Genomic DNA, 142,425 nt, shown 5'->3' on the forward strand with positions numbered 1-142,425 from the left:
CTGAGGCAGAAGGACTCCTGCTCTGTTGCCTCTGAAAAAAGACCTTGTGCCTTCCCTGGAGAAATCCCAAGGAGGCCACACTCAACCATGGAGCCCAACGATTGCTGCATTTGGTTGCAGACATTAATACAGACATTCAGCCTGCACCTGACGTTCAGTGAGTAACTGTCTGTGAGGGTACCATTTTAATATGGTGCCAGGGCCTGTTGTGGTGCCTGTCTCTTTAAGACAGCAGAAGTGCCATACCTGGCTTGAGAGACCAATCACACCAGAGATGTCTGCTCTCATGCAGAATCATTGAGCAGCCATGTAGTAAGTATGCCAGAACTGGGGCTCTATCCCCAAGGCAGACCTGAGCTACAATCCTTGTATCTGATTTCTTTTTAATCAATAAATACCTTTTGTTCCTAACGAAGCCTAAAGTGTCTTGACAATGCCACGCTATTACACAACCCCCCAGGTAACAGGGGGATGGACGAATCACTGCCCATCCACCACGAGATTCACTCAGCTCTTGTTGATGCCTAATGAATGAGCTGAAAAGCAGAAAACTGGGCAGAAAAATATGATCTGTTAACCAGCGGGAATCGTACCAACTTTCTCACCACTGCTGCACTTAGAATACAGAATAGAAAATTCTACCTTATGTACTTACATAAAAGCTGCATATATATTTATATAACCTGCATCACAAATGGAGTATAAATAGCATAGGAAAAAAGAAAGCATTTTCTGATTTGCATTTTATCCATTTGCTAATGCAACTAAATATTTTATTTGATTTTTATGCTTCACCACTGACTCAAAGATTGACCCATAATGTATTCTGAACCTAGTCACGATCAGCAAGTCACACGACAATTCCATTTAACACAATGTACGCCTACTATTGGGGACCTGTTAGTTCAGTTGATTGGATGGCCAGCAGTGGGTTCAGAATAATGCCAACAGCATGGGTTTGATTCCCGTTCCAGCTCAGGAAATTTGGGACCAGTCTCATGGCCCTTTCCCTGAAAAGGGAAGACAAACAGCAAGCCACCACTGGCAAAGAAAAAACTGCCAAGAAAGCAGCTCAGGTTGAAGCGATGAGCTTCCTTTGGCCAGAGCACACATATTACAACAACTGTTCGAATCAGTCACCAAGTAAAGATAAATAATTAGATGCTACCATTCTCTCAGCCATAGAATGAGCCATAATGTAATGAGACCTAAAAGAATGGGGGAAAGATATTTCAAAATACATGATATGTTAAAATACGTTTTAGTCAACACAACGCTAGTATTTATTTCCTCAAAGGATTTAAGTGCAAAAATTGTCAAGATACATGTTCCTTTTTTAATGAAGTTAGCCACAACTCAAAATAAATGCTGGTTGTTACTAAGAATATATACAGAAAGAGAGAAATTGTATTTGCTCACCAACAGAGAGCAGATTTTTTATCGTTTACTACATGTCTCTACAACATGCAAATGATGGAAAGGTTGTTTAAGCAGAATTCTCAAAGGTTGTGAGAAATCCAGACAGGATGACCAGTCTAATTCCGTTTGGAATTTTTGGTCTGATATTGAAGCTGAGGTTTTCCTGCCACCATTGGTAAAATGATGAGTGGGACTTTCAACCACCCACCTTGTCACCTTACTGGCACCTCGCCTCGCTTTCCCTGCAGTTAGGGCATCATTTCATAAGTAGGACCTAATTCCAGCAAGAATCCTATTCCTGAGTAAGTCTGCATCTCAGGAAGTAAGGAAACTGAAGGTAGATCTTATCAGTTAAGCAAAAGGCTGGTGCAGCTGAATGGTAAGAAGCACAGCAGGTAATGCATGACAGAACAGAAAAGTGAACAGAAAGCTGTAGAGGATAGTGCACTCACACTGCTGAGCTTTTGGTGAATGCAACTTGCTTGACCACCGTCCAGTTCAGGATGTGCCAAAACCTCCAATTAAACATTGTCTGCATGGCCATTAGAAAACGTTGAACTTCGGAAGCACAGAAAATAAAGATGCTGAAGCCTATTCATCTGCTCACTTTGAAGAAACCCAAGAGAACAAGGAGACAGATCCAAACACTGTGCAATCAAGTGTTATTAGGTAAGGGGGAACATCACCATCTTTTCTAATAAACAGATTTCCATCCCCCTCCACCATCCCATCTCCATCACCACCTCTATTACAGAACAAAGCCTTACTTTGCTCTCAGACACACATTTAGTTTAGTCTGCATGGCTATTTGTTGAAAGTCCTCCTGCTCTTGTTGAATCATATATTTTGATCCTTTATGTCCCTCATAGGAATTGAAGCTTGCAGAATGAAATGACCAATATACAGTGCCATCTCAATAGAAGGTCCTTTTCCTCAGCTGATTCAGCTACTTTTCCAAATGCCAGTCCAAATGTACCCTCTCAGGAGGAGGAGACTACCAAGATGGGGGTGGGGGCTTGCGTGAATTACAGAGCACCACTGAGTAGGAAGAGCCAGGGAATGCTGAGGAAACTGCCTCCCCCCCCCCCCCCCCCCCCACCACCACCACCAGATTCCCCAACTCTAGTGGATTTTAAGGTGTATTCACAGACACCATCTCTCCATTCAGTAACTAAGCATTAGCCACCTCCAAAGTCAAGTCAAGAAGAAGTTTCTAATCTGACCCCAATAAACATTAGCCATGTGACTTATTGAAATTAGATTTTTTAAGGACATTGGTAGATTCAAGTTATCAATGGTACAGTTCCAGCCAGAAACCTCTCAACCTTCCGATATGTGGTAGTACCACGGAAGGAAGAAGTCAGGTCACAAGTGAAAATAATTTTGATCATTGGTTTATTGTGATGCTGATGGGTAACACTAGTGGAATAGACAAGTAAAGATGGCTGACAATTGGGTGCGTCTGTATATTTTCTCAGATTTCCTATTACTCCTCTGACATGGTAATTAATGCTTGCAGGTTACTTCTCCCAGGATGGATATTATGGGGATTGCAAACTAACAAGTGTGTGTCTGAGAGCAAAGAAAGGCTATGTTCTGTAATAGAGATGGTGATGGTGGGGGAGTGGAAATCTCTTTATTAGAAAAGATGGTGATGGCCCCTTGCCTGATAACACTTGATTGCAAAGTGTTTGGATCCATCTCCTTGTTCTCTTGGGTTTCTTCAATGTGAAGAGATGAACAGACTTTAGCATCTTTATTTTCTGTGCTCCCAAGATCCAATGTTTTTCAATGGCCTTCTCAATGTTTAATTGGAGGAAGTTTTGGCACATCCCAAACTGGATGGTGGTTAAGCAGATACAAACAACACAGAAGCAATGGAGAGACAGAGAGGTGATGAGATACAGCTAGGTATCATCAGCGATGTGTGGAAGCTGATGTTTTGGACGATTTCGCCAAGGGCTTACCGTGAGGTTGAGAAATAGGAGTTGGCTAATGATCGGTAACATAGGTTGTGGTACAGGGGAGGAAGAGAAGCCCTTGCAGGAGATTCCCTGGCTACATATAGACAGTTAAGATTAGAACCTGGTGAAGAGTGATCATGCCGCTTGCTGCTTGTGGATTTATTATCTACCCCTACATCATGAACATACCTCAGGCATTTCCTACATCTGCCCCTCACCAGCACATTCATAAAGATGATGAGGTGGCAGAATTGTTATCTCTTCCCACTCCATTCATTATGATTTCCATCAGGGTGACTTACAAACAGACAAAAAGCAATACACATTGTTAGAAGCAGACCTGACAAGTGAAAAGGATTGCAGACGCTTACTTCTCTGGCAGCATGTATTTAAGGTGCTTCCATATTTTAGGATACATTTTCTGGGATGGGGAGCTACTGAGCTTTACTTCAAACTGCCAAAATGTTACACTGGGTGGAATTTTACCGGCACGTCTGCCCAAGGTTCGTCCGATTTCACCTGAGGCCAATGGAAAATGGTGTTCTCCGAGCCTCACCCGCACCCGGAATTGGGACGGGATTGCTGTTAAAATTTGGGCCACTGTGTCTGATCTATAGGATGCTTTGCAGCAACTCACCATGGTTTTTCAAATGTACCTCACTTTTCTGCACCCATTCCGTCCAAAAGAAAGGACAAGGGAGATGCTAAAATGGATTGACTCAGTAGCTGCTCCTTTATTAACTAGGCTCTATCAAGATAGCTCGAGATGGCTTAAGCCATCTTCTACATGTTGATCAGGTTCTGGTCATAGACTGAAGTCTTGGGTTTGAGATAGAGCTTTCTAGGAGCAGGTTAGAGCATTACTTCAGTTTTCTTTATGCTGATTGTAAAGCCAAAGTTGTCACATGCATCAGAGAACAAGTCCTTGCTACATTGTACATCCAGCCCTGACCCAGCAGCTTGTGCGCAATCATTAGCAAAGAGGAAGTCGTATGTCCTTGAAGAGATTGGGCTTTGTGGGTTGCAGCGGTCTAAGTTACCTTTTATGGCTCTGTTACATCATAAATTGTTAGCTAGAGACTAAAAAAATCTTCTCCAGTCTAGCATTTTTGAAGTAACAACAGTGATGTATTCCAATGCAATGGAATTTGCCAGAAAATACTGCTACACATACAGTATATTTAGCTGAAGAAACATAGTGCTCAATACAACTTTTTTTTTAATCCATAACTGTATTTAGTGGCAAAACAAGTTATAGTATTAGCAGAAATTTTATTTTGTTGGTTTAGGTTCCAGGATATCATTATGTCCTGTGCAAAGCAATCTGCCAAATTACAGGTCCCACTTTTGAATTTAAACCTCTTTGATCCTGGTTTGTAAATGTATGAATCTATTGGTTGCTCACACCAACAACAATTGAAATACATCCAAGATTGTGAAAGTTTCAGATTAAATTTTCAATTATATTTTACATTGTATTACCATACAGTTTGAGAATAAAATTTATTTTCAAAGAATAAAATAACGAATTCAGTTCATTTAAAAAGTGTTAAAGATAGTTGAAGATAGCATCTATATATAGTTTGAATAACAACTTGTTGCAGTTCCTTGCCTGCCATTCACAACTAAGTAAAATAAACTGTCTCCTCAGACATATCTAACAGGTATATTTAAATCTCAATGTTAACTTGATGAATGAAGGTTGTTCAAGCAGACCATTTTGTCAGCTGAACCACAGTATATGGAGCGTAACCAATACCCTGATATCACAATGTAGTAAAGAAATCTAATTTATTATGGTTTATCTTAACTATTAGAAATGGACATTTATCATTACATATTATTCAAGATCCAACACCCCAAATACTACGGCACGATGGCACAGTGGTTAGACTGTGCCTCACAGCTCCAGGGACCTGGGTTTGATTCCCGGCTTGAGTCACTGCCTGTGTGAAATTTGCACGTTCTCCCCATATATATGTGGGTTTCTCCAGGTGCTGCAGTTTCCTCCCGCAGTCCGAAAGACGTGCTGGTTAGGTGCACTGGCCATGCTAAATTGCCCCTTAATGTCCCAGGATATGTAGGTTAGAGGGACTAGTGGGGTAAATATGTGGGGTTCCAAGCATAGGGACCTACATGAGATTGTTGTCGGTGCAGACTCGATGGGCCAAATGGCCTCCTTCTGCACTGTACGGATTCTATAACAGTTATAGAACCAATGTAAAATTGAAAATGCAATTTTAAAATGATGCTGGTTAACAGTCTGGAGAAATTAGAGTTATTTATTGAGTTAACTATGATATAAGCTGCTGTACTGAAAGTTATCATTGCCTGTAAATTGTTCAGTTTTTAAATATTACATGAGCTATTATTAATTTCAAACTTTGAAATTCTAATTCTCAACACAACTTTTCAATGAAGTTCCTACAAATCTCCTCAATTGATTTAACTTTTAACTAAGAAAATATTAGGCAGTTATTATATCCAAATAATTGTTCAGTTACACAGTGGCCTATCAAGATAATGGCGAAGCCAATAGTGTCAGCTGTTATTTCTGTGAAAATGTTACAGGACTTCAAGTGAAGATATGTAGGGAACGATTCTCCCCAAAAAAATTCCAAGTTTTGAATTAGTGTAAAAACTGGAGTAAATCCTGCTGTTTTTTTCAGCAGGATATTCAAAATGAATCCCCCACACTCTGTGCACTGCAGAGTGTTCTGGCATGAAGCACACTAAAAATCAGGGACAGGGCCTATTCCCACTGGAGGGGTCAGCAGCATCGTGCTGAGGGGGCCATTGCTCACATTGTGCATGCGCCGATTTGTCATAGCGAGATTGGCACATGCGCATAACCCCACACTGCCAGCCTCGCAATCATTGGCCTTCCTAATCGCTGGCCAGCCCCGTGACTCTGCATCACTACCTCTTCGGTACCCCTACAAATTTATCACTGGTCGCCCATCCACCCCCATACATGTACAGGCCTGCCTCGATACCCCCCCAACCATGGCCTGCCTTGACCTCCCAACACTCCCAATCTCCCAAATCCCTCCTGCCCCCAACCAGCAGCCCCAAACCTCATCCCACAATCCCAATCCCCTTCCTCAGCCCTGACACCCCCAAAGAGCAGGCCAAGCATACCCCCCCCCGCCCCACCACACCACCACTCCAATGGCCAGCCCCGACCGCTGGCCTCCCTTCTTCTGTCACAGATCCCATTCAGAGTAGCAATGACACACCCCAACCATCTCCCGCCCCCCAAGTCCCCATCCATCCTCTAGGCCACATTTCCATTAGCCATGCCCCCTTGGCATTGCCCGATGACAGCTGAGCGGTGCCAAGGTGTCCCCTGGGCACTGGAACTTTGCCCCTTGGCAGTGCCAGAGAACCTGGTTAACAGTGACAAGTTGGCACTGCCCAGGGGCACTCCCCCTTGCCAAGACCCTCTTGGGGTCTCAATGGCCTCCCCTTCACTCCAGCAGCGTTAGGCTGCCCACTCCCTGCAAGTGGGGAGCAATTATAAATCCCGTTGGAATGAAACACTCCCAGCCAGTGGGGAGGGGGAGCGAAGTGGCTAGTGGGCCCAGAGATTTCAGTCCTGGGCCTGCTAATGAAATGCAAGTTGTATTATAATGATCATTTAAATAAATTAAACTTCTATTTTGATTTTATTCTATTTATTTATTTATATTTTATTTTCACTTTTGTTTATTTCAATTCCCAGTTGGGTCACTGTGCAGAGGTTGCATGTTCTCCCCGTGTCTGCATGAGTTTCCTCCAGGTGCTGTGGTTTCGTCCCACAGTCCAAAAAATGTGCTGGTTAGGTGCATTGATCATGCTAAATTCTCCTTCAGTATGCCCAAGCAGGCGCTAACGTATGGCAACTATGGAATTTTCACGGTAACTTCATTGCAGTGTTAATGTAAGCCTACCTGTAACACTAATAAATAAACTTAAACTTTACATGCATGGGATTGGAATGGGGACTCACACATTCCAAATATCCTGCATCTGTGCAGCAAAATGCTTTAGTTCCATGAATGCTAGGCTAAATTCACTCAAAATGAAGAAATCCATGGAAGCCAAAGGGGTGGGGTGGGACAGCCATGTTCTTTGCCAATGTGTTCTCATCTCTTCAGGGGTGAGCTAGGAGGCAGAGATGTCAGTTGCCTTTCCACAGCTATGGCGTTTTACCAGCAACAGGGAATGTGGAGGCATTCCATCCCACCCAGCAGCCGACTGAGCCATTTATATGGCCAATTAAGGGCCTAATCCTATCACTACTGGCTTTTTATCAACTTATCAACTGCAAGGGCAGCATGTTCCCATGGCAATCTTTTTGCTGGTGAAGTTTCAACACTGACCACCATTCCTGGTGGCACTGTTGAGTGTGAAGATCAGCTGACCTTCAGATTGGCCAGCAGCTCTTGCAGTCTTTTACCTATATTGGAATCCACTGGAGATGAATTAGTTGCTGGGCAAATGCAGACTGGAATCCAAAAACAGTTGAGGTGAGCTTGTTCACTGGCTTATTATTGAGGCCCCCTCTGCTCCAATGAAATTCCAGCCATGGTCTAAGAGAGAAATGCATAAATGGGAACTTAATTACAATACAATTCATGGTATTATTTCATTCTACACAGTATTTTCTGACATTCATGTTTACAGATGCTGAGTAAATCATTTGCACAAAGATCTCTGAACATGAGAAATAAATTGAAGGCCATTGTAAGAACAAACGATTAAAGGGGGGGGCGGAGTCTTTCGGGACAAACAATTAAAGGTTTTATAACCATTTCTACAGTGTTTTTCTTCTCAAAATAATACTTTTCTGCACCTTGAGATGTTTAATAAGCTTTTGTGGCAACTTACCGGTGCTTATTTGCCCGACAGCTCCATTGGTATTAGAAAAGGCATTTTCCAGTGGGAACTGCCTCATTTGAGTTTCTTGGATGAAGAAAAAAAGGACTATTAGAGGAACACCGGACACATCAGGCTGTGCCGGTCATGATCTGTGCCCACTGGTTGTTAAGTTCTCATCTCCATCCATAGACAGACCACGCTTTGTCAAAGAACTAGTATACGTAGCAGCTCCAATTCCCAAAAAAGATTCTGTTAGCAGCCCCGAGAGCACAAAAATAATATTAAAATTCCGGACCAGCCTGTGGGCTGGATGGTTCTTCAGAAACTCCCAAATTCCAGAACATTCTTGTTTTAGCAGTACTGTACAAAAAAAATAAATTAAGCAATTAATAACGAACAGATCTTGAATGACTGCAACTGCAAAAAAACCTGCTTCTACCTCTTTCCAAGTATGATATCCTGAAACATCAAACAAGGCACTCTCATCACAACCACCTCGTGAAGAACCACCTCCACGGAACCAACTATCTGAGGATTGGGTGGGCTCTGGGTTATCTAATTAGTTTTCTGCAGGCATGTATTTCCACATTGGATTCCCTTTCATTTAAACTTGTCACTTATCTTCCCACCCCCTCCTTCACCTTCAAGCTTTGGTTTGGACCATTCAAAATACATAAGAATTTTTTCTCCTGTGGATTGATAAGACCATTAGACATAGGAGCTAAATTAGGCCACTGGGCCCATCAAATCTGCTTCGCATTCAATCACAGCTGAAATTTTTCTCATCCCCATTTTCCTGCTTTTTCCTCATAGCCGCTGATCCCCTTATTAATCAAGAATCTATTTATCTCTGTCTCAAAGACACTCAATGACCTGGCTTCCATGGCCTTCTGCAGCAAAGAGTTCCACAGATTCACCACTCTCTGCCTGAAGAAATTCCTTCTCATTTCTGTGTTAAAGGATCACCCATTTAGTCTGAGGTTGTGCCCTCTGGTTCTTGTTTCTCCTACTAGAGGAAACATCTTCTCCCTGTCAACTCTATCCAGGCCTCACATTATCCTGTAAGTTTCAATAAGATCCTTCTAATCTCCTATTAGCACAGACCCAGAGTCCTCACCCGTTCCTCATACAAGATGCTCTTCATTCCAGGCATCATTCTTGTGAACCTCCTCTGGACCCTTTCCAAGGCCAGCACATCCTTTCTTAGGTACGGGGCCCAAAACTGCTCACGATATTCCAAATGGGGTCTGACCAGAGATATATACAATCTCAGAAGTACATCGAGAAGCCTTCTTGAAATGAATACTAACATTGCTCTTGCCTTCTTAATTGCTGACTGAACCTGCATGGTAATCTTAAGAGAATTTTGAACAACAACTCCTAAGTCCCCTTGTGTTTCTGGTTTCCTCATCATTTCCCCATTTAGAAAATAATCCACACCTCCATTCCTCCTTCCAAAGTGCATAACCTCGCACTTTTCCACATTGTATTCCACCTGCCACTTCTTTGCCCACTCTCCAAGCATATCCAAGTCCTTCTGCAACCCCCCGCTTCCTCAATGTTGCCTGTCCCTCTACATATCTCATTATCATCTGCAAACTTAATAACAGTGCCTTCAGTTCATTCTTCCAAATCATTAACTGTGAATGGTATGCTTTGTCTGTATAGTGCGCAAGAAACAATAATTTCCACTGTATCAGAATACATGCGAAAATAATAAATCAAATCAAGAAGACAGGACACCACTACCTGTTCAAGGGCAATTAGTGATAGGGAATAACTGCTGGCCTTATCAGCAATTCTCACATCCCTTAAAAAATTCAATGGATTCTGGTGTGGGCAAATGTGAGGTCATCCACTTTGGACATAAAGATTATAGAATAGAGTATGCTCTAAAATATAAAATACTTGAAACAGTGGAAATCCAAAGAGACATATCTAGATGCCCATGTACAAAGGTTATTAAAATGTCAAGAATAGGTACAGAAAATAATCAATGGGCTTAATGGAATGCTGGATTTTATATCTAAAGGAGTGGATTTCAAGCGGATAGGGATTAGGCCACAGCTACATAAAACACTGTTTATACCAGACTTGGAGGATTTGTGAGCAGTTCTGGGCACTGCACCTGAGGAAGGATTGGTCTTGGAGGAAGTGTAGCAGAGAATTATCAAAATTATACCTGGACTCCAAGATGAAGAGAGATTACACAAAGTAGGGTCATAGTCAATATACCCTCTAATTCTCTCTTTGGAGTTAGTGGCATCATTATCTTATTTGATGTGGTCACATATAAAATCTAACTTAAAGAGACTGATTTGTACACAGCCTGTAGCTTTCAGATTGCCTAGAATTTAGAAGATAACTGGGCAATTTAACTGAGTTTTCACAACATTACAGGATATCAGAGGAACATATAGATAGGTAAGTCAAAACTATTTTGCTGGTTGGGGGCTTAGGACTATGAGACATAGTCTGAAAATTAGGACAAAACATTTCAGGAGTGATGTTAGGAAACCCTTTTACGTGAAAAGAATGACAGTGGCAAGATGGCACAGTGGTTAGCACTGCTGCCTCACAGCAGCAGGTACCTGAGTTTGATTCCTGGCTTGGGTCACTGTTTGTGTGGAGTTTGCATATTCTCCCTGTGTCTCTATGGGTTTCCTCCAGGTGCTCCAATTTCCTCACACAGTCCAAAGATGTGTGCATTAGGTGGATTGGCCATGCTAAATTGCCCCTCAGTATCAGGGGGACTAGCAGGGTAGGTGCATGGGGTTGTGGGGATAAGGCTCAGGTGGCTTGTGGTCAGTGCCGATTTGATGGGCTGAATGGCCTTCTTCTGCACCATTGGAGTCTGAACGACAAATAGCACTTGTTGCTGAATAACTTGTTAATTTTAAGTCTGTGATTGATATATTATTTTAAATCAAAATTATTGAGAAATATGCAGCAAATATTGGATATGGAATTAGATTGCAGATCGACCATGATTTATTTGAATGGCAGAACAAGTTTGACTGCCTAAATTGTGTACTGGTATTCTGTAATCTCTAGATCTCACTAACTAGATACTGTTAGGAAAAATTATATTGCATTTATTGGGGAGTATGAAGTCTGCTTATGGGACTAATGTAATATCCAACGTAAAAGCTGGATTGTCCCAATCACAGAGAGAAAAATAGTCTGGAGTGTTAGATCTTAAAAGATGCAAGCAGAATCAGAGAAATCAATGCTCATTAACATCTCGATGGCTAGAAAGAGCCATTATAACTTTACTTTAATGAATGGAAATCTAGAACATCGGCAAATCTAATTGAACTTGGTATTCATAGTGATGAAGTAATTCCATAAGCAGTTCCTGTGGAAAGGGAGTAATTAAAAGCTCCATTCCCAGGCAGCAAAGTATATTTTGGCAGATTTTTCCCATTTCAGCAGTTTTCTTTTTCCAGTGATGCTAAGGTGAAAGTGAAGGCTCTGTGGGGTAGTTCGATCCTCATGTTTGTATTACAGATTCTGGTCCAGGTTTAATTATTCAGACAATCAGCGAAGTATTTACCTTATTCATTCATAGGATGTGGGTGTCACTGGCTTGGCCAGCTTTTATTGCCCATCCCTAATGCCCTTGTGAAGATGGTAGTGAGCCAACTTCATGAACCACTACAGTTCATGAGGTTCAGGCATACCCCCTGATAGGGAGGGGGTTCCAGGATTTTGACCCAGTGACAGTGAAGGAATTGTGATATTCCAAGTAAGTTCCAAGTAATAGTGATTTGTGACTTGGAGAGGAACTTCAGTTGGTAGTGTTTTCACGCATCTGCTACCCTTGTCATTCTAGGTGGTAGATATTTCAGGTTTGGAAGCTGCAGTCAAGTGAACCCTGGGGAGTTGATGAAGTGCATCTTGTAGGTGGTACACATCACTGTGCATCAATAGTGAAGGGAGTGAATATTGAAAGTGGTATATGAAGTCCCAATCAAGCGGGCTGCTTTGTCCTGGATGATTCATGTCTCTTGAGTGTCAATGGAGCTACGCATATCCAGGCAAGTGGAGAGTATTCCAACACACTCCTGACTGTGCTTTGTAGAACTATAGAATAAAGGAATTCCTACTATGCAGAATTCAGACTATTGAGTTGATGGCCCACTCAAAGAGCGTCTTACCCAGGCCCTCCCCTCCGCCCAATCCCTGTAACCTCACGCGTTTGCCACCTGACCTACACATCGTTAGACACCAGTGAGCAATTTAGCATAGCCGCTACAACTAACCTGCACATCTTTAGACTGTGAGAGGAAACCAGAGCACCTGGATGAAACCCACGCAGACACAAGGAGAACGTGCAAACTCCAGACAGACAGTCTGCCAAGGCTGGAATCAAACCTGTGTCCCTGGCACTGTGAGGTATCAGTGCTAACCACTGTGCCACCATGCTGCCCAAATGGTGTAGAAAGTGAAGTCAGCAGGTGAGTTACTCTCCACAGAAGTCTCAGCCACTGACCTGCTCTTGTAGCCACAGTATTTATATGACAAGTGCAGTTTAGGTTCCAGTCAGTAGCCGCCCACATGATATTGATAGTGGGCAATTTAACAGTGGTAGTGTCACTGACTATCAAGGGGAGATGGTTAGATTCTCCTTGTTGAAGATGATCATTGTCTGTCACTTAGCCAGCACAAATGTTACTTGTCACTATCACCCCAGGCCTGAATGTTGTCCAAATTTTGCTGCATATAGACAAAGACTGCTTCAGTATTGGAGGAGTCAGTAGTGGTATTGAACATTGTGCAATCATCAGTGAACGTCCCCATTTCTGACCTTATGATGGAAGGAAGGTAATTGGTTAAATAGTTAAAGATGTTGATGCAGGACACTACCATGAGGAACACCTGAAATGGTACCCTGAGACTGAGATGATTGACCTCCAACAACCACCACCATCATCCTTTGTATTATGCATGAGGCCAACCAGTGGAGAGATTTCCCTCATGATTTCCATTAACCTTAGTTTTGCTTAGGGTCCTTGATGTCACACTCAGTCAAAAGCTGCTTTTGTGTGAAGGCTAATCACTCTCACCTCACAACCTTAGTTCTATTGTCTATATTGTGACCAAGACTGGGTAATGAGGGCAGGAGTTGAGTGGCTTTGGCAGAACTCAACTGAGCATCCGTGAGCAGGATATTGATGAGCAAATATAATTTTACTGATGATCCAGAGTAGATGGAAGTAGAAGGAATTGATCAAGTTTGATTTCATAGAATCATAGAATCCCTACAGTGCAGGAGAATGCCATTTGGCCCATCGAGCCTGCAATGACAACAATCCCACCCAGGCCCTATCCCCTTAATCCCACATATTTATCCTGCATAGACCTCCTGACACTAAGAGGCAATTTAACATGTCCAATTAACCTTATCGGCACATCTTTAGGGTGTAGGAGGAAGCCAGAACATCTGGAGGAAACCCATGCAAGACACGGGGAGAATATTCCACACAGACAGTGACCTGACACCGGAATTGAATCCAGGTCCCTAGTGCTGTGAGGCAGCAATGCCAACCACTGTGTCACCCTGGATGTGTCCTCCTTTATTATATACAGGACATGCCTGGGCAATTTTCTGCATTGCCAGGTAGATGCCAGTATTGTAGTTATATTGGAGCCACTCAGATAGGAGCGCTGCAAGTTCTGGATCACAGTCTTCAGTACGATTGCTGGAAGATTATCGGGGCCCAAAGCCTTTGAAATGTTTAGTGCCTTCAACTGTTTCTTGATATCACTTCGATTGAATCAAATTGGCTGAAGACTGACATCTGTGTTATTGAGGAGGAGGCTAAGATTGTTCATTCACTTTGCACTTCCGGCTGAAGGTGGTTGCAATTGATTCAGTCTTCTCTTTTGCACTGATGTGTTGGACTCCCCTTCATTGGGTAGGGATACTTGTGAAGCCTCCTCCTCCTGTTACTTGTTTAATTGTCTACCACCATTGGCCATTATATGCTGTCCTACTGAGCGTAGATCTGATCCTTTGATTGTGGATCATCCAGCTCTGTCTATCACTTGTTACTTTCACTGTTCAGCATGAAATTCATCCCATGCTGTAGTTTCACCATGTTGACATCTAATTTTTAGTTATGCTCCTGACAAATTCTCCTATACGCTTCATTGATCCGGTGTTCATTTCCCAGGTAATGGTAGAGTGGGGGATATGCCAGCCATGAGGTTGCAGATTTTGATTGTGTAGAATTCTACTGTTGCTGATGACCCACTGAATCTTGTGTGTTGTATCTTATGTTATTTTGTGATCTGAGGATTTATAAATTAAATGTAACAGTGGAATCTCGTGCACTGGTCTCTTGTCACTGTGTCTACTTCTAATATATGTAATTCATAGGTAGATAGTCTGATAGAGTACAAGATGATCTTGTTCAACCCCAAGCAATAGCTCATGATTGGGCCACAATTTGTGCATCGAGAGAAAGATCTCACTTTTGACAGTATCCTTGGTGCTAAGCAAAAGAACTATCTGGTGAGCATCCAAAACCCTAAGAATGGTGGCAATGTAGATCGGGTAAAAATATTAAAGAATATTACCCACAGACCAAACACATTGGTCCTGACATTCCTGGGTTATTCTCCCAGTCCTCATTTATAACTCCAAGCACCTCCAAATGATTTCAGCCATTTACACAATTTCTTTGTTGGTGGTGGATTAAGGGCAGCGGAGGAGGCAGTTCAACAGATCTCCCAGAAGAATTAGAACAGAAAAAACATTGTGATTTTCAGGCCATTCAATTTTTAACATCTACGGGGTTTAAAATGAGCATGAGAAGTGCAGATTATGAAGTAGAATTAGTCCCACCAGCTGTGTGTGTGGTGGGGAGAGGGGAGGGAAGCAAATAGTGGGCTTAGCAATTAGAACTGCTTAGACAGGAGTTGCAAAGGAGCAGCAGAAGTTCAAGGGGCTGTAGCACTGGAGTTGGGAAGAGTGCTAACGTACATGTGAAGAGGAAGGGAAGTAGAAGCAGCACTAATGCGCACTTAATGTGATGGAGAAGAATATTACAACAAGACCCAGAACTTAGACTACAATGAGCATTACCCATAATCAGCACATGATCAACACAGAAATGCCAAGTCCATCCCAAAATGTAATGATGGAATAGATGTAGTAAATCATTTGGAAGCATTTGAATTATTAACTGGACATACAGATGAGATATGAGCAGAGAGATTTGTGTCATCATTCAGTGGAAAGTCCCTTTGCTTATGCCTGGATCCTGAATTATTATATTGTGCAATGTATGATTCTCATACCTTACATTCATAAATTTAGGTCATTTCAGAAACTCAATAATGCCCAGAGGTTTGTTCACATGCTCTAGGAAATATATTAAATTCATGTGTGGACCTCATTGTAATGATTCTTATGAGCACTCAGCATTATGCTCACTGTTCATTGGTTGAAGAACTGTTTGGGGGGCATCTCTGATGCCAATTAAACTGAGCATCTCTGATGCCAATTAAAAGCAGTCAAGAGCACTTAAAAGGTGAAAAGTATTCTTGCTGTGGATAGCAGAGAATATTTATAAAGTGTGAAATGGCTGCGAGATGCAGATATGGCTCCCAAATTTGTGGGCAGCAGACAGCAAGAGGGAGATCCTGTTAGCAACCTCCAGGGGGCAGAAAGCCATCCAGACTACATCTTCATTGCCAGTGGCAAGAGGTTGTCGAGGAGGTTAATGCAAGGTGCTTAGCTCCCAGGAAGTGATCATAATGTTGAAAGGTGTTCAACGACCTTACCAAATTTGTCAAGATAAGAATACTGCTCACTGACTCTCGCTCACACTTCCACCACATCCCACCTCACAGTACTCCCATACTGAGTTTCCTTTCACTCACCTACAATCATTGTACAACAATTCATTTCACAACCTCTTCCATACACTACTGTAATTCTCCCCACATATTTTGCACACCACGTACCAACTATTCCATTATCACAGGCTCATTCTCTAAAAACCCCATAGGACTATCAATAGCACATTCCCATTTTCCTTCCTCTTCAACTTTGTGGTGGGAGTGTCTGATCAGAGAATCAGCTTTCATGTGTTTATTTGAACTGCATGAGCTCATACTCAAAGAGCAATTAGGCATTTGTTCCTTAGTGTCTTCTTTTCCCAATCACACACAATATGAAGCAACATTCAAGGAAACCACTTGTTTGCAAAGTTCAATAAATGGATAGAAAATCAGACAGCCAAGGATCCGGTCTTCCCTGTCTAGCACACCCTTCGAGCACTATTCCTCCCTAACCATGAGTAATTGGGGAACCAGCCTTATATTCATTATGTAAATACTCTTCAAACTTAAATGTTCAGTATAAGAAATTCATGCAAAGGTAATCTGTGCTTGGAAAAACCTTTATAAGAATGAACTTATATACAAAGCACAAGTCCTGGAGTGTTCACATTTATATGTTAGTTTTTCTTTCAATACAACAACAAATGATGGAAAATGAAATATTCATAACATATGGGTGATGCTTTATGTTAAAAGAATGGGTTTGTGTTCTTTTAACATGTTGATTTGAAGATGGTGTTGGAACTGGATATGGATTGCACCACAGCACTTTGTTAAGCCTTTATTTGCATGCTTAACTGTTTATAGTCACTATACCAGCCTTTAGACAAGTTAAACAATGTGAAATTACAAAGTAAAATGTCATGAAATAAACAGTTACAGCCAAATCAAAGCTAGAATGCACTCAGTCGTCAAACATATTTTCATGATTAAAGTGATTTCTTTTTGCTTTCAAAAATGTAAACATAGTTCACATTATTTATTGATCGTACAAAGTCTTAGCAACAGCAAAATGACTTTTATAATGTTAAGACTCCATGACACTGACCATAAACAAGGACAGTACATTGTATGCCTATGGGGACTTCCAAACTTCTGTAAATAAGAGGCAGGGGAAAGGGGAAGAAATGCTAAAATCATACAAAGTGTTTTTTTGGCAAGGCTTTGTCAGAAATAGATGCAGCACCAGTAAAAATTCATTTGATTGTTTGTTAACACTGATAATTGTGAAGGCAAATTGCAAATTCCAACTCGACAACAACAACTGGGTGAATATTAGTAGTTATAGATGCAAACTTAAAAACAGCAATGCAGCAGAGTATTTTAACGAGGCAAGAAAATAAGTATGATGCCTGCCCACAGATGTCTCTTCACACTGATTGGAAAGGAAAAAGAACAAGGATGCAATTAAGACATGGTGCGCCAGAGCAAAACTCACAACAACTCAAAGCAGAGGAATGCCAGTTCAAGCTCCACTGAGTTCTCAAATCCCAGTCATTCTGTTCAGGAGGCTACATTTGGAAGCAGGAACCAACAGTCTGAAGGAGGGAAAGTCAAGTGAAATGTCCCCACTGGTTTATACTCAGTTGACTGAGTATGGTAGCAGTAGTGTCCATGAAGCAAGATGCTGACTTTGCTTTGTTATCTAGAGAAGTATGTTGCAAAATCTGGGGACAGAAGATATCAACTGAACAGTCTCTACCTTTTATTGTATGTTAGCATGCCCTAAAAACCAACCAAATGATAAACAAATTGTTGCCGATTGTCTCAATAAGAAATGAAATACTTTACACCACAACATGTTACAGGCACCATGGAAAACATACCTGTTTTATGGAGTCTTATTGAACTCAGTAATTTTGAATGGCAGGTGCCATTCTGTGGTTTACACTGAAATAAAACAGTTTACTATTCATATAGAACTCAGGCTTATCTATTGCTAATTTGATCTACCTCAAAAAAAGTTAAATGTATGTCCAGCTCACAGGAGTTTCTTTAAAGTTTGTTTATTAGTGTCACAAGTAGGCTTACATTAACACTGCAATGATGTTACTGTGAAAATCCCCTAGTCGCCATACTCCACACCTGGGTACACGGAGGGAGAATTTAGTAAGGTCATTGCATCTAACCAGTATGTCTTTCAGACTGTGGGAGGAAACTGGAGCATGCAGAGGAACTCACGCACACACGGGGAGAAGATGCAGACTCCACACAGTTAACCATGCCAGGAATTGAACGTGGGTTCCTAGCGCTGTGAGGCAGTTAAACTCCTGTGTTCTGTTATTGTCCAAATAGCTATTGGATGCTACAGGTGGAATTTTGCTATTTTTTTGGCAATGCATCATCTCAAATGAGACCAGCCTGCCTGCAACAGTCCCAATTTTTAAAAAAGTTGAAACACCTCCCTTCCCGCCCCAAAACCCATCCCCTCACTGGCACTGCCCCCAGCACTATCCACTGACATTGCCTGGACAGTGCCAAAGTGTCAGGGTGCTGTCAAGGCATGACCCTCTCCCCTTGGGTGCTGTACTCACCTGTGAGCTTCTAACGGTTTCTGCTCACCAGATGCATAGTGTGGAGGACCTGCCATGAGTCATGTCAACATACCCTCATGCAGCGTGAAATGACAATTTAACATGGGGGGACTGTAATAAGTCTTCAGAGGCAGGAGTCCCTTCACCAGAATCCTTATAACAGCAGTTCACAGAGTGCTATTTGTTTATCTCTGGGAGTGTCAGAGGAACTGATGCTCCCGGTTAAATACAAGGCAAAGACCCCCTGATTGGCCCATCAATTGGATTCTTAATCAGGAGTTCATACTCTAATAGACCAACCACAATGGCCTGATTGAAGTTATCACGGAGTCTATCTGGCATAAGTAGTAATAATTATATTTAACTTGATGCAAGTGGGGATCCCAACTTTTAAAGTCAGAATTCCCATTACATCATCGATGGGGAGTGGGGACATTCAATCAGGGAAATCTACCAGTGGAAAAGCCGTTTTGGGAATCCCGTGCAATTCTCCATCCCTTCTGATATTCCCACCTCCTGAAAACAGGAGCAGAAAATCCACCCCCCCGCTTTCTGATTCATCAGTGAAGATTGGGATATTTGGAGCCTTTTCCAAGTGGTGTTCAACATGGAGGAATACTGATCAGATCAGATGAGGGAGGGCAGTAGTTGGTAATCAGCTAGAGGTTTCCTTTCCCATGTTTGACCTGATGCCACGGGACTTCATAGAATCCAGAGTCAATGTTGAGGACCACAGGACAACTGCCTCCAAACTGCATATCAGTGTGCTGCCACATCCAGTGGATCTGTCCTTTCGGTGAGAAAGATGAGGGTCTGTGAGATTCAGTGAGTATAATTATATCAGGCTATTGCTTGAGTAGTCTGTGAGACAGCTCTCCTAATTTTGATATAAAACTACAGATGTCAGTGCAGAAGACTTTGTAGTTTTGATAGGGCTGGGAGTGCCATTGTTACTTCTGATGCTTAGTCATACCAGGTGGTTCACCCAGTTTCATTCCTTTTATACTTTGGCCAGATTCTCTGGAATTGAGACTAAGTGCCCATACTGGCTAGAAACCCCGAAGGGTTTAATTCCAATTGACAGTCTGCGGTTTCACTCCCACTTTGAAGTGGTTTGCAAAAGACAAAGTGAAACCACAGGCTGTCAATCAAGATTAGACTGTGGTCAGGACCAATGGGGTACTTGAGGTACAGTCAATTGTGAAGGGAAATAAAAATAAGCACAGGTGGCTGGAGGATGATAGAAATCCATTAAGCTGACAGCCCAATGTTTACAAAGCAATGCATAACAATACAGATGAAAGGCTTCAAAAGTTTTCTATGATTTCTGCTTGCTGGGAAGTGTCAGCAACTTCAAATTAAAGCTGTGCATACATTGGGGCTGAGTGAAGAGCTGGGCAGCATGGAACATGCCCATCCCCCCCTCCTCCCCCGCCATGCTGCCCCCCAGGTGAAAACTGACATTTTCTTGCTGTCAGAGGACTTCAGGGAGGCCTGCTCTCACCTGCAGCTTCGGATACAGAGAATGGAAAATCTCTGGAGCGGGGAGGTGCATTCAGATTAAAGTTAGCTAGCCACTTCAGAATTTGCACAGCCAACAAGCAGGAATGCAGAAATTAATCTCAGGGCTGCCTGAAATCATCATACCAGGGGTGATCTTCCGGTCTCCCAAGGCTAGAAGGGACAGTCCAGCCAATGACACCCATCCCAGTGGAGAGTGGTGGGGTCAGCCCATTCCCCCAACCTGAGCCCACCCAACCCCAAGGATACTTGGCGGATCCTCGCTCTACAGCCTGGCAGCAGCAGAGGGGCAAATGGCCACTGGGCCTACCTCCTCAAGCCCCCATGGAGCCCAAGGCACCAGACCAGGGTGTCAGTGCCTGAGTGACAAAAGGCAGTGCACTGTTGGTACTGCCAAGGTGGTTGGCCTGAAGGGAAGCTAAGCGAGAGGTCTGAAGGGGAAGGGGGATCTGGGAGGGATACAGGGCTGTGTGGGGGGATCTAAGGGGCAAGGGGGATGAGTGGGGGGTTAGGTGGAATAAGCCTCATGCCTGCGTAGTATGGGGAAGAAGGATGTCTCTCATTGCTAAGGGGCTGGTGGTGCTTCCTCAACTCATAGGGTTTAACATGGCAGTTCCTTGCTTGTGAAGACATGCATGAAAGCCCACCTACTGAAGATCCTACAGGGAAGGCGAGTAATTAGTAAGGGCCATTTGACTTGGGCTGTAAGCCCGCTAATTATATCTAAATGTGTGGTTTTGAATATGCCACTATGGGCATGAACCCGATCAATGCTGGCAGCGCTGACTGGGGGGGGGTTACAATGCATTTGGCACCCCGTACAAAACCCACTTTTCCCAGTCCTCCAGGCCATCTTGATTTGCAATCAGAGCCAGCATGCGTGCAAAGAATCACCCCTTTGTAGTTGTTTCAAAGAACTCAATGTCTTACTAGGCCATTTCAGAGGGCAGCTAAAGATCAACACATTGCTGTGTGTCCGGAGTCACAAGTAGGGCAAAAACAAATAAAGACAGCAGGTTTTCTTAGTGAACCAATCGACAATGGTTTCATGATTACTGTTACTGAGATTAGCTTTGAAATCCAGATTTATTGAATTTAAATTCTATCAGCTGCCATGATGGGATTTGATCCCAGAGCTTTAGATGGGACTGCTATGTTACCAGTCCAGCGACATTGCCACCATGCCACCACCTCATCTTGACTAAGAAGGGAGTCAACATTGACTGGGGCTGTGAGGAGCTGAGGCTGCAATAAGATCAGCTCTGATCTCATTAAATGGCAGAACAGGCTTGGGGAGCTGAATTGCTTGCCTACTGCTGCTCCTAATTTGTATGCTTGAATGTTTTCATAAACTGCACATGACATAAAAGGCTTTGGCAGAGATGTGTCAACCCCTGAAAAGACATCTCTGGCCAACAGTGCCATTGGCTTGACAGTTCCACAGTACTGAACATGTTTGCCTTTGACTAATTCAAGCCACTGGTTACAGATTACCAAACAGGCAACTGGTGCTTTTCCATCAGGGTGAAAATGCCACACTTTTCATATGAGTAACCAGCAGTTGAATCTGAGGGCAGTGTAGGTTTTTTCCCGAGAGTAGAATTTCCTCTAGATCAGAACATCAGTGGTAGCACCCATTTCAGGAACCACACAAACTTTCCAATCAAACAATCTGCCAGTAATTTGTAACCATCAAAACAGTGTCATGCAATTGAGCACTCACTTCTCAGGCAGCAGATATGTTGGGCAGGATTTTCCAGCCGCACTCGCCCTGAAACTGGATATTCCCAGCCAACGTCAATGAAGCTTTGCATGGTTTGTATCACGCTTGCTACAATTCCCTCGGCGGGCAGTGGATGAGAAAATTCTGCCTGTTTTCTTTAAAGGCAGTTCCTCAAGTCAAAATTATTTGAGTCCGAAAGAAGAATGCAGGGGCAATGCCGGGGTGGGTGGGGGGGTCGCTAGAGGTGGGACATCCCAGGGGGGCAGTGGGCTGCCCTTTAGCTAAGTTGCTGCTAGGAAATCATAGTTAACCTCTTGAGTCCCAGCTAATAATACCTTTAAAAGAATCAGTAACAGCAACACAGCACGGGTATATAGAAGCCAACACAGTCATCATGATTTTACCCCAATACCTTGTAAATGTTGTATATTGGAGAATGACGCCAGGGAGCACAGAGGGTTAACAACAACAGAGCTTTATTTACAAGTGTGTGTTCCCTTACATGGTTGCTTAGTCTCTGCCTGTTTCCCACACTAGAGACTCATGATATTACTTCTGGTGAATACATGAATACAGCAGAGCCCGGTAAGCCAATACGAATTATTAAAAATACATAACAGTAGGCAACTTGAAACAATGCATCTTCAAATAGTTATTGCCCCCCCCCGAGGGAAACTATAAACCAAAATGGTCAAATTTACTAAGAGACCGCCAAATAAGAAATTATCGTCACGTCTTCACTTTTTCTAACTTTTACTTTCACACAAATCAGAAGCAACACAAATTGAACAGGAATTAACAGGTACATGATACTTCAGATAAAATGGTAAATTTAACCTTCAGTTGTGAACACAACACATATAAGTCTTACACAACCATGAGCACCCACAGCACTCTCCATAGACATGTGGCACCATTCCAAATTTCACCATATCAAGCTCTGGTGCATAAGATCTCTCAGTTTCCCACACTATCAATTTGATCCTTGAGTCAGATTCATTGCAGCTATATTCTATCTAAAGTCCCTGAAATGGTCGTCACCCAAATGGCATACCCCTGCACAATCTTTAGCTATCTTCACAACAGCCATGATGGCACAGGTTAATCAGGGACTCCTTTAGCTCATTCCTTTCAATAAAACGCAATAAACAGTCTGGTTAGCTGTGGCAAAATTGAAGCAGCAGTAAAATTATCTTATTTACAATCTTTGCTCTATCCAGGTCTTTGGTTTCTGTCCTGTTAAACTGTATTATATATACACACTTGTCTGTCCTCCCGTATGCAGCAGCTCTCCTTTGGCTGCAGATCTCCTTTGTACCTGGCCACGTGGCTTTTGGTCTTAACTTTGTACTGCTTCCAAGTCTAGGGTCTCCAGGTTACATGGACCAATTTATTTTATTATTGAAGGAAATGACAATTGTACACTATACAAATGATACAAATACTTAAGAGACCTTTTCAAACATTCTTAAAAACAATGACATAATCCATTGACATTTTAAAGAAATGACAAATATTCCTTACCTGTGCAGTTTCCAGGTCAAATGTCATAATGAACATTTGAGATAAAATCTCTAAAATGATCACGTGCATGCTCCACAATTTTGCCATCCATACAGAGTACAGAGGAAGATATTGAATCAGAGTCAAGAACACAGAAAGGTGGAGCTGGAAGATAGTCTGAATGAACCACATTTGTAGGCAGCAAGAGCATACAGCAATAATGACAGGATCAGAGAGTAGAAAAAAATGAAATAATACCAAACAAAGTTATTTCATCCTATGAATTTAACTATGTTTCGAGACAGTTAGGAGTCCTTTATCTACAAAGCACACAGACTTGAAAAACTAAGTAAGTATTTGACTGGAGAATTCCAGAAAGAGTTTGGCACAGCCTTTCAAACCTCCCTTGTAACAAGGAAAATGGTATTGTTAATTCATTCAATTATTGTACATTCAAAATGTTTAATTCATTGAAGGACAATCTACAAAATTAATTTTCACACACTTGTTTGGTTCAGAGAGCATTCCTTCGTATAGTTGCATGCATACTTGGATCAGGAATCAGCAAAGTTATGTAAAATTGAAATCATTTTTATGTCAATAAGACCACCATATAAACATTATGCAAATTGCAGGAATGTGTATGATGGGGGCGGGGGTGGTGTTAAACAGAGGCAGAACTGCAGGTGTTCTTACCTGAAGTAGACCACCAGTGGATATATGCTCTAGTTGCACCTGTGAGCGACCACAACAGAGCCAGGATGCCTGAGGTGGAGCAAGTGTAGGCAGACAGATATTTTAATAGCATTTGGGTGTTACCAATAGTTTAAACATAATATAAGTTTTTGAAATGTATTTGCAATACAAATAGTACTAAACTTCCGTGAAATTACACCACTCTATTTACTCTACATTGAGTAATTTTATGAGTCTACAACACTAGTAAGGAGCATCACTGCAGCACATGGTTAAATTGTAGGCACATGCTGCCTACAATGCTCCAGCTGTTAATTTTGTGGTTAGAAAACTACAGGCAGCTCAAACCTGAACTTCCAATGTGTGCTTCCAGTTGGTGAGACTCCCTACTGTATGTATATATTGATATAACTGTAGTCACCAATGTCAAAATATCTGCTGCAGGACCAAGTATTTCACTGAGTCTGGTAAACCCAGGATGTGATGTTCTATGCCTGTACTTATCTGTAAGCTTACACTGCGCTCATTTTAAGAAGTAGGGCATTGCTGCTATCAACTGAATGGAAACTCATCATTTTGTTTAAAAGACTCCAAATTAAGTGTCTGAGAAATCCACAAAGGTAACTTTCTGTTTGCCCAATGTTGAGTCAGCATCCCCCTTGAAATAAAAAGGTAAAATATGCCAAACATCTTGATGTTTGTGACGCTCAAATTGAATGCTTACTCATCTGCCTAACACAGGTCCTCATGTGAGATCTTTGACAGTAGGGTGTGGCTATCCTTCCAAGGTGCTTAATGACAGATCAATTTATTACTGAAGCCACTCTTCCAGGTGATCATTATCCTTTGTTGCCACTTTACAACATGGTAACAACTAAAATTTCCATTTATATAATGCCTTTAACATAGAAAAATGTCCCAAGATGCTTCATAAGAGAACTGTCAAAAAAAAGTTGACACCCATCTACATAAAAGGATGTAAGGGTGAGCAACCAAATCACTGGTCAAATGAGTAGGTTTTAAGAAAAGTCACAGAACGTTTCAGCGCAAAAGGACATCATTTGGCCATAATATTCGTTGTAGCTCTCTGCAAATCAGCAAATCAGCCTGTTCCACTCCCATACCCTTGCTACAGGATGAGTGAGAGAGATAGAGATACAGAGAGGCTTATGAAGGAAATCCCAGAGTTTGGGGCCTAGTTAATTGAAAGATACAATAGCCAATTATGGGTCAATAGAAAGCACGGATGAGCAAGAAACCTGAATTGGAGGAAAACATGGGAAGATTGTTGAGCTGGAAAAGATTACATTGATAGGGAGGACCATTAGATCAAAGGTCAGCTCTGAATCAAATAGAATGCCAAGGATCAACCTCTGACAGTGGCCAGGGCCACATATCTGCAAAGTTCCTTTCTGGGAGTGAAGTTACAGTTGGGCACTGGATATTTCCTGGCTAAAGCCCAACCTGAAGCATATGAGTACTTCAACTGATCAGCTAGCTTCAATTTATTGGAACAAATGTCTTCTATTGCTATTTAAGTGGTCAAACAACATCTTCATTATCCCTATGAAAGTTTGATAATGTAGTCTGCCATCTTAAATAGTATGCAAATTGGGAGAGTACTCCACTGTTGCCAATTAGACTGAAAGTAGTACCTGGCTGACAACCATTTTTGCAGCTTCTTATGTGATGATCCTCAATCAAGACTGAATCTTCTCAGTCATGTTTGAAATTAGTGTTCAGCCATTCAAAACGTTTGTTGATCAGGAAATAGCACTTCTTGCTTGAATAAGAGTGATGCCGAGGAATGCAATGTGAAATGATTAAGTTAGTCGAAACCTGGAACTCTCCTGAAACTACGAAGAGTCGTGAATGAAGCCCAGTCCATGATTCAAACCAACCTCCCACCCATTGACTCTGTCTACATGTCCCACTGCCTTGGAAAAGTAGCCAGTATAACTAAGGACCCGACACAGCCTGGATATTCTCTCTTCCACCTTCGTCTGTCAGGGAAAAAGATACAAAGGTGTGAGGTCAAGTACCAACCAACTCAAAAATAGCACCTTCCTTGCTGCCATCAGACTTTTGAATGGCCCTACCTCGCACTAAGTCGATCTTTCTTTACACCCTAGCTACGACTGTACATTCTCCACTCTCTCCTTTCCTTCTCTATGTATGGTATGCTTTGTCTGTATAGCACGCAAGAAATGATACTTTTCACTGTATACTAATACATGTGACAATAATAAATCAAATCAAATCAAATCCTAAAAAACTGTAGATGTTAGGTCAAATGGAGCTTTTAAGACTGAGGATAAGCACATTTTTATTAGGTAAGAGTAAAAGGGATGTGGTTAAAGGTAGAAAAATGCAGCTGAGAGTTAAATCAGCCATGATCTAAAGGAATGGCAGACCAGGCTCAAAGGCCGGAAAGGTCTACTCTAATATACCCCAAAAACAGTGGAATGCCAAATGAGCCATTCTTCCAACAATACTTGAACTAATTCTCGCAGCAGATGTAGATTCACAAGTATCCTTAATAAATGCATTTTTAATACAAAGTGCATAACAAATACTGAACAAATTTAGCCATTAACACGTTTGAATAATCATAAATAGAAAATACATTGGCCACAGTTTTCAATTGTGCATGCAAAGAATCAGCTATTTAGAATGCTTATAAAACGATGTGATATCTTTAACAACTCACTGTCACCATTGTGATTTATTTTAATGAGCTGTTCCTTCTTGCAGTGGTCACGCCATGCTGTCTGTAATGTGGATCTTGTAACCATTAAAAGCCAGAAGATGGGGCCTGCATAGGATTCAAATAATCCATGATTGTGTTATTCATTAAAATCCATTTTTCTCCAAGAACACAGTATCCTCATCACAACTGAGATCAGGAAAAATTTCTTCACCCAAATGGTGGTGAATATGTGGAATTCACTACCACTGAATGTAGTTGAGGCCAAAACATTGTCTGATTTCAAGAAGAAATTAGATATAACTCTTGGGGCTAAAGAGATCAAGGGATGTGGGGAAAAAGGGGGTCAGGATATTGAATTCAATGATCAGCCATGATCAAGATGAATGGCAGAGCAGGCTCAAAGGGCCAAATGGCCCATTCCTACCTCTAGTTCCTATGTTTCTATGTAACCACAATCAAGTAGGATGCTTGATTTTTAATGAACCAACTATTTATTTACAGAAATTAAATAAATAAGAAATATATAAAATATTGTAGGATTACAACAGTAAAATAGCTGATTTTTTAAAAATTACACTTTGCTTCTAAAAATAGTAAATATAGTAATAATAAATAGTTAAAATGTAGTAAAGAAAAGTCCCTTAACTACCAAATTGTAACAGATTCCTACAATATCTTTCTGTTTTAGAAAAGTCTGATTCTCAAATTTCCTACTTTACAACTTTTTCTTTATTTTTGGAGCCTCCACCTTCTTAAATGTAACACCTTTGAATTTAAGCTACAGAAACTTCCAGGCAGACATAAAATAATGCATATGTTTCAGTAATTATCAGGTAAGACGATCCACCAGAGGGATCTACAAATGTCTTCTTAGCTTAATTAACACTTTAATACTTTAAAGAATTTGAAGACAATAGCAATCTTTCAGAAACCCGCATGCTGTTGTTGGATGACCATCACAGAGTTCACTCTGTCTCAACATTACATTTGTACAGCTCCCAATAAGTTAATAGGCACAGTTACACTGTTTTTACTCTACATTTATTACACAGTGACAATACCATCCAAAGAAGAAAAGTGCAAAACACAATAAAATAAAATGCATTTTGTTTACTTCCTGCCTAGTGGCCCATATTATTCCTGTTTGTGTTTAGAACAGCATGTGCCTTTTACTTCCTGGTCTGTTACTCCCTTGAGGGGATGTGAGGGGGAGGGGGCAGGGGATGTTAGTTAAGTGTGGTGGCAGACTTCTGGTACCCATGGGATTAATTAATGAAATACCTCCTGATGCTGGGTCATAAATGGCTAGCCTCTACTGCAAGTACATCAGGTCCCAAATTGGTTGGTTATGTCATAGTTGGTGTCTGGAAAGTCCTTCCAAGGGCTCACTTGAGTTTAATAAATATGGCAGCATCATGAGAGGAAACTGTCTCCTCCTAACTCGTGGACATTTCTTCTGAATACATTCTGTATTCGAACAGATCACTGGGTGTCACAGAGGTTTGTGAAGTCCACTAACTCAAGCAAATATCTGCATAATCCAGAAATAAGAGCAAACTATAAATTGGAGAACCAAGTCTCAATAGCTTCATGAAGAGAATTCATGATAGAAACTACACTTATGTTTTACAGCACTGTTATTAGGGCTTCCCCTGCATGGAATTCCCAAGTGTTCCAATTTGTGCTGCAAGTTTATGAATGCATTTTCATTGCTGCAAGGACATTGGTGCTGCTGGAAACTGCGAAGTCTCTGAATCACTATTCAAAGTGCTGTAAATATTCCTGAAAAACCTCATGAACATTTTTGCTCATTTAGGCAATCTCTATAAGAAATGAATTAAGGATCCTTGTGGTGAAATGATACCTGAGTCACCTAATACCATTTAACTGATCCCTGCTTCTTGGTAAATTTACATAATGGGAATGAGAAATTGGGGGAATTAGGACTATCGATGGCAGATACCATAACGTCACTGGCAGTGATGGGAGAGGGAAAGGAACCATGCAGTTTCCTCCGCCCCACCACTGCCAATTCAACATACTGGTGGCAAGCAGAAGAAATGTCCACTCTCAAAGTGCAATTCTCTGGGCTGTGAAGAAGGAATGGAAATCTAACAGATCTGCATTTCACCTGAACTTCTATTTCCACCATATCACCTCCAACTCCATCCCCATCTTTCCCTGCCAATAGAATCAAACTCAATTTGGGCAATTCTCAAGGCAAAGTTTCGTGCTTCGTATTTTCAGTTATATCACATAAGAACATAAGAACAAAGGAAATGGGATCAGAAATTGATCATTCAGTCCCTTGAGCCTGCTTTGCATTCTTTGCTTCCTTTAATATCCAAAACTCTGTTGATCTCAGACTTGAAAATACTGATAAGACTGATGCACATCAAAATAAATGTGAAATCTTATGAAAAGAACCATGACGTAAAAAATGAGTGGATCCATGCATCAAAGTAATCTTATAGGTTACTTGTATGTGGAGCTGTTTTCAAAGTGTAAATTATTTGCATTTTGTTGTATGTTTGGCTCCAGTAATTGACTGATCAGAGATGGTCCACTAACATCGGGTGAAAGAAGAGATTAAATGGCTCATGATGACAAAGAAATGGGGGCAGAAAGTAATTGTCAAAATATTTGGAAATTGAACAAATGAAACTAAATTTCTATTTTTTGAAACTTGGATATTCCATTTCTTTAAAAGTAACAATAATATTGCTATTATTTCTAATGGGTGGTAGATTAGGAGATTGGATAGATTACAAAGAACAGCAAAGAATGAGAGAAAGATTAGTAAGGAGGAAAAAAATTAGACTATGAGAGAAATATAGCTAGAAAGATGGACAAAAGCAGTTTGTATAGGTACTTAAATGAAAAAAGAGTTAACAAGGTGAATATTGGTCCAATAGAAAATGCATCTGGGGAGCTGATAATGGAAAGTAGGGAAATGGTGGATGAATTGAACTGATTCTTTGCACTACAGAGGTTACAAGTAAAATCCCAGAAATATCTGTAAACCAGTAAATAGAAGGGAGTGAGGAACTTAGAAAAGTTTCAATTACCAGGAAGGTGGTATTGAGCAACTTTTTGAGGCTGCAAGCTAACAAATCTCTGGATCAACTTCACCCTAAAGTTTTGACAGAAGTGGCTAATGAGTCAGTTGAAACATTGGTTTTAATTTTCCAAAATTCACTAGATTCAAGGAAGGTTCCATTAGATTGGAAAATCGCAAATATGATTCCATTATTCAATAAGAGAGGGAGACAGAAAGTGTGAAACTACAGACCAGTTAACCTCACATCTTTCAGAGGGGAAATGTTAGAAGCTATCAGTAAAGATGTTATAGCTGGGCATTAAGAAATTCTTTTTATTTATTTATTCTTGTCACATGTATAAACATACAGTGAAAAGTATTGTTTCTTGCATGCTATACAGACAAAACATACTGTTCATAGAGAAGGAAACAAGAGAGTGCAGAATGTAGTGTTAGTCATAGCTAGGGTGTAGAAAAAGGTCAACTTAATGGACAGCAGCAGGGAAGAAGCTGTTCTTGAGTTGGTTGATACTGTGACCTCAGACTTTTGCATCTTTTTCCTGAAGGAAGAAGGCGGAAGAGAAAATGTTCAGGGTGAGTGGGGTCCTTAATTATGCTGGCTGCTTTGCCGAAGCATATTGTTTCTATTCAAGTAATCATCGAGTGCCCTGTTGTACTTGCCTCCACCACACTTTCAGACAGTCTATTCCAGACCTGAACTACTCATTGTGTGAAAATACTTTTTCTCACATCACATTTGTTTCTTTTACAAATTACCTTAAATCTGTGCCCTCTTGTTCTTAATCTTTTCGCAACGGGAACAGTTTCTCCCCGTCTACTTTGTCCAGCCCCCTCATGATTTTAAACATCTCTATCAAATCTCCTCACAACCTTCTCCTCTCCAAGGAGGACAGTCCCAACCTCTCCAATCTATTCTCACAACTGAAGGTTCTCATTTCTGGAACAATGGTTGTCAATCTCTTCTGCACTTTCTCCAATGTGTTCACATCCTCCCTGTAGTCTGGAGCCCAGAAGAACATACAATATTCCAGCTGACGTTTAACTTGTGTTTTATATAAGTTTAGCATACCTCCTTACTCTTGTATTCTATGTCCCTAATAATAAAGCCAGAATAGTTTGCTTTATTAACTGCTTTCTCCATCTGTCCTACCAACTTCAATGACCTATGTACATATACACCTAGGAAGTGCAACTCCTGAATCCCCTCAATAATTTTACCCCTTATTTTGTATTGTCTCTCCATGTTCTTCCTATCAAAATACATCACCTCACACTTCTCCGCACTGAACATCATCTGCCACCTATCTATCCACTCAACAAACTTGTCAATATCCTTTTGAAATTCTCCACTGTCTGCTTCACAGTTTACAATATCTCCAAGTTTTGTATCATTTACAAACTTTGAAACTACCTGCTGCTCACCAAGGTATAGATGACTAATATATATCAGGAAAAGCATGGTAGCACAGTGGTTAGCACTGCTGCTTCACAGCTCCAGGGACCTGGGTTCGATTCCCAGCTCGGGTCACTGTCTGTGTGGAGTTTGCACATTCTTCTCATGTCTGCCTGGGTTTCCTCCGGGTACTCCGGTTTCCTCCCACAGTCTAAAGATGTGCGGGTTAGGTTGATTGGCCATGCTAAGAAATTGCCCTTTAGTGTCCTGAGATGCACAGTTTAGAGGGATTAGTGGGTATAATATGTAGGGACTTTGGGGGGGGGTGGGGCCTGGGTGGGATTCTGTTTGGTGCAGACTTGATGGGCTGAAGGGCCTCTTTCTGCACTGTAGGGTTTCTATGATCTATGAAAAGCAAAGGTCCCAATACAGACCCCTGAGGAACACCACTTCAAACCTTCTCCAGCCCACAAAATATCGATTGACTATGTCTGCCTGCTTCCTATTTTTCAGACAATTTTGTATCCAGGGTGCTACTGTCCTTTATATTCCATAAGCAATAACTTTTCTCACAAATCTGTTGTGTCACACTGTATCAAGTGCCTTCTGAAAGTCCAAGTAATGCTCAACAGCCCTCATCACCTTTCCTGTCACCTCCTCAAAAAACTCCAGTAAATTAGTTAAATATGATTTCCACTTTAGAAATCCATGATGGTTCTTCTTAATCAACCCACATTTTTCCATGTGACTACTAATTCCATCCCAAATAATTGTTTCTAGCTTGCTCACTACTTTTTTAAACTGACTGGCCTGTAATTGTTGGAGCTACTTACAACCATTTTTGAACAAGCACGTAACATTTGCAAATCTCCAGTCCTCTGGCACCTCCTTTGAGTCTACAGAAGACTGGAAGATTATGGCCAGTACTCCCAGAATTTCCATTCTTGCTTCCTTCAATATCATTGGATGCATCTCTTCCAGTCCCAGTGCTTTGTCAACTTTCAGTACCAACAATCTATTCAAAACTTATCAATTTTGAACCCAAATTTTCCTCGACTGTCACCATGTCCTTAGTAGCATCTACTTCCTTGATAAATGCAATGCACAATATTCATTTAATACCTTAGCTTTATACCTGGGCCGTTATACCTGAATCTTTTATCTCAAGGTTTACTGAGATAAGCTACAGCTTTTTGTAACTGCTCAGCCCCAAGATAGCAGAACCTTCTGTTTCAGTGATGCAGAACATACAACTATCATCTTTTCCTTTATGTATCCCTGTAATTTGGATTGTCTCTAGCTTTCGAACCTCAGTTCCCTCCTGTGCCATTAACATGACATTGTTCAGTTTCAGACCACCTTTCCTTGTGTACTCATTTTCTTTCAAATTTTCAAGCAAGATTTTACAGCATAGCCTGGGTGGGATGACATTATTCTGTGCTCTGGTATCAACCTTTACTTCAAATTTGCCACTGTGATTATATTTCTCATCCTCTTTGTGATCTGAATGTTTGAGTAAATTTATTTTCTCTGAGAAATGTTCATCCAACCACCCCATGCAAATGGATGGTTCTTATGTCCATTGTGTCCTCAAACTCATTATGTTTTAATTATTTCTATTATTTTCATTTTGAGTCCAAAGATATGATTCTTTTGAATTCTGGGAACTCGAATAAATAACATGGTAGCAGTGAGGGGTCTGTGAGTAAAAGCCCAAACATTTTAAACAAAGATAACACTTAATGAGATTGGAAATTCAACTGAAATAGTGCCAGAGGAGAGAGAAAGAAACTGAGTGAATCATGCAAAAATGAAATAGTCACCAGACCAATAACACAGCCCCAATGTGTGATGAATTAGAAGGCTGATGGAAGGCATTTGAAAAGTTTAATCAAAAGTGCAAACTGACATTTAACAGTTTTCTAGAAGACCGTGGCTTCTGTCACTGTCCTTGATAACTTGTTTACCATTGGCTTTCATTGTCCTGTACATCTTTTCCCAGTGATTGGATTTTCCACAAACTCTGCAATTTGATCTATGGTTAGAACATTCCTTATTGTCGATGAACTAATGGTCATCCACAGTTCTTGCACATCTTATTCTCTGCCTCATGAGCATTATTTTGCTGCTGTTTCACTGCATCAACCATGCTGCCTTTCTCTTGTCTTAACTGCATGTTAGCCATTTGCATAGTCAGCATCTTCATCTGTCTAATTGTGGTTTTATGCACTCTGGCAGTCTGTACAGGCTTGCAATAGTGTTACTTGGTCTTTCCAGTTAAATCATTCTTGTATATCAGAGTGTGCACATCTCCAGTTGAACTGATCTAGCAGCTTATGTTTGTGTCCTTGAATTTACATTTTCTGGTTACATCTTTCAATCTTGTTAGGAAATTGCCAACTGGCTCACCTGATTCCTTCTCATTGCAGGAGACTTGATAATTTGGCTTTGTCTGAAGATGTGTGCTGGATTTTTCAAAATGTTTTATCCAGGTTTCTGCTGTTGTGACCATTCAGCTCCCAGCTGTTAAATGAATTTAACCTTTTCACTCTAGCCCAGGAAAGGACATGGTTGACCCTTTGTTCTTCACCACTGCCTTCTAGAAAACTGTTAAATGTCAGTTTGTACTTTTGATTAAACTTCTCAAATGCCTTCCATCAGCCTTCCCATTCGTCACACATTGAGTCCGGTGACCACTTCATTTTTGCATGATTCACTCAGTTTCTTTCTCTCTCCTCTGGCACTATTTCAGTTGAGTTTTCAATCTCATTAAGCATTATTTTTGTTTAAAATGTTTGGGCTTTTACTCACAGACCCTTCACTGCCACCATGTTATTTATTCAAGTTCCCAGAATTCAAAATAATCATATCTTTGGACTGAAAATGCTGGACCTTGAATGAAAGCATGTCTTACCGTTCGCCGTGTGGCTAGTAAACTAATAGAATGATGCATTGCTACTGCGCACATGACTGGAGTTCAATATTGTACCCTGGGCCATACGTTTACATAACAATTAGCTCCTAGAATAATATAACAATGTAGCATTGCCTATTATGGGGAGGTAAACGATGTTTTTAGACCAATTAATTAAACCTAGGATGCCACATTCTCATATGAATGACATTTCAATCAGTTTGCAAAGGCGGCAAAGGCCCGGCCAGGATCAGTCAATTAGCCTGGTGCTCTTTGCTCAACGAAAAAGCCCAACACCGGCCTTCGCCTCAAGACGGGGGACATATTGATGACAATCGCCAGCTCCCACCAACTTCTCTCAACAGTCTCCATCTCAGTTAATATAGCACGGCATTAAACAAAGCAACATATTGCTTCACTTAGGGACTGTTATTGGAAAATGGGAATGGTTTCACTCTTGTACCCCCATGTGGCAGTATCTCAGTATCTTCTCTGTCAATCTCTTGCTGAACTGTTCCTACAAAACCATTTGGCCATTGAGGCGCGCAAGTCTGCAACTGGGAAACATTCAGTGACAGATATTAAAGCTGTTGTTCGTTTTTACTGGCAGTAAGATTTTTAAGGTTGCTTTAATGAAATGTCACATAAACTATTAACCCGGTTAGGGACCGAGTGTGCAAAACTATACAGCCAAATTAAAATAAGAAAATCCGATATTTAAAAAAACCAGACTGGGTTAGTGCAACTAGAACAGACGCACTTCATTAAGGGTTAGAATAAGTTTTTTTTTCTATTGTTTTCCAACTCTGTCTCCCCGTCCAGTAGAAAAATGCAATTAAAACAGCTCGAAATATTATCTGACATCTGCGGAGTGTTCTCAGCTTCCAGCATGAAAGGAGTTCTCTGCAACTAAAATAACAATTTAAAAATTATCAACGAACACTAACGATATCCCTTTCCACTATAAGATAGCCTCTCTAAAGATTAACAGGATCCAGCGTTATCTTGTCCCCATACTGTTCATTTCTTGTGATGAACAGAATTGCCACTGTTGAACGTTGCTCACCATGAAGTTTGTAAAGGAGAGGAATCTGTGATTATATCGTATTTGTATACACTATACAAAATAACAGGACAAAAATCAAGAATGATTGCTCTGCAGTTACCCTGTATTCCTTGGCTCTGATACGTGGGTCGAAATCAATCTATGTCTTGTTCAACATTTAAAAAATGAGCTACTATACATTACACGTTGATGTATATTATACTCGATCTCTTTTGCAAATATTCTTATTTACAAGCTGAGTCCTTCACTCGCTGTGTTTCTCTATCACCCCTACATAATAACGCACACGCTCTAACAGTCCGTCTATATTTGATGTGTTTCTGACAGTATTACTTACATTTTTTTCTGTCTTTCACTCAATCTTCTGTCTTGGTGTCTTATTATTTCTAACACTGTTTTTCTGCCTTTCACCTATTGTCGCTCGGTGTCTCGTCCTCTTCCTGTATCTCTTTTTCTCACACATACACATCTTTTTGTCTCTCTTTATCCCACTGTCACATATCTTTTATTTTCTGTGTCTTTCCATGACCATTGTCTTGAATCTTGCATCTTGTCTGGTTCGCTATTATTCATCCCTCCTCGCCTCGTGTTACACTAAAGATATGAATTATTAAACGATAGAATAACGGTAACATTTAACTCCCAGATACCTTTGTTGAATTCTGTCGCAGCATGGGGATGATAACAATTCATACCTAATGCAATTGCTAGATTGGGGCGGATAACTGTATGTAGTTAGGGTTTATCATAATCCAATTATTGGAGGCAACATTTTGAGATGTTTGAATGGCTATTTGTGAAGTGAAGTGAATTAAATGGCTGTCTCTCTCACATAAGCCATGTAAAGTACGTAGTTACACAATTTCATGTTTTCAAACTGAATCACGTCAATGTACAATTGTGTTGCCATTCAATTTTGTCCCATTTATTTTCGTCACACAAAGAATTGTTTCGTGCAATTTCACGACCTGTTTTAGTTGTCAATGTTTTTGGAGAACTGAATATGAATTTCACAGCAATTGAATACGTGGTTCCTCTTGGTTTGTGCTTTGCAGGCTGTTTACACAGTACTGATAGCATGCTAGTTTCGTTTAGATTTAAGTTTAGTTTATTGCGGGGGGCGGGGGTGGTGTTGGGGCAGTCACGTGACGGTGACAGGTCCTGCCTATTGAGAGCAGACCACCCACCTCGAGGATCGCGCTGCTTAATAGAAACAGGCATGTAATTGTGAGACCTTCCAGCACACAGCAGAATGACTGCAACCTAGCAGGATTATTACACTCCCTGTTCCTTTAAAAAATATCACTTTTTAAACCTTGTGAAAAATAACATCGTATACTCCCCGAAAATATAAAGCAAAGCTAGACCAGTACGGTCACACAAGGAAGCCTCGAGGAAGATGGTAAGTAAAATTACCTTTGAAAAAAAAGACTGCAATGCTCTTGGGGTATACTCTTGGCAAATAGCTTGGGCATGTTGTGTTACTGATATTGTTAATTCAGCCACTGTTGCTGTAGCTAATAGTGGGATTATTATGGTTGGGTGGTATCAGAGCATTGATATGTATCTGAGGTGATTTTGTGTTCTCACTGTATTCGGAATACTCAGTTAGACTTAGATGCTGAACAGACGGAGTCATTGATGGAAACGCTGACAGAGTTGGGGGTCCTTAGGATCCCTGTAACCTATTTTCACGCTCCGAGGGGTTGCCCCCAGCTTCCGTTCAGTGCAATTCCTATTGAGATGCACCTCTGGGACAAAAAGAAATCTATGATTAGTGCTGTCCTCAGCAGGGGAAAAAGACATCTAGATTTTTTTCACCTCGATTGCTATTTCATTTAAATTATTTGTCAGTGGGTGTTGTATTTTTTCTTTGCTTTACTTCAAACACATGAATGTTTTAATGATATTTAAAATCAAAACTAGTTGGTCTGCCTATAAAAGTAATCCAAAGCATGGGTGATAAACCGAATCATTTATTTCTGATCACAAGCAACAATAAAACGTGCAGCCAGATAATTATATTTAAAGCGTAGCCCTTTGCAAAAAAAATTTCAATCACAAAAAAGGGATGGTGGAGATCGCTGCGTGTAAAGAAATGTCTTAATCTTTCTCATTTTCACTTAAATAGTTTTCCCCCATAGACATCAGCAACCCCCCCCCCTTTATTTTTTGCTGGTAATAGTCCTATTGAGTGATGTAGGCGTGAGGTGTAAACCGGATTAGCAGAGTCAAAGGGTGAGCACAATGAGGCGCGATTGTTTTACTTCCTTTCATTTCTCATGCCTATATATCTAATAAATTTGTTGCTACAGCGGTAGGTCAAAGGATCGTGTCGCCAATCGTGTTCGACAAGACGTGATGCTAGGTTGTCAAATGAATGGCCCCTGAAATGATTAAAATTACTTACTGAAAGCAGATCTTTTTGTGTGTGTTTGTCAGTGTGTATATGCCTGTGTGTTGTACCCCTAATTCGGTGTCCATGCTCTGGACAGCATGCAATCCACTTCTCTTTCAGCTCCATCAAGGGTAATTAGTTGCGTTATTTTGACAGATTTTGTGAGTAGTGCCCCCCCCCCCCTCGCCCAACGTGTGTGGGAGAAGTGGGAGGAGGGGAAGAGTGGGGGCTTGACATATTGAAACGAGTTACAAGATTAAAACTCACTGGAAGACAACATCTACTTCAGTTGAAAATCCCTGTTAATGAAAATAGTTCAAAGGAAGAAGTGCAAGTAATATTCGCACTCTGATGAAGTATCCTTATTAATTAGTCCAGGCAAAAATCTACATTGAATATATGTTGCACTGTGAGATGAGTCAATGTGATCTGCAATGTTCCATCACTCAAAGTTTTCCAGGTGTAAAGCCAATCAATACATGAAAAACTCAAATGAAACTAAACGAATTAGAAGTATTGAAGAGATTCTTAATTCAAAATCAGTAGGCGAAAGACATAGCTCCAAAGCAACACTTGGTACGAGTTGGAAGTGATGTCCAAAGTCCCAGTTCACTTGTGTTTATTGGAATTGAAAATGGGATGAATGATCCATGTTAGTCAGTGATGGTCATTTATAGAAAGTTTGCACTTTTTGCACCGTTGTCGCCAGAGCTGCTTAGAAATGGGTGATCTTTAAATTCTAAAGATTAAAAACCTATGTATGTTGGAGTTGGAAGAACATAATGGGAGATGTAATGTGCCACAATGCATACCTGCTGGCATTGCCTGTTTAGCGGGAGCTAATAATGCAATACTTTGTGCCTGAAGGCAGCATGGGCAGAGGGGAGGACAGCCTGGCACAGTATATGGATGGGTGGATAGAGTGAAAAAAGGAACAGCATATATCTGCCATTTTTCATAATATGCACTGATTGACCTAAATATACGATTGGGTAGACAACTTGTAACAAACAGATCCATATAACAGTTTTTAAAAGTATACTCTTATTGCAAATTTAAAACCAACCAATCAATGATGCTCAAAGAAACATATTCAAGATATTGGATTTTATGTATGTCTCTACCTAACCATGATGATAAATGAAAAATAACAGAGTAAAGTTAAAAATCCACGTAACATGGGTATCCCGTTAATGTATGAATGGATGGTTGACTAAATGTATAGAAATCCTGTTAATAAGTACCATTACAGAAAAAAGTGGTCAAACGCAGAAGAGCTAGATTAGCTTGCTAGTTGTACTCTGCAAAACCCAAGTGAAAAATAAAATTGATTCAATCCATTTGGGAAAAAAAAGATTCTGACCACTATGAGGAGACCTTTAGTGATTTGTTGAAGTTAACCCAACCGGGCGTCGAGCGCCGTTTACATGAGCAAGGCATGCATATTAAAGACAACAATGCTTCCAAATGTAAATAAGGCTAGATTGATTACGAACAACATTATCGCTTCGGAATGGAACACTCGCATGCATTAGCAATGAGGCAAATTGAGGGCATCCATAGCTGGCCACCCAAGTTGCGAGTTTGTGCTCACACTTCTTCCTTTCTCTCCAGCCATACAGAAGCAAGTCAATTATATGCCAAATGTACTCCATCCAATCCCTTTGCCATTAAAGCAGTTAACTGAGGATCACAAGATTAAAATGCCTTTTAAACTTTTTTCCGCTATTCTAAGTAGAACAACCGTTTAGAACAAATTGGAGGAAAAATCATCATTGCAGCTTAAACATTTTGTCAAAACGGGTCTCTGAACACGTTTGTTTCACCACAAAACAGATTTGCACACCTTTAAGTATGTTTGTAAATAGGTGCGTTAAAATGAAGTTCTCCGCAGCTACTGATTAACAACGCCCCCTTTCAGATAGTTTTGTAATGTTAAGGGAGCAAATACATTTTTCATTCAGGTCAGTGTCATAATATCAGATTCAATCAGCAAAAATTTTCTAGTTAATCATATAAAGCTTTAAATTGACAAAAGTTTAATGATACAGTCACAAAGAATGACCTTATTTGACAGTTGGATATAGAAGATATTTTGTATATAGATTAAAATTCACAGACAAAAATGACCCAATTAACATGATAGTGTTCCTTTAACATTTCGCTGGACTATTGTGTGTGAAATTTATCAATTAAGATGCGTGGATTTTTACCCAAATTACGTTTATCTCTTGAAATTTAATATTATTCTTTCATCTGTGATGGCTATATTTTAAAAAATTATTATAGCCAGAATACCAAGACCCCTAATACACACATACACACACATTTAGAAAATGTAGGATACGTTTTGAACAGGAACAGCTATCTTGGTAGTAAATGCTAATTCAGAGTTTGGATTGCATTTCGATCAATTCATCAATCTTCAAAGTGGTTCATTGCAGTACCTATTCCGGTCTCTAAGGGGCATAGTATAAAATGCATTTTGGGGGAGAGGTACAGCCATAAAATACATTCATCAGATAGGTATGGTTAACGATATTGCATTGCATTACAGTTAACGTATTGATCAGAAATGTGTGTGTATGTTTACATGTCATATATTCATAATTGGGACCTTATTTGCTTTCACTGTCCTAATACCAACAGAAATACTAATCCATGAAAATACTGTGACCACATTTCTGTAGGGTTCACGTAAGTACAGTCGAACCAAATTGAAATAAATAATGATTAGATAATAATTCACAGATGCTTAACAGTTCATGTATATATTGAATAAATTAAGTCAGTAAAAAGTGATGGAATGTTTATTTGTAGTAGTAGTCAATGAGCTTTCCACTTACTCAATAATGAAATCCAATTGTGTTAAGAATTAGGATGAAATAAAAATGCGAAAACATCTGTGCTATGATGGAATCGATTTATCCTCAATATTGGAATAAATGATGTTTTATTATGCAAAGTATGGTCAATTACTGAGAATCAATACTTCTTTCTTGATATGATAAATCGCGATTTCTGTGTTAAATATGTTAAATTTCTCCTTTGGTATTTAAGTAATATGACCCTATTTCCGTTTGATCTCATATGAAAAGGTTGAAAAGGCTGAATAAACAATTCCGTATGTCCACCCGGTCCATCCTCTGCCTTGCCCAAATGCTCATGTTTCAGCTCTTACGTTCCATGTGATTGCTAGCCCCTGTGACTCTGAACTGTTATTCCAATTGAAACTTGAATTTGCTATAACATATTGCAGCGTCACGTTACCGTATTGCGCTCAATAAAATAACACATCTCAACGAGTCCAGCTCAAGGCCTTGAAACGCTATCTAATTGTGGCATTGGATGAAAGGAGGGCTGCAAAGGAAATAAAGTTACTGCTAAGGTTCAAACTTCCACCAGGAGCACTGGTAAACGGGACCGTATTGGCTAACGGCGAATGGGTAGTCCTCATTGGGCTTGTCTCTAAAGCACCTTAACAATATGAAGGTGAAAGCAAAATACTGCGGATGCTGGAATCTGAAACAAATAACAGAAAGTGCTGGAAAATCTCAGCAGGTGAAGGTGAAATTTGATTTATCAGGTTTCCTTCCCCAGCCAGCCACCTTCTTCCCCTTCCAGAAATTAACAGAAGTCTGTTAATTAGCCATGCAAATCACATTGATCCTGATGGAGTTTGACAGGACTACTGAGCTTTTTGTTTTCTTCCTGTGTTACTCCTGTCATTCAGTCATTCCCACATTGTTGCAGCGCGTCGCCCTGGGTACGCCGGTCACATGACCTCCAGTGAAACTCCCCTATCTCAATGAATAAAATGAAAATGTGTGTGTGTGTGTGTGTGTGTGGTTTGTGTGGGGGCGGCCGGGAGGCATGTGGGAGATTTCTATGATTAAAAATTGTCGATAACCTTATTTATATCCAAAATCCACTCCATCCCATGATTTAACAAATAAATAAGTTTGTTTTTCTCCAGTCTGATAATATTCCCATTTACTCAGGGCGATTCGCCCCCCCCCCCCCCCCACAAAAAAAGTTTATTTTGTTTTCCATTTAACGTGTGGGTCGAGAAAGAGCAGCTATTGAGATTTCGAGTGAATGCAAAAAGCTGACACTTCCCCACTGCACGATGCAGGCACTGTCATTATTTGTGCAAGCTGGCGATTCAACGGGGAGACCTCCCAGCATTTGTTACAACTTGGGGCCAAGATGCCGCTAAAGGGTTTTCTCTAAATCAGAGCAAAGTGCCTCCAAAAGTTCAATCTCCTCGCGAGAATCGGCCCGCTGTGTAATCTGCAGAAACCCCCGAGGTGCCCGCTGAAGAAATATAATCCCAGGATCATATCTTTGTACATTAACTCTTGTTTTAAACCGAGTGCGTGCAAAAGAAGGGAGAGGGAGACGGGAGTGGAGAGCTATGATTTCTTTCAGGCGAACCGCGGCTCCCCTGAAGTGGGCATGGATGCATTCACAGCCTGGGTGGTCTCTCTACTTTGGTGAGCTGTTGCTAAGCAGCTAATAATAGTCGTGTTTGCTGAGTAATTTCTGCCTTCCTCGGCCAATCAGAGCCAAGCAATACAAGCCTTCTCCCAGCCATCTGACGGCCCTGGAGGCGGGTTTTTGCTTTCCTTCCCCCCTAAATGGAGAGAGAGGCTTTTTTTCTATTGAATCAAGGCTCACAGAGTTCCAGGGCCTGGTGCATAGAATGGTTCAAGCGAGTGATCGGTGCGGGTAAACTCCCCAGTCTCTGGAAGAAGGTGAACGTTTTCAAGCTTCGCTCTCCGGGTCTCTCTTAAAAGCGCACAGTTCCCGTGAATGTAGAAGATCGCCGGGATCCCCCAGATCGCGAAATGTGGGAATGGAAGGCGCAAACTTTGACTCGCCATCGCTCCGAGGAGTATGAAGTTTGCCAGACAGCGTCTACTTTGCTGAGGATTAAAGTGGCCGTTTGGTGGGAGCTAAGACGGTGTGTGATTATCCTAGCCCAGTCGCATCCACAACATGGCCTCGGCTGTTAACACTGCGGAGCGCCGAAGGACAGAGGAGGACCATGTTCAGCAAAACAGGAGGAGGAGAAGGAGAAACCTGCGGCATCCGACAGCGGTTTTAGATTATCTGGAACGGCCGAGCTATTGCGATGCTGCCTTTGCGCTGGATCAGATCTCAAAGGTGCATTCCCAGTTTGTAAAAATCCTTTCTTTTTTCTTCCTTTCTGCACACCCTTTTGTGTTCCCTATTATTATCCGAAAGCGAGATAGTGAGAGCTGTACGCCGCCGGACCATTGCTTTTTACTCGTGTTATCAAGCAATCTCTTAAAATCAGTGAAAGTTTGAAGCAAGGGTAAACAAAGCTTAGCTCTCGGAACGGTGCTTCCAGAACTGCTGCAATATTAGTAGCAGGGGAACATCGGGCACACTTGCAGATGTGTGTGTGTGTGTGTGGGATTTCATGTCTCCTAACACGCCATTTTTCCAGATAAATATATTAAACCGAAGAGGATCCCGGATTATCTATTGTTTTAAGAAAGCACGGGAAGCAGTAAAGATCCTGGCTGCGTGTTTAAGGTTTAAAGTAAACAAAAAGCGAAGCATTCTTTGAGCGATGGTATCTGTTGAGAGTAGGGTTCTAAGCTGAAATCCATGTGGCTGCCCTCTTCCGTTCGCAAATATTGTCGTAAGTCTCAGATGGCTGCTGCACTTCCTAATTCAGATCACAGCGTCCTGATACTGCTATGGAAATGAATTACTCCAGCTTATGATGTTTCAGCAGAGCAACCACGTGGATGTACTATTTGCTACTATGTATTCCATTAGATGTTGACCCAATAAATGTGGTTGTTGCATTGAATGTGCTACTTGGGAAAACTTAACATGTTGATCCTCTTTTGATGTTTAACACCCCTCCCCAAAAAAAAAACAAAATCGTAAATGCATTTGCTGTCATCTTAATTCATTTGCTGAGAAATGTAGATTTGAGACCACGAATCTGTTTGCAACATCTGTATTTCACACCCCGCAGTATCCTGTCACCACTGTCGCTAGATTTGCAATGATACTCCACTCAGACAGATGATGTGACAGTCGCTGTAGGGACCAGCCGTCATCTTTAGTAACGTAATACCTCTACCCTCAATGTGTTTTGAACACAAAAGAGTCGCCGAATGTTGCAAGTTTGGGTAAACACCTTGCGATATGAAAGGTTTATTTTCTGATTGAAATACTTCTTACTGTGACTGGCGGTGGGCTATCAGAAGGAGTGCTGTCTCTTTAAGGACGCGCGATTGTCCGCTGAGTTCCCCTCAGTTCCTTAAAGTCTCTCATTCTGGTCTTTTATTTTCTAGGGAAAGGCTACTGGAAGGAAAGCGCCGCTGTGGCTTCGAGCTAAGTTTCAGAAACTGTTGTTTAAACTGGGCTGTTACATTCAAAAGAACTGTGGAAAGTTCTTCGTTGTGGGCCTGCTGATATTTGGGGCTTTCGCAGTGGGATTAAGGGCTGCTAATCTAGAAACCGATGTCGAGGAGCTGTGGGTGGAAGGTAAGAGGAGACTTTCTGGCCATTTTCTTTCAGCTTTGAAACAAATAATATATGTGCTATTAAACGTGGAGGGGTGGGGGGTGGAATGAAGAAACATCGTCCCAGAGTGGGATTGTTTATTGTATGGCTGTTTTGGCCAAGAGCCAAGGGAAAGTTACAAAGAAGTTGCTGTAATCCATAATGATGAATTTCTACGTTTGTGCAAAACTTGCTGGAACCTGGTGTTAGGGGTGATGATAGTGATTTGTGGCATATTGTTTAGGAGAGGCGGGTGAGGTCTTAAAAAGTTTTTTTTGTAGTTTAAAAGAGTGGAGCTTGTCAAAGCCGCCATTTTGTGAGTGCCCCCAGCAGCAGAATGTGATCAGTGCAGCTCTCTGTGAGAGAGAGAGAGTGTGTGTGTGTGGTCCTGTTTTGGACAGCTTTCAACTTTCAAAAAAAACATTTGTCTCAGGAAAAAAGTGAAGTCGTACAGACTGGAACGCATGTTTGCAAAGTAGATTAATGTAACCTAGCGGGTGGTGACGTATGTTTAATATAATTGCAGTTAGTATTGCATTAAAAAACAAGTTTTCCATAAGTCGTGTTTTTTTTCTTCTGTGGGAGGAAACTTAAGTTCAATTAAGAAAGATTTTGTGAGCTTTGATCTACATTCTAGTGGTCAAAAACAATGGGACAAAAATGGTGAATTGTTAATTGATGCATGAGTAGTTCACGATCTGAAATGCATTTAGTGAGCTTTTAGCACTGCAAATGAACAGTTTTTATTGTTTGGGAGGGAGAAGTGAAAACATTGTTGTCTCAAAAGTTTCTCACAGTACTTTTACACTAATTAAAAATGGATTGTGAAACTTCTGCAGCGGAAGATACTTTTCTTTAAACTGTTATTCTAATATATATATCAAATGAAACTTTCATTTGTGAAAGTTTTTATTTCTTTATATTGATAAAGTCTCATGAAATTCAGTAAATGCCACTTTATAAAATAAAGTTTCAACGTGTTATTTTTATGAGTAATCCTCTTGTGGTTTTATTTTCATTTATTCAAAGTTTTTATTGCTACCTGTAGTTGTGATTTTTTTTCTTCCAAATGATTTTTGTCTTCTCATTTGCTTCACATACTGCCTTTGTCCCTCTGTCTTTCTTCCTCCTCCCCAAATGGCTGACAGCAGCAGGAATCTTATGTAGCTGTGTGTGTTCTCAGTAGTGTGTGTAACGCTTTGGTCACGAACATGGGCTCTGCACAAATAAACCAAATGAGCAGCAGTTGCATATTTCTGTGGTTAAATGTATAAACAGAAGGGAGTGCAGAGTGAGGAACTGAGACAGAAGTTGTGGGGGGCATGGGGTTCTGTATGGGGGGGACCAGTTTTCTTGGTTGGCGAAAACTGACATCATAAATGATGGGGTTGAAGGGGGGACCATCATAAATAATGGGTGGGGGGATCATTGTGAACAACAGTTTCACAACCTTTATTTTCAGTCCATCAATTTTCAATCAAAAAATTTTGTAACATTTTAGTGCAAATTTAATTTGACCCATTGCAGAAAAGTATTGCTTTCATACTCCACCCATCACTAGCTACTGATGGAATCCAGTAAATATACCTTGCTGATGATAATGTGCTGAGATTCACATTAAAATTGTATCTAAAATTGATGAGGATACAGAATCATTTTAGTTAACTTGTTGTTTTGATAATTTATAGAAAGAACATATAGATATTTCTAAAGTTATTGGATTTTCATAATTCATTGCAGTTGGGTATGTGTGCATTTTTGCATATTGAAAAATGTGTACAGTATCTACCCCATGCAAATGAAGATGATGTTTCCAAATCTAGTCTTCAGAAGGTTCATATCTAAAAGACTATGCTCACTAAATACAAAAGGATTTGCAGTTTTCTTCCAATGACTCTTATAGTTTGGTTTTCCCAGAAGTTAATAAATCATACTTCATAACGTACCACTGTGTCTTTCTACAAGAACATGGATTTAAATATTGTACAAATTTATAGCCAAAATATTTAAATTGTTTATAATAATGTACTTTTGGAACAGTGTTACAAGATGCATAATCTTAATGTAGTCACTTTTTGTACCTCCTTTATTATTTACCACTTCAACATGTGAATTCTCCATTTTTTGCTCCACAGTTTATTCACCAGCAGGTAAATTTGAGCAGTATGAAATGGTTACCAGCCAACTATTCTCTTCTAGCCATGATTGGCAGGTGCTCCTTAGGGGAAACTTGAATGTAGATGTAATTTGTTACTAAAATTGATATGGTTATAAGCTTCTTGAGAGTTTTCAGACACAATTTTCTCTTGAAACTGGCTTTCGTATCAGTCAATTGATAAGAATAATTGAGCACTACTGTATCATCACGAAATTTATATACAGTGCCTGGCACTGTTGGTATCTTTCAGAACAAACTACCACTTATTCAGATCATGTATCCAATTGAAGTAGTTGATGCCAACCGCCTTGTTAATAAACAAAAGGACCTAAAATATTGTTCAGTGTTTGGTTAAAACAACAGCGTTCAAAGTCATCTAGGAAAAGGACCTCACTGTTCAGATCAGATGTATTTTCTGTACTGTGCCATTGGATACTAAGCCAAAATATACCTGTTGGCATTGAACTGGATGCATTCAGTGGAAATTAATATATTTTCTTCTGGAAAGAAAATCCAGTTGATTACAAATATAACATCCTAAAAGAAGATCTCAAATTGGAGTCTTTCTCACCTTATTGACAAATACTATTTATTTCTGTTATTGTATATTTCCCAAGTATTTCAGCAATTAAGGCATTTTTTGATGATAACTATTTTCAGTTAAATAAATGATCTAATTAGTTGAATACTCACTATTTATGAAAAGCTTAACATTTACCATAAACGATTTAAATAATAACCTGCTTCCAGGTGTTTTGCACTTTAAGAACAAAAGAAAGAGTGAAATCAGGTGGGGAGGGTAGGGGGCTTCACCCATTGAGGCCATTTCTTCCACAGACCTATTGTGTTTTCCTTTCCAGCTATTTTGTTTTCTGCCTACATAATCCTTGACGTCCAAAGGCTTTTAAGCATGCATACCCAGTACAAACAACATCTTTGGCTATTAGACTTCTAAATTCCTCCTGTGCACAAAATTGTGCACCATGATATAAACTAACATTTGGCTTTCTCTGGAAACATTTTTTTTAATTTTAAAGATGTTCTTTACAGAGCTTCCCAGTTCATATGGTAAAATACTCCTGCAGTTTGGAGCAGGAGTAGACCATTCAGCCCTTTGATCTTGCTGCACCATTTAATAAGATCATGGCCATGATCTTGGTGTTTCTCAACTCCCCTTTGACATCTGACCCTCATAATCCTTGACTCCCTGGTCTATCAAAAATCTCTCTAATACCACCTTGAATAAATTCAATGACTCAGCCTTCACTTCTTCTTTCTGGAGAAGAGAGTTCCACCATACTAACTACACTTTGAGAGAAATAATTCCTCCACACCTCCATCTTATGATGGTCTTGTGTTTGAACTGTGCCCCTTGGTTCTAATCCCACAAACAGAAACATCCTCCCAAAGCTACCCTATCAAATCTACCATCAGGATCTGTATGTTTCAATAAGATCACCTCTCGTTCTTCTAAACTCTTATGGATGTAGGTCCAATCAATCCAATCCTTCTTTATACATTAAGACCTTCATTCCAGGAATGAGTTGAATGAACCTTCTCTGAACTGCTTCTAACCAAACCATACACGTAAGAACTAAGAGGAAAAGTAGGTAATTTAGCCCCTCAAGCCTGCTCTGCCATTTAATACAATCACAGCTGATCTTATTTTGGCCTCAACTCCATTTTCCTGCACCTTCCCCATAGTCCTTCAAACCCTTATTAATTAAAAATCTGTCCACTTCATCCTTAAATTTACTCAATGTGCCAGCATTCCCCATGCTGTGTGGTATAGAATTCTACAGACTCACAACCCTTTGAGAAAAATAATTTCTCCACATCATTGTTTTAAATTTGCCACCCCTTATCCTAAAACTATGACCTCTTGTTCTAAATTGCCCTACAAGAGGAAACATATTGTCTGAGTCGACTTTGTCAATCCCCTTTATCATCTTGCACACTTCAATTAGATCTGTTCTCATTCTTCTAAACTCCAGGGAGTATAGATCTAAGCTGCCCAATTTTTCTTTATAAGACAAACCCCTGTTCTTTGAAATCAAAATACACGGTATTCAAGGTAAGCCCTGTACAGCTGCAGTAAAACGTATCCACTTTTATAATCAGTTCCCCTTGCAATAAGTGCAAATGTTCCATTTGCCTTCCTAATCACTTGCTGTACCTGCATACTAACATTTTGTGATTCATGTATCAGGCCACACAGATCTCTCTGTACCACTGAGTTCTGCAATCTCTCTCTATTTAGATATTATACTGCTTTTTTATTCTGCCGAAGTGGCAAGTTCACATTTTCCCACATTCTACTCCATCTGACAAAATTTTGCCCACCCATTTAACTTGCATATATGTTGCTTTGCAGACTCTCATTCTTCTCTTGACAACTTAGTTTCCTATCTATCCTGGTGTCATTGACAACACTTGATACCATACATTTGGCCCCTTCATCCAAATCATTGACGGAGATCGTAAATAGTTGAGGTCCCAGCACTGATCCTATCATTTCCACTTGTCACAATTTGCCAACCTGAAAAAACCCATTATCCCTGCTGTTTCTTGTTAATTAACTGAATCTTTATCCATGCTAATATGTTACTCCTTACACCCTGTACTTTTAATGTGTGTACTAACCTTTGATGTGGCGCTTTATCAGATGCTTCTGGAAGTCCAAGTACATCGCATGTACAGGTTCACCTTGATTATCTTGCTTGTACTTATTTTCAAAAAAACTTTAATAACTTAATTAAACATGGTTTCCCTTTCATAAACTCATGATGACTCTGCACAATCAAATTATAATTTCCTAAATATCCAGCTATGACCTCTTTATTAATGAATGCTAGCAATTTCCTAAGGCAGATGTTAGGCTAACTAGCTATAATTTCTTGCTGTCTTCCTCCCTTTTTTGAATAAAGTATTACATTAGGTATTTTACAATCCACTGGGACCCTTCCGGAATCTAAGGAATTTTGGAAGGTTATAACCAATGCATCTACTAACCCTGCAGCCACTTCTTTTAAGACCCTAGATGCAGGCCATCTGGTCCTGGGAACTTGTCAGCCTTAGGTCTAAAAGTTTTCTTGGCACCTTTTCCTTAGTGACGATGATTGTTTTGAGTTGATACTTGATTTTCAAGTATCTTTGAGAAGTTTTCTAAGTCTTCTATAGTAAAAACAGACACAAAATATCTATTGCATGCCTCTCCAATTTCCTTATTTCATTATCAGTTCCATAAATGCATTCTCTAGGGACCAACACCAGCTTTAATTGCTATTTTCCTATTTAAAAATTTGTAGAAACTCTTATATGATTTTAAATAAGTAGCTTGCTTTCCGTCATTCTCTGCTTTCTCTTTTTAGTTGTTCTTTGTTGGTTCTTAAAAATAGACCTAACATCTGACCACTAATCTTTGCAGATTTGTATCATGTTTTTTTTTCAATTTGATACTATCCTTTAACTTCCTTATTCAGTCATGACTGATGCGTCATTCTCAAAGAGTCTTTCTTTCTCATTAGGATATATCTTTGCTGACAGTTATGAAATAGCTCCTTAAAAATCTGCCACTGCATTTCTACTGTCCTACATTCTAACCTAGTTTCCCAATTCACTTTTGCTAGATCTGCATTCATATACTTATAATTATCTTTATTTAGGTTTATAACACTAGTCTGAGACTCATACTAAATTGAACATGAAATTCTATCATGTTATGATCACTATTGCTAGAGACTCCTTTACAGTGAGGTTATTGATTAATCCTGACTTATTGCTCATTACTAAGTCCAAAATACATCAACAGAACAAAAATAAATCAATCCACCACTACTAAAGATCGAAGTATGGCAATTCAAAATTAAAAGCAGAGTAACATTAGTAATTTACTCTCAGATTATGCTACTACCATTTATTGTGCAAAATAAACTTTGATCTGGATTACAATTGTGACGGTACGGTCAGTATTAACAAAGTTGGAATTCAGTTCCACGTGACCATTTACCAACATGCAAAGAACATCAATGCTTCCTATAACATACCTCAAGAAGTACTGTTACAGTAGCATATAAATTTAAGACAACACAATTGTTTGAAAATTCCTTTCTTCACCAAAATATTTTATGCCAGTTTATGCACTTACTGTCAAAATACTGAGATAGGTTCTTATTCACTAGTTTGGTTTGGACTTGAATTGCGTTCTCCCAGTCAGTATAAATAAGCAGTCCAGGCCACAGTGAACTTAAGGGTTCACATTGTGTAGTGTAACTGAATCTTTTGATCACCTCTGTGTCTACATACTCTACTCTTGCATCCTTCAATTGTTGTGCTCCCCACTTCGAATGTTCATATGAACATATGAATTAGGAGCAGGAGTAGGCAACTTGGTCCCTTGAGTCTGCTTCTCCATTCAAATAAGATCATGGCTGATCTGATTGTAACCTCAATTCCATGTTCTTGCCTATGCTGAGCCTTTTACCCCTTTGTTTATTAAGAACCAATCTACCTCTGTCTTAAAAATATTCAAAGACACTGTTTCCACTGCCTTTTGAGGATGAGAGTTCCAGAGTTCCATATGATCTGTACAAGGTTTATTAATTTATTTGGAATATTACTCAAATTCCACCAACAAATTTTAATACTCAGCTGAAACAGTCGAAATGATTCCATATTTAACCTAAATAATATAATCATTTGACATCAATAGTATAATTGTATACATGTATTATAGGCTTCAGCTACATTCTCAAATGCTTATTCCTTTTGATTGAGATTTCTGACTCCCAATAAACTACAATGGAAAGTTTGATTTGTGTAAAAGATACTACAGACATTGTTATTGCAGTATTCTATCGAATGATCCACTGTTATACAGTTGCTGCTTGAAAAATATTTTCTCCATGTTGTTCCACAAGAATGCACAGCTCGCACAAGGATGAGTATTGCATTATTGACTGCTGTTGCAATCTCAAACGTACATTATCTGTTCTTCCGGTTATACAAGGGTGACCTCAAGCCAAAGCTCCCTTGGCCCAGATAATCTTCAATTGAGGTAATGGCCAATGCTTCAGTGAAGCTTCAATGATAGACATTCTAAAAATGGAATCCTAGCCACATGAAATATTCGTTTTTTTAAAAATGAGAATAAATAATGTTCTTAAAAACTTGTTAACCACTTTGATCGCTACTGAAACAACAATATAATTTTTAAAATGTGACTCATAATCCATACCATTAGAACTCTGAAGGTTTTGTCTATTTTATTGGCCTATGAAGAGAGACTAAATAGACTGGGTCTGTACTTGTTGGAGTTTAGAAGGATGAGGGGGGATCTTGTAGAGACGTTTAAGATAATGAACGGGAGGGATAGGGTAGAGGTAGAGAGATTCTTCCCGCTTAGAAAGGATAGCAGGACTAGAGGACCAGCCTCAAGATAAGGTGGGGGGACAGTTTAAATCGGAGTTGAGGAGGAACTTCTTCACTCAAAGGGTGGTGAATCTCTGGAATTCTCTGCCCGTTGAAGTGGTGGAGGCTACCTCGCTAAATATATTTAAGTCACGGGTAGATAGGTTTCTGATAGACAGGGAACTTAAGGGTTACGGGGAGAAAGCAGGAAAGTGGAACTGATCCACTTCAGATCAGCCATGATCTTATTGAATGGCGGGGCAGGCTCAAAGGGCTGGATGGCCTACTCCTGCTCCTATTTCTTATGTTCTTATTGACTTATTTTATTAGAGATTGGGTTACTGCTTCACCCTCTTTGGGCCTGGCTAATCAAGTAGTCCATTTTGTTATTTTATATATTCATTCTGGTTTAAGCAATGTTTTAAATTTGGATTATATACAATACATGGTGCAGGAAAGATCATCCAGCCCAACCGACTCATGCCAGAGTTTATGCCCTACTGGTGCCTTGTCCCATTTTTCCTCCATATAAATGTATCATAACCCCCTATTCCTTTCTCTCTCTTATACTTGTCAGACTTCTCAATAAATACATATATAATGTTTGCTTCAACTTGTCTGCAGGAATCAGTTGCAAATTCTCATCGTTCTTGGGTAAATAAGTTGCATCTGAATTCCCTATTTGTTCCTGATTTAGTCACTTCCATTTACATAACCAGTACTTTTCTCTTGAAAGTTTAGATGAGATTCATTTTTGTTTGTTTTCAACACACTGGTAACAATTCTACAGTTGTACTTACCTGGTCATTCGTTGCCAAGATGTCCCAAAATGTATTAATAATTTATAGTCTTGAATTCAATATTAAAATAGCTCTTTTATTATCTTTTTGATGTTGGTAAATGTGGATGTGTCTTCCACTAAATTACAGTCATGTCATGAGTGTTCTGCCCAAAGGCAGGACCTTGGCTCATTGTCTGCTGATGCTTCATCCTGAGTTGTTTTCCTTTCTGTTTGACATTGCCTTCCAGTCCCAGGAGCCGGATGAGGAGCAGGTCCAAAGAATACCCCAGTCAGGACAGGAATCAAATCCAGAAGTGCTATTACGAATCACACATTGGCCACCTAGCCAACTGAGATAACCAGACTCCCTTAAATTATAGTGTAACACCTAATCTCTTGTGCTTCAAAGGACATTATCACATCAAACTATTCACTCATTGAAGATCTCTTCCGCCACTCTAAATCTGTAAACAGGACACCTCAAAAATGTCGATTAACTTGTGTTACATTGGTTTTAATAAATTTTTCCAACATTCAGGTCAATGAAGCACCATTTGAGTCTGGCAGAAATGCCAATATGTATTTTAAAATTTTTTTCCTTAGTATTGTGCTGTAATCAAGTATCACACATTGCCTAATATGCATTTTTTAAAAAAGCATCTTCTCTTGACACATACAAAGCTCTCCTTACTGCATTGGACAATACAGGACAACATGTGGGTAAAGCACTTGTAGATTGTAAGATTTATTTTTACAAGGCTCTGACTCTCAAATGTAAAACAAAAAGCTTGTATGTTGGATCGGTATTTAAACTGTATATATCTGTGCTTGAAGACTAAAATAAGACAGCTTCCAGATGTATGAACTGAGTGATCCATTTGTTTAGATTATGCTGCACAGCTGATGCCTAGATTAGTGCTGGCTGGACGAAGCTATGGGAGATTTGTCTGGTTTCCACGATGCCATGTTTATATTTCATTTGGATTCCTCCTTCAAAGCTGACCTCCCTGTGACCTGCTGATAGGCTATGTCCACTAGGATACTGGCTTCATCTGGGCTACAACTGATCTCAATTGAAAAATTCAGATTCAGAGTTTTATTCTATTCTGTTTTTATTGTCCTGCTTTGAGATTAATTTTGTCCAAATAATTGTGACCTTAATACTGAGATGCTGCTGGTGGAAGTTGGAGGTAACTGGTTAATTACATCTTGTTGAACTTTGGAAATGTATTATATCAAGACTGTATTACTATATATGTAGATCAAGATGTGCAGTTCTCTTGCATTTATTATTTAATTAGCTTAAAAAGTAGTTTAGTGCCATTGTTGATGGAAATGAGGGCAAAATGGTTGATGTTATCAGTATATTTAGTGATAAATTTCCAAATAAAACTATAACAAAAGGGAAAGGAAATAAATGGCTAGTGTAGAGCTTTTAAAATAGTATAGCTAAAAGGCTTTTGGCCCAAGGCTAAGGGATCCTGCCCAAAAATGCCATATGTATTACACAATCATGCATTGCAATGTAAACAGAATACTGTGCCATGGAAGCAGGGTGGTCTAAACCTCCATCCCTTTTTCCTCCCCCTCCCCCAGTTAAAAAATCTTCTGTGCTGTGAAATGACCACAGTAGTTGTAGTGTTATTTCTGTTTTGGCTGCTGAGCCAGGTTTTGGAACAAAACTGACAGTGAACATTTGAATTATTATAGACTCTGCACTGCCAAAGAACTGCAACTGAATTCAAAATCCGGTAGAATCTGGGTCAGATCCAATTGTCTCATTGTTTTTCAACAGCTTAATATACATATAAAATATATATCCGTGTTTATATTTGCCAACTTTAGTAACATAATGTATTTCTCTTTTTGTCTCTATATATATATATTATATATGTTGTGTAATTTCTGCCAATGGTACAGTCCAATTTTACCATCATTGCCTTTGATATAGTGTCCATTAAAAGTGAAGTCAATTTGAAATGTAAGTATCTTTACGTTGCATCTAAATATACAATATTTATATGATTTATTCTTTGACAAACTCTGAAGGTGTTTGATAATTAAGTGGCTCAAAATATTGTGCAAAATTTTCTCTTTCAAATTAGAAGGCAGTCTTTTCCCTCAGCATTCTGAAGGTGGTTGTAGCACAGGTATCTTTCAACAGTCCAAGATGATTTTATTGTTAATTAGTAATTCATTTATTCTCTGTGAAATACTGGAGGAGGAGATTTTTTTTTCTGTCACTTTTATCTAACTAGTTTTATTGTTTTAATACCTGCTGTAAAGAGAACCCATGCGCTTCATTCTGGAGATCTTGGGAAGAAATGGGTGGATCTAGTAGTTTTTCTTTTTTTTTAAAGCTACTGTTTCACATGGCTTGCAAAATATATCTCTTTTTTTTGTTTCCCACACCAATTGATTTATCATTTTGCTTGCAAGCAGACTTAGAATGTTAGGGCAGGAACACACTCACTTTTTTCTCGTAACTTTTTTGTTGCAGGCCGAAACCAGTTGACTTGAATAAATTTTTCTGCAGTCTGAATGAAGCCAGCAACGTGGAAAAATCTTGCCATTCAGGGTTGTCTGAATGTACATTTCAGCCACACAGTAAGCTGTATTTGTAGGCAGTGGACTGCTAAATACAACCATTTTTCGCAGCGGAGAGTTAGACAGGTGATTAGCATAATTAGCACAGACCAAGCTATACATATGGAAATGCTAAGTGTGTAAATGCCAGCTGCGGTGTAAAATTTATGTCAGGGGGTCGACAGGGCTGTGTGAAAGTATTGTGTTACAGCTGCAGGTCAAAGCCTCCATTCCTTACCCCCTTTCTTTTGATAGTGAATGCGCTAAACAGAAGAGAGGAGAGAAAGAACGGGAAAGAGAAGAGAAGAAGGAATATAACAGATAAGGCTTTGATAAAACATCATGATTGCTCTAAAAGTTTCTATTTTCTTTAGTGAGTTTGTTTTTATTCTTTTTCCCACCTTCAGTGCATCTGTGTATTTGTTGACTTTAACCATTTCTCGTCATAATTTCCATACAATGTTGCACCCATTTTAGTTTCTGAAATTTGTGAAATACTTTTGAAAGGAAGCATCTGTTTTGGTTTGCAGTGAAATATAACAACCACTGACACATATGTAAGTGTATTTTTGTGTAAAATGTTTCTTCCTTGTGCACAAATATCAATTTGGTAACAAAACTGAATGAGAGCCTACCATATCATGGTATGTGATCTTTAGGAAGATAAAAAGTTTAGATTTCTTTTTTTCAGATTTCTAAAGTTCCTTCTTATTTCCTGACAGGGAAAAAAAGCACTAGGGGGATATATTTGAGCGCATAAATTTCATTTTCTATAAATTGTTCATTCAGTTTTTGGTTGTGTATCTAATTTGTGATAGACTTGTGGTGTCAGTAGTGGAGTATAGTTAACATCACACTGACCCTGTGATGAAACTTCCTTGTGTCTGCAGGGGGTCCTTATGAGTCGGCCCCTAATCCAGCTAATCCTAGTCGCAACAAAATCATGAAAGTGGCCCCCAGTGATGTGTGTTTCCCTGCACAGATGCAGAAGGAAAAGTGTTGGCTATAAATCACTCTGAAATGATGTTCCATACAGACTGGGGAGCTTGTGTGAAGCTGGGGGCGGCCATTGTGTTTGCCCCATGTGGCCTACAGTGGAAAACCAATGAAAAGAGACTTTGTTGCCTAGAGGTGAGACCTGCTCAGTACTGATCAGTGATGTCAGCTTTACAGAATGTGGATAAGAGGAGTTTTGGGGTCAGTGTGACGCAACAAAAGTGAACGTAGTGACATGAGATTTCAGTTTTTACCAGAGTGTAAGACACAAGTTTTTTGTAGTAAGACTAGTCAAGTAGATGTTAGGATTTTTTTATACTTTGGAACTCAAATTTATTTCCTTCGATATCATTAGTCTTATGTGTTGCAACGAAATTCATTTTTACAAGAGGATAGCCAAAAGTTAATTTTGCATGGTTTTACAGTTATGAATATTTACAGTTCAAGTTTACATTCAACAAAATTATAATTTTCAGTTCTATATGCTTTTTTTATTTGTCATAGAATGTGGGCATCGCAGATCCCTAATTACCTGCAGGAAGGTGGTGGTGAGCCACTTTCTTGAATTGCTGCAGGAACACCAACAATGTTGTTAGGGAGGGAGTTCTAGAACTTTGCCCCAGCAACAGTGAAGGAATGGCGGCATATTTCCACATCAGGCTGGTGTGTGACTTGGAGGGCTATTTGCAGATGGTGGCGGTGCTCCCATGCATCTGCTGCCCTTGTTCTAAATGGTACAGGTCATGGGTTTGGAAGGTGCTGTCGAAGGAGCTTGGTGAGTTACTATGATGCACCGTGTAGATGGTACACAGTACTGCCACTGTGAGTAGAAAAGGGATTCAATGTTGCTGGAAGGGGTGCTAGTCAAGCAGGCTGCTTTGTCCTGGATGGTATCAAGCTTCTTCAGAATTATTAGAGTTCATCCAGGCAAGTGGAGAATATTCCATCAGCTCCTAGGGTGGTAGCCTTGGGTGATCAGGAGGTGTGTTACTCGCAGAATTCCCAGCCTCTGACCTGCTCTTGTAGCCACAATGTTGAAATGGCTGGTCCAGTTCAGTTTCTTTGAATGGTGAGCACCAATACGTTGATAATGGGGGAATTCAATGATGGTAATACCATTGAATTTTGAGGAAAGATGTTTGGATTCTGTCTTGTTGGAGTTGACATTGCCTGGTGCTTTTGTGGTGTGAATGCTATTTGCCATTTATTAGCCCAATCTTGCTGCGATGCACAGTCATGCAGACCAACTATCAAGTCTGATCTGTAACTGTCTGTTAACTGATCCAGTTAGTCAGGCACTGCAGTTGTTCTCCAAACCAGCCGTTAGGGTGGAACAAAAATCAGCCCAAGGTTCTTGCTTTATAATCAGAAATGTTGCTGGAAAATAGACATGTCTAAAGAATGGCTGAAGGTGGAATCAGTTTAGCTATGCATTCGTGCTGAATAGTCTGATAACACTTACTTATGCATGATATTAGAGGCTGCTAGTATCACTGGAATGGTACCCCAGCATGATTTGCCTCCTTCAGGACAGAACACTGAAACAGCATTTATTTTTAAGTCACAGAGCTACAAATCTTAATCTTGCTTTTGATGAGACTGGTACTGATTCATACATGATAGGGTTGTGAACCTGATCAAATTTTTTGTAAAGATAGTAAAACGTGATTTTGTTCATTTTCATATTATCTTGATGGAAGAGTGCAGGTTTCAAACTGTGCTCCTAGGGTGGAGGTAGGACATTTTCCACGATCCAGGGTGCTAGAACTCCAATCAGAGTCCTATCTGTTGATAATGCAAACAGTGGCCTGGTTTTTCTATCCATTCCAAGTATCAGAGCAGCTGAGGAGAGGAACTTCCAAGCTCTGAGGGCAAGCTGGACATGGAATGTGTACAGGTCACTCAGTAGTACATTTGGGGTTCACCAGGAGTCCAAGCTTGGTTCCAGCCCAGAATCCCTACTGGAAATCCCATAGCACGATAGGCATCAGATCACAGCAGCTTTTATAAATAGTTTTTTTGAAGACTGTCAATGACTGATCATTTATTTTCACCAAGCCTCCTCTGGTAAACTATGTGCATCATGATAAAGGCATCCACAAATTGAATACAAATCAATTATCTAATCTTTATCTTGGAAATTTTAACAGGGTTATAAGTGAGGATCACTAGTTCCCACTCTGCAAACGCCTACTTTGACAGAGCAGGTCTAAGGATTATTGGGTCTATTTTGATTAGTTATGGCGTCAGCACTATTAAGAATCTGGTTTCCTGTAAGAGTTAATCATGATGCCTCTGTTATTAATATTGAAGTAGACTGGGTTAGCAGGAGATACTATCTATTAAACATTTATCTTCCCATTGCCATTTTGGATGGGAGATTTTATCACATATTCATCTTTTGTGGTTAGGCTGGCACGGTGGGTGGTTTGACCACCAACAGTGCTGTTGTTGGCCAGACAGCAGGAATGACTCAGTGGGGATTAATTTTCTGATTTCTCTTTTCCATATGAAGTCTATAACTAGTTTCTTCCAATCAATATAGCTGAGATTGGAAATTTATTCTAGTGAACATTCTCTTTTTAAGATGGCTTCTGTGAACTGTGGGTAACAGAAACCATATTGATTTTGTACTAAAGAAATTCAATGTAAATAGTTGACAGAATAGAAATGTTCCAAATGAAAAAAATTACAGAATGTTGGCAAATAAAACTATAATAAAAAAAAGGAGCTTTCCTAGTTGTTTCCAACAGAACAATCACACTTCTTGGATGAGGCATGGGGACTTTGCAGGCAATGACATGATTTGACTTTGACTCACTGGGAAATATTGTTCTGATCTGATCATGCTCAGCGGAGAGTATACATAGTGAAAACTTTGCATTGTGCAGGACTTCAGAACTCCTAAGACTTCATGGCATTGGTAAATAATTTCAGTAAACCATACCCAGTCCAAAATTTTTTTCAATTAATTAGTAAGTTAAACTACTGAGGCCTTGCTGCAATATATATGTCTGTATTTCCTGATTTAATAATAACATTTACAGACATCTGATTTCAAGATTCTATCCTTTACTTACAATTTCAAGAAGTTAAAATACATCTTGCATAATCTGTGTATTTACATAGTTTCCCTGAACACTGGTAATTATCTAAATAAAAGAGGCCTTTCATCTTCCATTCATCAGCACAATTGGCACAAGTGTAAAGGGAACAATAATTTACACTGCATGAGAAGAGAGTGCTGGACTCTGATTGGTAGAAGCATTGCCATGGAGAATGAACCAGTTAACTAATGACTGACAGTTAACTGCCAAAACCAGGCAGGTTGACTTTAATTGGTCAAGGCATTGCCCTGGGGAATGAACCGGAGACTGGCTGTCATCCACTTTGTTTAGTTGAAGAAGACGCAATGTATGTACGTGTTCTTTCTGTCTGCAAAGGACAGGGTCCTGTGTATTAATATATGTAGCTTCTACAACATATTAAGTGAGCCACACTGTAAGCCCGACTGATGATCTTAAATTGGTTTACAGTCTAATCCTTAGCAATATACTTGGAAATATATCAAGCAACATTTTCAGCAATGTATCAAGATACTTTATTACAAATATTGACTGGGGTTAAGACAGTAGCAGTAAGTTAACTGTTGACCTGAGTGTTCCTGAATGTGAGAAAAATGTCATCATTAGATTGTAATTCCTCTCTATGATACTATTAGCATAATAATTAACAGGAAAATATTTCTGGCCTCTTGACTAGCTTTGGGTGGACATCACCAAAATTATTCCTATTTTGGCCCAAACTAAAAATCTACCCTATGGCGTGCCATGATCATACATCTGCAAGCTTAGCTTGAACTTCCATACGATTCCATTGAAAAGCTGAACATAGATGAATTAGAAGAAGGACCTAAGCATTGGTCCTGGCTGGTTTCCCAATGTGACAGCGTGGGGCTGGGAAGGGAAGCCATAGTCTGGTAACAATTGGATAGTCTGGTAACAACTGGGTAGATGAATGGAATCAAGCAACAACCTTTCCATAGAGCTAGACAACAAGAACAGGAGAATGATGTGGTCAGTCACTTCACATAGCCAAGGAGGAATATTGCTTTATGGCTGGTGTCTACACTAGCATTCACTAGTGTAGTGGCAGAATGCCAGATTGATCAAACAGAGCTGCGGAAGAAATGACCGTACAGCTGGGAGACAAGGTGGAGTGGTAATTCTTGAGAAGAGAATGTCAAGAGTGTTTTTAAGGAGGAAATAATGGTGGTAGTTTTCTTAGAACAGTGGGGGCAGTGTCCGAGAAGTGGGACATATTTACTCTGCCAGTGGATGTTGGAAGGATGTTGAATGGTAAGGAGTGGGAATGTTATCAATAAACCAGAAAGAAGATGAATCTGGGGAGGATAGCATGTGATGGGAAGGATCTAGAGGGAAATAGGACTTTATGGCTACAGTAGAAAGGAATGACTTGAAGGGCAAATGGAAGGGAGGTGGGGGTGGAGCAGCAAAGCCGTGATAAACTACCTTCATAATGTGTTAGAAACATCCTGACCAACTGGATCAATGTAAAAGTACAGTGTTTGATTTCAGATGATAATTCGGACTCTTGATTATTTCAATAGAATAGGAAATAATTTGCTTTTATCATTACAGCGTTCAGTTACAGTCAGTTAGGTTTATTTTATATTGTGTAAGGTAAAGTTAGTTTTTATCAAGAAGTCCTCCATTCACCTGCTTAGATTCTTCTACAGATTTTGTAATAATCAATATACAACACTGTTGAATTGAGTTTTATTGGTTTGATATGCATGGATATTGGCAGCAAAGAATAGTTTCTGTTGATCTGAAATACATGGAAATGTTCAGGACACAGTGTGGAATAGAGAAATTGACCTATCCATGATGATAAAACAGTATTGTAAGGAAACTGGAATGACAACATGGCAGAATGTTTTGTTGCACAAACTGCAGTTCATTTTTATATGGGTTGAAGTTCCACTTAAACCTGTATTGAACCATCGAGGTAATCAAACGTCAGTGCTTCGGGGAGCTTCAAAACCTCTTGTAGCTGAGTAAAATGTGTATAATCAGGGAACATGAAAGTTTGTCCAATTTCTGTGAATTGCCATTGATGATTGCAAAATTCCCATGAGGTATTACCAAATATGGTTTTAGTAATGGCATTAAGAATGTTGAAATTGTGACTTAGGCTGGAATTTTCTGGCCCTGCCTGCAGGCAGGGTCTTCTGGTCCCACTGAAGACAGTGGATTTTTGGCTGGCTTATTACTTCACAGTGGGGCCAGAAAATCACCTGGTTTAAGCAACTAGAAGTAAATCAAAATGTGTGTGATGGAACAATCGAAGACTAGTCAGTGCGATGTTTCCATCAATTGAAAACACTTCTTAAATTACTTCAGGAAAAAGAAGATTGAATTTGAGATGATCCTGTATTCTGGGATGTGTAAATTCTGCTAGGCTCCCACAATTATTGATGCTGTGTCCCAGAGATAAAAGGAAATAACATGCTGAGTACAAGAGATGAGAATATTTTCTTCTCCAGATCAGAAGATATAATCTCTAAATTATATTGTATACTTGCTGTTTCCTCCTTTTTATGTTTTATTGATACTATCAGCTTTTCAATGACCACAAGTTTATATTTGCTACCGTAGTGTTTTTGTTGTTTTGGCCTATCTAAAATCAGATGCCATTTGATAGCAAGAGAAGCAAGTTTTATATATTGAATATTATAAAATCTGTACTAGTGATCTGAATGTCTGTCCTGAATTTAAGGTAATAACCTGAAAATCAGTGTTTATTAAAACCCTGCACTAAAAGACTATGAATTGTCAGTGATCACTGAAGTTCTGCAGAGGGAAATCAGATGGACCTGCGCATTAGAAGTCAAATACTAATTTTGTATTTGTAGTAAATTCAAATGGAACTATTGATGACTGGATTTAGAGTTTTCCTTTTTAAGTGTTGAGTAATGTCATATAACATAGATCAGCAAACCATGCCCTTAAGATCTTTAATGGAATTTGACAGGAGCTTGTTTGGGAAATAATAACTAGTGTTGATAGTAAACAATTGGCCAGTTTGAGAAGACATGAAGAATGTCTTGTTTGTCCTGGTCAGGATTTGTCTTTGATGCAAATTAGTGTTAAATTCCACTGATCCCAAAAGGAAATATCATCTCGGGCAAGAATTCCTAATAGAGTCCCTTTGCTATTGAATGAAAGACTAGCTCTGCAGTTGGTGAAGTTCTTTTTTTTGTCTTGACCCTGGTGGGGATTTAACAAATCTTATTAAGTAATACATTATCTGTATGGATGTCAGGGGTCTTTACTGTTTCAGCTTTTTGATTAGGGTGATAGTGCTGGAAAATGTTACAGCTGTACTGATACTAAGCACTGATGCAGACAGTCTCATTGCTGGAGTAATAGAATCTCTGTGCTGGTGATTGTTAATGAACTGTATAAGTGAACTATTTTGGGCTCATTTCGTACACTGCTGATTGCTTTACTATTGCAAAGCCTTATGTTTGAGAGAAGTAGAAAATTCATGCAGTGTAAGTTCCACAGTGTAATGATTAATGAGAACCAGGACATAATTGTCATGATAGGAAATAATAGCACATAGGGCAAAAATTACTTTCTAGGCCCCTACAGTAATTTAAGTTTGAAGTGAAATAAAGTAATTTATTATAGTGAGCGTTGAGTATCTTTACTTCCAGTGTACCCGAATAAACACTGGAGTGTGGTGACTAGGGGATTTTTGCAATAACTTAATTGCAGTGTTAATGTAAGTGTACTTGTGACATTAATAAATAAACTTAAACCTCACTCGTTTTGAGGATAACCTGAAATATTTCCTATAGTAGTTTACCAGGTGGACCGTAAGTAAAAGTATCCTTGGTAAAGAATTTACAAAGATATTTATGACCAAAAAATAGTGAAGTTTTGCTAGTTAAACAGTAAATTCTATATTAGTTGCAAGTGCTGTATTTGGGTAGAAAAATATTCAAATAACTTTAGAAATTGCATAATATATTACTGTTTTCTACTTGAAAGAGGGACAAATCAATTTTGTTGCACAAAATTGCACAAGTACTGCAGAATATAAATTGAAAATAATTATCAATACACATATTGTAAGTAGCCCATTTGTTCTTGTGAAAGGTTGAGGGAAGGCTGGTTTCACTGCCAAAATCATGGTTCTTTAGTCTAGGACAATAATGGTAACATTGTTCTCAGAGAACTTGATGAGATACAGAAGAACATTTTAAATGACATTTTTTAATAAGTTAATTTGACCCATTGCATTCTTTGGCAATGTTTATTCAGGCTACAGGTACATATGAACCATGTGCAGGCTGTGGGAATATTTCAACTAAAATCATTGAATCCCTACAGTGCAGGAGGCCATTCGGCCCATGAGCAGAGTAACTGTGTGGGGTTGCGGGAATAGCGCCTGGGTGGGATTGTTGTTGGTCTGCACCGACAACAATCCCACCCAGGCCCCATTCCTGCAACTCCACACATTTACCCTGCTAATCCCCCTGACACTAGGGTCAATTTAGCATGGCCAATCAACCTAACGCGCACATCTTTGGACTACACATAAATTAACTACCATTTAAGGTGTAGCAGTAACTTTCATACCATTTATACATTGCGAATTTATTATCCCAGAATTTAAAATCAGCTATTTCATCGTCACTTTTATATAATTTGTACAGCAATAAAGCTTGTTTAATATCCCATATTGTTCTGGTACTTTGCAATGCACAACTAATTTAAAGTTAAAACAAAACATAATTAGATCTATTCATACCGGATCTAGGAGTGAATTACCCTATGATTAACATTATTTCTGGAAGTAGAGTTAATCTTTTAATCCCATTACACCTGTTTTGCAAAACGTGGACATTTAGTATTCTCATTTGTCTGTTTTTGTGGCTTTCTGTTATTTTTCATTTTCTTTCTTGTTTGTTTTCAAAGATCTCTCTCTACTCATATGCTGAGAAAGTCTTATTTAGTGCAGAAGGTGTTATTTAGTGCAGATCGTTTGTTTCTGTCCTACAGAATGCATTTTATAAATGTTTTTGTTATAAGGTATAAAGATCTTAATTTCCAATTTTAACATGCAGTTGTTTTCAGAAAACAATACGAAATGTAATAATTTTAAGAAATCTTTATATCTCCAAAGGAATGGCTTCTATTAAGCCTGGGACGTACAATCTTATATTTTGTTGCTGCCGTTTTCAAGTTCTCAGTGGCAAGTAAGGTGCTCACAAATAAGTGCAAACTTAAATTCTGAATCGGGAACTGAGCAACTAAAGGAACTCCTCAAAGCTATGTTAAACTGAATGTGGACTATACAAATAATATGACATGGTGGAGGAATGTAACAATTACTTTAGCACTTTAACATCCATCATGGCGTTGCTGACACTTAGTTGGAGGTTTTATGAGTAGCTATGTAATTTCAAGTAGTATTATCATGAGCACTGATTAAATAGGATTGGGAGAAACATGGGATTTCAACATTAATGTTGTAGGGTCTCAAAATCCATGACTACTTAGTACAATTTCAGGATCTCACAAGTACCAAGAGAGGTGATCCCATGGTTTTGAGACACTAATATGGTTGGAGTGGTTCTAAGATCATTGCAACAGATCTTAATCAGGGATCATTGCAGTAAGGATCCTGAGATTAATGACTATTGGGAAGGAAAATAAATTCATTCTCAGTGGAAATCCATTCTTCACAACTGCTGCTTAACACAATTCTCAACTAACTGTGTACTTAGTAATAGAAAAGTTGTTTTTACCTCAAATTAAATCTACCCAAAATAAATAATTGACATTCACTCTCTGGTTTGATTTTTTAAAAACCTTTTGGAAAATCAAGGATTTCACAAATCTTCAAATGATGAAGGGAATTGCTTTTCTGCTTCAAATGCATGATGGGAAATTCTGCAAAGTGTACATGCTCAGAATGCACGGTTGTGGCTGGAAGTTCTGTGCAACATTTTCTAAGCTAGAGGACTCAAGTCCAAGTTTAAGTTTTTAAGATATGCTGAGACTTTGAAGTAAAGTTTCAAAGAAGACATCAAGATACAAAATGAATGATAAATTTAATCATTATTATTGTGAGATATGTCTTAAAGTATTTTGTTTAAAACTTGTTTTGGAAATTATAAATTTCAGTTACTAAGAAAAAATGACAAACATAACATTTTTGATAAACATCTTGATTGGTTCATCAACAAACTGACGGGCAAGTGGCTAAATTGTAAATTAACATTATAAATATTTATATCCAGTTTCAACTTTAAATGTTGACTTTAAAATTCTGACAAGAATTGGATAGAAATTGCATGCTTATGAAATATTTTTAATAAGATAAATTAATATTCTAGAGTGTATGCAAAATGCTATGCATCAAGTCCTGATGCATTTCAGATCCACATTGAGGATTGTATTGAAGCTGCTGACAGGAAATTTCTTGTCAACACATGTATAAGGTATATGTTGCATATATACATATACTGTATACATCTGTACTACATGTTTCTACAGAATAATACAAATAAAGCAAAAGTGTAGTCATTTAAAACACAATGGAAAATGCAATATCTAGAAATCTGTCCATAAGCAATTGTGGCATAGTAGAAATGCACTTAGCAGAATGGTTAATCTTCAAACCTTAAAATAAATTGACAATAGTGTATTTTGTCAGCTTGTTCTTTTAGGGTAATAAACAGTCTGGCATATTGCTGCTGAATGGGCTGTGAGGACTCCAACCAGGATTGTGTCCTTGAGAGACATAAGGAAATGCTATTTTATTTTGTTTCTTTGTTAATGAAAATGCTGTAATCAATTTGTGAGGTACCAAACAACATAAGGATAGGTTTTTGTATTTGCGACCTCAGCGTTAAACATTGTCAGAATGTAGCACAGAGTGGAAAATTGGTTGGGAAGGATTGCATGCCTGGTGTACAAAGAACAACCCAGCACGGGAAACAGGCCCTTCAGCCCAACGAGCCCGCGCCGCCGCATCACCCTACACCTATTCTACCCTGCGTGTCTACGAATGGAACCCCTAACTTACCCAGATTCAGGGGAGAATAGTGTCAATTTGGTAAAACCAATCAGCCTAAGAGCACATCTTTGGGGTGTGGGAGGAAACCGGAGCGCCCGGAGGAAACCCACGCAACCACAGGGAGAATGCGCAAACTCCCACAGACACAGGCCCAAATCCATGAAGCTGCACAGCTAGCAGTGCTAGCCACCGAGCTGTTGCGGCGCCCATCTACCGGTCCAGGATCAAGCACACACACCGACACGAAGTACTAGGCCACTCCCGGAACTTCCAAGAGCAGCCCACGCACGACCCACCGTGTGCATGCCCCTCGTTTGACATGAGGTGGACCTCCACCTGCGGAATAAAAAGACCTATTCTGTTTTTTTCCCCATCAATTTAAACAAAAGGAAAATTAGGCAGACCATGTTATTGGCATGCAATCTTCCTCATTTGAGTTCATTCTGTGACCATCCCAGGCAGTGATTAATTCCCAGATAATTAGAATAAAAATCTATCTAGCAATATTTAGGAGAGTTTTATGGTAAAATATTTGTGGTATACATCAAAAGAATAACAGTGCGTAGAAGGAAGCCACAAAACTGTAACCTTATTGTTTAGTGAAATGTGCAAACTGGAGTTGAAGAAGTTTGTGCCTGTGTTTTGCATATGATTGTGTGACTTTCATAGTCCTGTCTCTTAATTTTTACTGCATGAATCGTTTCAGAAGTGGGTGATGATTAGTAATGACAACAGTGTACTACACGTTTTATGTTTAGTGATTCTAGTGAAGAAATTACTCCTTGCTGTGTTCTGAGTTTGTTTTATCACTATTCATATGGGAAGTGGCTCACCCATGAAAATGTGCCAGCCTGAACCCAATACCGAATCACTGAGCAATGTTGCAAATTACTCCTACAATCAACCAGCCTTTTAATTTTATATATGCAAATTTTTTTCTGTGCTTGGCTTTATTATTAGAAGTCAGTGCCACATGAAGCTAGATGATGGTTAATATCAGAAATTACGCCTTGTGGAGGACATATGGAAGAGTGTAGGAAGTTTTACATTCTGCAACTGAAGAGGAAATTGACTAGGTTGATTCTGGAGTTAAGAGGGTTGGCTTATAAGGAGAGACTGAGTAGACTTGGGACTATACGCATTGGAATTCAGAAGAATGAGGGGAGATCTTATAGAAACATATAAAATTGTGAAGGGAATAGATAAGATAGAAGCAGGGAGATTGTTTCCACTGGCAGGTGAAACTAGAACTAGGGGGCATGGCCTCAAAATAAGGGGGAGTGGATTTAGGACTGAGTTGAGGAGGAACTTCTTTACTCAAAGGGTTGTGAATCTGTGGAATTCCCTGCCTGTAAAGCAGTTGAGACTACCTCATTGAATATTTTTAAGGCAAAGATAGATTTTTGAACAGTAAAAGAATTAAGGGTTATGGTGAATGGTTGGGTAAGTAGAGCCAAGTCCACAAAAAGAACGAGCCAAGTCCACAAAAAGAACAGCCATGTTCTTGTTGAATGGTGGAACAGGCACAAGGGGCCAGATGGCCTGCTCCTGCTTCTAGTTCTTAAATTAAGTATTTGGGGATTCATTAAGAAAGCAGTAATTTGTAGAAAGATTTTACATAATACGAATATCATTAACAACAAATCTTGGTCATAATAACTGAAAAGACCCCTTTTTTTCCCCTCAGTTGGTGGTAGAGTGAGTCAAGAATTATCATACACACGACAGAAGATAGGGGAGGAAGCCATGTTCAATCCTCAGATCATGATTCAAACATCTCCTGAGGAAGGTGCTAATGTTCTAACAGTTGAAGCGCTGCAGCAGCACCTTAACTCTGCATTTAATGCCAGCAGAGTTCAAGTTTATTTGTACAACAAGTAAGTAACATTGCTTCAATCACATCTCTTCATATTTTCTAAATCGTGTGGAACTGTTTTCAAAATCAAATTAAATCTTTGTTCTTTATGGCGATTTGAGCCTTTAATGTAGGCTAATGTACCATATTGCCACTATTTCAGACCAGTTAAGTCTGGTCCAATCTTCTTGTTGAGGTGCAGTCTAATCTTCGTGATTTTTCATGTTTATCTTGCCGATGTGTATTTTTTTAACTAAGAATTTCTATTTTTTTTGTTCTTTTTATCATTCAGACAGTGGACCTTAGACAACTTATGTTATAAATCAGGAGCACTTGTAACGGAAACTGGTTGGATGGCTCGGGTGAGTTTGGATTCCTCCTTAAAATAAATGGAACTTTAAAAAATCAAAACATATTCCATTAGACAAAGTAATGTTTCATCTTTAAATTTTTTTAATATATGCTAGCTATACTTGGTGAGCTAAATGTGATACTTCTATATTTTTACCAGCTTATTGAAAAATTGTATCCTTGTGTAATAATTACACCCTTGGATTGTTTCTGGGAAGGTGCTAAATTACAGTTGGGAACAGTCTACTTACCGTAAGTAAATCTTAGTTACCTCTAGTTTTAGTTCCATCAATTAAAACTTATAGATTTAGATTCTTAGAAATTACTTGTGATTTTTCTTGCGTATACCGTTTTATTATAAATGTGAGTTATTTAAATAAAGATAACTGCAAGGTAAAGCATTGCCTATACATTGATTCAGGATTTTAATTTGTTCCTTCTCTGACCTAAGGGTCAAGAATATTGAAATTTTGAGGTTGTGCTGGTTTAAAAATGTCTGTCTGTAGAATATTATTAATACTTATTTCACTATACCCTCCTGTACTAAATGCTTTAGAAATGGGCATAGGCTGAAATTGCACCTTGATGCATAAACTGATCTGGGATCAAACTGTGTACAAATATCCCTGAAAAACACGCAACCCAAAATTGGGTTGGGGCAATTTTTGTGTCCCTGCCAGCCACCTATAACAGACGTCTTACATTTGTAGGTTTACTAACTGTTTTTGGAATTTGTGCAGAAATTGGTTGCATAGAGTAGAGCAGGCTCTCTAGATTCTTCAGTGGCCATTGTTTTTGACCTAGGGGAAACAGAAGTGCTCCCCCAAATCTGCAGTGTCTGATTGCTGTTCCACATCTACTCTAACCCCTTCCCCCAACCCCACTTCCTAGGCCACTTCCAGCGAAGCAAGTGACCCGATATTCATTTTTCAAATGGGCAAGCTGCCTGTGGAGTTGCGACAGGAGCCAGCAGCTTACTCTTTCAATAGTAATGAGACTCGAGGTACAATTTCATGCCAGACTCAAACCACCTGGTTCTAGTCACTCGTTTTGGCCACAGTCATACCTAAAACCAAACGCCAATATATTTTACCCCTCAATCTTTTTACCCAGTTCACACAGCAAACATTTGGTGCCATCAATCTCTGTTCTACTGCCCATTCACATCAATCAATGGAGATTTTTGCCTGCTGACATCAATTAACAGAGAGTAGTGAAAACATATTTTTTCACATGCGACTGCTTATCAGTCGCTTACATTTCATATTTAGACATGGAATATTATGTAAATTTATAGGAAAATGATCCTAACAAGAATCATTAGTTTTTTTATTCTCTCTGAGATTTTGGAGTTTGTTGGCAGTGTGGGCAAGCACAGGGAATAGATAATGTAAAAATGGAATTGTAAATAAGGGTTTTGTGTTTTCTGGTTGGGAGGGTTGAAATAATGACTCAAGCCTGGTTAAGCAGATACAATGTGGTTTGAACCACAAAATAACCCAGCCAAAAGCCTCTCCAGTCTGTCAGCATCAGGAAGAAATTCAAAGGTGGGGGGGGGAAATGTTGGTCGGTTGCCAGGTTGTCAAAGAGCATAAAGAAGTAAGGTATCATTAGTGGTAATAAAGGTCAGATACTATGATTGATTCAAGTAGAAAAACAGTTATTATAATACAGGAGGACTGTAATCAGACATTATGTCACAATCTTTTGATGCTGCCAGATGCTAGTTTCTTATCCTATTAATGTGCAAATGTGACATCATATTTTCACAGTGGAAAAGTCTCAGTAGGCATAGGTTGTCAACACTTTCATATTAAACACTAATTCATCTCACAGTATCAATCAAAGTAACAGGCGGAAATTGGAAGAGCATATCTGTTAAAATATTTATATTTCTTTAGATTAAACAGAAACAAATAACTATCCAGGGAAAGAGAAATATTCAATTTATTGGAAATGGAAAGCAATCAACATTTTTGCTGTACATTTGCTTTCAGTTTGAGAAACTTAGACAATATGATAGTGTGTTTCTTTTCGCTTCAATGTCTGTATATATAAACATTTTTTTAGCCTCACATTCAAAATCCTTTATTTTTGTGAGTTTTTTTTGATCTTTGGACTTTATTCTTTTTGCCTATTTTTGTCTATTCAGCCTGGTACTAGAGTAGGGTGGGCTTCCAGCTCTCCAGTGCTGTTGGTAGCCACCAGGAGGTGCTAGAGATCACCTAGGTATGTCCTTCTTTCTAAATTGCTATTCTTTCTACTGGGAATCCTTTCAGCCTCCCACTCAATGCAAATTATAAATGCAACGGCACTAGACTCCATACAACTGACTATTAGCATGCAAACCCGCAACATCACTGAGCCTCCCAGAAAGTTCACTTTGACCCATTGTGCACTGAATGAATTTTAACACAAAATTAAAATGCTAATTTAATTTGCAAGATTTAACTAAATTAAGATATCTAATGTGGTGAGATTTTTGGCAGCCATATTTAATAGGGATGGCAATCCTGGCAGCAATCAATTAGTTCATGATGTAACTAAACTCATAATGCAACTCCCAACTGCAGTAAACACTTTTAGATGTTATTTTTTAATGAATGAGTTTATCTGTTTCTTGACAGAGGTAAACTGCAGTTGCAATGGACGAATCTTGACCCGTTAGAATTCCTGGAGGAGTTGAAGAACCTAAAGTCTGAGGTGGATGGTTGGGAGGAGATGCTGAACAAGGCTGGGGTTGGACATGGTTACATGGATCGGCCATGCCTGAATCCTGCAGATCCAGAATGCCCACATACTGCCCCTAATAAAAACTCAACAACAGTAAGTAATAACTGTAGACGTTCTATCTAAATTGGGTTCATATCATGGTAATTATTACTGAACTTTCATTGTGAAACATTGACGTAGACAATTTGCCATAATGATCATTTTTTAAGTGTTAATTAAAAGTCTGTCTGAATTTAAATTGAAAAATGTGGGAAACAATGAACCGTCTCGTTACTGTTTATAATTGTATGGTACCCAGTTGTCTAATGATGCTTTACTGTATTTGCAGCCTCTTGATATTGCCCGTGTGTTAAGTGGTGGTTGCCAGGGCCTGTCCAAAAAGTACATGCATTGGCAAGAGGAGCTAATTTTAGGAGGCACCACAAAGAACAGCAGTGGAAAACTACACAGGTAACCAACCACTGTAATCAATTTGCACACCTCAAGTTATAGAGTTTCATTTGCAGTATGCAACAATCAGAAAACAGAAATACACAATATTGAAACCTTAGCAAGGATCCTCTGGTCACGGCCACATTATAGACCTAATTTTAATCTTCCATTGGAGTTGGTTATGGAATGGGCAGATGCTGCTGGGGATATCACTTTGTTTCGCGCAAAGTGGGTGGAATTTCATACCCTCTAGGCGGCGTTTTTGGATTTGGGTGGGGACACATTTAATCAGGCCTGAGAGTGGGAAGTCGCATCTCCGCCACCTTCTGCTGTAAATGCCCACTTGAGGGTCTCATACTTATACAAGCAGCAGATACAAAATGCAAACTTCCTCAGGGGGATGGGGTGGGTTGGGGTGGGGGGGATCTCAAAGGCACTCAGAGCCATACTGAGTGACCTAGCATTGGTAAGGGGAGGAGGACATTCAGAGCAGCCCAGCTCTTTCTTACCCTCTTTCCCACAGTCCCCTCCCCGAAGACCATCCCAACCCCGTCTACCTGTGGCCTGGGTCCCTTATTGATCATGGGTCCTGTAGAATGTATTAGCAGCATCCACCCCGAGTGGTGCTGACAGCAATGGGGAGCTGTTGGCTTTTGATCAGCCCACAGTTCCCAGGGTCCTGGATCCCAGGAAAACATGCTGCTGGACACATAAGTGCCTGATTGGCACTGAATACAGCTAAAAGGTGATGACTTAGGGTTCTTGCCAGCCAGCAGGTAAAACCCTGTCACCTGGATTAAATTCTGGTCAGTGCAGACTTCTGCTCCCTTTTTAAGCCTGATTGTGGGGTTCAGAAACCACATGGAAATCCAATCTTATATGTTGTAAATATTCACTGAGCTATCATCTAGGAAGGGGAAGCTCTCCAAGAAGACATTTTTGTTAAATGTGAAAAGACTTGAGCAGTGAACCTTGTGTAAACCAAAGAGGATCTTGTCTTAGAAAATACAACTATTTTTGTAAAGACACAGCTATTTAAATGATCTGATGGCCACAATTCCTGTTATGTATAGAAGTGCCATTGATGACAGAGACCTTGTATTAACCCCTCTGACGCATCCTCCCAAGACCCCACAATCACAATAAGCAACACGCCCATTCTGTGCAGTACAGAAGTTCAGCTTTCTTGGGAGCTATCTTTGAGTATCCTCTTCTGGATATTGATGCTGGATGACAAAATCAACCATCACTGGGTAAAAGCTTGCTCAACGTTTGGCAGGCTCAACTACAGACTTTGGAAAGAGCGTGGCCCAACCAGCCAGCAGTTCTTGCATCACTTCTTTATGGGTGTAAAACTTGGACAATCTACTGGCATCACGTAAAGCAACTTGAACTTTTTGCTGTCCGAGATCTATTTGCACCATCACATGGCAGGACAAAGTCCCAATACCGTGGTTCTTGCAAAGTGCTGTACATCTGATATTGAGAGCATGTTCATCAGTGTTCAGCTTTGCTGGGTTGGTTACGTGGTTGACTTGGAGAATTCCCACATACCAAAGGCAGTACTCTATGGCCAGCCGTGCATGGAAAATCACAGAACAGGATGTCCCAACCTTAGGTATAAAGACATTCTTGAAACCAATCTCAGAGCTTGCAAGCTGGATGCCAGCACATGGGAGGGAAAAAAACACTCTTGGAGAGAAATAGCAAAATCCTTAAAAGATTTCAACATTTGAGGAAAGCGGAATCAAGTGGTGTAAGGACAAGTGAACATGACACAAAGTCAATACTTCCATCCAGCACTCCAACATGACTTCATATACAAGAAGTTACCTAAAACAATCATTGGCCTAATGTAACACATGAACAAGCTTCAACCTAGATTGTAAGAACATAAGAAATAGGAGGAGTAGGCCATCTAGCCCTTCGAGCCTGCCCCGCCATTCAATAAGATCATGGCTGATCTGAGGTGGATCAGTTCCATTTTCCCACCCTCTCCCCATAACCCTTAATTCCCTTGTCTATCAAAAACCTATCTACCCGTGACTTAAATATATTTTGCGAGGCAGCCTCCACCACTTCAACAGGCAGAGAATTCCAGAGATTCACCACCATTTGAGTGAAGAAGTTCCTCCTCAACTCTGATCTAAACTGCACCCCCCCCCCCCCCCCTTATCTTGAGGCTGTGCCCTCTAGTCCTGCTATCCTTTCTAAGCAGGAAGAATCTCTCTACCTCTACCCTATCCATCCCTTTCATTATCTTATACATCTCTATAAGATCCCCCCTCATCCTTCTAAACTCCAACGAGTACAAACCCAGTCTATTTAGTCTCTCTTCATAGTCCAACCCACTCATCTCTGGTATCAGCTTAGTGAACCTCCTCTGCACTCCCTCCAAGGTCAATATATCCTTCCGCAAGTACGGTGACCAAAACTGCACACACTACTCCAGCTGCGGCCTCACCAGTGCCCTGTACAGTTGCAGCAAGACCTCCCTGCTTTTATATTCTATCCCCCTCGCTATAAAGGCCAGCGTACCATTTGCCTTCTTGATCACCTGCTGCACCTGCACACTGGGTTTTTGTGACTAATGCACAAGGACCCCCAGGTCCCTCTGCACCATAGCATGCTGCAGCTTTTTGCCCTTTAAATAGTAATCCCTCCTACTTTTATTTCTGCCAAAGTGGATAACACCAGGTTTTAGTCCAACCTATTTATTTGATAATATACTCGCGAGTATATTATCAAATAAATAGGTTGGACTAAAACCTGGTGTTGTCAGACTTTTTACTGTGTTTACGCCAGTCCAACGCCGGCATACCCACAAAGTGGATAACCTCATACTTGCTAACATTATACTCCATCTGCCAGGTCCTTGCCCACTCGCTCAGCCTATCCAGATCCCTCTGCAGACTTTCCACACACTCCGTGCAATTTGCTTTTCCACTCATCTTCGTATCATTGTAAGCTGGATTGTTTTTGCTGAACTCATATCTGTCAAATTGACGGGAGAATCCAGTATGGAAGTGCATAAATAGCCATATTTAAATATATTTTTAAGTAAATATATAATCTAGACAAGTTTATTTATAATATTTTAGTGTGGATCAGTTTTTTGGTCCAGCTTAAACCACACAATGTGTTATATAAAGCCACTTAGCTATCATTTAGGAGACATTTTATTAAACTGAAAGGGTAGTTGTCCAAGATGTTTTGTTTTGGAGTGTTGGGAGAGTGGTATTTTCCACTTTGTCCTGGCTTGAATTCAATCCTTTTTTCACCCATGTACCATAATAAGCCCACCATTGATAGGAACTGCTTCTTTGTAAACAGATCATGAAGGAAGTAAGCAGTGAGAAATAAAAATAAATTCTCATCCCCAAAAAAGATTTCCAACCTGGTTTTAAGTGATATTCAACTTTACTTTGTACAATACAGAACGTAATGAACTAACCTATAAAATAGACCTCCTTCAAAGCAAAACTACTCATGCTGTTTGTATTACTTTTAAGACAAACTATGGAGAGGTACATTGCATATTTATTCACAAGTTCATTCACTTAAATAGTATTCCAGCTTAATAAAAGTCATGTTTTTAGAGGGTGAAAGAAGTAGCTGAGAGATCTTGAGCATTTCATTTATGACTTTGTAAACTGAGTTCTCTTCCTGATAATGTTTATTTTTTTCCCATCCCCCATCTCTCTGTGCTTCTGTTCAGTGCCCAGGCTTTCCAGACCATGTTTCAGTTAATGACCCCCAAGCAGATGTATGAGCACTTCAAGGATTATTACGACGTTTCGGATATCAACTGGAATCCGGACAAAGCTGCAGCCATTCTAGAGGCCTGGCAAAGGAAATACGTTGAGGTAAACTGGAAAAAAAAGTAAATTAAAAGTGCTTTTCTATATATAGTGAGACCAATGTGTTGGACCAGGAGATACAGTAAGTAATATTTTAAAAGAGTTAATTGCCACAATATTCACTTTACAACATTTTAGTCATACATCTATTTGTAGGGTCTTGCTGTATGCTGAATGACTGCTGTATTTGCCCTACATAACAATAGTCAGTGCCCTTCAGGGTAGTATATTGTACATGAATCTCTTTGAAAGATTTCTCAGAGACATTTATATATTCCAGATATGTTACAAAACCATCATTTAATAATTTAAACTTATTCCAAATAAGTAAAATCCCATTAACGTTGTAAGCTTTTGTGCATTTGCTTTTCCCTTTAATTTGCGAATTGGAAATACTATGAGTTGCATTTCAATGTTTAGAAAACTTTGCATATAATGGCTGTGTGCAATAGGAAGGATGTGTCTGTTGAATGGTCTATTTAGCCTCCAGATGTGGCTTCCTGCAGTGAAGCCTGCTTCTGTCTCTTTTTGCTTGCACAGTCTACAAAAAAAACTCAAGCTATGCAGTGCCTGATTTGAGATAAACCTGTTGGGATTCAGAGTTATTGGTATTGCTTTTTTTTGGAATACTACCTGTGGAGATTGTATTTTTAATGCAAACAAAAGTTGTGTTAATATTTCAACCAAACTTACAATAACATTTGTTTTCAGCTGCATTTACAAACATAATATAGAAACAAACAAAGCCTACACTGAAGTGAGCAACAGTCGCCCACTGTGATTGTTACTCTGTTTATTAAAAAAGGTGTCTGGAAAACATTAGCTAGGCACAGAATCTGCTCACAGCTGCAGTCCCATTGGTAGGGTCATGTGACATCATCTGGCATTTGTTTCCCGGGCAGTGACCTTTCTAAAACAGCCTGTGACCCCATGTGCTGGCCAGCCAATGGAGCATGAATGAGAAGCCAGGATATATTTTTTATTTTGAATGAAGAAGAACCTGATGAATTGCCCAAGCAGTGACTTTTACTGTCAGTTGGTAGGGGGGGGTTGTTGTTGCAAGAAACAAAGATTGCTTCACGTATAAGTAGAATAGGAGATTCATTAAACGTCTGTAAATGAGAAATGCAGTTCAAGTAAGATAACAAGTATGAAATAGTTTTATCTTATTTTCAAATATTGCTCTGTATCTTAAGTAAAATTCAATTATTTATGTGGAGACTGAATCTTGACATCTAATTGATTAATTATTAAATAATTTGGTGTTTTCTTAAGTCCTTTGTTGCAACAGCTTTAAGAAAACCATAGGTTTTGGATATAATTTTTAGTAAAAATGTTTATTGGCGATCAAATGAATATCTCCTTTTAAAGTTGTTTTTGTATATTTTCAATAGGTTGTCCATCAAAGTGTTGCACAGAATTCAACCCAAAAGGTTCTTTCATTCTCTACTACAACCCTGGAGGACATTCTCAAGTCATTTTCTAATGTTAGTGTTATACGTGTGGCTGGTGGCTATCTTCTAATGGTAAGTCATTCTGTGATTCAAAGACTGCAGCAATCGAAATAATAGCAGCAGCATTTTTAACAATGAAAGATAATGTTAGGGAAGCTGCTGACTACTGTAGTTTAAGGGCGTTTGGTAGAGTAAGGCTTAATGTGGGACTGGGGAAACGTACAGCCCACATAGTGATGCAGAGTCACATGATGGTAGACTGTGTAATAGAGTCTGGAAGGAGATGGTATCAATGTCAGGCTACACCTTGAAGATGTATACAATGGGTTAATAATAAATGATTTGTGTTCAACCACACAAGCCTCCAGACCTCTCACTGAGACACAGAACAACTGTACAACATTGTGGCAGGGAAGGATGGACTCCGAGGTCCCAGAGAATCTGGAGAAGAAACCCAGAATCCCAAAGCATGAAGAAGAACTGAAACTTAACCGGAGTGAAGCGCACCTAATTTGAAGACCCAGATGGAGATTGTCTAAAGAGAAAAGTTCATTGCAGAGGCGGAGGCTGAAGGATTCCCATCAGAATACATAGAGGGCCATTGCTAGATCAAGGGACCTAGCTAGGTCACAAAAGACTGAGCAAATTTTTAAAAAGGAGAAAAGTTGAAAGCAAAGGAGTTATTGGTGAATCAGAACAGTTGGTTGAATGCAAAATTAACAACCAGAATTGGTGAAATGTTGGAATTTCGTCCTGAAAAGAGCAAGGAAATTCTTGAATATTAATCCAATCTGAAGAACCTGAAAGCTGAGATGCACAGTATGGAAGAGCAAATTCAGACTTTTAAAAGCAGATATCTCTGAAATAATGGAACTCACCTGAGTGGTTGCTGAGGTGATTGACGAGGTTCATAAGCTTGTAAAATGATTGGAAAATAAGAGAGCAAATAAACGTTGAGTTAAAATTATAGAACAAATGGAAATGAAGCTTCAATTGTTTTGAAATGTCAGTGTCCAGCAAGCTCACGGTGGCTCCCACAGAAAGGATAATCTGGGTCTGCTCTTACTTATTTATTTTCTTAGTGTCACGAGGAGGCTTGCATTAACACTGCAATCCCTAGTTGCCACATTCTGGCACTTGTTCGGGTACACTGAGGGAAAATTTAGCATGGCCAATGCACCTAACCAGCATGTCTTTCAGAAATCTAGGAATAAACAGAGTGAACATTCCCTTGAGAAGGAAAGGGACAAACCCATGGGATGGGATTTTTCAGCCATGCATGTTCCAAGGCCAGAAATTCCCACCCAAGCTCAATGGACCTTTAAAGCATCCACCAAGTATTTTTTGTCTCGTATGCTATGATTCCTGCAGCGGGTCAGATGGGAAATTTTCAGCCATGGTGTCTGAACAAAGCAGATGTGCTGTTGAGAATTGCCACTCTAAAGAGCACAAAAAGCGAATCGGATGGAGACAACAAAGTGCCGGAAACATAAAGTACCACAATTTTAACATCATACCAACAAAGTCAACCCAGATCAACTGAAACTATCATTCATCCCAATTGATAAGAATGAGCTTTGACAAAGGGTCATCTGGACTCAAAATGTCAGCTGTTTTCTCTCCTAACAGATGCTACCAGACCTGCTGAGATTTTCCAGCATTTTCTCTTTTGGTGACAAAAATGAGATCTGGAAGAATTGTCAGGCCTCCAGACTGAATTTATAAAGTCAGAGAGTTGAGAAGGGGAGCATGGAAGTGAAGAGGATTGTACAGTAAATATATTTGGATAAGGACTAGGAGGTGTAGTATAAGGGTGTTCGGGTTAATGTGGGACTGAGGAAACAGTACTGCCCACTTAGTGATGTAGAGTGTCACATGATGGTTGGCTGTGTGTAATAGAGTCCGGAAGGAGCCAGCATGAAGACAGCCATCATGCAGGGCTGTACCTTGGAGGATGTATGTAGTTATGAGTTGTTAGTATTACAGTATATGTTCAACCATACAAGTCTCCACACTTCATAATGAGACATCAAACAACTTTACAATAACAACAAGCTGGTTTGATCATATCCTTAAAATTGTCACAATTTACATCACTGCAATGTTTTTGAGTGTGACAAATGTATGTATCATTGTTTTATTTCAGGTTTGGCTATATTTAAGTAATTCTTCATTTGGAAGACATAAAAATTGGATTTTAATGCTTGTCTTCTCCCTTGTTCTGCTTACAGCTTGCCTATGCCTGTTTAACCATGCTACGATGGGACTCCGCCAAGTCCCAGGGTGCTGTGGGGCTGGCAGGTGTCTTGTTGGTTGCACTGTCAGTAGCTGCAGGATTGGGCCTGTGTTCTTTGATTGGAATTTCCTTTAATGCTGCAACAACTCAGGTACAAAATAAAGTCGATTTTTTTGTATCAAAATAAAATAAGTTATCTCTTCAGTCTTGTACATATCTAAGTAATGCCATGTGCTATGATACCATGAAAAGAGGAGTAATTTATCTCCAGGTGTGTCCCACAGATTATTATTGCTTTGTTTTAAGATTAAATCATAAATTATATTGTAATGGTTCCCCCTCAAGCTATGTGGATAATGGTTTTACAGAGTAAAACAAAGGGGATAGCTGGCTTTGTCTTTCCCTCTCTCAATAAAGACAGTAATAAGTCTCACAGCACCAGATTAAAGTCCAACAGGTTTATTTGGTAGCACAAACCAGAAGCTTTCGGAGCACTGCTCCTTCATCAGGTGAGTGGGAGTTGCGTTCACAAACAGGACATATATAGGCACAAACTCAATTTGCAAGATAAAGGTTGAAATGCCAGCCTTTACAAGACTAAACAAGACTTGTACAAGACTTTACAAGACTCGCATTCCAACCATTATCTTGTAAATTGAGTTTGTGCCTATATATGCCCTGTTTGTGGACACAACTCCCACTCACCTGATGAAGGGGCGGTGCTCCGAAAGCTTGTGGCTTATGCTACCAAATAAACCTGTTGGACTTTAACCTGGTGTTGTGAGACTTCTTACAGTGCTTACCGCAGTCCAAAGCTGGCATCTCCACATCATCAACAAAGTTAACCAGTGGAATCAGACTGTAGCATTCTGAATTCCTACTGCTAGCAGCAGTGCATTCATTTTGTTGTCCAACTGGTTAGGAAACACTCTGCTGAGTTTTTGATTTTCCAAAGTTTAGCAAAAATACTTGAGTAAAATATTTTTAAAAGCTGCCCTGAAACTGTCACTAGAGATAGTGAATGTGACCCAAAAATGCCAGCAGAACACATTACTTGCAATGTTTCATTCAGCTATTGGATTACTTGAACAGCTCACTGGAATAGTTTAAAATGCAATCACTTAACTAATATTTTTTCAGGAAAGGGAATTACATGGGATGCTTTCAGAGGTTAGTACTTATTGATCACAGTACTTGCTTTGATTATTGTTGCCTTTAACAGAATATTATGGTCGGAATTCTCCAGCCATTCACGCCAGTGGGATTCTCCGGTCTTAGCGGCAGCACACCCTCATCCAAGGGTTTCCTGCTGGCGTGAGGTGGCATCAGTGGGAATTCCTATCAACAGCAGTGGGACCAGAGAATCCCCCACTAACAAACAACACGCCACCTTCCACCTTCAGGGAACACTCGGCTGGGAGGCTGAGTCTTGCCCTGTCTCTTTTTAATTTGCCTACCTGAGTTAAAATCTGAAACTGACAGAATTAAAAATAAATAAGCTTGCATTGTCAAAAATCATCTGGTTCTCAAAAGTATAAAGGAACATTTTTCCTCTGCTTCCTTCTCTCCTTTTAGACATTTTTTACATTAAACTGACAGATATTTAACTTGAATTACAGAGCAACAATATCCATGAATTTTCCAGCATTTATACCAGCAAATCAGACACCCATATTTTGCAAGCAAACTGGTAAACCTAATTGCTGATGGGTCTAGTGTTTTGCCACCAAAGCAAGGGAGGAAGATTTACTAGTGTTAACAATGGAAGCCTTATCATGGTCACAAATCTCTCTGATTTAGACCTGAACACATGGCATTTTAACTACCTCTCAAAAGAATTATGAAGTTGATTTCCAATTAAATTGAGTCATCTGTGAACTGCAGCTTTTTTGACCTTTTGTAGCAGTACTTTGATTACCTCTGGAGTAGACCAAGGTGTATTGTCATGGGTTTGCTAGCACTGGTTATCCTGAACTACTCAGCAGGATTCTCTGGCCTCCCCTCAGCGTTTTCCTCAGCTGAGTGCCGTTCGCTGGTGGTGGGATCCCCTGGTCCTGCTGCTGTCTGTGGGAATTCCCATTGAAGCTACTGAACGTTGCCAGGAAACCTGCCATGGAACATGCGCCATCAGCAAGACCAGAGAATCCTGCCAGCTTGAACAGCTAGAGAATTCTGGCCACTATCACCAAGGAAATGTACTTTGTTTGATCAGTGAAATATACATCACAGTCTCAGATTGCATTGGGCATTTTGTGTAATTGTGTATTGCTCATTAAACCTATAGCACTGGCAGTTCAGTTGCTAATTCAAAATGTAATCCTCACGCAAATTAATCCCAAATTTGAAATCTAAATGCATTTAATTTCCTGACCTTAAAAACTTGGTAAGCCAAAAAATGTACAAATGTTACAGAGAACTAAAATAGGACTAAGTGCTAATAGAATAAATGGCCTTAATCTTTTTTGCAAATGATTAAGTTTAATGTCACTACTATTACAACAGCAACTTTCATTTATACAGCACCTATAGCATAGAGAAATGTCTCTAAGTACTTATTCTTAATACTTAAATATTAAGGAATCCCAGCGGATCTCCGGACCGAAGGCCAGAGAATGGGGTGGAACCTGGTTCATCTGAGATTCCGTCCCATATTTCAGGTATGGGAGGCTATGGGAAAATGTTCAATCCACGTCCACCCCACATCCCCCCCACATCATTGGGGTGTGAGTGGGAGAATTCCTGGACAACTAAGAGTTGGTGTGAGGTTTTGAAGCCTTCAAAAAGGCACCAAATCCTTACCAAGCAAAGGTATTCCATCGTAATTCAAGGGTTCCTTTAGAAGTGGAGAGTTTTAAATGCTTTTTTAATTTTTGAACCCTAAGAGAGCCTTAAACATAATCTAGCAGAGTGTCTTTTGATCAATCTGCTGCTAAATCAGGTTAGACTCTACCAGTATGCCCATGGATGCCAGTGGCTTGCCCTGTATATGCTGATGACTTTGTCCCTGCAATGTGAGATGAGGTTGAGAGCATTAGCACAAATACAGCTTCCCCAGCCATACTTCTGTCAGTGAAGCAAACCAATTGGAATTTTGATCCCTGGGGACTTTATTGGATTTTGGACCAAGCATTCCAAGCACTTCATGGAATTAAATGCAGATGAAAAATATTTTGTGATATTTGTTTATTCAGTTCACTGATGTAGCATATTGGTAATATTAGTTACTTCATCAGAACTGCTTTAATAATAAGTTTTAATTCCGCATTTAAGATACGTGTTAAATTTAGATTGTATTGATGTGCCTTTATCTGCAGGTTTTGCCTTTTCTTGCTCTTGGTGTGGGAGTGGACGATGTCTTCCTTTTGGCACATGCATTCAGTGAAACAGGACATAATAAAAAGATTCCATTTGAGGTAAGAATAAAAACTTAATTTCAGGGAAGCTGGCAAGTGAATGTCCTTACAATTTGTTTCTTTGTTGTACTAATGTCCTTTGCTTGGCATATTTGATGATATTTCAGAGCAAGTGTCATTTGTAGCTGGAGATGGGGAAGTACTTGAATAGAAAGTACTCGCTTCAACCTTAATTGGCTTTTAACAAAACTCATGTTAATGTCTATAACCAAGGTATGGGCTTCTGGAGTTCAATAACAAGTAATTTAAAAGAGACTCATATTTGCTTGACTTTCTTCCCAGCACCAACCAATTCCGCCTTCCCCTAACTCTCTGCACGCAATATACACTGACTCTTCAGTTCCCAGTGTCTTTGTTAGCAAGCTTAAAGCATTTTGACTGTCTCATTCTGCTGGAGCTTTTATGTGCTTTAAATCAAAAAGTAAACAGTTCCCTTTGGTAGAAAAACATTATCCCTCTGGTTTTGAATGACAGACTAGCTCAATGTGTGGTCCAGCATTATATTGCTTCACCCTTTTTTTAGAAAAAGGAGCGTCATTCTGTGTTGGAAGCCCTGCAGATATACCATCAGCTGAAATATGAGGATAATGCAAGAATAGTGTATCAAAAACAGGAATTGTTCAGCTTTGATGAAAAATGCCTACTATTCTTCTCCAGCACAATAGGATTGTGGTGTATTTTGTGAGGAGAAGATTTAACATATGATTAGATCATCTTAAAGAAGTCAACTGTTTTATGGCGTGGAGAGAGACTGGAGGTTGCATAGAGTTTCTAGCTTACTACAAATGAAAAGTTTATTATGTTCCTTCAAAAACAACAACTTGGGATTTGATGTTTTATGGGAAAAGCCATCATAAATCTTGTTTTGATAATCTTCCACCTAATTATGCCCCTCCACAGGACCGAACAGGAGAATGTCTAAAGAGAACTGGAGCAAGTGTGGCCCTTACCTCCATCAGCAATGTGACTGCCTTCTTCATGGCTGCTTTAATACCTATCCCTGCTCTAAGAGCATTTTCCTTACAAGTAAGTGAACCAACATCCGTCAGTCCATTTTTTGGAAAATTATGTATGTCCCTGTCATTGCTAATGAGTGAGCTACATGTTAAATTGTTACAAAATAAAGTGCACTCTCTGAAATTCTGTAAATGAGTGCCTTGTGATTTAATAAAACAGCAACATGTGTGCAGTTCAGTGAGTGTTACTGTTTTATCAATAATGTTATTGTGGTAACATGCGAACCACGAGTTATCTTTTAATGGATGATTGGAGAAATATAGCTGACATACACACTATTGTCCACAAGTTGTCACGATAGAAAAACGCAGAGGTGCCTTTATTCAGCAGCTTCCTGTTGGGAGAAAAATACTTCTGGAGCATTTCTACAATTGCCATGAAACTGTGGTAAATTCTTTGCAGTTTGAAGGTGGTCAGCATTTAATGGTATTTATAATGGTACCTTGCTTGCCAGAACTATAAACACTGGAAGCAAAATTCCTTGAGAACTTATTTAATACTTTATGGCTGTATGTATAGAAGGCTGCAGTCATCATTATTGCTACATAGGTAGGTTAAAACAATAATCTAGTAGTATTATTCCAGTAATTAAAGTGAAATTCCTGCTCCACAAATCTACAAAAGCATTATTTTTCTAAAGTAATCCAACTGCTAAGTAAAACATCCTGGATCGCGTCCAGTCAAAGTGCTCAATTAATTGGCCTTGATTCTAACTAAAAGCCTACATTCTAAATATGATAGCAAGTAAATCATTTTTTGGTTTTGAGTAGCATTTTTCCAAAAGCATCAAAAGGTAAGTACCGCGGGCTAGCTGATATTCATAAACTCAACGCAGATCATATTCCTTTGTAATATTGCTGACTGGAGACATAATTGCTTCAGCTTAACATGGAGACAATTTATGAGGTCAACTAACCTCTGCAGTGCAGATAAACTGTACTATTTCAGAAGAGTAATTTTGCTTTTTGTAACCTGTGTCTCCACTCATTTTTCATGCTGCTTGACCTCTAACCTCCCCAGCGGAAGTGAAGGGTTGTAATTTTTCTTGATACCTGAGATAATAATTTCAGCAGCTAGACGTTGCCGCAAAGGCAGAGCTTCAAATCTCGGAGTGACAATGTGGTTACAGTAATTGTTGTTTTTAAATGAAGAGGATGAGAAAATGTTTGGACAACTGTTTGGTTTCTACTTGATATCAAGATAGAAAGTACAGAAGCAAATTTTCAATCTTCCAATCCTTTGATGATAGAAGTTTGAGTTCCCAAAGCACCTGTTCAAATCACTGTGATTGGCTGGCAAAGCAGAAGTTTAGCATTGATTGCAACTTTAAACAGAAAGAGGACGTGCTTCATCTTTTTCAGCTTTGTTTGACTTTTCATGATTTTTCAAAAAAAAAATTCCAGTTGATTTATGTTTCAAAGAGGGAGTTGACGTTGACCTTTTCCTTAAGACGGTGTGAGATAATTATCAAAGTATCCACGTCTTTTGAGGCCCAGTATCTGTAAAGCAATCCAGCCGCTGAGGGAGAGTGAATGGTTTCCTGATTAGTTCTTGCAAATGCAGTCTGGTTCCAGTCTTGCATGTCAATGGTTTCTTCTTTCCTTTTTTCCTGTTGTTTTGCTTGAAATGTTTGGCATAGTTTTCTCCTTCTGAATTGTTGGTTGAGTAACAGATCTAAATTTGATCAGTTTTTGGTGTCACAGTTGACAAACTTATTAAGGTGATCAGATCTAAGTTGGCAATTTTGTGAAACTTGCACAGACCTGCAAAAAAGACTGGTGAAGTATTTTTAAATACACCTATGTGTACTTATTTATGTAGTATGAATAGGTTTCAATGGAAAGCATTTCTGTATATTGAAGAGGAGAAAAATAAATCCTTGGCAGCGTTGTGGTAGATTGAGTAAATGTGGTGAATGGCCTTTCTAGCTCCCCCCCCCCAACTTCTCCAATTCCTTAACCTTTGTAGACCCCTGCCTTGCACGCTGAAAAAAAGCTGTCGCAGCAGTTTAGAACAGGGTATTGAAAGGATCAACAAAGGGAGGATCTAGCAGAGTTGCAAGCAGGCAGAAGTAAGGTGGGAATTGTGGATGACAGGCCTCATCATCTGCTCATCACCTCTGGCTATGCATTACACTCATTCTCTCTGGGTGGTCTACCAGGAATGGTGGATACAGCATGTACCTTGGACTGGGCCCCTACCAACCAGTCATGCTGGCTTCTCTTTGTGTACTGCATGCACAGGCTTTCATTCTTTTTAACCTTAGCATGAAGTAACTAGTTTCACTACAAACTATTGATGATGCATGTTTGAATTGTTTGTTTAATTTTTAAAAAAGTTATTTGCTTGAAAACACACACAAATAAGTCCCTAAAGCTCAACTCCACTCAGAGTTGGTATGTTCATTCAGAAAACACTCCTAAAAGGATTTTACTCTTTTCTTTGAATTAGCACTGCAAAATATAATTATTTCAAAAAGTAACTCTAAAATTGAAGAATCTTACTAAAACAACAGTTCATTATAATATACCTCTGCCTTTTTTAATAGTTTTTATACTTAAGCCATGAAAATTCAGGACTCTAAATAAGTTCTGATGTTTATTTTAAGGCGATTTGTACAACAGCAAACAAAAGGTAACTATCACAGATTTCCAGAGACCAGTGCTAGCCTTTCATTGCTGCCCTTATTGTATAGTTGTGGTGCAATGCACATTACTACATGGAATGTTGATTCCAGCCTTTGTTCTTTTTGATAAATGCCATATAAGTTACAAATGGCTAGGGGTACATTGATCTAGGTGAATCACACTAATTGTGTGAGCAATACATGGCAAAACAAAGCTACAGAATAGTATTAAATATGGAAAAGTTAAAACTCTTTTTAGAAGGAATGTGATTAGCGTTTGTTATTCATTTATTTATGTAAACTAGTTGTGAGAATTACCCTCCTCCCCCAAGAGCAAACCGTTGTTCCTTAAATTATGAAAGGTTAACAATTTTGTTGCTGTGATTACTTAACATAAGTTACGTATGTGTCCAGATACCTCCAGCAATGTATCCACACAGTCTACTTTGTCTCTCTTTTCTCAAACGGGCTGTCTTTTATTTTCGTTTCCAGGCTGCTGTTGTTGTGGTATTTAACTTTGCCATGGTTCTGCTCATCTTCCCTGCTATTCTCAGCATGGACCTCTACCGCAGGGAAGATAGGAGACTCGACATCCTCTGCTGTTTTACTAGGTATGGGCCAACTGAAAAGCTGACTTTTGTACATCTCCTAAAGATTCTGTGGTATGTGAATAATAGACCTCACAGCTTTGCTGCACTGCTTTTCTTGAGGAGTGGGATAAGAATGAGTTTTATGACTCTTTTTGACTAGCTAATTTACTAGAAGCAGAATTGTTTGAAGAGCAATAAACTCTCTTGGCCCTTAAAATGTAACAGATAAATCAGAAAGTTATGGTCTATAGAAGAGAATTACAGATTTTCTCATGGATTTTAATAGAACTGATTAATTCCTTTCACGTGTAAATGCTTAAAAGTTGTCATTCCATTTTTAAAAAAACATTAGTTTATTAATACCGATCTGAAAAGTTTGTAAGATCTCTTGTTGACACTGAAAAAAAAAATTAGTAATGCTATCAGAAATTTAGAGTAATAGCTAACATTTTTGTATGCAGTTGGTCTTTGTTACAACCGATAGGCATCCATGGTGGACAGATAGAGTAATGGGTGGTAAATTCTAGGTACTAGATTGCAGAGGATGCAGGATCTAGTTTTGAAGAGTGGTATTAATTTTTAAGTGTAAGCACTGCTAAAACTTTCTGTTGCTTTAATGCTGATGGGATGGAAGATTGTTGCATGCTTCTCACATTGTTCTTGGGCCACAAGAGGAATGTTGCTGGCTTGCAGATCAGAAAAGAGACCAAATTTTGGTAGAATGTTTCTTGGTTCTGTGCATCATTTTTTCCCAAATGGGTTATTGTTATTCCAATCTCAGCCCGCTGTGACACTTTGATGAGTTTCAGGTCAGATTGATTGGGATAAAACACAAGGGGTTGGAGTTCTTCAATCCCATCTGCCCTGCCAGTGCTGCCACCAAGAGAATTTGGTGCTTAGCCAAAATTCCCATTTACTGCAGCGGTCCTGGAGAATCCCTTCCATGGGTGATGTCAGCGAATTCCAGCCAAGAGGTTTTGGTACACATGGAAAGGTCTCGATCAGTGATCTCCAAACTCCAATCTGAATGCGGCCCGCTGCGGGCCGGATGTGGCCCTTGGGCCATAGTTTGGAGACCCCTGGTCTAGACTGAAGTGTTACAAGTCTAATTTGTTTGTCTATTTGGTGATCTCTTGGATTTCATGCAAAATGAAAGACATAAATTATGAAATGCAACAATGAGCAACTCGGAGGATTAACTTAAGTATCAACTTTACACTGCATCGCTGAAATGTTTCTTCTCTTTCTTTCAGTCCTTGTGCCAACCGAGTGATTCAGATTGAGTCACAAGCATATAGAGATACCAATGACAACCATCCTTGCCAACCACCGCCACCTTACATCAATCAAAATTTTACCCACGAAACTCAAATTACCATGCAATCTACTGTCCAGTTGCGCACAGAATACAATCCTCGCACCCAGGCATACTATACAACTGCTGAGCCTCGCTCTGAAATATCTGTTCAGCCAGTCACCCCAACTACGCAGGATTCACTTAGCTCTCAGAGCCCAGAGACTGCTAGCTCAACACGGGATCTTCTCTCCCAGTTTACAGACCCCAACCGTAACTGTGTAGATCCACCCTGCACTAAATGGACTCTCTCTTCTTTTGCCGAGAAACATTATGCACCACTGTTGCTAAAGCCAACAACGAAGGTGAGTACTAAGGCTAACCAGCTTTACCTTGTTTACTGTTTGCTGAAATAATAACAAGGCCTTTGCACTCAACCTCCTGGGTAGATATAGGGAACCATTTTTAAACTTTACATCCGTGACATTGAATTGGTGGAATGAATAGTCCAACATCTCATTCCAATCAAAATTAGCGGTGGTAATTTGCAGACAATACAAAAATAGGAACATGTTTGATTGTGAACAAAACTGTAAACGACTTCAGGAAGAAATATACAAACTAAGAGATTTGATAGATAGCAATGGATCTCAAATGTATAATTTGAGAGGAATGGAGGAGAAATGTGTAAATGGTAAAACTTTTTTAAAAAAAGCAAAGATTGAGGAAATTTTTTGTCCATGAAGTTATTGGGATATGAAATGCCTTACCAGAATCGATAATGGCGTTTAAAAAGGAAATGGATAAATATGTGAAAAATCAAAGCTCAGCGCAGCATGGTAGAAGGGAAGGAAATGGACCAAAGGAGAGGTGATAGACCAAGCAACCTCCTTCAGTTCCTATGTGGGTATTGGAAAAGGAAAGGAGATGCAGAAAGGTCAGTGGTTGAGAAGAGGCCCCTGAGAAAACAAGAGAGCAACAAATCCTGCATCTTCTGTGCCCACTATCTTCTTCAGCAAGTGCAACAAAGACTGCCATGTTATAATGGGCTCCTGAATCACACCAGGTGATGCTTTATCCAAGTTGCAAACCATCATGTCATGACATAGACGGCTGCCAAAGATTTGTTTTATTTTTTTTTTAAATGCTGTATGGGTCATAATATTCCATTTCTAAGTGTATTAAAAGCTCCTACATTCAGTTCAAAAGAGGCATTGTGTATATGCAATACTAATTTCTCATCTTTAGATTGTGCTACAATTTGCCTTTAGAATATCAAAAGACCTATCATGATAGTGTTAGCTGCAAGTGCCCTTGGAATATTGTGTTTTTCTTGCATTAAACTCTAATTTGAACCTTACTGAAAGGGAGTTAATTGGAGCTGTAATTATTTTGAGCAGTCAGTAACTTAGAAATGTGACAGGCAAAAATAACATGGCTTTAATTAAAATGTTGAAGCACAGCCATTTTTAAATGCCTTTCCTGTCTCTTACCCTTCCCACTACCCATTTTTTTCTCTCTTTTCCTTTTTTATTCTCCACTACTACCACTCAGCTGATACCGATCTCCTGATTCACTCCTTCTCCAACCTGTCACCCTGTTTGATTTGAATACTTTACTCAGTCAGTTCAGAAGATCTACATTCCATTTCCTGTATATTATCTATCTCTGAAATATCTGATTATTATAATTAAGGAATCCAAAGATGTGTGGGTTAGGTTATAGGCCATGCTAAAAATTGCCCTTAGTGTCCTGAATTGCATAGGTTAAAGGGATTAGTGGTAAATATGTAGGTAGGGTCTGGGTGGGAATGTGGTCAGTGCAGACTCAGTGGGCCGAATGGCCTCTTTCTATACGGTAGGGTTTCTATGAATCTAAATCTACTGTTTGCAGAAAATATCTCAGCGAATGCTTATCACCGGGATTTGTCTATTATCTTTGGAGAAATAGAACGGGACTACTGTTCTTCAGACTCCTCACATAGTCAATGAACATAAATATATTTCAAAACCGAGGTAAGGATTCTCCAACCAATCCACCGCGTGTTTGCCTTGGTAGGAGGCAACCTGCCATTGGCTGATAGCAGAATGTTCTGGCCCCACCATTGTTAGTAGGGTCTCCCGTTGAATGCAATCCTCGCAGCAGGGAAACCCACAGTGGGGGTGAACCAACAGCAGGACAGGAAAATCCCACTGCTGTGAACAGCCGGAAAGTTCCAGCCCTTCCCTTTGCTGTAAGTGGACCGTAAGATAAATGTAAGTTTTAATATTTAATATCTGGTGTAAACTCAGCTAGGTAACTACAGTAAAATATTATGTCTGCTTATCATCATAAATTAACATCACTGGTTAAATTGCATATCAAATAACACTGGTGATAAATCACCCATGATTAGATTGTTTGCTCGGGCTATCACCAAATGTTTTTTTAACTAATTTTGCCCAGTCTTTGAGCCTGTGAATCTTGTTGAGTTCTGAACCTGAGTTTTTTTTATGTCACAGATATTGGTCACATTGCTTTTCTTGGGTTTACTTGGGATCAGTCTCTATGGAACTACAACAGTCAGAGATGGACTGGATCTTACGGACATTGTACCTCGTGATACGCGAGAATATGACTTCATCGCAGCACAGTTTAAATACTTTTCTTTCTACAATATGTACATTGTAACTAAACAAGATACAGACTATCCCAATGCTCAACGCCTGCTGTATTACCTCCACAAAAGCTTCAGAAATGTGAAATTCATTTTGTTGGAAGACAATGGGAAACTTCCAAATATGTGGCTGCACTATTTTCATGACTGGCTCCAAGGTAAGAGCAGCAATCCTTTCCCCTTATTTTTAAATTATAAGGTGAGGAAATACACATTAAAACATTATATATACATTAGATATTGTCTAGCTTTTTTTTTAAGAAAAGCACCTAATTAGATTGCTGAAAACTGTGGCCTTCTACAGGAGTGTTTATATATGGTATTCTTTAATACTGAACATTGATATTTATACATTGTTTTGGCTGTTGATGCTTCTGTGAAACACCTTGGGATGTTTTGCAATGTCAGATGTGCAATATAAATGCAAGTTGCTGTTGATGCATAATGTTATGGAATTTCTTAAAGTTCAAATAGAAGAACAACAATTTGTTAAAAATGCCCACTTATAACTGGTAAAGTCATAATGAAGCCTTTTTAAGCGCAGAAAGATTAGCCGTGGTCTGTAATTTAGAACTTTAATCAAAATCTTTTGGAAAATATTGGGTGCCAAAAATCCGGAAGGGATTGGCATGTTGTGGTATAAGTGCTGAGATGCTTCCACCTAGGAGTTCCACTGTTGAGTTGGCTGGAATTTATGGGGTGGGAATAGTATCCTGATTTGCCTTGCAACAGCAGTTCTATGTGCCACAAGGGGTACATCTAGGATGTCCTCTGCTAGAAACATTCTGGAAAGTCTATTAGAAGTGGCTGAGCTGAAGCATGTCAGGCCCACATCTCTCCCAGGAGCATACTATTATCTCCCTTATAACCGCTTTGATAAATTTTCTCTGTGTATGTGTGTGGGTGAGTGGGGTCCATTTCCTATCTTGTTAGGAAGGTCCAGCTTTGGGCTCTGCCGTTACTTCTGGCAGGAATTCAGCAGATCTGGAAATCCTGCCAATACAGCATGGTAGAGTTTGATCCTGATGCAAACCAGCAGATTTGGTAGATATCACAAGTTCACTGAGGAATGACTTGTGGCAAGAGGTTTTTTCAGTTACTGGGAGGAGGAGGAAATATAACTTTTATTAATATATGAACTAAGATGGACAGTACAAAATATTTCAAGTCTTTTCTATTGCATTTCTTACTAAATTTGAAAATATTTTGCCTCGTGTGCTCTATTCTAATATGAAACATGAAAGTCTGTACATACGGTTAATTTTCAAGTTCTGTAAGTTATTGTATTTTATTATTGGCCAGTTATAAAGTTCATTACTGCAGTGGGATGTATTTGTGTTGATGGGTTAGTTGATAATCCAGTTGAATTATTATTATTTAAGGAAGCTAAGCTTTGAAAACATGTGCACAAGCCAAGGCCACACCGAGTGGAGTGCTTTGAAATCACCTAGGTGGTATTTACAAATTGGTTCCTCTTCATTTCAAGCCAGGTCTGGGAATGTGCATCAAGTTTGGCAGGTGTGCTGTGTGTGCTTTTGAAGCTGCTGCCATTGTTTCAGACCAGTTTGTTTTAAGTTGATGTCTGCAGGTCTACGTGGGAGTTTTATTTCAAACTGGAATGAGCAAGCTCAGCCCTTAGGCAATGGCATTTGTGCCTGGCTTCTTTAGCCTTATCTCCTTACAGCTGTAGTTAACCTATCAGATCTGTAATGATGGTTTTGATTACAGCTTCAGTGCAGCTGTGAGGTGGGTCTAAACGTCGGGGTATGTGGTTTGTCATCTGCTCACACAGAGGCTCGTTGTACAGGATTGTGGCTTCCTGTTCCAAATCTGATCCAAATTACCTGCTTGGAACAGCTAGTGATCTTCCATGCTTTTTAAAAAAGGGTACAGAGGAAAATCGCAGTTGAGAATGAATAGGTGTTGGCTGTGATCTTTACACGTGCTGGCAACAGATCTCACGACTTGTAAGTGCTGCCCAAGTCAAACAGATGGAATGAATTGAGGGCACAGTGCTAACTCATGCTGTGCTCAAGGAACGGCTGAGTTCCTTTTACTTTTTAACTTGTGCATTCATACTGTTCTCCCCCTCTGTGCTGAATACATTTTCTTCCAGTCTGTTCCATGGAATTTGGTTCTGTAATATTGCTATTAGAAAAGGTGACTATACTGTGCAGACTATACATGGTTACAGATTTCACAATCAGGGTTTTCTTTTATTTTACCATGCATCTTTAAACAAGGAAACAAAGAGGGAACTTAAAAGATATTTAAGGATCAGTGTTAACCTGGTGCAGATTCAGCAGTGTGGAGACTGTAGCAGGTGGTGAACTATCCGTCTCACTGGTGTATAAGGCCCAGACGCTGACTCCTGCCCAAATGCAGAGGCAATACTATTAAGAAAAGGCAAAAGTGGGAGTCACGTGGCAGTGGAGATTCAGGGCTGTCAGGTTACTGCCAGGCACCCGTTGAGATGATCCTTACCAAACTAAGTGAGCTAGACAGATAAGCAAAGATCATTGAGGGGGAACCATAACTGGGACAGAAGAGGCCTAAAGCATCTTCTTGGGACCAGGAGGAGCAGCTCTGATCCTACTTGCTCACAAGGAACCTTTGAAAAGGAAAATAAAATTTACAAGGATGGTACCTATTATCTCTTTTAACTGATGAGTTCAGTACTGTGCAATCCTACATCAGTGTATAGTTGTTGTGGCAAGCATGCCTAATGAAATTAATATAATGAAACATTGCAATTTAAATTAGGCCCCTTTCTCTAGGCAGGTAGCCTTTCCCAAGTGTAATTTCAGTCAAGTTAAAATGATGGGGACAAGGAGGGGGAGTGAAGGTGGGGACACATTGAGCAACAATTCCGCCAAATAGTCTGAGTTAAAATTGAATCTAACATTGAAATGTTCAGCCTTTAAACTTTTGGGGTAATGCGAATGCTTTGATATCAATGCTCTCAAAATTGCTTTGTGTGAATTTGTGTCAGTTTATATGTAATTACACCCGTGCTATTTTAAGACGGGTATTAATTTTGCTAAAGTAACGGTTTAACACCTCTTAAGAATCAGCATAAGAATTTCATTCGAATATACTAAGCATTTGTATGTTATAATTTATATAGTAATATTTGAGACCGCAGAGTTTTGGATTAATTAGATAAAGTGATGACTATCTCCCTAAATTTCTGTAAAGCTCATCAAAATCCATCTTAAGCAAGCTTTTGATCGACCTCACCCAGTCTTTTTTGGTTCAGTGTCCATTTTGCTTCACACTATTTGTAAATGCCTTGCCAAATTTCTTAAAATTATTTTCAAGTGCAACTTGTTGCTGTAACGTTTCTTCCCTAATTCTGCTTGCGTAATTTCAGTAATTGTTTTTTTTCTTGCTCTGTTACTTTGCATGTAATTTTTTTGTTTGTAGATTTCATTTTCTGCCAAGCACTTAACCCCTGACTTAAAGGATGGGCGTATTTGATGGCTGAGGCAGCCTTCCTGCACCGCCCCCCCCCCCCGACACACACACACACATCCCCCCTCCCCACACTTCCCCCTTCCACCAGGTGCTCTGTGACTCATGCATTGACTTTTCAGTGCTCTTTTGGGGAGAAGGAACTGGGGGGTCTGAAGTGGGAGCTGTGAGCAGGTTACCAAACTAACTTGCTGTGTACCAATTTGCGCTACCTAATATCAAGTGTCTCTTAAAATACATTTTCTGCCAATGATTCTGTAATTTGACTGGAATTTCTCACTACATTGGCCATCCCCATCAGGGATCTGACATACACATTTCTTGTAATAATGCTACAGTAATCAACATTTTCATCTCCTGAACAACATGATTCACGTAGGCTACAGTTCCAAGAGCAACAGTGACCCTGTAATGCCATGTATAATTGGTCAATTTTCATGCATGAGTCCAGACAGTGAACCCTCAAACTATTCAGCCACAAGGACATCACAATCAAGCCCAAGCTGCTCCGGTTTTCAATCTGTACAAATGCAATTTAGAACACCATTTGCTGAACCAGGGTCAGAAACAGAGGAATCCTGGTCAGCCTTCCCTTTTTCAGCCTTGGGCTATCCCTAAGGGCAACTTTCAATTGCTAGCTGATAATTCCTTGCCTAAGAAAAAAGCAGCCAGAGTTGAAATTGGGGCATTCGGGGTGGTGGAGAATTCCAGCTCAGTTGCTCAGTTTGATACACAAGGCCCTGTTGATGCAAATTTCAGGTGAGTCTCAGGAAAACAGCTCACCTGCATTTTTCACCTCAACCAGAAACTTGTGACCTTTAGTGACCAAATGAGTCAATGACACAGCAAGTTGTATATTTAGTACCACAGAATCCCTACAGTGCAGAAAGTGGCCATTTGACCCACTAAATCTGCACTAACTCTCCAAAAGAGCAACCTACCCAGGCTCTCTCCTCTGTGCTATTTCCTTAATCTCACGCATTTACCATCACTAAAACATCTAATTTACACATCTTTGAACACTAACAGGCAATTCAGCATGGCCAATTCACCTAATCTGCATATCTTTGGACATCTGGGAGAAAATTGGAGCCATGATGTGGATATGCCAGCGTTGGACTGGGGTAAACACAGTAAAAAGTCTGACAACACCAGGTTTTAGTCCAACTGATTTATTTGATAGTAAGCTCACTAGCTTTCGAGGGGATTCCCAGGTGAAGAAGAGGGAATCCCCTCGAAAGCTAGTGAGTTTATCAAATAAATCGGTTGGACTAAAACCTGTTGTTGCTAGAAAATTGGAACACCAGAGGAAATCCATGTTGACACAGAGAATATGCAAATTCCACACAACACAGTTACCTAGGCTGGAATCAAACCTGGGTCCTTAGTACTGCTGCCTCACAGTGCTAACTACTGTGCCACCATGTTGCCCATCCTTTAAACTTCGTAAACATTCCTATTCACACAAATCTGAATCCATTTTGTGAATGCAGAAAGAAAGCAATATTTTAGAATGTGGTCACACCCTTTCATTTCCATTTGTTGTGACATATGCCAGTTACTCTGTAAAGCCAGTCTCACATTTACCTAGTGAATAGAAGTTAACAAATGCTTTGGAGTTCCAGGCTACTTGTTGTACACAAAATGTTCCAACTCTTGTCTAATCAGGTCTACAAGACACTTTTGACAGGGAATGGCAAGCTGGGAAGATTACTCACAACAGTTACAAAAATGGGTCTGATGATGGTGTTTTGGCCTACAAGTTGCTAATTCAGACTGGCAATAGGCATAGGCCAACTGACTTAAGTCAGGTAAGAATTTTTTTTTAAGACATCAACGCCTGTATTGTTGATGAGTGAGAAAATAGCTCAATTTCTTTTGTCTTTTGAGCTGCTGAGTGTGAACCCAAAATTCCTCAAACGTTTTAGTGGCCCCTCTCGTAGTAATACATTATTTCTCCACATGGCTTCTGCACACAAGGTTACAGAATTACAATTTTTTATTTGTCTGCCTTCATTACAAACGTGGAGTCTCAGTGGAAATGGTACTGAGCACTGAAAAAGCAATTAGGTCTCGCTCAAGCCATTTGTCTTTTTTTTCATTTTTTTTGGCAGAATCCCATCAATAATGTGCCGAGAGTAGCTCTGCTTATTCTCTACCTTCCCCGTCATATTCAAGATGACAGTTTTACAGAGTACATTGTTTAAAGTTATTATGTGGTGTAAAACATGTTGGTTTATTGCAGACTACAGCATACCCGTTAACACTGAAAGAAATAAGTCACAAAACACTGATGTAGAGTTACTCTGAATGAGTATTTACTCTGGTAAGCTTTAAATACAGTAGTTCATTCTTTACTAGGTGTAGCTTGTGGGACCAAGTGTTGGACTGTAACTTCTGATGTAATTTCCTGTGCCTGGGAGGGAGAAAAGTGTGCCATGCCCACAGGGGTTGCTAGCTGCACTGTTTGATTCCAGATACAGCTGAAGACATACAGTTGCCGAGTATCCTGTGGATTAATTGAATCCAGAGCCTGCGAATCAAATCTTTTTTGTACTCCTGTCACAGTCGTGTTTCATTCAGAAAAGACCTGAAATGGGAGCTTGGCCAGTGTGCTCAAAAGCAAAGGATTACATATTTTCCATAAAATTCTCTTAACATTCAGCCTTCAAGCACTCCCTCACCCCCACCCCCCACCGATCCCAGCACCCTGAAAAGTGCAAAAATTGGCAGATGCAGACGGTTCCTTTTGACACTATAGTGCATGCTGCTTTATGTCCGAGATGAATACTCAAAAGATGATTGCCCCCCCAGTGACCCAGGCAGGATCTCGCTTCTGTCTGTTTCTTGGCGTGGTGCATTTTCCGAATATACCTAGGTCAGGAGAAGCAAGTGCTAGCAAAATTTGTACAGATGTTGTTTTATTTTTATAGCTCTCCTCCATTTGCTGGGTGGCATTTCCTTCAGTGTTAACAACAGAGGTTAACTGCGCACAGACGTGCACAGGGACTCTTGCCAAATTTTTTTCTTTCCTTTTTTTTATTGTTATTTTAACTTTCATATTATTTCTATAGATACTTCAATTCTTGAAGAGGACTTGCTACCAAGTGAAGCATTTGTAATGTGTTTGGTAGCTTCAAATTGAACTAAAAATTGTTGCAATTCATTCCCTATGTGAAGGCAAGATTGCTTTCCTTAAGCATTATGTTCATGAGTTTTTTTTTATTGCCCTGTGGCATTAAGACACATTGATTAAAAAAAATCCATGTATTCTAAATAATTTTCCATCTTGTTACAGTTGACTAAACAGCGCCTAGTGAATGCTGATGGAATCATCAACCCAAATGCTTTTTACATCTACCTAACTGCCTGGGTCAGTAATGATCCTGTGGCCTATGCTGCCTCTCAAGCCAACATCCGACCACACCCTCCAGAATGGGTACATGACAAGGCAGATGACAGGCCAGAAACTGCGCTCAGAAGTAAGTTTATCCTTTTGCCTTCCTTTAACTGTTATACCTAATTTCTTAATCTTAAGTGCTTTCACTGGTGTGGTAGTAACTAATGGTCTTTAAAGTCAATTTTTATTGACAATTTTGAAAAGTGGTGTATTTTTGAGTATTTTTTAGCATCAAAAACTAAAAGCAGCAGGGGAAAAAGAATCAGATTTAAATAATAACTAGATTATGGCCGGAATTTTCTGATGTCGTGCAGCTCACAACTGCTGCCAGCGAGAACAGAGAATTTGGCACTCTGCCAAATGTCCATTCGTTGCAGCAGGACTGGAGAACCCCAGATGCAGGTGAAGTCAGAAAATCCTGGCCTTTATCTGGAGAAGATCAGAGTATAAATAAGCTTTGATCATCACTCTCATGTTGTCATTATTTTATGTCAGCCTACCTAATCATTTATCCCATGTAATCCCAACTAATATGCACAATGCGATACAGATTTGTCTTGATATGTGTGATAGACTGTCTTAGCTTATCATACACTCCACACAATCATACCTCATCATGTTATGCTACATAATCTTGTCATGTAGTTTATATAAGATTGAACTGAAGCAATTCTATTTTTCACAGTTTGGAACAATTAAAATGAGATTTCATGAAGGCAAATATGTGGTTCCAATTTTGTCAATATCTCAGTTGCCGTACAATTCTACACTAAGTTCCCATACAGTGATACATTTTATTCTATTTAAATGAGAAACAAATGAACAGCAGTTGCAACATTCTTAATTCCATGGATCAGTGGTTGGCAGCAAAACAATAAACTCCTTGGATTATCCACTCTGTGAATTCTTTTCCTCTTGACATATCTAAAGTTTCCAGTCATCTTGAGGATGAAAAGGATAATTTTAATCTAATTCACCACGCAGGAAACAACCGGCATAAGATTAGCAGCCCGTTTCACACCCAACATGATTTTACTTGCATTATTGTGCTGTTGGTGTCATTCCACATGCTATTAATGTATTTGCACAGAACATGTGTGATATCACTCATGTGACCCGCTGAAGGCCCTTGCGATCAGGGAGAATTCTTGTTTTAATGGTGGGAAATGGACCAAAACTCATTTTAAAAACCTGCCAATCTGGAAAATTAGGGTTTTATTAGTGGGAATTAGTTTTTTAATCGTTGATTGTAACTTACATTAGACTGCAGATATATTAATGCGTTTCTAGTATTGCATTCCTCATGCCAATCATTTATTTTTTAAAAAAGATGCATTTGGTAATTTGTAAGCCTTGCTGAAACTCAGAAGTCATAAATTGGAGTGAGACGTGCGGAAAATTAAAGAAAAACGATTTCTTTGCAAGTACAGTATATAAAAAAACATGCTTTATACTCTTAAAAGCATATTTTATATTCTAGCCAATAGTGTACTAAATGCAGTGTAACATTTATTATACTTGGATTATTTAAAATGAATACACAGTTACAGTATTACAGGAAAAATTCTGGTGTTACTAACTAAGCATTAAAAGAAACGAAATTCTATATAATCTCTCTCCTCAGTACAAAAAGAAAGTCAAAGGTTAAGTGAAGGAAAATATTACATGTGTATTTTTTCTAGAATTCATTTTATGCTCTGTAGAAAAAAAGCATATTTTACTTCACAAACTGTAAAGGGTTTTCCATACCCATTAGCCAATGATATGATACTAGAATGTGGGTTGTTGTACACCTGTGCTTCATCACAATCATTCTGTGGAGTATTGACCAGGAGGGGGTCCTTTATGTCTCAAGGAGGGAACTTAGATTGATTTAATTTCCATTCAGGATTCAGTTATGTGACTGCCTGCTAGTTGAGGTTATTGGTCTGTGGAGTGGGCTCCTGAAAATGTGATTGGATAATGAAACTCCACTGTATTCCAAACCCTGGAGCCTGGTGGCAGCCAGCCAACTCTTGTCTTAATGAAAATTTATAGTTGAGATTATAATAGGGCAAATCATGTTTAGCAAGTCAGTTGAATGACCCTGCAGGGTTTGGAACACACAGCAGCAAAAACTAAATGCTGGTTTTGTTGGGATTTTTTTTTCCTGGTTAAAGTCTTGCATTTTAAAAAAAAGGAAAAGCCTTCGTTGAAAAATACAGTTGGTCCTACAGATGTAGAGATTTTGGATTTTAATTTTAAACAAAGGCTTCATTGTCATATTGTACAATCACATTTAGTTTTACCGGTTAATTAGGTCTGGATATTCTTTAGTTTTAATGCCACTGAGGCCACCCAGATGTGAATTTCTAATAATGCAAATAGTCATTCTGTAGATAAGTTACTGAATATTGTGCTTATTATCTAGGTACTGTTGAATTGCTTTCTAACTAATTTAGGCTGTTAACATACAAAATTAATCTGGATATGGATGAAATGGCAAGAACCATTTCCTTACAGTGTATGTAGCTAGTTGTTCAATGTATTTGGAGTTCTTTGGGGCAGGGTGGGGTAGTGGATAAAACTTTGAACATAATGTTTTTTATACTAATCTTCAAATCCAAATGACAGACTACTGATATTTATCCATTTTTCAGATTTTTTCAGATTAGCAATTTGGTTAACACTGTACCCCTGAACTTTAAAAAAAATATTTGGCAGAATTCAATGCAGCTCCTGGTAGCAGGTTCAGAAGCATGTCGTCAGGTGGGAAGGTGCAAGTTGGAGACCATGCCACCTTTCTGCCTCCCTCTGATTTAGTCCAGGATGGAAAAGGAGGATGGCCTTCTTACCTGCAGACACACGGGAACACCACCACCCTAGAAGTTCCCTCCCAAACCATTCAGCATCTGTACTTGGAAATGCATTGCCCTTCCTCCACTGCCATTGGATCAAAATCCTGGAACTCCCTCCCTAACGGTATTGTGGGTGTTCTCACACCATATGGACTGCAGCAGTTGCAGAAGAAAGTTCACCACCATAATAAATGCTGGTTTATCCCACGAATGAAAAACAAAACCTCATCTTATTTGCACTGCCAATCCTCTGCCGAAGCCATATTGCAATACTGGCAATGGCTATCACTCCTGGTAGTGTTGTTGGTTCTGGAGAGCTGCTGGTGCTTGACTGGAAGGTAGCCCTTGGTGTGGGATTCTAGGGTTTCTGTGGGAAAATGTCCCACACATCAACCAGGAAACCTGACAGCAGGAAGGTAAGTACCCAATCAGGGGCTTAAATCCCACTGCGCTTCCCAAAAATGGCCATGCTAAGGTTGCAACTGGTTTATCTGCAGGCACCGTCATATTCTGCCCAATGAGAATGAAATTCTCATTTTTAGGGTCCACATTATACCCCACCCAATTTCCCTTTCCTAATTGAACCCCATCTATTTTGCGCATCCCCATTTCACTTCCATTCTGACTGTTTCCCCTCTGGAAGTGTTGACTCCTTCCCCTCTGGAAGTGTTGACTCCTTCAATGTGTTCAGTATTTTTCAACTTTTTACAGTGAAGCCCTCCAGGCTATCCAAAACATCACAGCTATACGTACCTCTGTCTATCGGCACATCTGTTAGGAGTAAGTGGGTGATGATCTGAAGCTATTTGTTGCTGTTTGTTTATCTTCTCCATCACGGGAGCTTTTCTTTCAGTTGCAGTACTGCAAACTCAGCACAGGCCAATGATTGTACCTGGATCTTTCTGGTCTGAACCATTAGGACAGTTGTATTATTATAGGGGAAATAAAAGAAACTTCTATGTATTCAGTAATTCTGATATGCCATATCAGACTAAAACTATTTGCAAACATTTATGTACAAGAAATGAGGGTAGTTTTTTTTAATAAACTTGTTCACTTTATGTTTAGTTCCAGCTGCAGAGCCCATTGAATATGCCCAGTTTCCTTTCTACCTCAATGGACTACGGGAGACTTCAGATTTTGTGGAGGCTATTGAGAAAGTCAGAAATATCTGCAATAACTTTACGAACCAAGGACTTTCCAGTTATCCAAATGGATATCCATTTCTTTTTTGGGAACAATACATTGGGCTCCGACATTGGCTGCTGCTCGCCATCAGTGTGGTCTTGGCTTGCACTTTTCTGGTGTGCGCTCTTTTCCTCCTGAACCCATGGACGGCTGGAATCATTGTAAGTTTACAAGGAGCTTTGTTGCTGCTGAATTCCTTTTGGTATAGCTCTTTCTTTAGTCGGGAAGGTTTTGTTTATGTCTGGGCCTCTGGTGGGGTATGCCTGTGACATCATTCATGAAATGTTTATTCGGCTTGGAAAGATGACGACAGTGAAAATTTAAACATTGAAAAAAAATTCTAAACGTTAGTTTCAAATTTTGTAAGAACTTGAAGGAAAGAAAAGCCTTTATTGTTTTGGATGATTTGCCTAACTGTTTGTTACAAAAATCATGCAAGATTACTGTTGCTCTTGCTTTGACTGATTTCAGAATAAGAGTAAAATTGCACAAAACATTAGAAGTTGTTCAAAATAATACCAGATGTGAACCAATTAACTGAGAATCAATTGTAAACTTTGTGTAAGTAAACATATTTTATGAAGAGAACTGTTTAGTCTGCGATGTGTTTTGTATGGATGGAGTGTTCAAGTGAAATTAGGATATTACTTCAAATTTCATTAAAACTTAAAAGCATTTTCACACCAGACAAAGATTCCTTTCACATAGGTGGCTTGACCAGGACCTGATTTTTTTTAAATTGCTTTTGGTTTTTGTGTTTTATTGCAGAACATCATTTAGACTCTTTATAAACTTTATCAGCTTGTGCTGCTGGCATTTTTTAAAGTTTCACTGTTAGATGAGAAAAATGTCATGACTTTACCTCAAATGTAATTGTTTAATTTAAATTGCAACCAGACCAATCCTTCAGTGTTTTTTTAAGTAACAGAGGGCCCCTGTAATCTGACTCTCATCAGCTGATAATGGCATCTAATCTTTGGAGGCTTTAGGCCTACCACAGAGTCATCTTCACTTCTTTAGGAATCCTGCAAAACTATTCTGAATAATCCAGCTTTTTTCCTGAACCTTGCAAACAGGAGCAATTTTCTGTTCCTATTACAGCACCAAAAGACTTTAATCAAAATCACAAATTATATTCTTTGTGACTGCAACCATGGTCCACTATCATTCCTTTGACCTTTTTGATCCTTCTGCAGATTTGACATGGTCGACCAGAACAGTGTCCTCTAAATTCTGTCCTCTCTGCAGTTGAAGGAACAGTTATTCCCTGGTCCCATTCTTATAATCTTAGGCAGAGAATCACCCTCATTCTCTTCTTCCCAGCTGTACCTCGCTATCCCTGAAATCTCCTCACGATCTATCCTTAATCCCATCCTGTTCCTCATCTTACTGCTGCTCCTTGGTTATATTATCCATTGACATCATTTTCTGCATGTTTGCTGGTAACATCAGGTTCACGATCTTGGTCTTCAATTTGACCCTGAGCTGAACCTCTGACTCCAATTCTCCTCCACCAGAAAGACAGTCTAATTCTACTGCTTAAATTCCAATTCCTGCCCCTTTAATGCTGAGCCTCATCCATACTTCAAGCAACTCCAGGTGAACCATTTCAATGCCAACCTTGCATCCTCGTCTTCCATAAACATCAACTCATCTGATGTTCTACATCCTGTATCCAAACTACACCACCTACCACCAATTATCATTGTGCTCATTGACCCACAATGGCTCCAGATCCATTAATGGCTGAAATTTAAGATTACCATCCTTGTACAAATCCCTCTATGCTATCTCTGTAACTTCCTCCAACCAACTTTCTGAGAAGTCTTAAAGCTGTAAAGTTTATTTTTTAATGTCACAACTGGAATACATTAACACTGCAATGAAGTTACTGTGAGAATCCCCTGGTCGCCACAGTCCGGCGTCTGTTTGGATACACTGAGGGAGAATTCAACATGGCCAATGCACCTAATCAGCACGTCTTTTTGGACTTATGGGAGGAATTTGGAGCTCCTGGAGTAAACCCACACAGACATGAGAAGAACATGCATTCTCCACACTGTGACTCAAGCTTGGAATTGAACCTGGGTCCCTGGTGCTGTGAAGCACCAATACTAACCACTGTGCCACCGTGCTGCCCCAACATTTTATGGATACACCCCTGCCTTCAGCTCATCATGAGCATCTGTGTTTTCAGTTGTCTAGGTCTAAGCTCTGGATTCCCCTCTCTAAACCTCTCAGTCCTTCCACGTCTCATTGCTCCTTGATGACTTTCCTTAAAACCTACCTCTGACCAATCTCTTTGTCTCCTAATGTCCTCTTTAGCTAAATTACAGTTTTTATTTGATTACATTTCAGTAAAGGGCCGTGGATTAAGGATATGCTGTAAAAGCAGATTGTTGTTGAATGACAGTGAAACCTAATTTTGAAATATTTGCAAATACTTGCTGTGGGACACTAATTGGTATTTACAAATGTGAAGGGGTGCCTAGCGATTAATGTGAAGAATTCCATCTGTAACTGTCAGTACAAAGCAATAGGTTTTAACTAATAGAAGAGTAGAGTTATTGCTGCCCTCTGTCACTTCCTGGAACACTTTCAAATTACTTCTTTCAAATTCACTTTTTGGAGAACCTAGAAATAAATCTGTGTGTGTTTTTATTGTTACAAGAAGATAGATCCAGTAAAAAAAAATCTTTTTTTTTCTCTCTACTATTGCAAGTTAACTTATTTTGTACAATAATTAATGATGGTTTCTCTTAACCCCATTTAGGTATTAGTCCTAGCACTGATGACTGTGGAACTTTTTGGAATGATGGGCCTCATTGGGATAAAACTGAGTGCAGTTCCTGTAGTGATCCTCATTGCCTCTGTTGGAATCGGGGTGGAATTCACCGTTCACGTTGCCCTGGTATGTGAAACGACCCACATCCACTTCTTCTTTTGTCAAAGTGGAATGTGAGAAGTGTGCACAACTTTCCTAAACCACGCGCTGAGATAAACCACAAATCACAGAATCGCAAATATGTTGCAGCAAAAGGAGGCCTTTCGACATGTCATGCATGCACCAGCTCTCCGAATTCACTTAGTGCCATTTTCTCCATAACAAGTTTCTTTTACAGTTCGCCAAAACCTCCTTGCTCTTGTACTCTATACTCTTATTAATAAAACTTAGGATACTGTATACTTTATTAGACATACGGGCGGCACGGTAGCACAATGGTTAGCACTGCTGCTTCACCGTTCCAGAGTCCTGGGTTCGATTCCTGGCTCGGGTCACTGTCTTTGTGGAGTTTGTACATTCTCCTCATGTCTGCATGGGTTTCCTCCGGGTACCTCCGGTTTCCTCTCATAGTCCAAAGATGTGCAGGTTAGGTTGATTAGCCATGCTAAGAAATTGCCCCTTAGTGTCCAGGGATGCATAGGTTAGAGGAATTAGTGGGTATAATATGTAGGGATATGGATGTAGGGCCTAGGTGGGATTGTGTTCATGCGGACTCGATGGGCCGAAGGGCCTCTTTCTGCACTGTAGGGTTCTATGATTCTATACTCTGAACACATCCTGCCACCTTCAATGAATCATGCACATATACACCCAAGTTGTTCTGCTCCTGCACCCCGTTTATAATTGTGTCCTCTTTTATATTGTCTCTTCATGTTTTTCCTAGCAAAATAAATCACTTTGCACTGAACTTCATCTGCCACCTATCTGCCCTTTCCACCAGCTTGCCTATGTTCTTTTGTAGTTCTACAGGGCCTGGATGGAATTGTGGTCGGTATAGACTTAATTGGGCCAAATGGCATCCTTCTGTACTGTTGGGATTCTATGATTCTACACACTATCCTCTTCTCAGGTCACAATATTTCCAAGTTTCAAATAATTTTCAAACTTTGAAATTGTGCACCTAGGTCATTAAAGTACATCAAGAAAAGCAACAGTCCCAACACAGATGAATCGATGGCTGTTTTTCTGGCTGGAGGAAGGTTTGTACTTGAGTTCCCCAGGAATTAGTGATTTCCACACACACTTCCCTCAGTAACCTTGGATTGATCTGATCTGGTCCTGGTGTCTTATCCATCTATCCAATGCCACCTTCTTATTAATTTTAAACCCTTCTAGCATCTGAATTATTCCCTCTTCGACCACGGCTTTCATGGTATTTTCTTCCCTGGTAAAGACGAGGACTATATTTTCAAGATTTGAGTACACCGAAAAATCTATAAGGCAATGCCTTTTTGATTGTTGGTATTAATTACATGCAGAAATTGTTAATAGAACAGCTTGTGGTAATGGTTTAATTCATTTAGGTACATGGGAAAAGCATTTATGATCATGTTCAGGCAGTTAATTGATATTTGAACAAGATGAAGTGGAACAGTACAGAAACTGCATAAAAACATGCATAAACCTTGCATAGAAAGCATTCTATTTACAGTAGTGTTAATGTGCCTGGAGGAAATCCACCTTTTTAATAGTTATTAAAAATATTTTGTATTAAAATTATCATGAAATAATACCCTTTCTACACTGGAATTTAAATGAGAGCTCTTTAGATGCGTACAATAATCAGAAGTCTCACAATTGTTGTTAAAAGATTGATGAAATTGTTGTGTATTTGCTCATATGGTACCTCCAGAAGTGGGTAGAATCTCTTGGGATGATAGGGGTCTTTGCTACCAACTGGAAAGGTGAACATAGTGCAATGTTGCCACCCATCTTGTGCCACTTGGACACTTAACAAGCCAATGGCAGACCTTCCTCTAGAATCCTCTGTGCACTCCTCCATTCAAATGGTGGGTTTTTCACTCAGGAGGCATTGAGTGTCTTTGAACAAGATACCCTCATCAACATCTGCAAACAACCTTGCCCACAAGTCAAACCCCTTCATGCCCTCCAAAGGGTTGATGCCAGTAGCGAGAGGATGAGGCCCTTAAGCGGACGTTAATTGCCCACATAAGGGCCTCAATTGGTCAACAGAGAGGGAAAGCTGTCTGAGGGCTTTCCTGTCATGGACTTAATCAGAATGGAGGCTGGAAGGTGGCAGAGTCATCATCTATCGCTGAATTATATGCACCTTGTCACAGGGGATTGGCATATTCTCAGTTTAGTACGGACAGACTGTAAATATGTGTTCTATACCAGAACACACTAGCATGAGAAAAAGTATTTTGGGTCTTTGAAACTTGCTGTTCCAGTACATTAACTCTTCCAATGAAACAACCAACAATATTTTGGAAATAAACTCTAAAATTAAAGTCAGCTATAACTAACACAAGATAATCATAATGAGTCACTGAAATTATAAATAACAGTAATTTAAATAATGATTAGTATGTTGAGAAAAGCAAAGACTTTACATGATGGAGAATTTGAGCAGCAACAATGTAGGTAACTATTTAATGTAAAAGCAATATAAAACCGATTAGCTGCCATCCTTTTTCAAATCTGAAATACTTAATACATAAATGGCCTTTTAGTTGTAATATATAGAGACTCTAGGTTGAATTTATACAGGGATCCTTCCAATTATCTGCTGTAACTACAGCAGAAGAGCTCCATGTAGCTCAGGAAAATGCAGTAAATTCAGCCCCTCTGACCTTAACAAGTAGGATATTGAAGGATTTAAATAAATCATAGGCACTTTTGCTGCTCTGTTAAAATTAATCTGAAGTATTTAGTCTGTCACACATAATCAAGGTAAGAAATATCACAACACCAGGTTAAAGTCCAACAGGTTTATTTGGTAGTAAACCCCACTAGCTTTCGGAATGCTGTTCCTTCGTCAGGTGAGCGGAGAGTTCTGATCACAAACAGGGCATATAAAGGCACACACAATTTACAGAATACTGATTAAAATGCGAGTCTTTACAGCTAATCTGCTATTCAAGTCTTAAAGGTGCAGACAGTGTGAGTGGAGATAGCATTAAGCATAGGTTAAAGAGATGTGTATTGTCTCCAGATAGGACAGTAAGTGAGATGTTGCAAGTTCAGGCAAGTCATGGGGGTTACAGATAGTGTGACATGAACCCAAGATCCCGGTTCAGGCCATCCTCATGTGTGCGGAACTTGGCTATCAGTTTATGCTCAGTGACTCTGCGCTGTCGTATGTCGTGAAGGCCGCCTTGGAGAACGTTTTCCCGAAGATCAGAGGCTGTATGCCCATGACGCACAAGTAAAGCTAGTGGTGTTTACTACCAAATAAACCTGTTGGGCCTTAACCTGGTGTTGTTAGACTTCTTACTGTGTTTACCCCAGTCCAACGCTGGCATCTCCACATCACACATAATCAAAACAGTTGCTGAGCTGTTGGGTAGTTCAGTACACGAGGTCTGATTGTATTGATTTTATTGCCTGCAGGCATTTTTAACAGCTATTGGAGACAAAAATCGGCGGGCAGTTCTTGCACTGGAGCACATGTTTGCACCTGTGTTAGATGGGGCTGTGTCAACTCTTCTTGGGGTTCTCATGCTTGCTGGATCTGAATTTGACTTTATTGTCAGGTAAGAAGTTTCCCTTTTTCATGGCCAATACTAGAAGTTCCATTCCTCTCTATCCACCTTCATTTTGAGCTGCATGGTCATTTCTTTTTAAATCTTATTTCCCTCTGTTGATGGCATTTAGTTGTAAATTACACTCTGTCTGAAGTTTTGGTTGTCATAATTAATTAATTGGCTAAAATGTGTGCGTGATGGTTACTAATTGAGGCCACTTTACCTTAACCTCTTTTACTGTTAAGTCCATACTGAAGATCCAGGATTTTGTGCTTTATAATTTAACAGTGGAAATAGAATGATTGATTTATCATAACTTTTATGCAATGTACTATAAGATTATTATATCAGAGTGTAAGATACAGAAATTGTAGGTGCACAGCAAAAATTGAAGCTAACAGCTTGAAGGCAGTTGAGAGGGAAAAGGAGAAGGCACAGCAATGGACCAATAATACATCCTTTCAGTGCCTGATCATCTGCTTTACTGAATGTAACTGTTTTACTTACCATTTCAAGATTAAATTCCTCCCTACATCTTACTATGGGCTTGGGGTGGCGGGGATGGGCATGTGGACAGTTTGACCACACCCCCATAGCAAAATCAGCTGGAAACCAACTTGCATCACACCAGCCCACCCCACAGTCAAAAGGCACTGCTGGTGGGCTCAATTACCTGTCAGAGGGACTTTCACCCTTCACTGAAGGTGTTCTCACCTTCAGAGGCTCCAGCCCATTAAGCCTGGCAGCACTACAAACTCATTAGTGGGCCCTGCTGGAACTGCAACCAATTACAAGCAGAAGGCCTGATGGGATTTTGGAGTAAGTCCAAAATATTGGGTGGGGAGGGTTTGGCCAGCTTGGGGGTGCAGCTGATGTGTATTGGAGGGTGGGTGAGGAGGAGAAAGTGCAGGATACCACCTTTAGCGGAGCTGCCCCTGATGCACAAAGGGCACCATCTTGAAGATAGTAACCCCTTTTGTGTTTGCCCTTTTAAAATCTTTTTAACAAATAACTTGTCCACATCTACCTTACTGCCCAAGCCAACCGTCTTTTGGTGCGAACAGTATTATTGGTTTGTACACAAGCTCAATTGACCCGTTATTATTCATTTAAATATGACCAGCAGGCTGCCAATTTGGGCACCCACCCTTCTACCATGGGGTGAGCTTGGGTGTTTACTTGGCCTCCTGCTAAAAGCACACCTGACGAAGGCAAATGATATCCAGCTGTCTATTTTTAATCTCTTGAATCCTGCCTTCACCTACAAAATTTGACTCCCTGGGAACACAAAAACATAAGGGACAATTTTAATACTTCATGCACAGGCAGTTAAAATGGTCTGTGTAATATACCCACACCAGTGGGACTGTCTTCCACTAGCCCGTGTTCTTAATGATGAGAGGAGTATCAGACAGAAAATATTGAGGTCCTTCTTTAAATATATATGTGAAGATTCAATTACATAATTGCAGAGTAAGTATTACTCAAGAGGGTCACAATTATATGGACATTAACTTGGAGGCAGGGAGTGGTAGGTAGATGTAAGGGAAAGGCTTTCTACAGGTTCAGTCAAAATCAGGCAAGATCTGACTGCATTTTTTTATCTTAATTTCATGGCGATAGTCAGCCAGATTGAAGGGCTGGCTGGGTTTTGGTCAGATAGGCCTATGGCATCTGATGATAGCCAGGGAGTGGAGGGAACATCAAGGAATTCAGAGTGTCATGAAAAAGTACTTCACCCCTGGATCCAGCAGTTCTCACTTCCCTTTGCTGTTCTATAGTCAAGGTCCAGAAATCTCAGTCATCAGGGTCATATTTAAGTTTTTTTTTACTCTTTATTCCAATTCAATCTAATCAAATCCAATTCAGAGTCCTAACAAGTTGGGGCATTCCCGATCCAAACTGACAAGACAGGGCTCTCAACTCCCGTCTCGGGCTTGATCTACATGATCCACGCTGATTGGAGTAGGTGTAGCTCCTCCTCCAAGGCTTGATCTCATTTGCATCTTAGCCAAAAGGCCAAGATGCCGCTTGAAAAAATTGCTTCAAATGAAGCTAAAATGTAACCTAATGACTTCAGCCAAGCACAACATGTTGATACTACACTTGATCTTAGCCAAAAGGCCGAGAAGCGTTTTACTTAAATACAAGTTGTCCGTTATAATGTTTAAAATACTAATACGCCACCTTGGAACAAGCCGGCTACTAGTCCTCCATCCCACATCTGTTAAAATTTGCCATGGCCATATTGGAAGCACGTTGGAGTCAGGATTCAGTTTTTTAACATTTCATGTATTCACATGTCTCATTCGTGCTTACTGGGCTGTGGTGGTTTCACACATCTACAGGCTCTTGGAGATCAATAATTTGAATGAATCTCTCAAGCATTCAGCCTCTCAGCCTATCAAAGTAGAGTCCAGAGCCTGCATGGCCACAGTGGGAGCATTCCTGAGCGATGCTTTAACTGGTGACACAGCCCTTGTCAAGGGCAGCTCAGCTGCAATGCCACACACTCCATAGTAAACTACGAAGTTTGGCTGTCCAACCTGTAAGGCAATGCATGACATCATGTTTAGGAAATTCCCTTGTGGACAGTTCAACACCTTCAGCAAGTTATTTGTTTGCTTAAAATGTTGAGTCCCTGATATCTGTCTCAGTCCCATTCAGCTGAGTTTGCATGTGATCAAATCTTTTTGTTCTAATTTTCTTCCCTCCTCTGAAGCCATGGACTCATGCTAATATGTGATCCATCTCCAGTGCCTCATGCAAGTGGTCATTTTGGAGGGTTGAACATTAGGGGCATGAATGATTTTCCAATCTTGTCTACCCACCCCTTTGCTGGCAAGAACAGAGGATTTGGCATTCCAGCCAAAACTCCATTGACTGCAGTGGCACCATAGAATCCTTGCCATGAGCAAGGTCGAGAGTTTTCAGCATAAATGTCAGAAGGCTATTTGATCATGCAGACATCACAGTAAAGTCTGATCCTGTCCTTTACTCAATGACTCTACAAACAGCATTCTCTCAGAGTCACTGGACAGCGATCAGGAATGGGATCACTTTTCCTTTCCAATTGATACACCTTGCAGCACACAGACTGCTGCTTCTGGCTGAGATCAGCTAACTCAGCATACAATAAATACTTGCTGTGCCAGCAATGCCCAAATTCAATGAATTAATTATAAAACCCATCACCTATCAGGGATCAAACATGTTCTGCATGACTCAGTTCTGCAACTAGACCAACTAAGGAACTCAAGTCTAGTTTTTAATTACCAATTTAAGTAGATACATTGCTTATGTTTTGTTGTTTATTTTAAAGAGAGTACTTTGTTGGATTTTGTGACACTGTCTTATCTGATGTCCTTGTGGCAGAATGTAGCTGTGTCAGAGCATGTTTATTTAAGAACGATTTAACATCAATACAGTTTTGTTGCAGGGCTGGGGTGGGGCCTAATAATGACCCCTATATAATTGGCAAGATAGATAGAGGAGGGTGTCATTAAGCCAAATACTAAGGCAGCTTAATAAATGCAATATATTTGAATTGATCAGACATGAATAGATGCAAATGGCTGTACAATATATTGCTGATATGTCACATAATGAAATTTTGATGGGTAGTTATGACAGCATCTATATTTTGTGAAGTTAAAAACAAGATGTTTGCTGCTCAACTTAATGCATTCAATATATGAAAAAAATGTAATTGTGCATTGGAACATACTGAAAGTAACTGTGTGCTGTACTGCTGCATAATAATGGATCATCCTTTATTTGAGACAGTCCATTAAAATTATACTCAAGGTAATGGCCTTGAAGTCATTAACTATAAATGTGTCCATAAATTTAATCTTAGTCCCAGCTGTGCTTTACAGCAATTGGTAAGACCTCTAACATTAAAAGCTTGCCTTGGTATTTATGAAATCTCCCAGTTCATAACCTTGAATGGTGGGAATGGTCAACCACTTGGATGCTTTTCCTTTTTCACCAGCATTCTAGCTTTTATGTTTAAAATGGTTGACGCAAAACAAGAGTATTCATAATGTTAAATTGTGCCACAAAAGATTTAGTTTGCAGTGCAGTGATGCTATTGTGTGAAGCGCTGTTATCAAATACAATGCTGGAATCTGCTATAGAACTGGCAGCATTTTAAAGCAGAATGCTGGTTCATGCTTTATAAAGGATTGCAATTTGAGCTATTTAGTAAAACTAAAACCCAGCATCTCTGAGGACTGTAGGCAGAAAGTTTTGATTAGTGTTGTGAGAGGAAACCTACTTGATACACTTGAGATTTAATTAGTGATTCGGTTATGAGATGCAGCAGCATTTCACAGTGGATTAGCTGCCTGAGACTTTGCTTCTCCTGCCTCTAGACTAAATTGTTTAAATTCTGCACCCTTTACTTCATTTGTTTGCTTCTGCTGGGGTTAAGGTAATGGGGCCCCTTTCATTGTGCACGTTGTATGGTCCTGTTCAGTCATTCAGTTCACGTTCCATATTTTTGTGTGTGTGTAACAAACGATTCATGAATAACAGTCCATACTGTGTGTTTGTCAATAAAATTAACAAACTAACATCCTGTTCTTTTTTTTTGGTCAACTAACACTGTTGTTGTGGGATGTAGCCTGACTGATGTAAAAGGTAAAGAATTGTTGTGGTATTTTTCTGTGACACTTAAGGTTTGAGTTGTAAATGACTTTTAAAATGCAATTAGCTTGACATAAATAAAGAGGTCTTTAAAATTAATTGCACTACTCTTTGCAACTGTTACAGGTACTTCTTTGCAGTTCTGGCTATTTTAACAGCTCTGGGTGTTCTCAATGGATTGGTATTACTTCCAGTTCTTCTTTCTTACTTTGGACCATATCCCGAGGTACTTTTTCTATTCTTTTCCTGATGGTTCTAACATATTTGGACTTAAGAAAGCTCTTAGCAGAAAAAAAAGGATTAATTCCCAAACACTATTTTTAATGGAGCCAGGCTTGAAAAGAGCATAGTCAGAGAACCAGCGTGACAGCGTTTATTTATTTATTTTATTAGTATCACAAGTGGGCTTGCATTAAGACTATAATGATGTTACTGAGAAGAATTCCTGGTCGCCATACTCTTGTACCTGTTCGGGTATACTGAGGGAGAATTTAGTATGGCCAGTGCACCTAACCAGCACATCTTTAGGACTGTGGGAGGAAGACATTGCACCCGGAGGAAAACCATGCAGACATGGAGAGAACATGCAGACTCCACACAGTGACCCAAGCCCCAAATCAAACCTAGGTCCCTGGTGCCATGACGCAGCAGTGCTAACCACTGTGTTACTGTGCTATATCTAACCTACACACCTTTAACACATAGCACTGGAAGCACAGAATTGGTGAATTCATCCTATAACAGCATGAGTTGTCAGGGAATCAGATAGGTGTAATCATGAATAAATGATGGATTGGAAAATCACAGAAAATATAAACTTTTTAACTCATTCATATTTTTCATGAAGTAAGCAAGATTTAAAGTGGCAGAGTTTAACAGATTCATAGAGCACCAAATACCTTCTTGACCCCTACCTAAATCCATCATCCTGTAAACAACCAGTAGCAAGTCCACATTATTGATGCAGATAATGCTGGACAGAATAGAATGTCGATGCCCTTCCTCTATTCTTTAAACTACAAAGAACAGGAAAGATTACAAGTTATTGCCCATTGGCCTTGCTGAAGGGGAGACCTTGATTTGCCAGGTGTTTACATAACTCCACAATAAGGTGAACAAAAAATAATCCGCGGTCAGCAGTAGCTAAGACTCCCAAGGAGGAAAGAAAATAAAATCCTAAGAATAATACTTGAGGTTAGCTACCCTGTCCATGGTGTAAAAAAAAAAGTCTGAGGGGTAAAAACTCATGCATATCTGGCAGATAACTGGTCCTGGATTAATTGCCTGACTTGTGTTCGTCATGGCAAACTACATCGTGTCTCCTTTTGTTCAGACAAAACCACTCCCAAAATCATCCATAGATCAGATGGAGGGAAGATCAGGGAAAGCCCTGAAATCAGACATCCTATATTAATGTGATCATAATGAACATGGTACTTGTGCCTAGTATTATCTTTGGACAGAGTTGATGTTCTGCAAAGAGCCAGGTAACTTCAAGAGCTCACCAGACTCCCTCTGTAGCTAGCGTGAAAGAAATATCACGTAATGTTAGAACTGACTGGGTGTGACAGCAACAGCGGTGAACACTAAGTGAGACTAATTACCCTCAACACGTTTGGTTCATAGGTTTCACCTCTTGATGGGAGAACCCGACTACCTACTCCATCACCAGAGCCACCACCTCGAATTGTGAGATTTGCTGTTCACCCTGAGCAAGGGAATTGTGGATCTGATACTTCAGATTCTGAATACAGCTCACAGACTACAGTTTCCGGGATCAGTGAAGAACTTCAGCATTATGAATGCAATCCCAACTCTACTGCATCAGCCCATCAGATCATGGTGGAAGCAACTGAGAATCCTGTCTTTCCCAGATCCACAGTAAGGGAAACCATTAATTTCTTTTTCTTTTAAAAAAAAATCTTGCCAGTATTTGAAGATTCAGCATTTCTTTTAACTACCATTGCTTTAATTTCATTGAAAGTGATTACCAATAACAGGAAATTTGTAATTATTTGATTTTAAAGGCAATAGATTGTTACATGTGATCATTGACGAAGACCACTATTTGCCGCTGACACCTATTTCTTTGTTACTTTTTTGTTCAAGGGATGTGAGTGTTGCTGCTCGACCAGCACTTATCCCCCATCCCTTTGAGAAGGTGTTGGTGAGCCACTTTCCTGAATTGCTGCAGTCCGTGTGGTGTGGGTATACTCATGGTGTTATTAGGAAGGGAGTGCCAGGGTTTTGATCCAACAACAGTGGAGGAATGGTGATAAAGTTCCAAGTCAGAATGTAGTGTGGCTCAGAGAGGCACTTCAAAGTGGTGGTATTTCCCATGCATTCTGCTGCCCTTGTTCTTCTAGATAATAAAAGTCATGGGTTTGAAAGGTGCTGGGGAAGGAGCTTTGTTGAGTTGTTGTAGTGTATCTTGTAGATGGTACACAGTGCAGCTGCTATGTGCCATTGGTGGAGGGAGAGGATGTTTAAGGTGGTGGATTAGGTGCCAATCATGCAGGCTGCTTTATCCTGGAGGGTGTCATGCTTCTTCAGTGTAATTGGAGCTGCGCTCATCCAGCCAAGTGGAGAGTATTCCATCACACTCCTGCCTTGTAAATTGTGGACAAGCTCTGCGGAGTGAGGAGGTAAGTAGCTCACTACAATATTCCTTGCCTTTGATCTGCTCTTGTAGTCGCAGGGTGTGATTCTCTGGCCATTCATGCCATCGGGATTTAGCTAAACACCAGATTCTCTGTCTTTTCTGGTAGCGGTGGCAGGGAGTGAATGGCTGGAGAATTTTAGCTGTGGCATTTATATGGCTAATCCAGTTCAGTTTCTGGTAAATGGTAATAGTAGGAAATTTAGCGATGGTAATGCCATTGAATGTCATGAGAGATGGTTAGATTCTCTCTTTTGCTGGAGATGGTCATTGTTTGACACTTGTGTGATGGCAGCATCCTGTTAGTGAGAAATACCTTAATAGCTGCATGGAATGACTAGCTTCACCTGTTGCTTAAACTTTTGAGATGCTTTAACCTTCTAGGATAATTTGGGTGAGAATTTTCCACCCTCCCAGGCCCACGTTTCTCAGTGACAGGAGGTGGTTCGCTGTTCAGTGGCGACAGGATTCTCCAGATTTCCCATTGATGTCACCCCATGGCGGTGCAAAACCCACGGGAACAGGTCCACTGCCAGCAGAACCGCAGAATCCCACTGGCATGAATTACTGGAGAATTTCCCCCATTAGGTAGACTGGGCATTTCTCAGCTCTGAAAGGAGCAACATTAGGCCCATTCGTGAATATACATACCACACAGTGAGTAATAGGCAAACTGGGGTAACCATATCACATCCATTTCCCCTCAGATTCTAAAAAAAAATTTGGACGAGGCCAAGCAACTACATTTAAGTTGATGTCTGTTCACTGCTTGATGTTGTCTCAGGACATGTGTTTTGCCTAAGGCAATTGTGTGATTCCAGAAACTGGATTCCGTTGTGATCAGGGACAGCTTCTGTGATGATGTGAATCTTAATGTAACAATAGAAGGATCTTTCGGAACATTAAAGGGTCTTTTCCTTTTTGCTATTCACAAGCATGCTTTCTCACCACAATCTTTCTCCAGAATTACATTGAGTTGTTTCTTGAAAATTTGTATCGATACTTTAATGGCTTTCCTAGATTACTTATTCTAATAAATGTCTTTTAGGATGAGAGCATTCTGCATGACTTTTGACCTGCCTTGAACTTTTACCAATCAAAATATTTTTAATTAAGTAAGTTGTATTATCAATTATTTATTAAGTTGCACTGCAGCGTAAGATGTGCCGATTAGGTTGATTGGCCATATTAAATTGTCCCTTCGTATCAGGGAGACCAGCAGGGTAGATATGCATAACAGTATTAATAGTTCATATTGTTTACAGGTTGTTCAGCCAGATTGCAGATTTCATCGACCAAGACCAAGGCCATCTCCACAACAGGATATTAAACATCAACAATCCTGGAGGAATTGTAAAGACCACAGTTCGGAGGCAAGGGAAGGATTTCGACAGCCTCCTTGCAGACCACGCATGGACGCTTTTGAAACTGCTCATGAAGGGCATTCCAGACTCAGTAATAGGGATCGACAAAGTCATAGATCCCGTTCTCATAAAACTAGGAATCCAACATTCACTGCCACCGGTGCTCCAGCACCAACATACTGCCAGCCTATAACTACTGTGACCGCCACAGCCTCAGTTACTGTCGCTGTGCATCCTCCCATACCCAACCAAAATGTATTTGGAGGGTACCCACGTTATGAGGGGTACAATGAAACTGATGAAGGAGCATTTGTTGATCCTCATGTGCCTTTTGATGCACGTTATGAAAGAAGGAACTCAAAGGTGGAAGTTTTAGAGTTGCAGGACGTTGAATGTGAAACACAGAGCAGTGGGAACAGAACTCATTAGGTAAGTCTCCTAGAGAAATTCAATGAAAGGTGCATTACTGTTTCAAATATTATGAATCATTGATACCCATGTCAACTTCTTTGGACTAACTAGAACAGGAAAAAATTACGATGTTTCTTCTAACAGACAGAAAATTATTTAATGTAATTGTGTTATTTCACAAGTTAAATTTGCGTTGGTAGGTCTTAAGTGGATCTAGAAAGATTGCAACCAAATAAACTGTAATTAGTAGGTGTTTGTGTAATATAAGAATTTCTTTTTTAAAGTTTATGTATTAGTCACAAGTGAGGCTTATATTAACACCGCCATGAAGTAACCGTGAAATTTCCCTAGTTGCCATACTCTGGCGCCTGTTCAGGTCAATGCACCTAACCAGCACATCTTCCAGACTGTGGGAGGAAACCAGAGTACCCGGGAGGAAACCCACGCAGACACAGGGAGAACGTGCACATTCCACACAGGCAGTGACCCAAGTCGGGAATCAAACCCAGATCCCTGGCACTGTAAGACAGCAGTGCTACCCTCTGTGCCACATGCTGCCCTTGGTTCATAGACCGAGTTCTGACATTGGCGTGCATTGTCGCGATTGGTACAGGGGAATTTGGAAAGCTGTTGACTTTTAATGACTTCGCATGTTTCCATCCTGCCCATGACGATGCCTAGCAGTTTCAGGGCTGGAAAATCCCGGCCATAGTCTTTAAACAAATGCTTTTTTAAACGTGAAATGAGTTACCGAAATTTTTAAATATCTGTTCCTAATAGTTTTTTTTACCCTTTCCAGTATGGAATTTACGATGCACAGAAGGCCAAAGATGGAAAAACTCTTCACTTGCCTAGTCCTTGAAACTCCAGGCTATAAATACAGGCGATCCTGAACTGGGAAAACAGTTTACTGCAAATGTTAATCTATTGTATTATTTGTTAAATATTCTCTAAAATATTTAAAGGATGTACACATATGTATTATACAGATGTACAATGTAAAGTAGTATAATATTAGGAGTTGTAAATCTCCTGTGAATGGATTGGGAACAATGTTGTGTGATCTATACATTATGTACATTGATCTGTGTATCTGTGCCACATTTACGCTTAATCTAGTCATAAATGTCAGCATATGTTGCTGCTGCTTAAAATATTGTATAATTTACTTGTATAATTATTCTATGCAAATATTGCTCATGTGATAGGTTTTTTTGTAAAGATACACATTTTAAAAAATATTTTAATTTTGCATATCACAACCCTGTGGTAGTATAAAACATTACTGTTAACTTCCAAGCACGCTATGCGTGGTTCTTAAAATGATCAGAAATGAAGAAAAGCACGTTAATCTTTATGACCTTGTTAGTTTTAGTTGTTTGACTCTTGCTGTGTATTATACAGGTCTGTGTTGTTTTAATTTAACCCTTAGTGTGTGTATATTTATTGAACCTCTCCAGATTCTTTGAATGATAAACTGTATCTGCAATTTCTAACTGTCGGACTAACACAGAGACAGTTCTTTTATATTTTTTCTTAATTTATTGTCAATCTAAATAGAATGCATTTTTTAAAAAATGACCCACCATTAAGCTCAGACACTGTTCTCTTTAGCATAGATTTTAATATTTGTAAAGACGTACATTCAGCAATGGAACTTGTGATAGGAAAGTTTAAATCCAATCCTGACTTTATTTGTAAATATTTAGAGGGAGAAAACTGTCTCTTTTTAACACTGATTTATGTTAATGTTAAACTCATCTACTACTACACATTTGGCATCACTGTAATCAAATCAGGTGGACATGCAAGGTATGAATATTTCAGGAGGAGTCTTAAATCTATGCTTTTTATCTATATAAAATGAATTTTAAGAAAAAAGAGAGTTCCTACGTCACAACAGAAAGCACTTCATTAGCTATAAAGTAGTTTGAGGCATCCTGAGGCCATAAAAGGTACAATATAAGTTCTTTCTTTTCAATGTTCCAAAATCCAAATGACATCAATGATTGAATCTCAGTATTCTGTTAATGACTATCCTAGTGGCTTACTGGGCATTTGTGTTTTGTTTGATAATGAATTAGGTTGTCATTATGGGATGAAATTGCTTTCAATGATAATTGTAACAAACACATTCATTTGTGCATTATTTTAATGCATTTGTTAATTCATCCAAAATAATTTGTGTAATCAGATACAATAAAATAACACTAGGAACTCCATACAAATGTGATAACATGATAGTTACAATATTTTGGACAGTCATTTTCATGTATTTTTTTGGGGGCAATTTTGACTTTTGTCACTTGCCTGAAATGAGTGATTTTGGATCTGCTCATTTTACACCTCTCTGCTAGGAAAATGAGGACATAAGTATGACAGGTGGTGAACTATGATCACCCATTTTACATGAATTTATGGCCATTGAATATTGTGATCTATTTTGGTACTTTGCCACAGTCTTGTTGCTATTGAACTTATAGATGATGCCAAATTGTGCCACATAGCAAGTAGACTGAGTTATATTTTCTGTTTTAAATATTAAAATAAGCTACTGCCATTAGCACACTAAGGGTTAACCCTAATTGCCAACATTCTTTTATGTATAAAAAAAGTTTACTTTCTGGCATAGAAACGTGTGTGACATTAAGCCACAGGTTTCAATGTGGCACTTGTGGTGGATTGACCTGAGATCGTCCAGGATCCACAACAAAAACTGTATGGTGTTAATTGGAACTAACCTCAGCTGCCATAGTGCTTATTAGATTGTGTCAAAAGTTCAGAGTGACTTCCCACTTCTTAGCATCTTGTCTGTCGCTTCTTACCAGTTATTTTCTCCCTCTTGTTCAATGGCACAGATTCTATCAAATGCAGATATAGGTATATGTAATTCCTCCCTTCCGTCCCCCACTGTCTGCTGCTTCTGCACAATGTAGACATTTCCTCCTATAGTCACATTGGCAAAGGGAGAACTTCTCAGTGGCTGGCAACTATGTTTTTAAGAAAAAATGTATTTTTTGTGATATTTATATTTTTGTATCATAAGAATGTTTTCTTACAGTATTTGTTGTATGCCAGTTTATAACAAAAATGCAGGGATTTTTTTTCTTCTATTACAGCTATGTTTTACTTTGTAATGGATTTTAATCTGTATAAAGTGCTTACTAATGTTAATAACTAAATAGGAAAGATATATAACAGTTACATTAAGAACTCGTAGATTTTAGTATGAGGATGCAAAAGGAAAATATTCAAACTGGGTCTCATCGCCTGCTTGTTCTGGCAGAGATGGGTTGTGTCATTTCAGTTACAAAGATAAATGTATGCCATATAATTTATTTATATGAAAATTTATTTTTGTAGTGTATATAGTAGTCATCAAGTCTTTTGACAGAAGTATATTTTTAAAGAGTTTATATGTAATGATACCATTATGTTGGATCATAACTGAGACAGTTACAGTGCACACTTTCATTGTAACTTACACTTGGAAAAGATGTTTTACAGTGTTAAAATGAAAGCAACTATTCTAAATGTTACATAATTTGGTTCCAATTTCCATGGAATACGTGCCTTGTGTGTTTTATCCATATGCATCATGGGACATGGAAATTGTGCAAGTTCTCTAAATATTAATGTTCAAACACTGATAGAATTTCTAACAAATAAAAATAATATAACTTAACCATGGGATCATGTTCTTATTGCTTTAGTAAATTGTTTTGAATTTATAGCCTCAGAAATTCACAAACCTTCTGGTATATTCCAGCCCAGCAGAGCCATTCAGCATCAGAAATTCCTGCTAATCTCAGCTCAGGTGCTCCTAGACCTACAATACCCCAATGGGTGAAAGTGGCACCCATAAGGATGTTCCAACCTGGTTTTGTGCCCTGAAAAGCTGAGTAAAAATATTTTCCTTTTCTCTAGAAGAGGGCCTGATTTTCAGGCCTTGGCACCATTTTCAGCCAGACTTGCTGGCTCTGCATGTAAGCACCCAACCACCTCCACATTTGCCATAGTTCTGCCCCCATTTAGCAAGTGCTGTAGCTGCACTAATACTAGCACAGGTACCCTCTAGCAACATGCAAATTACTTGATCCCTAGAAAACGATGGGGTCAATCACTTCCCTTTCAGATGCTTAAGTAAAGAAGAGAAAGAGACTAGTGAAAGCAGATGTTGGCCCTTTAGAGGATGGAAATAGTGAGGTAATAATGAGAAACTCAGAGATGGCAGAGGCACTAAACCAATACTTTGTCTCTATCTTCACAGTATAATATAATTATTCTGTCCCAAAACTGCAGTTAATATAGTGGAATTTGGTGAAATTACTATAACCAGGGAGAAGGTACTCAGTAAACTGAGAGACTTAAAGGTAGATAAGTTTCTGGGACCTAATGGCTTACACCCTAGGGTGTTAAAGGAAGTGACAGCAGAGGTATTGGATATATTAGTTATGATGATATTTCAAAATTCCCTTGATTCTGGAAAGGTACCAGTGGACTGGAAACATGCTAATGTGACACCCTTATCCAAGAAAGGAGAGAGACAAAAAGTGGGAAATTACAGACCAGTCAGCGTGACCTCTGTGGTGGGAAAGTTGCTGGAGTCACTTATTAAGGAGGAAGTGGCTGAGCATCTGGAAAAGCAAAGTTCAATTCACCAGTGTCAGCTCAGTTTTGTGAAGGGCAAGTCTTGTTTAACAAACCTGCTAGAGTTCTATGAGCATGTAACCAGCAAGATAGATAATGGGGATCCTGTGGATGTGATCTATCTGGACTTCCAGAAGGCATTTGACAAGGTGCCACACAGGAGACTTCCAGAAAGTTCAATCCAAAAGGGTTGGGGTTAGAGTAGCAGCTTTGATTGAGGATTGGCTGACTGATAGAAAGCAGAGAATTGGGATAAATGAGTCCTTCTCCAGTTGGCAATCTGTAACTAGTGGAGTTCTCTAAGGTTCAGTTCTCAAACCACAACTATTCACAATCTATATCAATGATTTACAAGCAGGAATAGAGTGTAACATAGCGGAATTTGCTGACAACATGAAGATAAATGGGAAAGCAGGCTGTGATGAGGAGATTGAATAATTTACAAATGGATATTGACAGGCTAGGGATATGGCCAGAATCTGGCAGATGGAGTATAATGTGGATAAATGTGAGGTTACCCTTTTTGGCTGGAAAAATAAAAGGGCAAATTACTATTTAAATAGGAAACAGATTCAAAAAGTGTTTGTGCAGAGAGATCTGGGTGTCCTTGTGCATGAGTCTCGAAGTGGGCATGCAAGTGCAGAATGTTACAATGAAGGCAAATGGAATCTTAGCAAAGGATATCGAGTATAAAAATAGAGAAGTGGTGTTACAATTCTATAAGGCATTGGTGAGACCACACTTGGAATATTGTATTCAGTTTTGGTCACCTTCTTTGAGGCAGGATGTGGTGACAGTGGAGGCGGTTTAAAAGAGGTTCACTAGATTGATTCAAGTTTGAAAGGGCTGCCATATGAGGAGCGATTGAGTAGCTTGGGCTTGTACTTACTGGAGTATAGAATAAAGAGGGGATTTGATTGATGTATACAAAATATTCAATGGGATTGATAATCTAAATGTTAATCAAATGTTCCCCCTTCTAGAACAGTCTAGGACAAGAGGTCATGGTTGCAGAGTAAGAGGAAGGGAGGTTCAAGACAGACAAGAAACAGATACTTCTCACAGTGGGTTGTGAATCTATAGAACTCTTGTGAGTTCCATAGATTCACAACCTACAGAGTGCAGTGGATGCAGGATCAATCAATGGATTCAAGAAAGAGATAGATAAATATTTGATCAAAAGTGAGATAAAGGGCTATGTAAAAAAGGCAGGGAAGTGGAGTTAGGAGGAGATGGAGATCAGCCATGCTTAGATAGAATGGCGGAGCAGGTTCAAAGAGCTGAATTGCCTACTCGCTCTTAATTCTTATGCCCCTATTTCTGTTTAAGGTTTCTCCATAAGTACGCCATTTGCACCATTCTCTGGATGAAAATGTTTCTCTAATTCCCCTATTGGACTTTGAGTGAATATATTGGGTCACCCACAAATGCAAACATCTCTATGTCTGCCTAATAACTCCTTTCAGATACTTAAAGACCTCTATCAGGACACACCTTAGCCTTTTATTCTAGAGAAGAGAGCCCAGTCCTGTGCTAATTCCTAACTGAGCCAAAGGCAAATTTCTGGGTTGATAATCCCCTCTTTGTTCTGCCTCTTTGGGACATATAGGAATTCCTGGAAACAACAAAGGCTTCCCCAAAGAATATTGGCTCATAATAAAATGTTTGCTTAAACAAACATAACTAGCTTGTTACAAATAACTTTCATTTCAATGCCTGCTCCAAAATTCAGAATACAAGAATTGTAAATGACTGTGCTGTTACAATTGCATAACTGTCTCCCTTATCTGAATCTGAAATGAAAGCAAAAAATGCTAGAAATGCTCCACAGGTTAGGCAACTTTTGAGGATAACAGAGTTAACCTTTCAGGTCAGTGACCTTTCATCAGTATGTTTCTGATGAAGGGCCATTAACCGGAAACGTTAACTCTGTTTTCTCTCCACAAATGTTGCCTGCCCTGCTGAGTGTTTCCAGACTTTGATCTAAAACATTAGTTCCAGAAGTGAAAGAATAAATGTTCCAACCAATCTTCCCAACCAGTTCTATTATTTTGATATTTACAGGCATCGTTCTTGGTGAGATGACTGTAGAATGTGTGATATTTCAAAGACTGAACCTATTATGCAACATGAAGTTCTACATATAACCATTATACTTGTGAAATTTCCTGTCTTGGAATAAAGATTGTGAATAAGATTGTTCCATACTGACTACATAGATTTATGTATTAAGCATATTGTTCAAGGTTGCACCTTTAAAGAGCCACAACACAGACTCAGTCAACAACTGGTATCAGAAAACAGGAAGTAAAAGGTCAGGATATCTGGTGATTCAGGTTATAGCAGAACTCTGTTGCAACATAGAACAAAGCTTTTAATTACAATGGATTTGTTGAGAATTTCTTAAAAGGTGTCATTCATAAATGCATCTCTTCTAAATTGAAAGGATGAAATCGCTAATATTATGATTTGTCTCTGGAAAGTAAGAAGTAATGAAAAAGTCAATTTCACTGTTTGCTTTAAACTGGATCTCCAGTCATGTGCCATAATGGAGAGAATCCATCTGGAGATAATGGAAACTGTAGGGTGATTGAGTCTCTTTATTGTGACAGGGGGGCCTTGAAATTGTACAATGGGATACTAGCAGGAAAATGCTTAATGAGCTTGCCTGAAATTCCTCTCTCAGCTATTTTACTGACAGTATTAACCAATTTTTGGAACAAGTAATATGTCCACTAAAAAAGAGAAGAATTTCAAGCAGATGTGTTTAGCCTCTGATGTTGATATCTCATGGCAAGATTTTGTAATTTCACAACCTTGAAATTTGTTATTTCTGAATGGCTTATTTAATGTAACCAAATTTCCAGCATATACAAACAAGACCTGTTTTTCCCCCACTTAAAGACATAGATTCTTGAAAAAATAGCTGCCAATATAACCTAAAACTCTGATTCACAACTGATGCAAAAATTCTCCATAGGTAGTGAATTTTACCAGGTACCAGGCATTCGGACAACTATTTATTTGACATATACCAGAGAATACGAAAAAAGTAATGTAAAACAAATTTCATTTTAACTAATTTCTGAAAATCTAAGTTCCAACTCCCAGAAAAATGATTGCAGATAATAGGAATGCAGCAAATCGTGATTCCATTGCAGTTCAGTTGTACAGGTTATGAAGAAGAAATCAGGCTAGAAGTTACTTCTCATAATGGACACCACCTTATTCAGAATACTTTTATTAAAGTAGCAGAAAGAAGAATTTGCTGCAGGCATGTAAAGTTTCCATACATATATGAGGCTAGAAAGTGGATGTGCTGATTGGCTCCTACCTTTCTACTCTTCCCGCAAATCCTTTTCTTCCTGAGCTTCTCCCAGCTGGTAGGGGCTGTGCCCTCAACATGGTCAGATTCTGGAAGATACAAAAGAAAATACTTAAGCCATGAATAAATTGACATTGGATAAATAAATTAGGGAGTGGAATGCATGGCTTAAAAATTGGTATGGACTAATGGGTTTCGATCCATGGAGAACTGGCACTAGTACCAGGAAAAGTGGGACATCCTTCCATAGAGTCCTTTTCACTGGAAGTATCTTTGCTAAGTGTTATGAAATATGTCCTTCAGGCTCTGCCAAAGCATCTCCACAGTTTGGGCAGTCTTCACCTGAACCTTGCTGGGACCAGTGATCTGACAAGTTGTATAACTATGGGGGTTGAGAGGGCTTTAAACTAAATGGTGGGGATGAGGAATAAAGTGTGGGAAAATGTGATCAATTAAAGAGAGATGACGCAGCAAGAGAAGGAGGGAGCAATAAGAGAAGTGAAAACCAGAGCTTGATAGGAAGGAACAGTGTGTGCAAACTTAAAGTGTGCCAACAGATAAGACCGGACAGTACAACTATGGTAAAAATACAGAGTTAAAGGGTCTGTATCTGAGTGCATGTAGTATTCATAACAAAATAGATAAATTGACAGTTCAAATATAAATTGACATGTATGATCTCATATCTATTACAGAGACATGATTGCAGGATGACATAGCCTGGGACCTGAATATTCAAATATACATGACATTTGGGAAGAACAGGCAGTTAATTAAGGATGACACTACAATAGAAACAGATGACCTAGTTCTAAAGATTAAGTTGTAGAAACATATTGGTAGCGATAAGAAATAGTAAAGTGCGAGTAGTTTATGGGCCCTTAATAGTAACCACACTGTAGGACAGGGTATACAAGAGAAAATAATGGTGACTGTGAGAAAGGTATGCTGATATTCAAGAGTGATTTTATTCTACATTAAATTGAGCAAATCAAATTTGCAAATGTAGCCTGGAAGGTAAATTTATAGAGTGTTTTCAGAATAGTTTCTTAGGGAAGCATATCATAGAGCCAATCAAGAGCAGGCTATTCTAGATCTGGTACTGTGCTACAAAATAGGATTACTTAATGGCCTCACAGTAAAGGTGCCCCTAGGTAGCAATGAGCATAATATGATTGAATTTCTCGTTCAATTTAAGAGAAAAGAAGAGTGGGTCTAAGACTAGTGTTTTGAACCTAAATAAGAGCAATTTTGAGGGTATGAACATAAAGCTAGCGAAAGTGAACTGGGAAATTATGCGTGAACTGGGAAATTAGGCTAAGGGATAAGTCAGTAGAGATGCAGTCGCAGACCTTTAAGGAGGTATTTCATATCACTCAACAAAGATACATTCCAGTGAGAAAGACTCTATGTAAGGACATATTATCCATGGCTAATTAAGAAAATAGTATCAAATTGAAAGAAAAAATGTACAGGTCTGCAAAGATTAGTGGCAGGTTAAAAGAATGGACAGAATGTTAAAAAACAGCAACAGATAGCTAAAAACTAATAAGGAAAGATAGATAAGAGTATGAGAGAAAGCTGGCTATAAACATGAAAGCAAGAGCTTCTAATAGGTATTTAAACAGGAAAAGAATAAATAAAGTGAATGTTGGTCCTCTACAAAGTAAGTCTGGGGAATTAATAATGGAAATAAGGAAATGATGGATTGACTGAACAGATATTTTGCATCTGTCTTCACAATAGAGCATACAAATAACTTCCTTGGAGAGAGTGTGCATCAAGAGGTGAAAGTGAGGGAGGAATTAAAGCAATTACAATGACCAGGGAAAGTACGCTGAGAAAGTTACTAGAAGTAAAAGCTGTCATGTCTCCAGGTTTTGATGCACTTCATCTGGGTCTTAAAAGAAGTAACTGCTGAGGCTTTATTTCCCAAAATTCCCTAGATTCTGGAAAGGACTTATCAGATTAGAAAATAGCAAATATATTCAAGATGGTGGACAAGAGAAAGCAGGAAACCTCAGGTCAGTTAGCCTAAAATCTATTGTAGGGAAAATGCTGAAATCTATTATTACGGAGGTTATAGCAGGGCACTTAGATAATGTCAATCCAATTAGGCAAAATCAATGAGGATTTGTGAAAGGAAAATTGTGTTTGACTAATTTATTAGAGTTCATTGAGGAAGTAACAAGCAGCATGGATAAAGGGGAATCTGTGGATGTCTGTACTTAGATTTCTGGAGAGCATTTGACAAGGTGCCAAATCAAAGTTTATTACCCAAAAAAGAGCCTAGTCAGAGCATTGGTTATCTAACAGGAAACTTAGAGGCATAATTTTGTCATTTTTGGGTTAGCAAGATGTGACAAGTGGAGTGCAACAAGGGTAACTGCTTCGGTCTCAACTATTTACACTATATATTAATGATATGGATGACAGGATCAGAGTATGATTGCTAAATTTGCTGGTAATACAAAGGGAGGTAGGAGAGTAATTTGTGAAGAGGACATAACTCCGCAAAGGGATACAGATAGGTTAAATGAGTAGGAACAGAAATGGCATATGATGTATAATATGGGAAAATGTGAACTTGTTGGCTTTGGCAGAAAGAACGAAAAAGCAGCATATGATTAGGAAGGCAAATTGAATGTTGTTGTTTATTGCAAAAGAAATGGAATATAAGAGAAATTTTAATGCAGCTGCAGTTGGTGAGACCACATCTGGGGTTACAAGTAGGGTTTTGGTCTCTTTATTTAAGAATTGAAATATCTGCATTAGAAGCAATTCAGAGGAAGTTCACCTGATTCTGGGATGAGGGGGTTATCTTATGAAGAAATGTTGGACAAGGTGGGATGTATCCATTAGCGTTCTGAAGAATGAGAAACACTCTTATTGAAACACATGAGATCATGGGAGGAACATATGAGGTGGGATGCTGAAAGGATGTTTCCCCTGGTGGGAGAGACTGAAACCAGGGGATACAATTTAAAACTAAGGGGTCTCCCATTTAAGATGGAGACATGGATAATTTATTTTCTCTCAGAGTCTATGAAATTCTATTCACTAGAGACCGGTGCAAGCAAGATCATTGAATATTTTTTGAGGCTGAATTAGATATGTCTTGAGTGACAAGAGAGTCAAAGCGTATAGTGAATAGGAAGAAAAGTGGAGCTGAGGCCATGATCAGATCAGACATGAACTTATTGAATGATAGAATAAGTTTAAGGGGCTGAATAGCCTATTCCTGCTTCAAGTTCATATGTATGTTCATAAGAAACCAGGAATCAGGTAGATAATCTGATGAGTACTCCAGACATCCAGGCAGCTATCCTGAAACATTTGGCAATACAGAGCCAAACTTCTGGCCCACAATGACCAATTCATTTGGTCCTTTTTAAATTAATGTCATTTGGAGGAGGAAAATTGAATATGACACTGGGAAAACTCTTGTTTTTCCGCTAATAATGCCATTTCAAATTTGGCAACAGATTACTGTTTCATCACTTTCTTGATAGTACAGTGAGTCTCGGCAGAACAGAAGTAAAAGGACAATTGGAAGCAGGTGGGTAGTTATATGTTGTTACAAAAAATGGGACCACAACCCAGCTTCAATGCGCTGATTTTACATTTTACTTTGATGCATTTGGCTGCACGAGTATCATGCTTGCCAAAATCAGGACAATCATTACTGGAGGCTGGTGGATAGTAAAGGCATTCATTTAAGGTGATAAGTGGATGCAAACTTACGCCTTTTCATACAAATTAATTTTGCCTTTGGATTTAATACATGGGTTTCCTAGGATTCAGTAACTGACCAGTAAAAAGGAGGTGAATAGCAGGTGCACTTCATGGGGGTCTATCAACTTCAGATAGTCTGTAATCAATAAAGGCTGAGTTTTTACTGCTGCTTTGTCAGGTCCCTGTGGCAAATGTTGGCAGGGAGTTTTTGAGATCACACAGCTTTTGGAGAAGTTTGGAGGCTTTCAAACAGACACTAGCTGATGGGATCCACATTGGATGTTTTACAGTACATCAGAAGAGCAAGACAATCACCATCCACAACAGCAATGACAATGATGTGGTGGGATAAGTAGGGACTGGAGAGAGATGCACAAGAGGCACGACCCGCTTAACAAGATGCATAGACAGAGACTCAATTTCCTTGACCTGTTGGATGGGTAGTCCTTCCACAGGCTGAGATTATCACATTAGGTTTTTTCCCATTCATGGGACGTGAGAGTCACTGACAAGGCCAGCATTTATTGCCCATCCAAATTGCCCTTGAGAAGATGATGGTGAGCCACTTCTTGAACTGTATTTCATTTGTGCGATCCATGTTGTTAGTGCGAGAGAATCAGGCTTTTAACTCAGCAATAATGAAGGGAAGAGGATATACTTCCAAGTCAGGATGGTATGTGGCTTGGAGGGAAACTTGCAAGTGATGGTGTTCCCATGCATCGGCTCCCCATGTCTTTCTAGTCAAAAGAGGTTGCAGGTTTAGAAGATGCTGATTGAAGTAGCCTTGGTGACTTGCTACCATGCATTTAGTAGACATTGAAGTAAGAGAAGGACTTGCATTTATCATAGAATCATAGAATCCTTACAGTGCAGAAGGAGGCCATTCGGCCCATCGAGTCTGCACTGACACCAATCCCATCCAGGTCTTATCCACACTTAGCTACCCTGCTAATCCCTCTAACCTCTCACATTCCGGGACACTAAGGGTTAATTTAACATGTCCAGTCAACCTAACGCACAATCTTTGCACTGTGGGAGGAAACTGTAGCATCCAGAGGAAATATAGCATCTTTTGTGACCTCAGGACATTCCAAAGTACTTTACAGCTAATAATGTGTACATTTGAAGTGTACCATTGTTGTAATGTAGTAAGGTGACATCCAATTTAAACACAACAAGCTCCCATTAACAGAAATGTAATAATGGCCAAATAATCTGTTTGTATGATGTTGATTGGGGATTAATATTGGTCAGGACACCAGGGACACTTCTCTGCTCCTCTTCAAAATACTGCCACAGGGTCTTTTACTTTCTTTTGCAAAAATATATTTTTCATTTGGAAAACATCTGACAGAATATTACAAACATTTAAAAAAGGCCATAATATGAAGTTCAAGTTTTCTACATACATCATGTTGCATTCTGAGGTGCTTCAAAAGAAAATTACAGACATTTCAAAACCGTTATTACAGAAGATGCAATGATATTTAAGTTGTCTGCATGGATCAAGTCATACTATGAGGTGCTTCAATACAATTCTAATATAAATAATATTCACCATATACATTCAATGTGAGCCTTACATCCTGAGGGGGTTGTATACAATTCCCTTCTCCTCGGTTCACTGTGGCTGAAAGGTCTTAGACATTGTGTCTCTGCAGCAACTGCCCCAAGTTTTAGTGTACCCCTCAGCACATAATCCTGGGCTTTGGAATGTGCCAGTCTCCGACACTTGTCTGAGGACAACTCGTTGCACTGGAAGACTAACAACAAGTTGCAGGCAGACCAAAGAGCGTCTTCCACAGAGTTGATGAACAGTTGATGTTTATCTCGGTGTGCTTCCCTGGGATTAGCCTGTAGAGCACAGATTCCTGCGTCATGAAGCTGCTTGGAATGAACCTCAACAAAAACCACTTCATCTCCCCAGACCTTCTTTCCAAAGGCACTTTACAGAAGAAGGTGGACAACAGTCTCTTCCCCACCACAGTCACTTTGAAGGCAGTGTGCAGATGAGGTGAGACTCCAGGCAATGTAGGAAGGATCTGAAGGGGAGGCCCTTTTTCACCACTAACCAAGCTATGTTTTAGTGCTTATTTGAAAACTCTGGTGATGAGTTATTCTGCCAAATATTTTTGACAGTCTGTTCAGAGAACCATCTGACAAGATCCACTATGGTGGGGCGGCATGGTGGCACAGTGGTTAGAACGGTTGTCTCACAACATCAGGGATCTGGATTCAGTTACAGCCTTGAGTGACTGTGTGAAATTTGCACGTTCTTCCCATGTCTGAATGGGTTTCCTCCAGGTGCTCTGGTTTCCTCCCACTGTCCGAAGACATGCAGGTTAGGTGGACTGGCCATGCTAAATTGCCCCTTAATGTCAGGGGGATTTGCAGGGTAAATACATGGGGTTAGAAGGGTAGGGCTTGGGTGGGATTTTTATCATTGCAGGCTCTATAGGCCGAAAGGTCTCACTGTAGGTATTCTACGACTTTATTTCCTTATCCTGCAGAGCCTCTATGAGGTTATGTGCAGACCACTGCCTGATGAACTTGCCCCTTCTGTGAGTTTTACTTGTCTCCAAGGATTTAAGTGCCTTAGTCAACTCATACAGTGTTAGCTGTTTATCCAGGTTCTCCTGCCTGCCTGCTGTCATCTAAGACTTTCATGATGGAAGCCAAGCAGGACTGGGAGACTGTGCTGTCTGTGGGCTTCACTACATGCAATCCAGCATAAAAGAATTTGCTGATCTTCAAGATGTCAGACTGCAACGATTTAACAAGCCACCATCTTCCTATAGGTGGCTTACTATATCTACTTCGGAGTGCAGATAGAGCTTCTCATTAATGGTTCATTTAAAAGATTATACTGCCAAAGTATTCCCTCAGTACCGCACTGCAACGTCAGCCTAGATTTTTATATTCAAGTACCGGATGAACAGATCTGTCCCCATCCAAAACCTGCTACTTACCTTTCTCCAACGGCCATGTCCTCCTTACAGTTGTGTCCAATGCTATATTCTGGTGCTGCTCAGATTGTTCGTGTTTCTGACTTGGTCAGCAGCTCTGTAAGGACTTCCTTTGACTGAGGGGCAGAAACTTTAGCTTGCTTAAGCCATCTGGAATTTGTTATTGCTGCAGGGCAGCCTTAGTTAAAAATAAGTTGGCATGCCAGTTGGCAGAAATCTGATGAAAAGTCACAAGACACTGGTCTGAGAATGTTAATTATGTTTTACGCTCTCCACAGGTACAGCCAGACCTGCTGAATGTTTCCAGTCAAATGTTGTCTTGATGCCAAAGGTAATCATTCACATTTGGAATGCAGCTCTTTTGACCATGTCTCGACTAAGACAGTAATGAGGTCAAGAGCTGGGTTATCTGGTAAAGTGTCAGTGAGCAGGTTATTGTTGAATGGTACACAGAGTTATGTACTCAGAGTTTTATAGCACAACAAGGCCCTTTGGCCAATCGTGTCTGCGCCAGCCAGCGAGCACTATCTTTGCTAATCCCACTTTCCAACACTTAGTCCTCCCAAAATACATCAACTCACACTTGTCAGGATTAAATTCTATTTGCCACTGTTCTGCCCATCTGGCCAGCCCGTCTATATCTAAGGCTTTCCTCCTCACTATTTACAACAACACCAATTTTCAGAACACCTGCAAACTTACTGATCATATTCCCCACACTTACATCTAGTATTTTTTCTTTCCCTCCATGGCTTCACACCCTTCCTATCTCTGTAAAACTTCCAGCTCCACAATCTTCTGAGGTATCAATACTTCTCTAATCTTGGCCTCTTGAGCGTTCCAGTGATGAATTGTTCCACTATTGGTGGCCAGGCTTCCAGCCCAGGTCTCAAGTTCAGGAATACCTTCCCTACATCTCTCCACCTCTCTAACCTATTTTCCTTCTTTAAGACACTCCTTAAAACCTATCTCCTGACCAAAGTATCAGTCACCTATACCAATACCTGCTTATGTGGTTTGCCGTAATCATTTTATAATGCTCCTGTGACTTGTCTTGGATTGTTTTGCTACATTAAAAGGCACTAAATAAATGCAAGTTGTTGCTTCAGCCATGTTCCCTTTTAGTCCAATAAAGTGAGCAAATTTTTTTTCACACTAGAGTTAAGGTGCGGCGAGGTCCCAACTGGACAGCTTGCTAACTCACCATGTTGACATGGTTGATAATATCTTCCATTAATTTGCTGCTGATTAAATGTAGGCTGATGGGGCATGATTGGATTTGTCCTGCTTTTGTCTACAGGACATACCTGGGCAATTTTCCACATTGCTGGGTAAATGCCAGTGCGGTAGCTGTACTGGAGCAGCTTGGATGGAGACATTTCTGGTTAGTCCTGAAACACAAATATTCAGCACTACAACTGGGATGTTGTTGAGCTTCACAGTCTTTGCTTTATCCAGTGTGTTCAGCCATTTCATGATATCATTTTGAGTGAAGCAAATTGACTGAAGACTTCCTTCACGAAGAATGTCAAATGCATAATGTAACCCATTGGGCAAATATGCATCAGGTGGATGTGTGGTGAAGAGTTGTATTATGCAAAGGATGAGGTTGGTGGCTGAAGTTGGAGGTGCCAGTGGGAGCAGGGAAAAGAATTTAATCTATATGGTTGTCCTGTGGGAATTGCTATTGGCTGAACATTTGTTCCACTGGGGCTTCTCTGGCTGCAATGTATGCAGCTGGTCAAATTAAGGTAAGAGTGGGACTTCTGCCCCTCACTGAGCAGAGTCCCATCCCATCAGCTGTCACAGTCCCGCCGCCACTAGAGCTCAGTAGTAGGAAGCAGCATGCAGAGGGTGAGTGGCTGCCTGAACCAGGAGGGCTCTGGGCTTTTACGGCAGTGAGTGTGGGATGGCGCGGCCAAGTTTTGGAGGCTAGGTGACGAGGTGTGGGTGACATCTTGTGGGGACAGGAGTGGGTGTCACTGAGTGCGTAGGACTCCCTCTGAATGAGGTGCCCCATTCCTTCCTGCCTCTTTTCACCTTTGTCTCAAAAGACAACCTGTCTACTCCTGCCTGCCTACACCAGCCATTTTATGGCGCAGGCAGTGTATTTTCCTGGTCAACAAGCCTGCTAACAAGCCAAATTGACCTTTAAGTGCTTATTTACTTATGGTGGGGGAGTTGCTGATTTCAGTACCTGCCCCCAGCATATTATGAGGGTGAACTTGAGGGGCATGAACAGGAAATACTGGACTAACCATCCGCATATGTTACAGACTGCTCCTTCCCCTGTTACTGGAAACATGCCTGTCAGGAGCACGTAAAATCCAGCCCACAGAGTTTGCAAACATTAGTTCTGGAACTTCTTTCCAAGCAGTTCACAGAGTTTCCATCAGACGAAAATGCCTCGCAAACCACAATGGCTTCCTTGCTTCATAGTTAGAGACTTCGAACATCTCTAAATGCAATCAAAAACAAGTCGAAAGCATTGCACTGCCAAAGCACAGAAAAATGTCTCTGTCCCTTTAAGACATAGAAAAATGTCACTGCCTCTTTAAGGCACTGCTGCAGCTCTCCTTCTGCACCAGATATTCAGCAACCCTCCCCCCACCTTGACAACACAACCTCTTCACTCATGGGCCAATCTGTCCTGGAAGTGCCTGCGTGTGAGGAGAACATTGGGGAATAGCAGGAGGTCCCCACTACATGTCAGCAATTGGAGATTTGTTTGTGCACTTCTGGAGATGTAGAAAATGAAAAATGTCCCGTTTTAATCTCATCCTCAGAGCAGATTTGAGGATCTGAAGAAACTGATAGTGATGCAGTTACATTTATACCTTAGACGGTAGGTAACCATAAAAAACACAGTCAAAGACTTACTGGTGAAGTCCCACTGTTTTCAATTGGTCACAGGGTACAGATTGTCTTTACAAGCTAGTATAAATCAATGCTTGCAGGAACTGACTCTCTAAATAATAACATCACACACTGAGAAACAAAAAAATGCTTGGAATTCTTGTTAAAATCCTGACTGCTGCTAAGGTACTGCCGTCGGCTTTGACATCTCCAGGCAGCTTTAAATACAATTCTTCTGCATTTAGATACAACACCAATCTTCTTGGCAAGCAGTGCCAAATACAGAAAATGTACCACAAATAATTTACATGAACAAGAATTATTGAAAATATCTGAATAAAATAATGGCATTCCTGGAGACATGTGGATTTCACAGTTAATACAACTATTCGCTTTTTCTGTAATGCTGGCCAGGATATTCCACGCCTAATGGTGACAGACACGTTTGGTGGCAAGATTGGATTGGATTGAATTGATTTATTATTGTCACATGTATTAGTATACAGTGAAAAGTCTTGTTTCTTCTGCATGATACAGACAAACATACCATTCACAGAGCACATAAGGAAGAAGGAAAGGATAGGGTGCAGAAGATAGTGTTACAATCACAGCTAGAGTGTTGAGAAAGATCAGCTTTACATGTGATAGGACCATTACTAAGTCTGATGGCAGTTGGGAAGAAATTGTTCTCAAGTTGGTTGGTATGTGTTTTCAGACTTCTGTATCTTTTTCCCAAGGGAAGAAGGTGGAAGAGAGTATGTCCGGGATGCATGGGGTCCTTGATTATGCTGGCTGCTTTTCTGAGGCAGTGGGAAGTGTAGATGGAATCAATGGATGAGAGGCTGGTTTGTTTGATGGACTGAGCTATACTCACAACTCTTTGCAGTTTCTTGCAGTCTTGGTGAGAGCAAGAGCCTTACCAAGCTGCAATACAACCAGCAAGGAAATCAAATCAATACTGTGCTGAAATCAATGATATCTACCATCACAAGTTCTGATGTACATCAGAAGGCAAAAACACTGGAAGAGTTTGACCACGCTGAAGTCAACCCAGAACTGCCAATTCATAAAGACCTCAGAATCTACAAAATACGCGATTGAAATCATGCGACCTGTTCTGGAGCTCTGAGAATAATTTGAGTGATACAGGCTATGACAAAAAAACAAATGGCAGATGAAATTTGATTAAGTAAATTTTTTTGTTCGAACAGAGAAGATTAAAGGCTGATTTGATAAAGATGTTTAAATTATAAAGAAAATATAGAAACTGATTGTTTCAATGATTGGACTGTCCAGACCAAGGAAATGAAGATGTAAAGTTAACTGTAACTGAATTAGAACAGAGAAATGGAAAAACTTGCTGAGAGTGTAGAATGGAGAATACACGGCCGATCCCCAGTAGTTGGATCAAAATTGGGCATTGGAGCTGATTAGTGTACTTGCCACATGCTACAGGCACCCAACGGGAATCTAGAGTAGCTAGTCAGATTCCGGAGAACTATGATGTGCCAGTGCCTTACCAGCTTCAGCCCCAGATAGATCCGGGCGTGGGTGAGGAGCCAGCAGGTGAACAGGAGGAGCATGGGCCAGCAGCAGCCTATATTTGTACAGTGAGGCCAAGAAGAGGAGGAATACTCTTCCTGGCTATATCTATAGGTCAGTTTTAAAAATATTGTCATTTAGTGGTAGCCTCCAATGGTCCCTTTAATGAAAGCTGGTTAGGCTGTTTGTGGAATCAGAAAACAGAGTGGAGCTGTTTGGTGCACACTCAATTCAGCATCAGTGAATGTCCAGGAGGCACCTGAAACAGGTGATAGGCTCCTCATTAATATAGCAAGGGGTCTAATGCCTCAGCGAAGTAGCTGCCAGAGAGTGCTGCTTATCACTTCATTCAAATAGTGTGGGATATACATCAGGAACCCTTATGTTGACAAAAAACTCAATTTCCACACCATTGTTTTTAGAGAGTTTTATGTGTGTAGAAACACAGAAATTAGACACAGAAGCAGGTCATTCAGCCCTTCGAGCCTGCTCCGCCATTCGTTTCGATCATGGCTGATCATCAAATTTAATATCCTGATCCCCCTTTCCCCCCATATTCTTGACCCAAGAACTCCATCTAATTTCTTCTTGAAATCAGACAACGTTTTGCAGGAAAGAGACTTTGGGACTGATTCCAAGTCTGGAACTTGCTCCCTGTTCAAAGCAGTCACAGCCCCTGATTTTCACAGGTTGTGCCTGTTAACCAACTGCAGGGTGGGTTAGATAGCCAATTATCAACTGCAGGGTCAGAAATAGAGGTGTGTCTGAAAGACAACAAGCCCAATTTAAACCCATCAGGCCATTACTGTGGCTGCCGTTTCACAGATATCTTCGCTGGAATAAACTTGGAACAGAAAAGGCAGAGGCTGGAAGCCATGACAGGACTGTCCCTCGCTTTGTGAATCCTGATCCTCCTCAAGGCAGTGAGAGGGTGGAGGGAGATCATCCCAGAGGGTGGCAGGGGAAGACCACCCTCTCACAGCAGGCAGACCTGGATCAAGATCACTGGCACTGTGAGCAAAATGTGGTCCTCAGGAATTCAGTCCAATGTGGGAAGAGGTTTTTGCTCTGACAAAATGAGTGGAACACTAGATCTCCAGGATAGCCTGTGAGTATTCAAACTCCAGTCAGCACACCAGCTATGGAGCTTGAGGCCACATATTTCTGAACATGGGAGGAATGTATGGCCTGAGCACGTATCGATGCTTCAGCAAGGTTTAGTGCTGTAGTGCTACTGAGAATCTGCCAGCAACTTCATATATCAGTGAGCCACTAGCATTGGCTACAAAAACCAGGAGAATTGCATCTCTCTCTTCAATGTCATTGCAAGGGAAATAGGCATATAATGTCTATGAGAGGACACAGATGGATGAGGGGTTCCCTCTCTGTATATCATCATCTCAATAGAAAAGCGAGCCATGGAGGACAATCTTCACTCTATTTTGAGGCTGATAAAGAACAAATTGGAAAAGGCTATATTGGCATTTCTAATGGAAGAGTAAATAGTGACTGCAAGTACTTACATTAGGGGGATGCATTGAACTCCAACCTGTCTCATAGCAAGACAACAACTGAACAGTGTAGAAGTTTTTGCTTTCCAATACTGGTTCTTCCGATCATTGTGGGTCATAACTTTCTCACACATTGTGAAGGATGCGTGGTGGTCTTAGAACATTCACTGTGGGTATGATCTTCTATGGAGAACCCTCCTTCTCCTCCTCCATCCTCGTAGAACTTCCACACTCTGCCTCCTCCTTTCTGTGTCCCGGTCATATTGCAAAACAAGTGGTGCTGCAAATTGCCATGGTAAGGCAGTGGTGATCTGCCCATCCTGTGATCAACACAATGCTTAAATTCCTCCAACAACTCATCACAATGCTTTCACAAACTTTCCTTTAGAAGCAAGTCAAAAGCACCTCAGCTGCAACTTGTTGAGTGTCTCTTTAAATAACCCCAAAACCAGGGCCCATCTCACTTCATAACATTTGTTTCAGGAGTGATTCACAAAAAAGCCTTCTGCACATTGACCAAATCTAGGGTATCCTAGCGTTGAAACTGTCTTTTGTGTCACTGATAGCATCTATTCAAGGGCTTTGGGCACATGTAAGGGAGTCACCCACATGTGTCATTGCATTAATGTTGCAAGGACTGCACTGGAAGTAGCTAGTGACACATAGTGCACATGGAATCTTCTCGTAGGACTTCAAAATGCTGCACAAAAGATACAAACAAAGGAGGGAAATTCTCACATAATTTAAGCTAGTACTTACATCTCAATTAATTTCATAACATTTGTCTCATTGGCATTTGTGGGATCTCACTGCATGTTGGCTGCTCTGTTGTGCTACATCATAAAAGTATTTCATTGACTGGAAAGTGCTTTAGGACTGCCTGTGGCCATGAAAAGCACTATATAAATGCTAATTCTTTCTTCATATAAAAATCATCTCTATGTTATTTCAATGCATTAGTTCACTAGATTACTTTAAATGGCTTAACAAATGTGTTGAAATAATGTACAAAGACATTTCTTGCAAGCTCCATTTGTTAAAAATGTCGCACCCCATAATAGAATCACTGTTCTGGCACAAACTGGTGAATTAATTTCTTCAATAACTGTGGGGAATTGGTACCACTAATGGGACTCAGGTGTGCAGGAAGTAGAAAATTATGGCCTAGCCATTCCTGTCCCCACAACAAACTCTCGATTAATATTTTTGTCAAGATTCATCAATAGAAGTACTGCTGGAAGATGTAAAACAAAGGAAAGTTACCAGGTTTAGAACTGAAGCCAACACCTACAAGACAAGTTGTGCCCAATGAGGCAGGTGAGATGGTAGAAGAATTCAGTGCTGCATACAAGGTACTTGGCTGCAAATGCTGAAGAAGATTATAAGCCTTAGCAACTTAACCAAAGTAATACTACCCACCAGTGTTTTCCGTCACTCACGCTTCTCACAATATGGCGAGACAGTGGCTTGATGGTAATACAGAGAAACATACATAGAAAATAGGAGCAGGAGTAAGTCATTTGGTCCTTTGAACCTGCTCCGCCATTTATTTTGATTATGACTGATCTTGAAATTCAATACTCTGATGCCACCTTCCTGCATTATTTCTTGATCCCTTGAGCCCCAAGCACAATATCTAATTCGTTCTTAATATCACACAATGTTTTGGCCTCAACTATTTTCTGTGGTAGCAAATTCCAAAGATTCACCACTCTCTGGTCAAAGAAATTTCTCCTCACCTCAGTCCTAAAAGGTTTACCCCTTATTCTCAAACATGACCCTTAGTTCTGGACTTCCCCACCCTTGGGAATATTTTTTCTGAATCTACTCTGTCTAACTCTGTTAGAACTTTATATGTTACCAAGATAAACACCACCCATTCAATTTGATCTGCTTCTTCCTTACTTCCCTAAAATCCATTAAATCTCCTCACAGGCTTCCTGTCTTTACAGTGAACCCCTTCTATCATCTATATAAATGCTCCTTCTGAGCTTATCCACTTCTTGCATTTTGACTCCATTTCCAATGAAATGCAGAACCGCTCTTACTGCTTCCCCCTCAGAAAACCCATTGTTTAATCCTTCCGCCAGCTCCCTTTCCTTACTTTATTCCCCTTCACAATCCTTAGAAGTATTATCACCTCCCAAATCCAAAGCCATCTCTCAGAACTGCACGTTTGATTCTTTTCAGCCCATCCCCACAGCACTGAATTAGCCTTAACCAAAATTATAAGCAAGTTTCTTTGAGACCATGCCCATGGTGCATTGTGACTTACCCATCCTTCTCAAGTTCTCTTCAGCTGTTGGCGAAGACAATCACACTATTCTTCTCTAACACACTGCCTCTGTTGCTCAGCTTGGAACTGTTCTCATTTGGTTCCACTACTCCCTATCTGATCATACACAGAACATCTCCAGCAAATGGATCACCTTGCACTATTAGATGATCTCTGGAGCCCTATAAAAATCCATTTTTAACCTCCTTTCTTTCTCATTTACATGGTGATATTTTTGCAGATATGGTTCAGCTTTCACATAAAGTATGTGATTATGATGCCCAACTGTTTTCAATGCAACCTCTACAGTGCACCTGGTGCTAGACTGCTTCTTTGTCATTTGGGTTAATCCAGCTAAACATTGAGAAGAGTGAAGCAACTTTTTCTGCCTTACGAACTACCCACGTACTCCATCCTCTTCCCCAGCCATTGTCTCGGCTGAGCTGGACTGTTTGCAAATTCAGTAAGCTATTCCATCTCAGGTTGAGTCTCCAATCCCACATCCTCTTCATTGCTGGGACTACCTACTTCCAGCATTGTGACATCACTCACTTCTGATCTTACAGCAGTTAAAGTCATGAAAGGTATTTCAACACAGTGGCTGCAGCTATCACTTTGGTAGGAAGAATGGTAGGAAGGACTATTACTTACGGGGCGAAAAACTGCAGCAGGCGACGGTGCAGAGGGACCTCGGGGTCCTTGTGCATGAGTCGCAAAAACCCAGCTTGCAGGTGCAGCAGGTGGTCAGGAAGGCGAATGGGATGCTGGCCTTCATAGCGAAGGGGATTGAATATAAAAGTAGGGAGGTCTTGCTGCAGCTGTATAGGGCATTGGTGAGGCCGCAGCTGGAGGACTGTGTGCAGTTTTGGGCGCCGCACCTGCGCAAAGATATTTTGGCCTTGGAGGGAGTGCAGAGGAGGTTTACTAGGCTGATACCGGAGTTGAGGGGGTTGAGCTATGAGGAGAGGCTGAATAAACTAGGCTTGTACTCGTTGAAGTTTAGAAGAATGAGGGGAGATCTCATTGAGACGTATAAGATGATGAATGGGATGGATAGGATAGAGGTGGAGAGACTCTTCCCGCTCAAAAAAGACAGTAGGACTAGGGGGCACAGCCTCAAGATAAAGGGGGGGCGTTTTAGAACGGAGTTGAGGAGGAGCTTCTTCACTCAAAGGGTGGTGAATCTCTGGAATTCTCTACCCGTTGAAGTGGTGGAGGCTGCCTCACTAAATATTTTCAAGAAGCGGGTTGATGGGTTTTTGATAAGAGAGGGGATTAAGGGTTATGGGGGGAGGGCCGTAAAGTGGAACTGAGCCACGACAGATCAGCCATGATCTTATTGAATGGCGGGGCAGGCTCGAAGGGCCAGATGGCCTACTCCTGCTCCTATTTCTTATGTTCTTATAATATTTGGCATGATCCATGAAGTTTTTTTTAAATCTCACACCGATAACGATGATTTAGGTCACATACTCTCCTTCTTTCTCAGTTCTTTAATGCCTGTAAGTGCAGTCAGCAAATGCATGTTAAAACTCTCCTTCTGCATTGCACTCTCTGGGAAATAGCTCCCTCCGAAGACAGGACAAAGATAACCAATATAGAATATACTAACATTTTTAATTTTATTCCAAAAAAATGGTCAAAGGAACTAAACCTGTTGTGTAAAGTTCTGTAAGCATATTCGCTGTGGACAAGCCAAGCTGAGTATACAGCCAGGCCAAACTCATAACCATGTGGATCCAAGACACCCGACTCACTGTTGCTCTCTCAGAGAAGTTGGAGTACTACATGTATACAAGAGTAAACAAAAGCATATTCGTCAAAATGCCTGGTTCAGATCTTAGAGGCAAATCTCAAATTCTGCCAGTTAAAAATACACATAAAATTAAATATTTACTCTCAAGAATAAAGAAAATATATTTTCTCCAGAAAGTAATTATCAAAAGACGTAGAAGAACCTCCTTTTTGACATATGATTTTATAAACAAGTGTGAAGATATTGTGCTATTTTAATATATTTTATGTTAAAGTGGGGTTGCTTTAAGAGGAACTGTTTTGTTACAGAAGTTGATTTGTCTGGTAAAGATGCAGCTGTTGTTAGAATGAGGGCTAATAATTGATTTTAGATAGGAATGTGTTACTTTGTAAAGTTAATGGACCTTTTGTTTACTTAGATTCTCCTGGGATTTCAGACTAGGTATATAGAGTCATGTGGTTATTGGGAGGAGCTAAGCTTACAGGGAAGAAATGCTGTTTCAGTTTCATTTTAAAATATGAGCAGTTGCTGTCTAGGCTGCCAGAAGAAAGCAGCTGCTCTCTTTCTCTGAAAAGGTCTCTCTGAGAGCTCCAAGTC

General features: G+C 39.7%; 1 protein-coding gene and 1 non-coding gene across 5 annotated transcripts; one reads left to right on the forward strand and one right to left on the reverse strand.

Annotated features, from left to right (window-relative positions):
* Positions 1–42,261: 42,261 nt before the first annotated feature.
* Positions 42,262–120,866, forward strand: ptch1 (patched 1). Of its 4 annotated transcripts, XM_080188792.1 has the most exons (24): positions 42,262–42,788; positions 43,961–44,153; positions 67,908–68,097; positions 68,368–68,437; positions 68,587–68,678; positions 71,054–71,252; positions 71,488–71,609; positions 75,310–75,457; positions 76,846–76,977; positions 79,137–79,292; positions 82,456–82,554; positions 83,455–83,580; positions 86,690–86,808; positions 88,041–88,446; positions 90,583–90,895; positions 95,880–96,022; positions 97,510–97,693; positions 101,517–101,797; positions 104,410–104,547; positions 107,995–108,137; positions 112,905–113,004; positions 114,405–114,659; positions 116,703–117,230; positions 118,012–120,866. In XM_080188792.1, the coding sequence occupies exons 1-23, from the start codon at positions 42,621–42,623 to the stop codon at positions 117,228–117,230; spliced, it is 4,305 nt and encodes a 1,434-aa protein (XP_080044918.1). In that variant the 5' UTR covers positions 42,262–42,620; the 3' UTR covers positions 118,012–120,866. The 4 variants fall into 4 exon arrangements, 3 of the variants coding, with proteins under 3 accessions (XP_080044918.1, XP_080044919.1, XP_080044921.1); XR_013886674.1 differs by lacking the exons at positions 116,703–117,230; positions 118,012–120,866 and adding an exon at positions 112,756–112,772 and having other exon boundaries at positions 114,405–114,512; XM_080188793.1 differs by lacking the exons at positions 107,995–108,137; positions 116,703–117,230; positions 118,012–120,866 and having other exon boundaries at positions 114,405–114,531.
* On the reverse strand, positions 110,073–110,264 carry LOC145343612 (U2 spliceosomal RNA). Its single transcript, XR_013886754.1, has one exon. It is a non-coding gene; the product is annotated as a U2 spliceosomal RNA (small nuclear RNA).
* Positions 120,867–142,425: the final 21,559 nt, after the last annotated feature.

The sequence above is a fragment of the Carcharhinus amblyrhynchos genome, chromosome 5 (assembly GCF_965287045.1).
Source record: "Carcharhinus amblyrhynchos chromosome 5, sCarAmb.v2.hapA, whole genome shotgun sequence".
Classification (NCBI taxonomy): domain Eukaryota; kingdom Metazoa; phylum Chordata; class Chondrichthyes; order Carcharhiniformes; family Carcharhinidae; genus Carcharhinus; species Carcharhinus amblyrhynchos.

Coding starts and splice junctions, on each gene's coding strand:
- ptch1 (XM_080188792.1), top strand. CDS start 42,621: ATGGCCTCGGCTGTTAACACTGCGGAGCGCCGAAGGACAGAGGAGGAC. Junction 75,458..76,845: donor GGCAAAGGAAATACGTTGAG/GTAAACTGGAAA, acceptor TATTTTCAATAG/GTTGTCCATCAAAGTGTTGC. Junction 114,660..116,702: donor CTGTCTTTCCCAGATCCACA/GTAAGGGAAACC, acceptor TATTGTTTACAG/GTTGTTCAGCCAGATTGCAG.